Below are 102893 nucleotides of genomic sequence, written 5' to 3'. Positions count from 1 at the left end.
CAGAGCCCTCAGAAATAACACTGCCTATCTACAACTATCTGATCTTTGACAAACCTGAGAAAAACAAGCAATGGGGAAAGGATTCCCTATTTAATAAATGGTGCTGAGAAAACTGGCTAGCCATATGTAGAAAGCTGAAACTGGATCCATTCCTTACACCTTATACAAAAATCAATTCAAGATGAATTAAAGACTTAAACGTTAGACCTAAAACCATAAAAACCCTAGAAGAAAACCTAGGCAGTACCATTCAGGACATAGGCATGGGCAAGGACTTCATGTCCAAAACACCAAAAGCAATGGCAACAAAAGACAAAATTGACAAATGGGATCTAATTAAACTAAAGAGCTTCTGCACAGCAAAAGAAACTACCATCAGAGTGAACAGGCAACCTACAAAATGGGAGAAAATTTTTGCAACCTACTCATCTGACAAAGGGCTAATATCCAGAATCAACAATGAACTCAAACAAATTTACAAGAAAAAAAAACAAACAACCCCATCAAAAAGTGGGCGAAGGACATGAACAGACACTTCTCAAAAGAAGACATTTATGCTGCCAAAAACACATGAAAAAATGCTCATCATCACTGGCCATCAGAGAAATGCAAATCAAAACCACAATGAGATACCATCTCACACCAGTTAGAATGGCAATCATTAAAAAGTCAGGAAACAACAGGTGCTGGAGAGGATGTGGAGAAATAGGAAAACTTTTACACTGTTGGTGGGACTGTAAACTAGTTCAACCATTGTGGAAGTCAGTGTGACGATTCCTCAGGGATCTAGAACTAGAAATACCATTTGACCCAGCCATCCCATTACTGGGTATATACCCAAAGGACTATAAATCATGCTGCTATAAAGACACATGCACACATATGTTTACTGCGGCATTATTCACAATAGCAAAGACTGGGAACCAACCCAAATGTCCAACAATGATAAACTGGATTAAGAAAATGTGGCACATATACACCATGGAATACTATGCAGCCATAAAAAATGATGAGTTCACGTCCTTTGTAGGGACATGGATGAAACTGGAAATCATCATTCTCAGTAAACTATCGCAAGAACAAAAAACCAAACACTGCATATTCTCACTCATAGGTGGGAATTGAACAATGAGATCACATGGACACAGGAAGGGGAATATCACACTCTGGGGACTGTGGTGGGGTTGGGGGAGGGGGGAGGGATAGCATTGGGAGATATACCTAATGCTAGATGATGAGTTAGTGGGTGCAGCGCACCAGCATGGCACATGTATGCATATGTAACTAACCTGCACAATGTGCACATGTACCCTAAAACTTAAAGTATAATTAAAAAAAAAAACAACAGACTTGCAATATAGCATAAATATTAAGGCTCTGGATTTTAAAATACATGGGCTTTATTCTTTCTTCCACCATTTTCCAATGATGGTCTTTTATCTTGCTTAAACAAGATGTATCTCTAAATCCATTTCCTTATTTTTAAAACGAAGTAAATAGCACTGTAATTAGAATGAAATAGGATAATGTATGTAAAGCATTTAACACAATGATAAGTTTAAATGTATTCAACATAAACTTAGAAAAACAAAAAGTTATTGATAATCAGAACACATTCAAGACATAACCTGATTTGAAGCATATCATTAGGCCAAAGGAGTAATTAGAACCTACACACAGAATATCATTTCAGGTCCTTGAGGATGCCTTCAACCCACAGGGAATGAGTTGAGACCAGAGACATAACCCACAACAGCATTTGAGTAAGAGGAGTAACAGGGCAGGTAATAAATAAATTTAGTTGTTATTGTTTCTAAATTGAGATAAGGATTTGGGGGCGGGGGATGATGTGCTGAAGACTTCATTTTCTTTTAAGGGAATGTGTGACAACATAAATTGTTTAACATTTAACAACTGTTAGTTCTGTAACTTTGAAATCTGAAATTATTTGTGTGAAAAAAAAGGCAGACCAGGTACAGATAACAAAATCTGATGGAGAAAATGCAAATGCAGAAAAGGTCAGACTTAATTGGCTAATTACATTGGCTATTAATTTTGTACAATTTTGCCAATAACATGAAAAGATAAGTTTTCTGAGCAATTGAAATTGGATTTGTTTTTCTGGACAAGTACCATTCCAAAAGCAAAGCAGCAGAGGAAAAAAAAATGTCGTTTTTCCAAGCAATCAGCTTCCAGTAGAAATTAAAAAGTAATAAATGGAACCAAGTCATAAAATAGATCTTCTTATGATCAACTTAATAACTTCCAAAATAATTTATTAATCATATATTAAACATCACCACAAAAACTGCTCCACATTTAAGAGTAAACCAGATTTGAAAACAATGATTAAATTAAAGGCGTATTTAAAACCCAAATATATTAAGCATCCAGACCCTTGTAAACACAAAAGATCAACAAAGGAATGAGAGGAAAGCAGAGACATAAGTGGAATAAAGGTTGTTTTGCCAGAGGATGGAGAGAGGCATGTGATAACCTCCCGCATTCCAGTGCATGACTGGCTCGATCAGCTGCAGTAAGCATGACAAAGTGGTTTCACAGGTTCCATTCCTTGTCCTGTAACCCTACAGTGGGAGGGTAACTAGAGTAGAAGATTCAGGTTAGTTCCCACATGAAACTGAGGATGTCTTTATACTACTTCCAGTTGACTGAGCCTGGGACCACATCTAGTCGGAACTCAAGCAACATATTTAACCATCAGGTTGTAGACTTTTGAGGAATTTAACCATTGGGTTGTAGACTTTTTGAGAGTTGTAGACTTTTTAGGGATTCCTCTACAAGTGGAAGTAGAAAAAGGCATAGCTGGACTGAGACCTATTTGTGTTCCTATTTTTGAGTCTTTCAAATGATACCTAGAATGTTTTCCTTCTTGCAAGGACACAGTAGGCCATTTGTAAACTTACTTTTCTGCAGAGAGCAACTAGAAAAGCTAGATGAAAAAAATTTTTATCTGTTGAAAAGCACTGGAGAGCTCTCTAGCCTGAGGATTATAAAATCAAAATCCAAGAATTTCTTCCTGTGAGACAAATAAGTTAAGCAAAGCATTTGAGACTGTTTTGCCAAATTTTCTGATTCCAAAATCAACATCTGAGAAGCTGAGTAGTTGAACAAAGACTAGGTGGGGAAACATTCAGGACATCAGGGTTAATATAAAGGTTATTTTTCAGATCCTGAAAGGAGCACTAAATATAGCAAATAAAGATCACTACTAGCTAATACAAAAACACACTTAAACACACAGATCAGTGTCACTATAAAGCAATCACACAAACAAGCCAACATAATAACCAGGTAACATCACAATGACAGGATCAAATCCAGACATGTCAATACTAATCTTAAACATAAACAGGCTGAATGCCCCACTTAAAAGGCAGAGTGGCAAGCTGAATAAAAAAGCAAGACCCAATGGTATGCAGTCTTCGAGAGACCCATCTCACACAAAATGACACCCATAGGCTCAAAATACAGGGATGGAGGAAAATCTATCGAGCAAATGGAAAATAGACAAAGCAGGGGTTGCGATCCTAATTTCAGACAAAACAGACTTCAAACCAACATAGATCAAAAAAGACAAAGAAGGGCATTACATAATGGTAAAGGTTTCAATTCAACAAGAAGACCTAACTATCCTAAATATACATGCACCCAACACAGGAGCACACCGATTCATAAAGTAAGTTCTTAGAGACCTACAAAGAAACATAAACTCCCATGCAATAGTAGTGGGAGACTCCAACACTCCACTGACAGTATTAGACAGATCACTGAGGCAGAAAATTAACAAAAATATTCAGGACCTGAACTCAACATTGGACCAAATGTGTTTGATAGACTTCTATAGAACTCTTCACTCCAAAACAACAGAATATATATTCTTCTCATCACCACATGGCACATTCTCTAAAAGTGACCACATAACTGGAAATAAAACAATTACCTGCAAATGCAAAAGAACTGAAATCACACCAAACATATTCTCAGACCACAGAACCATAAAAATAGAAGTCAAGACTAAGAAAATCACTCAAAACCATGCAATTACATGAAAACAACATCCTCCTGAATGACTCTGGGTAAATAATGAAATTAAGGCAGAAATCAAGAAGTTATTTGAAACTAAAGAGAACTAAGATACAACATACCAGAATATCTGAGACACAGCTAAGGCAGTGTTAAGAGGGAAATTCACAGCACCAAATGCCTACATCGAAAAGTTAGAAAAATATCAAATTAACAGCCTAACATCACAACTGAAAGAATTCGTTCAAGAATCAACCCCAAGGCTAGCAAAACACAAGAAATAACCAAAATCAGAGCTAAATTGAGAGAAACAGAGACACAAAAAGAATTCAAAAGATTAATGAATCCAGGAATTGGTTCTTTGAAAAAATTAATAAAATGGATAGGCCAGTAGCTAGACTATAAAAGAAAAAAAGAGAGAAGATCCAAATAAACACTCTTAGAAGTGACAAAGGAAAGTTACCACTGACCCCAAAGACATAAAAATAACCATCAGAAACTACTAAGAACACCTCTATGCACACCAACTAAAAAACCATATACATCCTCCTCAGACTAAACCAGGAAGAAACTGATTTCCTAAACAGACCAATAATGAGCTCCAAAGTTGAATCAGTAATAAATAGCCCACTAACCAAAAAAAGCTCAGGACCTGATGGATTCAAAGCTGAATTCTACCAGATATACAAACAGGAGCTGGTACCACACCCACAGAAACTATTCCAAAAAAATTGAGGAGAAAGGACTCTTCCCCAACTCATTCTATGAGGCCAGCATCATGCTGATATCAAAACCTGGAAGAAACACACAAAAAAAGAAAACTTCAGGCCAATAACCTTGATGAATATTGATACAAAACTCCTCAACAAAATATTTACAAACAGAATCCAGCAGCACATTAAAAAGATAATCCACCATGATCAAGAAGGCTTCATCCCTGGGATTTAAGGTTGGTTCAAGATAGGCAAATCAGTAAGTGTGATTTATCACATAAACAAAACTAAAGACATTTTCCACATCATTATCTCAAAAGATGCAGAAAAGGCTTTCAATAAAATTTAGTATGCCCTCATGTTGAAAACTCTCAATAAACTAGATATTGAAGCAACGTTCCTCAAAATAATCAGAGCCATCTATGACAAACCCACAGCCAACATTATACTAAATGAGCAAAAGCTACAAGCATTGCCCTTGAGAACCAGCACAAGGATGTTCTCTCTTATATTCAACATAGTATTGAAAGTTTTAGCCAGAGCAGTCATGCAAGAGAAATAAAGCCCATCCAAATAGGAAGAAAGGAAATCAAACTATCTGTTTGTAGACAACATGATTATATATCTAGAAAACCCCATAGTCACAGCCCAAAAGCTCCTTCAGCTGATAAACAACTTCAATAAAGTTTCAGGATACAAAATCAATGTACAAAATTTACTAACATTCCTACATACCAACAATAGCCAAGCCAAGAGCCAAATTAGAAAGGCAATCCTGTTCACAATTGCCACAAAAAGAATAAAATACCTAGGAATCCAGGTGACCAGGGAGGTGAAAGATCTCTACAATGAGACTTGCAAAACACTGCTCAAAGAAATCAGAGAAGACACAAACAAATGGAAACACATCCCATGCTCATGGCTAAATAGTGTGAAAGTAAAATATCTTGGGTCCCCAAAATCACTAAGCTAAAGGTAAAAGTCAAGCTGAGAACTGATTACAGCAAAACTGACTCCCATTCTATTCAAAGTCACCCCTCTGCTCACTGAGATAATTGCATATCTGATTGTCTCCTTTGGAGAGGCTAATCAGAAACTCAAAAGAATGCAACCATTTGTCTCTTATCTACCTAAGACCTGGAAGCCCTCTCCCCACTTCCAGTTGTCCCACTTTTCTAGACTGAACCAATGTTCGTCTTACATATGTTGATTGATGTCTCATGTCTCCCTACAATGTATAAAACAAAACTGTGCTCTGACCACCTTGGGCCCATGTTGTCAGGCCCTCCTGAGGCTGTGTCATGGGCGCACATCTTCAATCTTGGCAAAATAAGCTTTCTAAATTAACTAAGACTGGTCTCAAATTTTGGGGATTCTCATTTTGGTAACCACGGAGAAATTGAGTGGAGGTGCCCCTCCTGACCTTTGAGAAATCTTCTATTGGTGCTTGGTACCAGCATGAGCTATCTTTATGGCTCAAACCAATATTACAATTTGCTGAGGTCTGGGAGCACCCCCCCAGAGTATCCTGGTCTCCCAAATTTGGTCATGATCTAAAGTTTATTTTGCTGTACAACTCCCTTTTTTGGGGGGTTTTACTTGCTTCCAACAAGGAAGGCAAGTTTTCCTGCTTCCATAATGATGGAAGGCAGAAAACTCCTTTACGGAGTTTGAGCTCATTTTCAACAGGGAAGATGAGTTTTGTTTCCTGCTTCTAGGATGATAGAGAGCCGTCTCCAGCATGAGACACATCCCTAGGTAAGTACCTGAATTGGGGTTTTGTCTTTGCTAAAGTTAACAACCAGCTGGTCTTAAGTTCTCCTTACCATTACAGCACTCAGTAATCATGTAAGTTGTGCAATCATTTGTTTTGCTTAACTGGTTTTGTTGTTGTTGTCATTTGTTTCTGTTTTTGTTGTTGTTTCAGTCTTTTTTCCCATTGGGTTTGATCAACTCTATCCAACTTCATCAAATCTGAAGGGAGTTCCAAATTATGGGGAACAAGACCTCTGAAGTGGCTAAATTCCCCCCAACCCCACCCCTCTGCCAACACACACACACACAAGGTGGTGGGGAGGAGGAAGAAAAATGGCCAGCAAAAGGAAAAAAAAAAAAAAAAAAAAACAAGAAAAAAGATGTAGAACACCCAATTCTGTCTCTGTTCAGGGCACCACTAGTGGCCTGCCACTGGTGGACTGAATAAAGTGGTGGACTGAACAAAGGGGGCGAACGTGGGAATAAAAGACAAAGACAAAAGAGTATATTTAGAAGAAGGGGTCGGGGGCACCTTGCCTCTAGTGGACAAGGGCCCTGAGCTTTACACAGCCCTCCATATTTATTAGACAAAAGAGCGAGAAGGGGGTTGGTGATTGTCGGATAATTGTCAGTCAGGCTTTTGGTTCACAGCAGGCTTGTGAGACTGCATCCTTTGAACAATAAGCGCTAGATTTCTCAGTAGATAACTTCAAGGAGCCCGGGGCCAGGGAGTGATGGCCCTCAGCAAACCTTTTGGTGGCAGGCACAGTGTGAGTTCGCTCACATCCTGCATTCATGATAAACAGTTTGTTATTTGATCATATAGCCTCCAGTGGAATGCTGAGTTGGTCATGATCCCTTTGGCCTTTTTGGCTCCCAACAAAAAGATTTTTGATTTTGACTACTAAGGGGCTTTATTTACATAACAAGACCACCTTTTTGCTAGCCAGGCCAAACTGAAAGAGCAATGGCTATACTTCTGAAATAATAGCAATTTGTCCTAGCTGAAATAGGGTAAAGAGATTTAAAAAGATTTTTTAAAGGAGCTCAATGGTTAAAAGTCAGCTTAATTAAAAGCTAACATCCAAGATGTGTGTGTGTATGTGTGCATATGTGTGTGTTTGTATTTAAAAGGCTTTCATGTTTTTGCTTTTGCTTTTCTCCTAGGACTTTGTCTCTTTTTTTGAGCAAAAGTTTATTTCTTCTTTGTTGACTAAATTATGTCTCTCCTTTCTCTTGTACCCTCTGCTGCATGTGGGACCTAAAATAGTTTATAATAGCCTTGGGTTCCTTAAAGAAAATGAAGAAGATGATAGACTCCCTTTGGGGGAGAAACCTGTTTTTCCTTATGGCACCCCAAGAATGTGAACAGTCAAGTTTCTCTCAGCTCTTAAACTGCTTACTTTTGTATTGTGTTACCTGTTTGTGTACATATATTTTTTGACTAAAATACTTATTGCAACAGAGGTTATCCTTGGCTTTTTAAGGAAGAATGTGGTTTAGACACTTAGAAATGTCTTGTTTTTAAAAAAATTTTTTAAGTGCACTGTAAAAGCATCATGTGGTCTAATCTCATAATAATTCTCCCTTTTTGGAGACCCAGGATTCAATGTGGGCTCTGCCCAGAGCTCAGATACCTAATTAAAAGGTAGATAGTTTCTATCTAAATAAAATTGGACTCCTTATACAATCCTATCATAGATTTCTATAATTTTATGTTTGGTTTGGCATCCATCTTTAGTCTCCTTCTAGCACCACCAGACTTTTTCTCTCTGTACCTTATGATGTAAATTTTACTATTTGATTTTCACCTGAGTTGTTTCCTTTAACATGCAAATATAAGGCTGTTTAGCTGACAACTGCCCAGGATTGTGAAATAGGTTTTCAAGAATCTGAAAATCTAAGACGGGAAAAAAAAAAAAAAGGTTTTTATAAATCTGGCTGGGAGCGGTGGCTCCATGCCTATAATCCCAGCACTTCGGGAGGCCAAAGCAGGCAGATTACCTGAGCCTGAGGTCAGGAGTTTGAGACCAGCCTGGCCAACACGATGAAACCCAGTCTCTACTAAAAATACAAAAATTAGCCAGGCATGGTGGCACGTGCCTGTAATCCCAGCTACTCAGGAGGCTGCGGCAAGAGAATCACTTGAACCAGGAGGTAGAGGTTGCAGTGAGTACAGATCATGCTACTGCACTCCAGCCTGGGAAACAGAGTGAGACTCCATCTCAAATAAATAAATAAATAAATCTATAAGATGTACTTCTATCAGCAAGCCTAATACATCTATGTATTTATGTGTTGTGTACACAATGTTTCACTACTGAAAATATATAAAGGAGTTCTGATTAATTGGCTTAAGAAAATAAAGTATTTGAAACACTTTATCTGGAAACAAGAAAAGATTAGTCGAATGCTTTTTCAAGTTTACATAACTTAAGTAAAATCTTAATAAATAATGTAGCTTTAAAATTATTGGTAAAGTAAATATTAGAAATATCTTAAAAATTGCCAGCATACATTTTCATGTACAATTATTAATCAAGCAATTTCATATTTATCCCTGCCAAATACCATAAGGTGTCAAAATTTGGTACAGAGGTTACAAAACTCTAAATGCAGCCCAAGACAGAATGACCTTTGCTTGTATAATTTTTAATAAATAAGATATTGATATTGGTTTAATAAAAATAGCTACATCTTGAATTTAGTAAAATTACCATAACTTCTAATCTTGTGGCTTTAGGCAGTCTAGTCCACAGGCAGTAAGATTTGTTCTAGGAAAGGACTGTTTATCATCTTCGTTTCAAAGCTAAACTATAAACTAAGTTCCTCCCAAAGTTAGTTCAGCCTATGCCCAGGAATGAACAAGGACAGCCTGGAGGTTAGAAGCAAGATGAAGTCAGTTAGGCCAAATCTTTTTCACTGTCTCAGTTATAATTTTGCAATGGCAGTTCCATAACTTTAAATAATGGCATTCACAGTTTTTATAATCTAAGTAAACAATTAAAATAAAATAATTAGGTAATGTAGCAGGATAAAAACTTGTAGACAACTCATCATAATTTAGATTCTAAAGTTATATTAAGTTAAATAATAGATATTTCATTATTTGGATATTGTCAAATAAAAACATATTTGTAGGAAAACATTCTTTCTAAAAATAAAAAAGGTGTGTCCTTTTAAAAAAAAGGTGGACAATTTTTGTCTAGTTCAAAGCTTATTTAAAGGTCATGTATGAAACAAGGTAAAAGGAACCAGAAAATAAAAGATATGTAAAGAAACTTATAAAAATAAAGAGTTTTGGTGTTTTTTTGGTAAGAAAGCTTGAAGAGAAATCATTTCATATGAGAAAGAATCTTGTATAGTAAATTGAGTCCTAGAGTAACATGACTGGTTGTTTAAGAAGGAGGGATGTTCAGCACAAACCAGAAACTGCAAGCATGTCATGAACAGTCTATGTAAGTCACAATAAGAGGATTTACTTTTTAGAAAACTTTTATATGATAAAGTTGTCACACTATTATTAAGTTTTGGTTTGCTTAGGAAAAAAACAGATTACAAATTTTTTTTATTTAAGGTTACTACATCCATGTATCTTTCTGTATGCACTTTTAAAGTATTTGTGACATTTAGTTACAGGGCTTTGACTGCAGGTCTAAAAAGGACACCACGTCCTTCTAAGTTTTAAACACTGATGGCAATTAAAGCCCCATCTTCAGGCCTGGTAGCAGATGCCAATCAAAATAAACTGCCTTCCTCAAACACTCTATTCAGGGGGTTGAATAGAAATTAAAGCTATTCAACCCCTCAAGGTCCAGGGACTATCACAGAAGAGGTGGACATGTAAGATTCTAAGGGCCAATTTTGAAAGATAAAATAAGTTCAGCTTCTCTATAAATTAATCATTAATGTCAAGACCATTGATGCAAGACCTACATATAGGCCCCTGTGTCAGATTAACAAGGTTTTCTTGAAGTATTAACTGACTCCTAAATAAAGATTATAAAGGTTATGAAAGGGTCTTACGGAAGTTATATCTTATCATTAAGATTAAAATTTTACAGATTGTTTATAAAATTTTGAAAAACAAATTTAATTGGCTTCATGCTGTTTTTATTAGGACTTATTGTTTGGAAAATTAAGACTCCTCTATCAAAGAAGGAAGGTTTTCACCTTTTTTTTTTAATCTTTGAGTTATCACTTTAGTCAAATGAATGACTTATTTTGCAATGACCTGTGATATCAAGTGTTTTAAACCTTTTATATTTGACAAACTTTCCAAAATCAAATTATAAATTATGTCTTTTTCTGATCTAATTAACCCTTTAAGATATTAGGTTTCTGGCCAGGTGCAGTGGCTCATACCTGTAATCACAGCACTTTGGGAGGCTGAGGGTGCCAGATTACCTGAGGTCGGGAGTTTGAGACCGCCTGGCCAACATGGTGAAACCCCATCTCTACTAAAAATACAAAAATTAGCCTGGTATGGTGGCATGTGCCTGTAATCCCAGCTACTCAGGAGGCTGAGGCAGGAGAATCACTTGAACCCAGGAGGGAGAGGTTGTGGTGAGCCGAGATCATGCCAATGCACTCCAGCCTGGGTGACAGAGTGAAACTCCATCTCAAAAAAAAAAAGATATTAGGGTCCCTAAAGTCAAAAAATGACATAATTTGGCTTATTTGGTGTAAAAATTATACAGGAAACATTGTCAAATATGAAATGGTGTTTGGTCTTCTTTAGTCTGTATTTGTATAAATATGTTATTGGTATGTGTTCCAAAATCATGGGAAACTCCTAAAGTTCTGATAAGACTTAGTGTACATTATCAGTAATAATTATAATTGTTATGTTAAATTATTGTGTGCCACAGAGGTAACAAATTTCCTTGTCAATTGTATCTTTGACTATGGCTTCCCTAAAACCTTTTGTCATCTATGGACAATTGTCTTGTTTTGATCCTCCTTAGAAGGTGGTTTTATAATCAGCTATAGAACTCTAACACGTGTTTTTAAATGCAGGATTCTGATAACTTTGAAGATTGTGACATTAGAATAGAAGAAAAAACTTTCAGGACTCTCATGAAGAGCTGAAATGTTCATGAATATCAAGCAGAACAGGAGTTAACTGTGTGAACTGAACTAACAGAAGACTAAATCAATCTTTTTAACATTTTGCTTAAAACATTGCTGATCCTTTGTTTTGTTTTTCAGAGTCAAGAAAACATATAAGCTATTTACAGCTTTTAACAGTTGAGTAAAGAATACTCCTATGAACAAAATTTGGAGTACATTTGTTTCTCTCTACCTGATTTCTCCAGAATTTGGAAACTATTTGTGAGTATTCTTAACTTATGACAATATAGCTATTTGCATAAGTGCAATAAGAAGCCATTTTCATTTGTAACAGGACACAATTGGAGAAACTGGTTATTTTACCAAGGCTTTGACTGAAATGGTGTGCTTTCCTTTAAGGAATCAGACTTGACTTATGGAGCCAATAAAAGAACTCAGGAAAAACTGACCTTATACCTTTGTCTATACAGCCCCTGTACAGGGTTCCTGAGCCATGGCAAGTAAAGAATGTCACTTTCTGACAGGCCCAAGAGCCCCAAGTTTACCTTGGAACCTCAAAAGAAGAGGACCACCCAACTCACAGGTATTTGATGGCACAAATCCATGGCTGGGCTTGGCTTTAAAAAATCTTTTCTGAGATTCCTTCTATGGAACAAAGTTCCATCTAAACCAGTTTAAAAGCCTATGTAAAAAATAATTATCCTTGCTTCACTATATACCAATAATTAGGCCAAGTATAATAAAGCAAAGCAGTCCTACCATGATTTAGTAGGTAGTAAAAATGGGAAACTAGAAAGGGAAAACTATGTTTTAAAAACTATAGTACACCTGTTGTTAGAGTCTAGTCTTGCCTAATGTTTTTCAATTTCATTATTTTCTATGCTTTGGACCAAATCCTAATTTTTCTTGGCTATAAGTTTTTAAAACAATGTTTTCAATTTTTTTCCTCATTTTTCCTAATTTGGAGTCACTGAAAACTAAGCTGTGCTTTCATAAAGCCCTACTAACTGAAGCTAGACAATTTAAACTTCAAAAGAAAACAATAGCAACCTATTTACACACATAAGTCACTTTCATACCTGCCTACTGATGTATGGACTTCAGAGTAATGTGGCCTATGTCAATTTTCCAGTATTGTTATTTTCTTTGTTGTTGTTTTTCTCCCTTCCTCCCCCTATTTTCTCATCATAGGACATGAGACTTCACAACTTTCTAAAAATGAGCTTTCCTAATAACTCAGGACCTATCTGTCTAGGAATAAATCATCCTATCCATGAGAGATCAGATGAAACCTGGGACCAGAGACTCATTTTCTTCTAAAATGCTTTCTTCAAAAGATTTTTAAAAAGAAAAGGGAGGAAAGGTGAAAGGAAAATATATTGGGCCCTGAAAATCCCTAAGCTAAAGGAAAAAGTCAAGCTGACAACTGATTAGAGCAAACCTGATTCCCATTCTATTCAAAGTCACCCCTCTGCTCACTGAGATAAATGCATATCTGATTGTTTCCTTTGGAGAGGTTAACCAGAAACTCAAAATAATACAACCATTTGTCTCTTATCTACCTGTGACCTAGAAGCTCCCTCCCCGCTTCAAGTTGTCCTGCCTTTCCAGACTGAAGCAATGCTCATTTTACATATGCTGACTGATGTCTCAGGTCTCCCTACAATGTATAAAACAAAACTGTGCTCTGACCACCTTGGGCACATGTCATCAGGACCTCCTGAGGCTGTGTTATGGGCACGCATCTTCAACCTTGGCAAAATTAACTAAGACCTGTCTCAAATTTTGGGGGTTTTCAATAGGAAGAACAAATATCATTAAAATGCCCATACTTCTCAAAGCAATTTACAGATTCAATGCTATTCCTATCAAACTACCAATGACATCTTCACAAAACTAGAAAAAAACTGTTATAAAATTAACACAGAACCAAAAAAGAGCCCAAATAGCCAAGGAACCCCTAGCCGAAAAGAACAAAGCTGGGGGCATCACGTTACCCAACTTCAAACTATACTACAGGGTTACAGTAACCAAAACAGCATAGTACTAGTACAGAAACAGGCACATAGACCAATGGAACAGAATTGAGAACTCAGAAATAAGGCTGCACACCTATAACCATCTGATCTTCAACAAAGCTGACAAAAACAAGCAATGGAGAAAAGATTCCCTATTCAATAAATGGTGCTGGGATAACTGGCTAGCCATATGCAGAACACTGAAGCTGGACCCCTTCCTTACACCATACGCAAAAATGAATTCAAGATAGATTAATGACTTAAATGTAAAACCCAAGACTATAAAAACCCTGGAAGACAACCTAGGTATCCATCCTGGATGTAGTAACAGGCAAAGATTTCATGACAAGGACACTGAAAGCAATTGCAACAAAAGCAAAAATTGACAAATGGTTTATAATTAAACCCAAGAGCTTCTGCACAGCAAAAGAAACTACCAAGAGAGTAAAGAGACAACCTACAGAATGGCAGAAAATTTTCACAAACTGTGCATCTGAAAAGGTCTAATATCCAGCATCTATAAGGAACTTAAACAAATTTACAAGAGAAAAACAACCCCATTAAAAGGTGAGCAAAAAAACATGAACAGACACTTTTCAAAAGAAGACATACATGTGGCCAACAAGCATATCAAAAAAAGCTCAATATCATTCATCATTCAAGAAATGCAAATCAAAACCACAATGAGATGTCATCTCACACCAGTCAGAATGGCTATTATTAAAAAGTTAAATAATAGATGCTGGCAAGATTGTGGAGAAAAGGGAACACTTATATATTGTTGGTGAGAGTATAAATTAGTTCAACCATTGTGGAAAACAGTATAGTAATTCCTCAAAGAGCCAAAAGCAGAACTACCATTTCACCCAGCAATCCCATCACTGGCTATATACCCAGAGGAATATAAAATCATTCTACCATAAACACATACGCATGCAAATGTTCACTGCAGCACTATTCACAATAGCAAAGACATGGAATCAACATAAATGTCCATCAATGACAGACTGGATAAAGAAAATGTGGTACATATACACCATGGAACACTATGCAGCCATAAAAAAGAATGAGATCATGTATTTTGCAGAAACATGGATATAGCTGGAGGCTATTATCCTCAGCAAAGCAACGCAGTAACAGAAAACCAAATACCGCATATTCTCACTTATAAGTGGGAGCTAAATGATGAGAACTTGTACACACATAGAAGGAAAAAAGAAAAACTGGGTTTTTCTTGAGGGTGGAGGATGGCAGGAGGGAGAAGAGCAGAAAAGATAACTACTGGGGCCAGGTGCTCTGGCTCACACCCGTAATCCCAGCACTTTGGGAGGCTAAGGCAAGAAGATGGCTTGAGCCTAGGAGTTCAAGACCAGCCTGGGAAACACAGCGAGACCCTGTCTTTATGTTTTTTAAATTTTTCTTAATAAAAAAAAAAAAAGATAACTATTGAATAACTATTGGGTACTGGGCTTAATTCCTGGGTTATAAAATAAATAATCTGTACAACAAACCCCTGTGACATGAGTTACCTATGCAACAAACCTTCACATGTACCCCAGAACCTAAAGTAAATGTTTTCTTTAAAAAGGTTATTTTAAACTGGAGATATCTGAGATTCAAAAAATGCAGAAAGAAGACTTATCAGAGCTCTTATAATCTGACTAAAAGCAGAATTTTCTGAGAAATAAGAACTGCTATAAATTTTCTCTTCAAGTTGTCTATTCCTAGGAGAGAGATCAAAAGTAATCCCACCATAAATCCCTTCTCCAGGGATTTTCGTGGCCCTGAAGAAGACAGACCAGTCTGCATAAATAAGCATCAGAAGTTTTCTTATCTCTCATTTGTTCTAAAAACCCATTTGTCTTTCTTAAAGGAACCTATTTGTTCTTCCCATAGGAACCTTTTCTCCCTACTCCCTTTCCCCTCCTAAGTTAGATATATCAACATCAAATTCTAATCTCCCCTCTGAGTTACTCATCATTGAGCACTCCTGTCTGCATCCACATTGCACACATAAATGAACTTTTTTCCTTGCAAACCTGTCTTGTCAGTTTAATTCACATGCCCCCAATTACTTAATGTAATAAGGTAGAGGGAATTTTTCCCCCTCCACAACTTCAGTAAACTCATAAGCCAGAAGGATTCATGGTCCACAGGCAGAAAGACCCTGGCAAGTATAACAGATTTACGTGAATGATACCAAAGAGCTACGTTCTAGGGTAACTGAACTATAACTAGACCAGTCCTCAAAGGAACTGAAAACCAAATTCGAATCATTCAGTCCTGATTAGAGTGTGGTGAACTGCTTTGATTGCTAGTGCCATAGCTAGCTGCACACCAGAAATCCTCTCTAGAGTAAGATGCCATTGTAAGGAATCTGAAATTACCTTTACTGGGTTTTCATATGCAATGTTTGACACTCCTATTTTTAAAAGTGTACAAAAAGACAACATGATTTAAAACCCAGAGTAAATAAAAGCAGATAAAAAGAAACAGACTGGGGTGGAGGGTAGGCAGGGAATGGGGAGGGACTGCTAATGAGCGTAAGATTTCTTCTCAGAGTGATGAAAATGCCCTAAATTAGATTGTGCTGATGGCTATACAACTCTAAATATATTGTAAGACACTGAATTGTACACTTTAAGTGAGTAAACCTCATGGAATGTAAATTATATCTCTATAAAGATTTTTTAAATTAACTAATTAAAGAGAAAAAAACAATGACTATGAGGATTTTAGCCAAGACACTGGAATAGTGAAGATGTCATAAACTAAGATGGAGAAATCTGTTGATGGAGTTAGTCTTGTCGGGGAGAAGATTAGGAGCCCAGCTTTGGACATACTAAGTTTGAGATGCCTATTTTACATCCAAGCATAAATATCAAATGGAGAGTTGAATACATGAGTCTAGAATTTAGAAGAGATATCTGGACTGGAGATAGAAATTTGGAAGTTATAATGTATAGATGGCATTTAAAACTATGAGACATGTTGAGATCACCAAGGTAGTAAGTGCATCTACAGAAGAGAGGAGTATCAAGAACTTAGAACTAGGTCAATCCAGGATAAGAAAAAGAAAGAAAGAGGGAGAGAGGAGGAGGAGGAGGAGCAGGAGGAGAAGGAGGGAGGGAGGGAGGGAGGGAGGAAGGGAGGGAGGGAGGGAGGAAGGAAGGACAGGCAATGAAAAAGCAGTAAAGGAGAAAGAAAGGGAGCAACCAGTGAGCAGTAAAGTTAAGAGTTTCAGTGTTCTGGTAGCCAAGTAAAGAAAGTGAATTAAGGAGGAAGGAATCATCAACTGACAGGTCAAATAAGATGAGAACTGACAAATAACCATTGGATTTAGCAATGTGGAGGCCATTAATAACATATAAAAATCATTTCTGTAAAGGGCCAGGAGAGAATGTCTACTCAGACTAAGTTTAATGAACAAGTGAATAAAGATAATGGAAAAAATAAGAATAAATAATTATTTCAGAGATACTGTGCAAAGGGAAGCAAATAAATTGGGGTTACAGCTAGCAAGATAAGTAAAATCAAGAAATGGACTGTATTCCCTCTTCCATGTCGGTCTTGTAATTTTAATTGATGGTGAAATTGTAATTTTACTTTAAAAGAAAAACAAAATAAATCCATAATGTGTTCAATAAAGAAAGTATCAGAAAGTTTAAAATAATTATGATTAATATATTCAGGAAATTAAAATATGAAATTGAGAATTTTAGCAGTTAAATTCAACCATTTTGAAAGAACTGTGAAATTTTACAACTGAAAAAAATGCAATCAATGATATTACGAACTCACTGAATGGATTTTTAATTTTAGGTCAAATACAGGGGTTTCATTTCTGTTACTGGCCAAGTAAATTTCTGTCACATCAAAGATTTCAGAGATAACAGCTCTAAACTCTGAACAAATTATAAAAACCAACTACCTGCAGCCTGCAAGCACTGGAGAGTTACCAAAAGGGGACTCAAGTCAACACTTGGAAGGAAGCACTGGCACCTAGCTGCCCAGTTTTTGTTTTTTGGTTTTTTGGGTTTTTTTGCTTTTTGTTTTTTGTTTTTTACCATTTCTACCTAGCTGGTGGAAAAACACCAGACAGATCCCTTTGGAGTGGCTAAAATTCCAATAGAAAGCCTGCGATCCTTCTGCTGTGAGAAGCCAGAGGACAGAATATAGAGCAACCACAGCTTTTGTGAAGTGAGGAGGAATCCCAGGCAAGAGAGAACAAGAGCGGAGCCCCACATTCTGCTTTGACTCCCTGCTTTTTCTCTACTATCAGCATGTTTTCTAAAGCTTAGAAATCCCAAAAATGAATGTGTGTTTTCCTCAAAGGAATGGAGACAACCTGTAGACTATATTGTGTTCCATATTGGGCTAGGACAAGAATCCCTGATCAGAAATAATGAGTAGTACCGGAAGGAGTAGAAGTAGGCAGCTCTGTCTCTTGCGCCACTGGAGAAAAGAAAGACGCCTACCAAGAAATAAGCCTGGGAGCAAGCATCTCACAGGAGGTCCCCAATGCCCTCTCCCAGCTTCCACATGCCAAGTACTCAGAGTCTCCAACCCTTCCTCACCCTCTCTTTGACTGCAAATTTTGAAGCTTGCCTTCATGGCATTAACAACCACAAGTGACTTGGAGTCTAAGGACTCCCATTCCAATTGCAGGGAGGAATGGATGATGCTGGTATCCACTAAAATGAAGCTTACATAGTTTAATATTACAAGTTGGGGCTTGGAAAATGTATTATATATCACCATCTTTCCTCCCATAAGTATATTAATGCTCCCACATTTTTTAATTTATGTGGTAGGAATAAAAATTTCTAATGCCAAATCATGGGCTGATTAGGAATAATGACTCATGCTGACTCTATGCTGGACACAACTCTAAATGTTTCATACACATTAACTCATTTCATGTTCACAACAACCTTATAATGTAGATGTTATCCTTATGCTCGTTTTACACATGAGGGCAGAGAGGTTAAGTCAAGGTCAAATTACAACTTGCTGATGAGTAGGTTGTCTGAATTCACACCTGGGGTCCAGAATCCATGCTCTTAATCACCATACATGCAGGTTCTCATGAGTGCACAAGATCTTTCACCAAAAATGTAAAATGCAAGAGTGAATTTTCATACCAACAGGCATTGAAAGATTATACACATTATTTTTAATTTTTCAGTTTTGCAAATTAATCAATACCTGCATTTTGTATAATACTATGCATTCTACAAGTGTATGAGTCTAGTTTTATTCAAATAAAGAAATATGGACTATTTACACTTTATAAGATCAAGAGTTATTTTTAACTGGCTGAATCTAAACACATTTAAAAAAAGTTTCCATAATAAGATACATTAGGAGTGGCAAATTTTTAGATTGCCTACATTATTATATTGAACTTATTGGTAATTCAGGCACATCCGTAAGACATAATTAAGTACATATTAAAACATAATTTTGTCTCATTTATTTGTGTAAATGTGTGGAATAAATCTTATATTCTCATGAATAATGTACACTTCATGGATTCATTTTGTACACCCTTTGGCCCAAAGAACTCTAAGGAAAGAAGTGTTTACAAACTATGATAGAATATACAGGGACTTGAAAGCAGTCTCTTTAAAGGTATTTAGTTGCGCACGTGGTAAAAAGTCAGGTTTGAGGCACAGAAGGTTTTTCATTAGTGAAGTGATTCTTAGCTAAATCTGCAGAAAAATATAGCACACAACTTAAGAAAACAAAAAGAACAGAAAGAAGGTCAATCAAGGCATTTTGTGCCTTTTTGCAATTTAGATCTGTATGAAAACTGGGGTAGTTTGGCCAAGATAAGCCACCATGTTGGAGATGAAAGATGATTCTGCTAGAGTGCCCTTTCTAAAACACAGCTCTGATTATGTCACTTCAGAGTAAAGTCTTTGTTGATCTCCACCTCCTGCAGGATCAAACCTTATTCCTGGTATCCAAGGTCATTTCCCAGTTGGCACAGCCTACCCTCCCTCACTCATTAGTTGTAAAACCTGGAGCTGGTCACTTGACTTTCCCAAGCCTCAGCTTCCTCACCCAAATAGATTATAAATAGTGTCTGCCTCCCTTAGAGATTCTGTCAGAGTCTAGTCAGGAAAACTGAAACCACTCCAGTATTTCAAAGAGCAGAAATTTAATACAGCACATGAGTTAAACAGGTGACAGAAGGGCTGAGCAGTCAAACAGGGGACAGCAAGGCAACGCAGAGGTTTGCAACAACAGAAAGCCACTACCATTCCTAGAACTAGACGAACATAGCTCTGGAGCATGGGGTCCCTCTCCACCTAGCAGGACCATAGTGAGCCTGCCTGGCAGGAGCTGGGCCAGCAGCCAGAACAGGGGAGCAAGCTGCCAGGCAGGAGCTGGGACATGAGACGGGATGCACCTGCTGTCGAAGACCTCCCCAGAGGCTGAAGAAAAGGAAGAAACATTCTTACTTCTCCCCTCTTCCTTCTTTCTAGTCTCCCACCAGTGTCTTCCTTTGACCAAGCCCACTGGAAACCAGTTTACAACAAAGCCTGGGAACTGTAATCTCCTGTGACACCTAGCAGGGCCAGGGGAGGGCAGGGGGGAAATTAATATCAGGGCAAAAAGCAAGTCACCGGCAGTGTGGCTGGGAGGACAAAATGCAGTCAACCTTAAAGCCCTTGGCCCAGTACCTATACCTAGTAAATATTCAATAAACTGTAGTTATTATGAAAATTAATAGTGTGAATTTTCCAGCTTCATTTCCCACTCCTCATCCTGAATTCTCTTCTCAGTCAAATAGAGCTACGAATCTTTTCCCAGTGGTAGTAGGCCTCCGTGCTTTTGCATATACTGTTGACTGCCAATGAGGTACTTCCTCCTCCTTTCTCTACCAGTTGACTCCCAGAGGATGAGAGGAGGGGTTGGAGCTATCCAGGACCCCAGCCTGCTCACAGGCAAAGGGGCACAGCATGAGCTTGCCAGTACTGCCTGCGAATGCTGTAGCTGAGGACCTTGGTTGAACACCACATGGCACCAAATGCATTACCATCCCTGGGATTACTCAAAAAGGCCTCTCTCCAGGGGTTACCCATGATTCTCCCTAGACCAGGGGATATTTTGCCTTTCTGGAAGTAGCAACCTGCTGTGTGATTCTTCCTCTGTCATGGCTTCCCAATCTCGCTTTAGTTCTGTTTAATTCCACTTAACATAGATATCAAAAATACACCCGATTCTGCTAAACACCAGGGATGCGAAGATGAAGAAAATATAGATCTTCCTTGTCCTCAAGGATTTTATACTCAGTAGGAAAGATATCTATCTAAAGATTACTTCAACTCAGTGTGGTAAGTGACCAAATAAAATGGTATTCACAGTGTGGGAGTCCAGAGGAGGGACTCTTAGCTCAATATGTGGTTTAGGAAATGGCTTCCAGAAGAAGGTAAGTATTCAAGGTTAAAGGGTTTTAAAGTGAAGAACATGAGCAAAGGTACCAATGGAAGAAATAGCAGAGTGTGCTGAGAAACTGGCACACAAAGGGACAAAGAGAGGGACAAAAGAGGAGAGAGAGAAAAGGGCAAGACATGGAGACAGCTTTGCCTTGGTGCAGAGATTTAGGAACCACCAGAAAGTTTTGAGCAGAGTGAAGTCAGGGGAAGCATAATTAGATTTGTGTATAGAGGAAGATCTAGAAGTACCAAGGGGTCTGAGTGTGGCCTGTTTAAAGCACAGATAGAAGACTACTCTCTAGCTGGAGTGAGTATCTTAGTCCACTTGGACTGCTATTAAAAAAAACCATAAACTGGTATAAAACAACAGAAATTTATTTCTCACAGTTCTGGAGGCTGGGAAGTCCCAGATCAAGGCGCAGGCAGAGTCAGTATCTGCCAAGAACCCCATATCCTGGTTCACAGATGGCACATTCTTACTATGTCCTTACCTGGTGGAAAGGATAAGGAGTCCCTCTCAGGCCTCTTTTATAAGGGAACTAATTTCATTTATAAAGGCTTTGCTCCCATGATCTACTTACTTCCCAAAAGGTCCCATCTCCTAATACCATCATCTTAAGGATTAAGATTTCAGTATGAATTTTGAGGATACGCAAACTTTGAGGCCATAGCAGGGAGTGAGGGAGATACTATTGGAGGGGGCTGGTAGGCCATGGTAAAAAGTCTAGGTTTGATTCTAAGTGACATGGCAATCTCTTTAAGGGTTATAGTGGTGGAGTGACATTGTCTGACTTACGTTTTAATTTATATTAAATCTTGCTCCCACATAGACATTGGAAGGGAACAGGGCAAGAAACAGCATGCCTAGTGGTTTAGTTTGGGTTTCCCCAAAAGCAGATCATGAGACACGGACTTGGGGGCAGATAATTTATTTGAAAGATGATCCCAAGATCTCAAGTTTGGGAATAAGGAAAACAGGGAAGGGTTACTGCTGTCAACTGAAGAAAATGACAAGACAAATCTCAATCATTTTAGGAGATTTATTTGCCAAAGTTAAAGCTGCACTCAGGAGACAGGTCTATGCCTTTCTCCAAAGATGATTTTGAGGGCTCCAATTTAAAGGGGAAAGGGCGGGATATTGAGAAGCACATAGTTTTCACATAAACAAAAGGGGCAGAGGAAAAATGTGCAGTATCTGCATTTTACATAAGATGACACAGACAAAATGGGATAGGGGAACAATCAGATATGCATTTGTGTCTGGTGGGTCCAGGGTGACTGCACCTGTAAAGATAAGCTACCAATTTGCATTGCCATGGTGAAGTTTTAAGAGCTCACCAGGAATTTCCTTGTGGGCAAAATATGAGGGAGGCGGTAGCTTTTCATCTTGTAGCCATCTTATTTAGGAACCAAAGCAGGAGGCAGGTTTGCATGACACAGTTCCTAGCTTCACTTTCCCTTTGACTAAATGAGTTTAGGGTCCCAAAATTTAATTTCCTTTCACACTGTGTATTAGTTCATTTTCATGCTGCTGATAAAGATATATGTGAGACTGGAAATAAAAAAAGGTTTAATTGGACTTACAGTTCCACATGGCTGGGAGGCCTCAGAATCATGGCGGGAGGCAAAAGGCAGTTCTTACATGGTGGTGGCAAGAGAAAAATGAGGAAGATGCAGCGGAAACCCCTGATAAAACCATCAGATCTCATAAGACTTATTCACTACCACAAGAACAGTATGGGGGAAACTGCCCCCATGATTCAAATTATCTCCCACCGGGTCCCACCCACAATACGTGGGAATTATGGGAGTATAATTCAAGATGAGATTTGGGTAGAGACAATGAGCCAAACCATATCATTCCACCCCTGGCCCCTCCAAATCTCATGTCTTCACATTTCAAAACCAATTATGCCTTCCTGACAGTCCCCCAAAGTCTTAACTCATTTCAGCATTAACCCAAAAGTCCACAGTCTTATCTGAAACAAGGCAAGTCCCTTCCACCTATGAGCCTGTAAAATCAAAAACAAGCTAGTTACTTCCTACATACAATGGGGGTACAGGTATTGGGTAAATACAGCCATTCCAAATATAATATTTATAATACTTAATAAATACTTATATAATACTTAATAAACTCCCCTTTATATAGAGAGTTTATATATATAAAAATATATTATATATATTTTGTATATATATTATATATAAATATATTTTTTATATATATATCCTATTAGCTCTGTCCCTCTAGAGAATGCTGACTAATACACAGGCATTGGGTAAATATAGCCATTCTAAATGGGAGAAATTGGCCAAAACAAAGGAGGTAGAGGCCCCATGCAAGTCTTAAATCCAGCAGGAGAGTCAAACATTAAAGCTCCAAAATGATCTCCTTTGACGCCATATGTCACATCTGGGTCACGCTGATCCAAGAGGTGGTTTCCCACGGTCTTGGGCAGCTTTGCTCCTGTAGCTCTGTGGGGTAGAGCCTCCCTCCTGGCTGCTTTCATGGGCTGGCATTGGGTGTCTGCAGCTTTTCCAGGTGAACAGTGCAAGCTGTCAGTGGATCTATCATTCTGCAGTCTGGAGGACAGTGGCCCTCTTCTCACAGCTCCACTATGTGGTGCTCCAGTAGGGACTCTGTGTGGGGGCTCCAACCCCACATTTCCCTTCAGCACTGCCCTAGCAGAGGTTCTCCATGAGGGCCCTGCCCCTGCAGCAAACTTATGCCTGGACATCTGGGCATTTCCATACATCTTCTGAAATCTGGGCAGAGGTTCCCAAACTCCAGTTCTTGACTTCTGTGTACTCACAGGCTCAACATCACGTGGAAGCTGCCAAGGCTTGGGGCTTGCACCCTCTGAAGCCACAGCTCAAGCTCTGTGTTGGCCCCTTTCAGCCATGGCTGGAGTGGCTGGGACACAGGGCACCAAGTCCCTAGACTGCACCCAGCAGAGGGACCCTGGGTCTGGCCCAGGAAACCATTTTTTTCTCCTAGGCCTCTAGGCCTGTGAGGAGAGGGGCTGACACAAAGGTCTCTGACATGCCCTGGAGACATTTTCCCCTTTGTCTTGGGAATTAACATTCGGCTCCTCGTTACTTATACAAGTTTCTGCAGCCAGCTTGAATTTCTCCTCAGAAAATGAGATTTTCTTTTCTATCACATTGTCAGGCTACTAATTTTCCAAACTTTCATGCTCTGTTTCCCTTTTGAAACTGAATACTCTGGCCGGGCCTGGTGGCTCATGCCTGTAATTCCAGCACTTTAGGAGGCCAAGGTTGGGGGATCATGAGGTCAGGAAATCAGGACCATCCTGGCCAACATGGTGAAATCCCATCTCTACTAAAAGTACAAAAATTAGCTCGGCATGGCAGTGTGTGCCTGTAATCTCAGCTGTTCAGGAGGCTGAGGCAGAAGAATCGCTTGAACCTGGGAGGCAGAGGTTGCAGTGAGCCTTGATCGTGCCACTGCACTCCAGCCTGGAGACAGAGCTAGACTCTGTCTCAAAAATAAATAAATAAATAATAAATAAACAAACAAACAAACCTGAATACTTCTAACAGCTAGACTCTGTCTCAAAAATAAATAAATAAATAAATAAATAAATAAATAAATAAATAAATAAACAAACCTGAATACTTCTAACAGCACCAAGTCACCTCTTGAATGCTTTGCTGCTTAGAAATTTCTTCCACCAGATACCCTAAAACATCTCTCCCAAGTTCAAAGTTCCACAAATCTGTAGGGCAGGGGCAAAATGCCACCAGTCGCTTTGCTAAAACATAACAAGAGTTACCTTTGCTCCAGTTCCCAACAAGTTCCTCATCTCCATCTGAGACCACCTCAGCCTGGACCTTATTGTCCATATCATTATCAGCATTTTGGTCAAAACCATTCAACAAATCTCTAGGGAATTTCAAACCTTCCCACTTTTTCCTGTCTTCTTCTGAGCCCTCCAAACAGTTCCAACCTCTGCCTGCTACCCAGTTCCAAAGTCACCTCCACATTTTTAGGTATCTTTTCAGCAAAGCCCCACTCCCAACACCAATTTCCTCTATCAGTCCATTTTCATGCTGCTGATAAAGACATACCCAAGACTGAGAAGAAAAAGAGGTTTAATGGACTTACAGTTCCACATGGCTGGAGAGGCCTCACAATCATGGCAGAGGTTAGGAGGAGTAAGTCATGTCTTACATGGATGGCAGCAGGCAAAAAAAGAGCTTGTGCAGGGAAACTCCCCCTTATAATACCATCAGATCTCGTGAGACTTATTCACTATTACAAGAAAAGCATGGGAATGACCTGTCTCCATGATTCAATTACCTCCCACTGGATCCCTTCCACAACATGGGAATTCAAGATGAGATTTGGGTGGGGACACAGCCAAACCATATCAGTCCCCAACCCAATCAATTATTTATTGGCACCTTCAACAAGCATATTACTTTGTTTCCTCTCTTTCCTTCCTTTCTTTCTTCCTCCTTTCTTTCTTCTTTTCAACACATGTATACTAAATGCTGACTATCGACCAGGCACTATTCCAGGCAGAGTGATCCAATGGTGAATAAGACAGACCCTCATGGGGTTTTCTTTCTAGTAAGAAGATACACAGTTAAAACAGCCATTTTAAAACTTATGCTATCTGCTATGATAGGATAAGAACCTAATAGAAGACCTAACCAAATTCCTAGTGGGTTAGGTAAAGTTTTCTTGGGGACAGGACATTCAGGCTTAACCCTGAAGGAAGACAGAAAGTAAGAGTGGTCCAGGCACCTACCATATGAGATGTCCTTGGATTTCTTCTTTTCTTTTTCAGTCTTTCTTCAAAGATATTAACTGCCAGCGCTTCTGTTGCCCACAAAGTCAGGTAAGATACCTCAGTCTGGCCTTTGCTGCCAGTGGCCCCCATCAACAGCACCTCAAAACCCAATTCATTTTCTCCCTGCTTCTCAAATTTAATTGTCTTCTTCCAGGTTGAATTTAATTGCAACTTAAATTATCTTCAAAAAGATGACACTAAGATTGTGAATGGGTTTTTTAAAAATTGCATTTACAGAAAGGTACAGAAACAAAACAATAGAATGTAAATTTGGTATAAGGGAAACAAATATTTATATTCAGTAAATGATTGCAATTCCTATTATGTTGGAATTGCAAGAGTTTAAGAGGCTTTTCCCTGCTTCCTCAAACAGGACTCTCAATGGTTGCAACCTGGTTAAGCAAAAGAAAATTCTAAGTTCAGCGTCTCCTTCTGCTCACATGTGAAATCAAAGCTACCTAACAGTTCAAAAGTTTCCATGTGCCCACGAAGAGTAAGTGGTGGTGCAGGCTGGCAAGCCCATGGTAGCTGTCTCAACAGGGCCAGTGGTGACCCTGTGGCTTGGAACCACAAGGCAGATTTCCCTCACTGGGAACCAATTAAGATCACAACCAGACTTCTAGGGGGCACCTAGCACTCAACACACCACTGAAGACCATAGGTTCCTCACTAAGCTGGAAGAAGAAATCTAGAATTCACCAGAGGCCAAGTTCAGCCACAGATTCTAGTAGAGTGAGCAGTGGCCAGAAATATAAGGGAATCATCTTGACATAGACTAGCAAGGACTAAAGGGAGGCCCACAAGCACAGTAGGGACACAAGGCCCACTGCCCCTCCTCAGCAAAAGGACCTGGCAAATGCCCTATATACACAATCACCACCTTGGGGAGTAGAAGAGAAACGGAGGAGAAATCTGAATGATTGGTAATTTTTTTTAAAAAAAAGGAATAAAGGACTGTTTAAATAATTAGATTGAACTAAGTTGACTGAATTGAACAAATTTGGGTGGTTTTCTCCTAGTATTCAACTCTTTTTCATAATGATCTTACTTTGTAGATTGCTTGAAATTTGCTTCTCGCTTAATTAAGACCATGTTCTAGAGATGTTCCTAGGTCAGTACACATAGATCTACCTCATTCTTTTAATCTACCATATGCTATTCCATTCACTATAACAACTTATTTAACTAGCACTGTAAGGGAAAGAGTTCAGTTGTATCAGTTGTTTATCCTAAAATAAACAGTGCTGTAATTCTCACCCTTGTGAACCACCACTCCTGCATCAAACTCAAGTGCTTAATTGTCTTCCCAGCCACTATCTCAGGTCATCATTGAGATTAAGGTGGTCTACCAGACCTGGCCTAGTAGGGAACACAATTTAAACTCAGGTTTTGACTCTCTGCTATTAGAAGGTGAAAGTCAACCTCACCAGATAAGTCCAGTAGCCTGATTACCATCATCATCATCATTATCATCATCATTGTGCTCACTCTAGGGCAGGCATGGAATTATACCTTGATCTATGTTTTATCATTTATCAGTTGGGAAATACCTGGCTTGCTCAGAGCTATTGAGCATGGTTAACTAATTACATGCTAAGAGTTCGGGCAACCCTTGTCCCAAAATTACTTTCCTGAAAACCTGAGTTACCCAGCTCTTTTTGGGCTATGCCTCCCACAGAGCACAAAAGCAATCATCAGCCTGTACTGCTACTGCTCAACCAGTTGCCTGGGGCCCTCCAGATTACACAAAGTTCTAGATTAAAGCCATCTCTTCTGCTGGAATGGGTCTGAACACAATTTCAGGGTCTTAACTTTGGGGATACAAACCAGGCTTACTAAAATGCCTAGTATGTCCTGGATTGGCTGCTCACAGGGCTATATCGTGCCACAAGCAAGGGGTACTATAACGTTTTTTAAAAGAAACACTCAACAAGATTTAAAAGTAATTAATTTTAATTAAAAATAATTTATTAATTACTTGATGGCCTTAAACTAAAATAATTAAATATGTGCATTGCTTAGAAATTATTGTGATAAATAATTTTTATTAATTGCTTTCTATTAACATAAATTATGAATCATTTCAGGCAATTTGCATTTGTAGGTTTGTTTTCTTCCTGTGTACATATTAATTTTCTATCTCAGCTATGTTAATGCTTCTATTTAAATAAATTCTTTTTTGTTCTTTTAGTTTAAAAGATTATATGTATAAAAGTAGTTTAATGCCTTACTCATTGTAGTAGTTACCATTTCAAAGCACCAATTTCTATATTAGTTGTAGTAACAACAGCTGTAAGATAACTCCCTAAATACCTGGCTTACCATAATAAAATGTGTTACTTGCTCATGTCAATTCCTAACATGAGAGTAGAGTGGAGCTTCTACTCCAGGCAGTCATTCAGGGTCCAAGACTTTGAAGGTTCTGCCATCTTTGTCTTAAGGTCATCCAGGAAATAGATGCCCAGTAGAAGGGAGAGAATGGAGGTTTCAGAGTCTTTCTGAATCAGGCTCGAAAGTGGAGTACATCAAATATGTCTTATTCCACTGGCAAGAATTCAGTCACTGGACATACCTAGCCTGAGGGAGCTTGAGAAATGTGGTTTACCTGCGGGCTCAGGCAGAAAAAGAAATTGTTTGGTAAACAGCTAGCCAATTTGTGTCTTGCCTTTTCACCTAATAATGCCACTCCTGGACCTCTCCTCAATAACCAATCCAAAATACAAAATGTTTTACATATACAAAGATGTCTTATAATAGTGAAAAAAAACTGGAAGCATCCTATATATGTAAAAATAATTAAATTAAATTCTAATGCAGCCACTTGATAGATTGAATTCAATGCAGTCATTTAAAAAGTTTTATTGAGTCTATACAGAGACATTGGGAAACACTTAGACTATAAAGAGAAGTGAAATAAAAGCAGAGTCCAAAATTGTATACACTGATTATGACTATATTCAAATGTTCACAGTAAAATAAAAGATTGTAGAAAAAGTACAAATAATTTTAAAAGTTATAATAATGATGGTCATTTAATGCATGCCTGCGATAAGCTAGGTGAAGTACTAACAACTTTAGATGTATTATCCCTAATGCTTACTACCTTGGTACCCTGCAAGATAAATATTACCTGTTGCAGGCATAGTGAGTTGCTAATAGATCTTGTGGAGAAGATAGGCCTCAACCTCATCCCCACACTAAATCAGTGGTTGATGGGCGTGGCCCAGTGGAGCAGATGTAATCTAGTTTTGACCAATGAGACATAATGAGAAGTCTGCCAGAGAACTTTAGGAAAAGGTTTCTTCCCACATAAAAGACAGAGCCTCCTCGTGAGGAGAGAATCCTATTGTCTCCACTCCTTGACTCTCTGCTTTGGCTATAACTATGTGAGGCATTATTTTGGACCTAAGGTGGTCATCTTGGGGCCATGACTTGACCAGCCTAACAATAAGAAGCCAATGTTCTCAGAATAACAAAGGAAAACACACACACACACACACACACACACACACACACACACACACACACACACACAGCCTGGATCCGGAATGACATTGTTGAGCTGCTCCATCAGTACCACCATAACTTGCCCTCAGAATACTTTTTTTTTTCTTTTTTCAGACAGTCTCTCTCTGTCGCCCAGCCTGGAGTGCACTGGTGCAATCTTGGCTCACCACAACCTCCGCTTTCTGGATTCAAGCAATTCTCCTGCCTCAGCCTCCCAAGTAGCTGGGACTACAGACGTATGCCACCACATCTAGCTAATTTTTATTTTTATTTTTTTTTGTATTTTTAGGAGAGATGGAGTTTCGCCATATTGGTCAGACTGGTCTCAAACTCCTGGCCTCAAGCAATCCACCCACCTCAGCCTCCCAAAGTGCTGGGATTATAGGCATAAGCCACCCTAGAATTTTTTTTAAGTGATATAATTTAATGTCTTTACAGTTTAAGCCACATTTAATTGGGTATTCTGTATTCTCAGCTGAAGATATTTCCAAATAATACATTATCTTTTTTTAATAGGCCTTACAGCCAGCAGTGTAAGAAACAGAACTGGGATACAAACCCATGTTGCTCTGGCTCCAAGGCCCAAAACCCCCTATGACAATACAATGAAATAAGGCCTCCCCTTCCCCCACCCTCTGCATATGCAGTATAATTCCTTCACTAAGGAAAAAGAATTTGCGCTTTTCCTGCAAGTCATTTCCTATACAACACACACAGTTTCAGCAGCCATTGTCAAGAAAATCCACTTCCCTTTCATTTCTTGTTACTCTTGGATACTTAACAACTTCTCTCACTAATTTTACAGAAGATATTTTCTGTTGCAGGTATTTCCAAAATGTCTGTAACTATTATTTCTTCTTGGCATGTCCCTTGATATATCCCTTGTAGGTAAATGTTTGAGGGTGGAATGGTATTCCCTAAAACATCTCTTTTTCTGGCCTTGTTTCTGACTGGGGTAAAATTATTTGGTCTTGGCAGGCTCTAAAATGAGTACTTGAACCCTCACTTTATTCAATGCATTATATCACTATGTTCTTTGGTTTTGAAACTACACTTTCTCCAGTGCAGTTCTAAATTTTCCACTGGACATCCCCTAGCTGTTTGCTGATAGCTGTTTCCTTTAAAAAGGAAAAATTTGATACAAATTGAAAATGTTAACAAGAAGAGCATAGCTGAAACGCTAATCGTATTACTAAAGTCACCTGGAGACACATTAGTATCAAATGTGCCTTTGTAACATATGCTTCACTTTTTTCAATTTATAACTACATAAAATGAACCCCCTTCCTCTGGCGCAAGTCTCTTTTGTTCCTATTCAATTTCTACTCCCTCTTAACTAAAACAGAAGGAGTCAGAACACTCTGTAGAGAGGACACTATCTTAATCCTCTGGACAAAGGACACTGTTGATTAAATGCAAGGTCTTGACTGAAGGAGATCCTTGGGAGGGTCCCATCGGAGATGATCTTTCTGATTAGGAATTGTGTCAGGCATTTTGGAGTTCTGCCATCAAATGCTGCGTGGTGAGCTTCTACACATCTCCTGCCACCACCTATTGTAGCAGAGAAGCCACAGCAAAGGTCAATTTCCCAGACACAAAAACAGGTCCCACTCCTGTGAAGGGCAATCAAGCTCCTGCAAGGAAATGGTCTGCAAAAGGGAGCCCTTAGGAATTCGCTTTTTCTTTCCTCTGAAACTTGAGCTTGATACATCCCTCAAGCTCAAGTTTAAAATTGTAAAGAAGAAAAACACAATTTAAATTTTTACTCTTATTTACTCACGATGAGTAAAACCCAATCATACAGAATGAGAGAGAAAAACAAGGCTCCTACAAATTAAAATAAAGAACTTTGAAAAGAGTCAAAGAGAAACAATCTAAACTAAGAATTTGGACACTCAGCTTTTAGTTTCTGCTCTATTACTAATAAATTGTGTGTCCCTGGAGAAAATAGTTAATCTTTCTGACTAATTTCAGTTTTCTCATATAAAATTATGATGACAGTGATGATATAGTTGTACCCCACTTCATGGTTACAAGGTCCTTTTATATACTTTGATACAACAACCCATGAGACAATTATTATTACTGCTAGTCTAGAAATGAGGAACTAAGACTTCGAATGGTTAAATGACTGCCTGAAGTTCATACAACTGCAAACTATAAGGTGATAATCACATGTAGGTCTTCTAAGTCGAAAATCAATTGCCTTTCTACTAAACCCTATTGAGAGGAAGATTTCCAACATGATTCAAAATCTGTGATACTACAATCAAAATTCCGGGAGAGTAAGATTGAATTATTTCTGTACCTCTACAGAGACTAGGGCATCAGTTTTCATTTTCTTATTCTTACCTATTTCATTCTTAGGACAAAGCTCATAGAAGTTAACTGAGAATAAGCTGGCCTTCAGAAAGAGGGGAAGAAGCTATGTAACGAGAGAGCAAGAAATGACAGGTTGAGACACTATGGAATAATCTGTTGAATGATATACAAATAGAAATTTTTATGAGCCATACAATTATTTTTATTCCAGTAACTCATTCTCTTCTTGCTCCCATATGAAAGATACCTTAAATACTTTAATTAAAGGATTTTTGTATAATTTATTTCATCTACTGTTTCATTACACACATTTTTATCATCTCAAAAGAAAATCCTCTAGTGATTTGAACTGTGCAGCATAATCAGCCACTATTACAAGTATGTTTTTCTCCCTCCGTCATCATCCTCTGCAATATACAAAGATAACAAAATGAACTAAGCATGCTTTATAATTTCCCTGGTCTAATTTGTTACCCATTGTGAAAAACAGAAACAATCAAGATGTAAGATTTCCAAGAGTTAGGGAACGAAGGATTAGAACTCTCAGCGACATGGGGGGGGAACTTACCTTACTTCCTCCATGAATTTATTTAATCTTTTTATATATAAGTGTGTACATTTCCTAAAATGAATTTGAGGCAGCTTAAAGTAAAAAATACACATAAGTTAGCCACTAAAATTGAGATTAAAAACAGCCTGTATTTTTCTCTCAGTCTTATTCATTTTGAAGGGAAGATTAAAGGATGGTCTTACATTCAAAAGCAAATAATAATAGGAACATATATCACATCCTAAATACAAATGTTAAGACCTCAGAAATCTATTACTAGCTTTAGAAAGCACATAAGGACTTAGTTTCTCTGATACCATCATTGTTGTCATCAACTTTATAAAACAGTTTTAAGTGCCTACTTGCAGAAATCAACATACTTAAGCATTGTAGTTTTTCAGAAGTTGAATAAACATGTTCCCTATTATCATGGAACTCAAAATGTCACAATAGAAGCAGAACAGGAACATTAAACCAACCCTTAAATGGACAGCAAGATACTTAAGATAGGTCAAATGGGGTGAGGGCATCTCTTACAGGGTCATAAGTGAAGCATCCGCAGATGAGCTTTGTTTTCAGGAGCTTCTTAAGTAAGGAGAAAAGAATAGCTGGGTACTTAATAGAATAGAGAGTGTTTACTAAGTGGCACTGCTTAGGAAAAGATTCAAAGGCAGTAATTGAACTAGTCCAATGGTCAGTTTGGCATTGGTCAGCAGCCAGTGGAATAATCATCTTCTCTTTGCTGGTAGGGAGAAAAGATAAGGTTTAACTACGGGAAGTCTGCCCACCAAAAGACATCAGGGATCTTAGCCCAGATGACGTTATTGAAGAATGGTGGCCCTGTCCATATATCAAAAGCTTGAGGTGAGGCTGGGTGTGGTGGCTCAGTCCTGTAATCCCAGCTCTTTGGGAGGCCGAGGCAGGAGGATCACAAGGTCAGGAGTTCGAGACCAGCCTGGCCAACATGGTGAAATCCCATCTCTACTAAAGATACAAAAAATTAGCTGGGCATGGTGCTGTGCACCTGTAATCCCAGCCACTCGGGAAGGTGAGGCAGGAGAATCACTAAAACCCAGCAGGCAGAGGTCGCAGTGAGCCAAGATTGTGCCATTGCACTCCAGCCTGGGCAACAGAGTAAGACTCCATCTCAAAAAAAAGAAAAAAAAAAAAAAACCTTGAGGTGAAAAGGAAGAAAAAGCAATCCGAGTTTGATAAAGATAGACAATAAAGGGGATCAGAGAATGCTACCCCAAAATATGCCACTTTGGCACTATTATTTTGAGCTGAAGGCAATAGAGAAAGAGCAGATGCAAAACACACACACAAACCAGAAAACTCTCCACCTATGTTTGCCTAAAAGCTGGGCATACATTCTCATTTGTAAAAATGCCCTCCCTTGCCGGGTGCGGTGGCTCAGGCCTGTAATCCCAGCACTTTGGGAGGCCGAGGTGGGTGGATCACCCGAGGTTGGGAGTTCGAGACCAGCCTGACCAACACAGAGAAACCCTATCTCTACTAAAAATACAAAATTAGCTGGGCATGGGGGTACATGGCTGTAATCCCAACTACTTGGGAGGCTGAGGCAGGAGAATCACTTGAAACTGGGAGGCAGAGGTTGCAGTGAGCCAAGATTGTGCCATTGCACTCCAGCCTGGGCAACAAGAGCAAAACTGTGTCTCAAAAAAAAAAAAAAAAGTCCTCCCTCCTCTCTCTTGTTCCAGGAAGAGACAAATGAGTTAATCACCAGACATAACTCTAGACTCTTATCAGCCCAGAGGTGGCACCAAGAGGAAGCTACATAACAAACCTTACTAAACAACACTTATCTTCCATTAGTTTCCCCATATATTTACCTCTCCAAAGTTTGCTGTCTCCGAAAACCTAAATCTCCTTTTCCTTTGTCTTGTCATTCTTCCACAAATTTATCGTTCTTTGTTAAAATAGTATCTAATCCCTGGGGTCTGTCTAACCACCCCTTTGAGTTATTCATTAGTGAGTTCCTCCCACATGTTTGCACACTACACACATAAATAACCTCTGTTTTCTTTTCTCCTGCTAATCTGTCTTTTGTCAGTTTATTTTGCAGAGCCCCAGTTACTAAATCTGGTAGGTCAGAGGAGAAAGGTTTTGTCCTCCCTTCCAACAAACAAATTCAGATAATTTAGTAACAACCAAATATTTGCCCAAATTTTCCTCTATACATGTATATTACCCCATTTAATTCAGTTTGTGAAAATAGATGGTATAAGTTATTCTGATTATCACAATACTGATCATAAGATGGTGTAAGTCATTCTTTTTCTTGTTTGTTTGTTTGGAGATGGAGTCTCGCTCTGTAGCCCAGGCTGGAGTGCAGTGGCATGATCTCAGCTCACAGCAACCTCTACCTCCCAGGTTCAAGCAATTCTCCTGCCTCAGCCTCCTGAGTAGCTGGGACTACAGGCATACGCCACCACGCCTGGCTAATTTTTTGTATTTTAGTAGAGACGGGGTTTCACTGTGTTGCCCAGGCTGGTCTCGAACCCCTGAGCTAAGGCAATCTGCCCACCTTAGCCCCCCAAGGTGCTAAGATAATGTGTAAGTCATTCTTATTACCAGAACGCCATAAATAAGAAAAGGAATAAAGTATTAATAATAAAATGTCAAATAGAATATTTGGTATAATCAGGCTTAGCAATTTAATGTGAAAATCTATTTCGCTTTTTATTTTTATTTTCTTGAGATGGAATCTCACTCTGTCACCCAGGCTGGAGTGCAGTGGTGCAAACTCCGCTCACTGCAACCTCCGCCTCCTGGGTTCAACCAATTCTCCTGCCTCACCCTCCCCAGTAGCTGGGATTATAGGCATGTGCCACCACGCCCAGCTCAATTTTTGTATTGTTAGTAGAGACAGGGTTTCACCATGTTGGCCAGGCTGGTCTTGAACTCCTGACCCAAGTGTTCCACCTGCCTTGGCCCCCCAAAGTGCTGGGATTACAGACATGAGCCACCATGCCTGGCCCTATTTCACATTTTCAATTCAGTAATGTACAATTTAGTTTTTTTCAAATTTTCATTACCAGACTTAATAAATAGCAACTTCTTGATTTTGTCCATTCATAATGCAAACATTTCTCTGGGAAAAATGACCTAACATGTCTTCTACAGAAGCAGAAATGAGAAAAGAAACCATTCTTGACCCTCCCTTTCTCCTCTCCCTGCCAAAAAAAAAAGAAAAAGAAAGAAAGAAAGAAAGAAAGAAAGAAAGAAAGAAAGAAAGAAAGAAAGAAAGTGGAAAAAAGAATGTAATTCTTATATAAAATGTAATGAGGCTGGGCACATTGACTCATACTGGTAATCCCAGCATTTTGGGAGGCTGAGGTGGATGGGTTACTTGAGCCCAGGAGTTTGGGACCAGCCTGGGCAACATGGTAAAACCCCACCTATACAAAAAAAAAATTAGCCAGGCATGGTGGCATGCACCTGCAGTCCCAGCTACTTTGGAGGCTGAGTGTGGAGGATCACTGGAGCCTGGGAAGTGGAGGCTCCAGTGAGCCATGTTCATGTAACTGCACTCCATGCTGGGTGACAAAGTGGCATGTGACCCTGTCTCAAAAATAAAATCAAATTGAATCTAATGAGACACAAACATTTCTGAGTATTACTTTGAAAAAATCTGAAATTTAAGAATTCTTAGCCAAGTCTGATAAAAATCCTCCAAAATTTCTGTCTGACCACAGCTTCCTACTTTCCAGTTTTTTACTCCTTTATTCAGACCTCGTCACTTTCTACTTCGCACAGAGAGCTCCAATCTCACAGTCCTTCTGTCTCGATCTAATTTATCAGCAGTTTCCTTCCATATTCAGCCAAGATAGACCCAATGGATCTTCAAATCCTATGCTCTTGACAAAATTTTCAGATATCTTTTTTTCACCCACAGATCATCCAATTATCCATTGTATATTCTTCTACATGTAGCAGCCAGTTGATTGCTGCCAGAATAAATGAATTATTTCCTACTGCAGCCACTTAAATGTCACTCAGAAATGCCTTTTGCCTGCCCCAGTCAGCTCACTCTCCTAATCACAGTGCAAATGTCAAAATGACCTCCCTGCTTCTACTTGCCCTCCCACACACTCTCTGAAAAAAGACACTTCTACTGCTTAGAGAAAACAGTCCATCTCTCAGCTTCAAGGCCTTCGAGCCTACAGATTTATTACACACTCTCCTAGATTTATGCTATTTTTCCTCTTGACGGGGGCCAATTTCCTTGTGAGTGCTCTGGATTCTTATCTTCTCTCTCCTAAAGGACCTGGCTCCAGCGATCAGTCACCATTGTCTTATCCCTCTTACTTCTTCAGCTTTTTTCTCTGTTAATTCCTTCCGCTATATGTACACACATGTTCAATAATCTCTCCTCTAACAAAAAATAATAATAAGCTAAAACAAAACATAAAACAAACACCACCAATAAAATACTTGCTTAACCCAGGAAATTAATTTTAGCTTTTGTCCTGTCTCTCTCATTTTTTCTTCATACAAAACCTACTTGTTTTAAATAATGCCTATTTATATCATCATAATAGAAATTGATTATCATTATTATTTAAGTGAAAATAGAAGTGAATAGAAAAAAATCACCCACAGGTAAATTACCAAGAAAAACAGCAGTTAATACTTTCCTACATTCATGTACAGTTTTTTTGTTGCTGTTATCATTAAAATAATTGTAATCATAAAACAAGCAAATTCATATATTTTGATTTTTAAAAACAAATCCACTTTTTAAAAATTAAAAGGTAGTAAGGACTCTGGCCACAATGATGCAGTGAACTTCTCCTTCAATATACTTTCCTCTGCTCTAAACACAAAACAACTAAAAATCCAATATTAAAAAAGAGAAAATTAAAAAGTGTTATCCAGTCAATCATATCGAATAAGAGATTCACGTCAGAATATATAAGGATCACCTAAAATTCAACAACAACAACAAAAAAAACTTGATTTTAAAATGGGCAATTGACTTGAATAGGCATTTATCTTAAGAAGACATACAAACAGCCAAAAGCACATGGAAAGTTGCTCAATATCACTGAACATTAGGGAAATGAAAATCAAAATCACAATAAGATGTCATGTCACGTCCATTATGATGGCTACTATTTATTTTTATTTTATTATTACTATTTATTGAGACAGAGTCTCACTGTGTTGCTCAGGCTGGAGTGCAGTAGTATGATCTTGGCTCATTGCAGCCTCTGCCTCCTGGGTTCAAGCAATCCTCCCACCTCAGCCTCTCAAGTAGCTGGGACTACAGGCGTGCACCATCACAACTGGCTAATTTTTGTATTATTTTGTAGAGATAGGGTTTCACCATGTTGCCCAGGCTGGCCTTGAACTTCTGAGCTCAAGCAATCTGCCCGCCTCAGCCTCCCAAATTGCTGGGATTATAGGCGTGAGCCTCCACACCTGGCCAGATGGCACTATTTAAAAAAAAGAAAAAGAAAAAAAAAACAGGTGGGATGCAGTGGCTCATGCTTGTAATCCCAGTACTTTGGGAGGCCGAGGCAGGCAGATCACTTGAGGCCAGGAGTTCAAGGCCAGCCTGGCCAACATAGTGAAACCCCATCTCCACTAAAAATACAAAATATTAGCCAGGTGTGGTGGTGGGCACCTGTAATCCCAGCTATTCAGGAGGCTGAGGCAGGAGAATCGCTTGAACCCAGGAGGTGGAGGTTGCAGTGAGCTGAGATTGCACCATTGCACTCCAGCCTGGGCAACAAGAGCAAAACTCCATCTCAAAAAAACAAAAACAAAAAAAAATATATATATATATATACATATATGAATATAGAGAAATTGGAGCCCAGAACCCTGGTGCACTGTTGGTGGCAATCTAAAATGGTGCAACCACTGTGGAAAATAGTATGGAGGTTTCTCAAAAAATTAAACATAGAATTACCACAAGATCCAGAAATTTTACTTTTGGTTATATACCCAGAAGAATTTAAAGCAAGGACTCCAAAAGATATTTGTATACCCAGATTCATAACAGCATGATTCACAATAGCCAAAAAAGTGACACAACCCAAATATCTATGAATGAATACACAAACAACATGTGTTGTGTTCATATAGTGGGATATTATTCAGCTTTAAAATGAAAGGAAATTATCACATTACAACGTGGATCGACCTTGAAGATATTATGCTAAGTGAAATAAAGCAGTCACAAAAGGACAAACACTATATGATTCCATTATATGAAGTACTTAGAGTAGTCAAATTCATGGAGACAGAAAGTAGAATGACGCTGACGGAGCTAGAGAGGTGCAGGGAATGGGGAGTTATTGATTAATGGGTACAGAGTTTCAGTTTTGCAAGATTAAAACAGTTCAGAAGATGAATGGTGGTAATGGTTGTATAACAATGTGAATGTACTTAATGCCACTGAACTGAACACTTTAAAATGGCTAAAATGGTAAATTTTATGCTATATGTATTTTATCATAATTTTTAAAGAAAACTAAAATTTAAAGAGGTTTAGCCAGGTTTCAGAAATGATAAATACCTCTGTGACCACACATGAAGAATAAAACAAAGCAATGAACACAATCAAACTGGCTTTGTGGGGGAGATGGGGGATGAGGGGTGGGCGGGGGGAACCAGAAGTGATCCTGGAAAACAAACAAACAAACAAAAAAAAACCCTGACATTCAAAAAAATATATATCCTGTCAAATGTACATTAATACCAATATTTATAACACCTTGCAAAGTACTTAATAAATATTATCCTCACTTTACACATAAGAAAACAAATTAAAAGGTCTTAAGCAACTTGTCTAAAATCACACACTTAGAACCAGGATTCGGACAAAGATATGGCTTACTCCATTGCCTTTTTTTTTTAACCCTATATGCAAATGTTTCTACAGTAGGGAAGATCACCATTAGCTCATTAACTGACCCTAAATTAATAATTATTTTATTAGAAGGTTGAAAGGCCCTAGAAAAATAGCCTACATTACTCAATAAAAATTTATTGAACACTTAGATTATCCCAGGCAACATTCTAGATTCCAAGACCATAGTTGTGAACTCAGATGGGGATGGGATAAAGGGAAGAAGTAAAAGAAGAGAGGAAAGCGGGAATGGAGGAAGATAGATGGTCATGGTGTACCTAAACTGGAAGCCTTGATAAAAAGTCTACTGTGTGACTTCAAAGAAGTTCCTATGTCAGCAACTACTTATTACCTTGACTGTGGCACCTTTCCCATATGATAAACTGTTCCTATCCTGTTTCTAGACCCACTCATCACCAATTTTCATGCCTTAGAACAAAAATCAAAACTTCAGTGTAGTCTTTTATTGGTTGTAATTCAAGTATTAACTCATCTTCTTTCATATATTACCATCTTAAAAAGGCTCTATCAAAATGGAAAAGCCATTAAGAAAGACCCAAGGTAATGAAGTTATTAAAATAAAAAGATGACAGATGTCAGCAAGATGGCTGACTAGAGATGCCTGACATTTTCCCCCACTACAAGAAAAGAACAAAGGCAATGAATGAACAGCTAAGATTTGACTGGAGTGTTGAAGGGAGAGCACCAGAGTGTAGCAGGGAACTGGAGATGCACCTGTGGTCATTGGAAGTTCAGGAGGACAGCAAGATGCAACTGGTCTCTGCAGCCTCCCCTCCCACCATGCTCCCTCCCTGATTGGATTGGCCTAGAGTCAGGAGGGAATTCCTGTTGTAGGGAAAAGGTAAGCAGAAGATTCCCACCAGCCCCCACTGCCACTACAAATACAAACAGTCCTTATATAACACGAGAATCCCACAGTCCTCACAAGCCCTGAGCCCAGTTTGGAGAGCTACCAGGAATTCATACAGCCACACTGCCCTGAATAAGGACCACAAGGTGTGCACTCCCACCCCTGTCTACCCGCTTTGAGCCAATCTGCTGCAGCAGAGCACCATCTTGAGGCCAGAGACACCTCTGAAGAGTGTCTTGCCCTGGGGGTCAGGAGCCACTGCACCTCTCCAGCAGTGGGGCTCCATCTTCATCATTCCGAGTCCACACAGGTGGCTGAATACCACAACCCCAGCTGCAGGGAAACCAACCACCATCACTGCACTTCTAGCCAGAGTAACAGTTTGCCAGTCCTCCCTGGGGCAAACCCACCCTCAGCCAGCCAAACCACTGTGCACCCTCCCCCAAGAGGAAAAGATTACCAAGTCTCTGAGCAGCCGATATGCCCCCAGGCCAGTGGAGTGACTATGTGCCCATGCCAGGACCTGAGAAACAGCCCCACAGTGCCCCCACCTCCCACAGACATGTTCTTGGCTTACCCAATGGCCTGTGCCCCCAATAAGAGTCTGACAAACAGCCCTGTAAGCTGCCCCTGGTAGGCACAACCCCTCAGCTGGCTGAGCAGCCTTGCACTAGCATCCCAGACCTGAGAAACTACCCCATGGGCTTCTCCAGCACACATGCCCCCAGGTCAGCTGAGCAGGTGTGTATTCACTTCCCAGGACTGAGGAATGACTCCATGGCCCATCCCCAGAAGATATGCCCCCAGGACAACTGAGCAGCTGTGAACCCATGTCCCTAGACAGAGAAACAGCCCCATGGGCCACCTTGGTAGGATGCCCTCCCCCCCAGCCAATTGAGCACTGCTGTGTTTCATAGGCCCATGTCTCATGCCTATGAAACAGGCTTCCGGGCTACCTCCCACAGAAGTGGCCCCAGACCAGCCAAGCAGCTGTGCAGCTGTTCCTAGCGCTGAGAAACAGCCCCGTGAGTTGCCCCCAGCAGACATATCACCAGACCTGCCAAGCAGCTGTGTGACCACATCCCAGGCCCGAGAAACAGTCGTGTGAGCTGCTCTTAGCAAGAACATCCTCAGGCCAGCCAAGCAATTGTATGCTCATGTTCCTGGCTAGAGTAACAGCCCTGTGGCCCCAACACCACCAAGCAAAATCCCAATCTGGCTGATCCATTGTGTGCATACATGCGCCCCTAACCTGAGAAACACCCTGGCAAGCCACGCCAGCAAAGTTACACCACCATCACCACAAATTCTCTCAGTCCAGGCCACGGAGAAACTCACAAGTGTCATTAGTGTAGATTATAGCTGAAGAAACTACATGGAGACTACACCACTATGTCCCTCCAGAACCAAGGCCAACACACCCCATTGAACTGATACACCAAGACCCATTCATACAACTAAGTCTTTCCCTATGAAACCTTCCATAAAATTGGAAGACGTGACTTTTCTGCCAGATGCATAGAAAATCAACATAGGGACATATCAACCATGAAAAAGTAAAGAAATGTGACCTCTAAGGGAAAGCAGTAATTCTCCAGTAACAGACTCCAATCATAAGGAAATATAAGAAATTCCAGAAAAAGAATTCAAGCCCTAATAATCTTAAGGAAGCTCAGTGAGATAAAAGACAATACAAATAGACAAAACAATGAAATCAGAAAAATGATTTGAATGAGAAATTCAACAAAGAAATAAATATCATAAAAAAGAACAAAAAAGAAATTCTAGAGCCAAATAATTCAATGAATGAAATTTAAAAAACCAATTGAGAGCTTCAACAACAAACCAGACCAAGCAGAAGAAAGAATTTCAGAACTTGAAGGCAGGTCTTTTGAAATAACACAGGCATACAGAATAAAAAAAGAATGAAGAAAACCTATAAGATTTATGGAACACCATTAAGCAAACAAATATTTGGCATTCCAGAAGGAGAAGAGAAGGAAAAACAGAAGAACAACATATTTAATGAAATGATAACAAAAACCTTTGCAAGACTTGGGAAAGAGATGGATATCCAGTTCCAGGAAGCCCAAAGAAACCCAAATAGATTCAACATAAACAGTTCCTATCTGAGCCAAATTTGAGTCAAATTTTAGAAAGTCAAAGACAAAGAAATAATTTTAAAAGCACCAAGAAAAAAATGTCAAGTCACATACTAAAAAATTCCCATTAGACTAACAGTGGATTTCTCAGCAAAAAACTTACAGGCCAGGAGAGAATGAGATGATATTACTATATTCAAAATACTGAAAGAAAAAAAAAAGCTGCCAGTCAAGAATATTTTACCCAGCAAAGGTATGCTTCAGAAATGACGGAAAAATAAAACTTTTCACAAACAAGGCATAACTAAGGGAATTCACCATCACTAGATTGGCCTTGCAATAAATGCTCAAGAGAGCCTTACATCTGAAAGTGAAAAGATGACAACCACCATAATGAAAACCTGTGAAACTATAAAACTCACTTGTAGAGCGATAAACAAAGGAGAAGGAGAAAGGAATCAAACCTTATTGTTACAGAAAACCACCCAACCAAAAAAAATAAATGATCAGAGAGGAAGTAGGGAACAAAAGATATACAAAACAAACAGAAAACAACCAATAAAATGACAGAAATAAGTCCTATCAACAATAATCTTGAAGGTAAGTGGATTAAATTTCCCACTTAAAAGCTATAGACTGGCTGAATAGATTAAAAAAAAAACAGACCCAAATATATGCTGCCTACAAGAAATTCACCTCACCTATAAAGACACACATAGTCTGAAAGTGAAGAGATGGAAAAAGATATTTCATGCAAATGGAAACCAAAAGCAAGCAGGAGTAGCTATACTTATATCAAACAAAACAGACTTCAAATTAAAAGCTGTAAAAAGAGACAAAGAAGGATATTATATAATAACTAAAGGATCACTTCAGGAAGAAAATATAATAACTGTAGATACATACGCACTCAACACCAGAACACTTAGATTTATAAGGCAAATATCATTAGATCTAAAGGGAAAGATAGACCCCAATTCAATAATAGTTGAGGATGTCAACACTCTAATTTTCTCTCAGAAAATCAACAAAGAAACATAAAATTTAAACTGTAACATTGACCAAATGGACCTAACAAACGTTTACAGAACATTTCACCCAACAGCTGAATAATACACTTTTTTCTTTCATTAGAACATGGAACGTTCTTCAGGATTGATCATGTATTAGGACAGGCAGACACATTCTGAGACAAGTCTCAGAAAATTTTTAAAAATCCAAATCATATCAAGTATCTTATCTGGCTACAATGAAATAAAACTAGACATCAATAACAAGAGGAACATTTGAAACTATACAAATACATGGAAACTAAACAACATGCTCCTGAACAACCAATGAGTGAAGTAAGAAATTAAGAATAAAAATTTAAAATTTCTTGAAACAAATGAAAATAGAAACACAACATACCAAAAGCTATGGGGCTCACAGCAAAAGCAGTATTAAGGGGGAAGTTTATAGTAATAAAGGCCTACATCAAAAAACTAGAAAGATTTCAAATAAATAGCATAACAATACACCTCAAGGAACTAGAAAAGCAAGGACAAACCAAATCCAAAATTAATAGAAAGAATAAGGATCAAAGCAGAAATAAACAAAATTGAGAATAACAAAAATAAAAAAATTAAAAAGTTTAATGAAACAAAAAGTTGGCTTTTGGGAAAGATAAACAAAATTTACAAACCATTAGCTAGACTAAGAAAAAAAGAGAGAAGACTCAAATAAATAAAATTAGAAATGAAGAAGGAGACATGACAATGGATATTACAGAAAAAGAAAAGATCGGCAGAGGCTGGGCATGGTGGCTCACGCCTGCAATCCCAGTACTTTGGGAGGCTGAGGTGGGTGGATCACAAGGTCAGGAGTTCAAGACCAGCCTGGCCAACATAGTGAAGCCCCATCTCTACTAAAAATACAGAAAATTAGTCGGGCATGGTGCCAGATGCCTGTAATCCCAGCTACTCAGGAGGCTGAGGCAGGAGAATCACTTGAACCCAGGAGGCGGAGGTCGCAGTGAGCTGAGATCTTGCCATTGCACTCCAGCCCAGGCAACAGTGCGAGACTCTGTCTCAAAAAAAAAAGAAAGAAAGAAAAAAAAAAGATCATCAGAGACTACAATGAACAACTACACACTAATAGATAAATTTGAAAACCTAGAGAAAAATGGATAAATTACTGGATACATACAATCTACCAAGATTGAACCAAGAAGAAATAGAAAACCTGAACAGAAGACCAATAACAAGTAACAAGAATGAATCAGTAATAAAAATCTTCCAAAAAAAAAAAGTTCAGGCCGGGCACGGTGGCTCATACCTGTAATCCCAGCACTTTGGGAGGCTGAGGCAGGCGGATCACAAGGTCAGGAGATCGAGACCAGCCTGACCAACATGGTGAAACCCTGTCTCTACTAAAAAAACAGAAATTAGGGGGGTGTGGTGGCACACGCCTGTAATCCCAGCTACTCAGGAGGCTGAGGCAGAAGAATCACTTGAACCTAGGAGGTGGAGGTTACAGTGAGCCGAGATCATACCACTTCCCGGGTGACAGAGGGAGGCTGTGTCTCAAAAAAAAAAAAAAAAAAAAATTCGGGACCAGGTGCCCTCACCACTGTATTCTGCCAAACCTTTAAAGAATAATAGCAGTTATTCTCAAAGCATTTCCAAAAATTGAAGCAGAGGGAATTCTTTCTAACTCATTCTACAAAGCCAGCATAACCTTGGTACCAAAACCAGACAAGGACACAACAAAAATATAAGCCAACTCCCTGTAAGCCAATATCCCTGATGAATATAAACATAAAAATCCTCAACAAAATACTAGCAAACTGAATCCAACAACATATCAAAAAGATAAATACATTATGAGCAAGTGAGATTTATCATAAGAATACAAGGATGGTTTAATATATATAAATCAATAAATATTATACATCATATCTATAGAATGAAGAAGAAAAAACATATCATCTCAATAGATGCTGAAAAAAATTGAAAAAAATTCAATATCCCTTCATGATAAAACTGCTTAATAAATTAAGTATAGAAGAAAAGCATCTCAACATAATAAAGGTTGTATATGACAAACCCACAGCTAACACCTTACAGAGTGGAAAAAAGTTGAAAACTTTTCCTCTGAGAACTGGAACAAAAAAAGGTTGTCCATGCACACTACTCTTATTCAACATAGTACTGGAAGTCTTAGCCAGAGCAATTAGGCAATAGAAAGAAACATAGGGCAACCAAATTGAAAAGAAAGAAGTCAAATTGTCCCTGTTTATATATGATAAGACCTTATATATAGAAAAACCAAAAGATTGATTCTACAAAAAAACTCTTAGAACCAGTAAACAAATTCAGTAAAGTTGTGGGATACAGAATAAACAAAAATCATTTATTTTCAGAAACAACAAACTATCTGGAAAAAAAAAAAAACAGGAGGGCAATCTCATTTACAATAGCTACCAAAAATAAAATAAAATAAAATACCTAGGAATAAATCTAACCAAGGAGGTGAAAGATCTCTACAAGGAAAACCACAAAACACTGATGAAAGAAACTGAAGAAGACATAAACAAATGAAAAAGACAAGCCATGCTCATGGACCAGAAAAATTAGTATTGTTAAAATGACAATACTTACCCCAAAAAGATCTACAAATTTAACACAATTCCTATGAAAATACCAATGACATTCTTTACAGAAAAAAAAAAAAATCTAAAATTTGTATGGGACCAAAAAAGAGCCCAAGTTTCTAAAATAATCCTGCACAAAAAAAGAGCAAAGCTGAAAGTATCACAGTACCAGATCTCAAAATAATCAAAACAACATGATATAAAAACAAATACATAGACCAATTGAATAAAATTAAGACCCCAGAAATTGATCCACGTATCTACAGTCAACTGATTTTTGACAAAGGTGCCAATAACACTCATTGGGGAAAGCACAGTCTCTTCAATAAATGATCCCAGAAAAACTGTATATCTGTATGAAGAAGCATAAAACTAGACCTCCACCTCTTATCCTGTACAAAAATCAACTGAAAATGGATCAAAGACCTAAATGTAAGACCCAGGACAATAAAACAACTAGAAGAAAATATAGGGGAAACACTTTAGGACATTAGTCTGATAAAATATTTTATAAATAAGACCTCAAAGCACAGACGACAAAAGCAAAAATAAACAAATGAGATTATATCAAACTAAATAGCTTCTGCACAGCAAAGGAAACAATCAGCAGAATGAAAAGACAACCCCCAGAATGGGAGAAAATATTTGCAAACTATTCATTCATCAGACAATTCATATTCAGAATATACAGGGAACTAAAAAATAACAAACACTGGCAAGAATGTAAAGAAAAGGGAACTCATATACTATTGGTGGGAATATAAACTAGTACAACTGCTATGGAGAACAGTATAGAGTTTCCTCAGAAAAACTACAAATGTAACTGACATATGATCCAGCAATCCCACTGCTGGGAATGTACCCAAAGAAAATGAAGTCATTATATCAAAGAGACACCTGAACCCCCATATTTATTACAACATTATTCATAATAGCCAAGATAAGGAATTGACCTAGGTGTCTAACGACAGAGAAATTGATAAAGAAAATGTGGTATATGGCCGGGCCCAGTGGCTCACGCCTGTAATCCCAGCACTTTGTGAGGCTGAGGCAGGTGAATCACTTGAGGTCAGGAGTTCAAGACCAGCCTGGCCAACATGGCAAAACCCTGTCTCTACTAAAAATACAAAAATTAATCAGGCGTGATGGCAGGTGCCTGTAATCCCAGCTACTCGGGAGGCTGAGGCAGGAGAATCGCTTGAACCCCAGAGGCAGAGGTTGCAGCGAGCCAAGACCAAGCCACTGCACTCCAGCCTGGGTGACAGAGCGAGACTCTTGTCTCAAGAAAAAAAAAAAGAAGAAGAAAGAAAGAAAATGTGATATATATACACAGTGGAGTACTAGTTAGCCACATAAAGAAATCCTGTCATTCATGGCAACATGGATGGAACTGGAAAACATTATGTTAAGTGAAATAAGCCAGAAACAGAAAGGTGTTTAACTTTCATATGCGGAAGCTAAAAAAAGTTGATCTCATAGAGGTGAAAAGTAGAACAGAGGATACTGGAGACTGGGAAGTGTAGGAGGAAGAGATGGAGAGGGAGAGACTTGTTAAAGGATACAAAATTGCAGCTAGATAGCAGGAATAAATTCTATTGTTCTATATCACTGCAGGATGACTAAAGTTAACAATAATATATCACAGTTTCAAATAGCTAAAAGGAGGATGTTAAATGTTCCAACACAAAAATATGATAAATGTTTGAGATGATGGATGCTAATTACCTTGATCTGATCACTGTACATTATATGTATCAAAACATCACTGTGTACCCCATGAATATTAACGATTGTTACTTGTCAATTTGAAAAATGTGTAAAGAATGCAATAATGTTAAAAAATAGGCCGGGCACAGTGGCTAATGCCTGTAATCCCAGCAATTTGGAAGGCTGAGGCAGGCGGACCACCTGAGGTCAGGAGTTTGAGAACAGCCTGACCAACACGGAGAAACCCCATCTCTACTAAAAATACAAAAATTAGCTGGCTGTGGTGGTGCATGCCTGTAATCCCAGCTACTCGGGAGGCTGAGGCAGGAGAATCGCTTGAACCCAGGAGGCAGAGGTTGTGGTGAGCCGAGATTGCGCCATTGCACTCCATCCTGGGCAACAAGAGCAAAACTCCATCTCAAAAAATAGTAATAATAAAATTAAATAAAAAATTAAAAATAAATAAAAAGAGGAGCAATGGAACAAATATTTAGGGAAAGAGATGCTTTGAGCCCCAAATCACTCCAGGTGGATAGCACCCTAATCTTAATTTAAATGTTACTGCTTATAACAGAAGAGCTCATTCTAGCTAGGCATGGTGGCTCATGCCTGTAATCCCAGCACTTTGGGAGGATGAGGTGAGGGGATTTCTTGGGATCAGGAGTTCAATACCAGCCTGGGCAACATAGCGAGAGCATGTCTTTGAAAAAAAAATTTTTTTAATTAGCCAGGCATGGTGGCACTTACCTGTAGTCCCAGCTACTCAGGAGGCTGAGGTGGGACGATTACTTGAGCCCAGGAGGTCAAAGCTGCAGTAAGCCATAATTGCACCACTGCACTCCAGCCTGGGCGACATAGTGAGACCCAGTCTCAAAAACAAAACAAAGCAATACAAAAAAAAAACCTCACCCTGCCTTTTGATTAAAGGGATAAAGTGAGGAAAGAAGTGGGTTTTTTTATTTGCTACGTACAGAAGGATTCAATTCAGATCAGTTCAATTTAACAAATATTTGTTGAGCCCTACTCTATATCAGACATTATTAGGTACAGAAGATATGAATAAAATGTCTGTCTTCAGGAAGTTCAAAGTCTGCAGAGAAAGACTAGTAAACCAAAATTTTATGAGACCATAATGAAACACTATTACACATCCACCAGAATGTCTACAATTTAAAACTCACACAATACCAAATATTGATGAAGATATGAAGCAACAGATTTTTGGTGGGAGTGTAAATGGTATAATCATTTTGGGGAAAAGTACAGCAGTTTTTTTAAAAACAAAAACTAAATGTAAATATTCTATGACCCAAAAATATCAGTCATATAATTGAGTGTGTGCGTGTGTGTATCAACAAAAAGACCTTCACAGGAATATTCATAGTAGCTTTGTTCACAATAGCCAGAAACTGGAAACAGCCCAGGTGTGCTTCAACTGAAGAATGGATTTTTAGAATTTAGTATATCTATACAATGGAATATTACTTGGTAATTTAAAGACTTTTAAAAAATAATGACCCTGCCAGATGAGGTGGCTCACGCCTATAATCCTAGCACTCTGGGAGGCCGAGGCGGGCAGATCACCTGAGGTCAGGAGTTCGAGACTAGCCTGTCCAACATAGTGAAACCCTGTCTCTACTAAAAATACAAAAATTAGCTGGCGTGATGGCACACGCCTGTCGTCCCAGCTACTAAGGCAGGAGAATCACTTGAACCCAGGAGGCGGAGGTTGCAGTGAGCCAAGATCGTGCCACCACACTCCAGCCTGGGCAACAGAGTGAGAATCTGTCACAAAATAATAATAATAATAATAATAACCCTGTCTCTACTGAAAAACATAAAAAATTAGCCAGAGGTCGTGATGCATACCAGCAGTGCTAGCTACTTGAAAGGCTGAGGCAGGAGAATTCCTTGAGCTCAGGAGCTCAAGTCTGCAGTGAGCTATGACTGCACCACTGCCCCCCAGCCTGGGTGACAGAGTGAGATCCTGAATCTAAAAGCAAACAAAAAAAAATTACTGATACATACAACCTATGTATCTCAAAAACATTATGCTGAGTAAAAGAAGTCTTACATGAAAGAGTACAGTTCAATGGATATAAAGTTCTATAACAGGCAAAACTAGTTGGAAGAAAATCAGAATAGTCATTGCCTCTAAAGGAGATTATTTCCTGGGAAGGGGCTTGGGTACACTTTTCGGGGTGGGGGTAATGTTCTATATCTTGATAGGTGTGTAGGTTACTCACATGTATTGAGAGGTGACAACATGCTAGCAGCCCTCACTGGCTCTCGGCGCCTCCTCAGCCTTGGCGTCCACTCTGGCCATGCTCAAGGAGCCCTTCAGCCCGCCACTGCGCTATGGGGGCCCCTCTCTGTGCTGGCTGAGGCTGAAGCCAGCTCCCTCTGCTTGTGGAGAGGTGTGGCGGGAGAGGCGGGGGCGGGAACCAGGGCTGAACGCGGCTAGTTCCGGGTGGGCGCAGGCTCCGAGGTCCCGCACTGAGAGCAGCCCGCCGGCACCGCCGGCCCGGGCAGTGAGGGGTTTAGCACCCGGGCCAGCAGCTGCGGAGGGTGCGCCGGGTCCCCCAGCACTGCTGGCCTGCCCCCGCGGAGCTTGAATTCTTGCTGGGCCTCAGCCGCCTCCCCGTGTGGCAGGGCTGGGGACCTGCAGCCAGCCATGCCCAAGCCCCGCCCCGGGCTCCCGCCAGCCCGACCCTACCCGACCGGCGCCGCCCCCTGCTCCTAGGCGCCCGGTCCCATCCACTGCCCAAGGACTGAGGGGTGTGGGCGTGCCTGCGCGGGACTGGCAGGCAGCTCTGCTAGCGTGTCCCCAGCACAGGATTCACTAGGGGAAGCCAGCTGGGCTCCTGAGTCAGTTGGGGACTTGAGAGAACTTTTATGTCTAGGGGAGGATTGTATATGCACCAATCAGCACTCTGTGTCTAGTGGGAGAGGGGGGGTTGTAGATGCACCAATCAGCACTCTGTATCTAGCTAATCTGGTGGGGACTTGGAGAACTTTTGTGTCTAACTAAAGGATTGTAAGTGCACCAATCAGTGCTCTGTGTCCAGCTCAAGATTTGTAAACGCACCAATCAGCACTCTGTATCTAGCTAATCTGGTGGGGACTTAGAGAACTTTTATGTCTAGCTGAAGGATTTTAAATATACCAATCAGCACTCTGTGTCTAGCTCAAGGTTTGTAAAAGCACCAATCAGCACTCTGTGTCTAGCTCAAGGTTTGTAAACACACCAATCAGTGCTCTGTGTCTGGCTAATCTAGTGGGGCCTTGGAGAACTTTTACATCTAGCTAGAGGATTGTAAATACACCAATCAGCAATGTGTGTCTAGCTCAGGGATTGTAAACGCACCAATCAGCTCTCTGTAAAACGGACCGATCAGCTCTCTGTAAAACTGACCAATCAGCAGGATGTGGATGGGGCCAGATAAGGGAATAAAAGCAGGCTGCCCCAGCCAGCAGTGGCAACCCGCTCAGGTCCCCTTCCACACTGTGGAAGCTTTGTTCTTTCACTCTTTGCAATAAATCTTGCTGCTTCTCACGCTTTGGGTCCACACTGCCTTTATGAGCTGTAACACTCACTGCAAAGGTCTGCAGCTTCACTCCTGAGGCCAGCAAGACCACGCGCCCACTGGGAGGAATGAACAACTCCAGACGGGAGGAATGAACAACTCCAGACGCACTGCCTTAAGCACTGTAACACTCACCACGGAGGTCTGCAGCTTCACTCCTGAAGCCAGTGAGACCACGAACCCACCAGAAGGAAGAAACTCCGAACACGTCCGAACATCAGAAGGAACAAACTCCAGACACACCATCTTTAAGAACTGTAACACTCACCGCGAGGGTCCGCGGATTCATTCTGGAAGTCAGTGAGACCAAGAACCCACCAATTTTGGACACAGTATGATTTAGTGAATCTCATGGTACACTTAAGATCACCACTGCACCCCAGCCTGGGCGACAGAGTGAGACCCTGAATCTTAAAAAAAAAAAAAAAAAAAAAATGTACTGATACATACAACCTATGTATCTCAAAAACATTACGCTGAGTAAAAGAAGTCTTACATGAAAGAGAATATACTGTACAGTTCAATTTATATAAAGTTCTATAACAGGCAAAACTAGTTGGAAGAAAATTGGAATAGTCACTGCCTCTAGAAGAGAAGACTTCCTGGAAAGGGGCTTGAGTACAGTTTTCAGGGTCAGGGTCATATTCTATATCTTGATAGGTGTGTAGGTTACTCACATGTATGATTTAGTGAATCTCATGGTACACTTAAGATTTGTGCATTTCACATTTCATTGTACATAAATTTAACATGAAATTTTAAAATAAGAATTACAAACAAATATAGAACTCTATATGTTATGTAGGAACTCTGAGTGATATGTATTCTGAGTTATTTGGAAAAAAGTATATCGATATCTGCAACTTACTTTGAAAAGCATTTTTCTAAAAACGTGGATTGATGGATAGAGAGAGAGATGTGACAAAGTAAGCACAATAAAACATTAATTGTGTGATCACTGCAAAATTCTTTCAACTTTTCTGCTTGAAAATTTTCCTCATAAAATGTTGAAGAAAATTATATGCAAGTGTAAAGATGTGTAAGGCTCAGAGGTACAGAGAAGGCAATTCACTCTAGCTTTGGAGGAAAGTGGGGAGATGTCAGAGACAATGTCAATGAAATGGTGATGTCTGAGTTGTGTTCTGAATGAACAAGCTTTCACCAGGCAGTCAAATAAGTTGGTGAATAAGATGTTTTGGTAGCTACAAGTAGTCTCATCTTGATGGACATGGGTATATAGATAAGAGTTACCAGAGATGGACATAACGTTATAAGCAGAGGTCAAATTATAGAGTTGTCTGTGCCATTCTAAAGTTTTGTCTTATCAGTGATGGAGGGTTATTGTAAAATAGGCTATGGTGTGGTCTGCTTTGCGCTTTAGAAAGATCATGCTGAAAACAGTATGAAAGAGAAACTTTCAACCACAAGCCTGGAGGAGGAAAAACCAGGATGAAGACCATTGCAATAGACCAGATAAGGGGTATTAGTGGACTGATTTAGGGCAGTGGAAGTGCAAGTGATGAGAACACATTGGACTTGAAAACTGTTTAAGAGCTAAGGTTGACAGGAGATAAAATTGACAAAGCTAGTGATTGAGTGTACATGTGAAGTGAGAGAAAAAGGAAGAGTTGAGGATGATTCTCAAGGTTCTGAGTAAACAATGACAGAATCTAAAGGTGGGGGGCAAGTTTTAGGTGAGTAAATATGCAATTTGGGAAATGTTTATTTTTTAATGCCTATATGAAATGTCCAGGTACACCTGTTCAGGAGGCTATTAGATATATAACCTTGGCCTTAGTAGGGAAGTCAGTATTGGGTTGATTGATTTTATTTGCTTTTTATTATCTATTCACACTTTAATTCATTTCAAAGATGATTTGGGACATAACAACCAATATATAGTGTCAGGTTCATGACTATGCCAATTGTCATGTTGAGGTCCAAAGAGAGTAGATGGATGAAGAGAAAGAACACTCAGGGAGCCTTAGGCAGGTGAAAGATGATTTTATTCAGCAGCAGCTCTCATCAACAGCTTTCTCATCAGCAGCTTACTTACACTGTCTCTCTCGCACTGTCCTCCCTGTCTCGGCTGCTTGCTCTGAACTGCTCCCACACACACAGCTGCACAGCCGGTTCTCCCCTGCTTTCAGGGTCAGCAGCTTAACTCTTTCTCTGTTTCCCTGGGCACGAGAGACAAGCCAAGCCATGACCTGGCTCCCCTCTGTCCATCCACAAGAAAGACAGCTCTGGTTCTCTCTCTGTTTCTCTGGGCACCAGTACAAGAGCCATGCTGAGCCATGCCTAAGAGCCAAGCCCCATGCAATACTGTCAGCCGGGCAGTTATACCTTTTAAAGACAACAGCAGCTCCAAGCCAAGAATGAACTTACACAAACAGGTGATAACAAATGGAGTATGAGCCTGCACCCTAAACCCACTGAATCATGCAGGCCTGGATGTCTGCCTTGGCCTAACCTTGACCAAAGAACATCCATGTACCTTACATATAGTTAAAGCTATCAAATTGGATGAGATCTGGTCTATTACTAGCCCCTTACACATGGCAAAGGGAAAAATCAATCATTATGTTCTACAGCAACACCCACATAGTGTGTGTGTTTCCCCATGAGGATACAGTCTACCTCTATCTATGAAGCAGTAGAAAGAACACTCAGCAAGGAGTTGGGAAACATGGTTTCTGTTTCCAGCTCCTACATTACAATGTGACCCTAGGCAACTCATTTAAGCTCTCAGAGGCCTCTGATGTGAAAAGGCTGGATTGTGTGATCTCTATGGTTATTTCCAGCACTGGAATGGGAATTCCCTTTGAACCCTATTTCCTGATTCATTATCCAGCCCTTTTCCTCCCTTCGGTGACCCCCGTTGGCCTCCAAGGTGCCAATTAGCAGTTCAACTTGAGAAGGAGAAAAAGGAAAGTAAAAAATGTTTGCTCTATGCTGGTTATTATGACAAGAAAATATATAAATGGGAAAAACTAACATTATTAAAGTTGTTTGGACCTGGAGGTTTTGGTTCATATGGATTCACTCTATCACAGAAGATCACAGACAATGTAAATTCAGCTACACTCCAAGAAAGACCATTTAAACTAGGCTTATTTAAAGGCAAATAGGGATGTCCCTATGCTTCAGTCTTCCCATGCATTTCTACAGAAATCTTCTAGTTATAACATTCCAATTATAAAAAAAAGTGTTCAGCCAACTTCATAATTTAATTTTCAGAAAAATAAATAAATACAACCAAACACAAAGCTTTTTCTTTAAATGTAATTAATGATCCAATGACCTAAAAGGGAAAGATTAAGCTTTCCGGAACAATAAAAATACATGGATCTGAGCAAAATTTGGGGGAAATTCCTAGTATAGTCAGCTTACTATGTTCAACTTACTTTAAGTTCAAGCCATGACAAACTTCACAGAATGCTACAAATGACCTTTCCTCTGATTTGGGGGATACTTTTTCAATGGTGTGCAATGCTCCTTCCTCTCTTCTCTGTATGGAAAATGCTTGCATCCAGTGTTCTCAAACTTGGGTGATGTGTATCATAATCCCCCCCCACCCTCCCCCCCATGGTGGGCATGTTAAAAAAAAAATACAAAACAGATGGCTGGTCCCTACCCTCAGTTTGTAATTCATTAAGTCTGGAAAGGGCCCAACAAATGGCATTTCTAACATGTTCTCAGGGGATGCAGATGCTGCTGGCCAGGAATCACATTTTAGGAACCACCAGTCCTATGCCTACTTCTATTTGAAAAACTCAGCTCAAATCCCACTCCCTGAGTGAAGATGGGGTAGAGAAGGGAGGGGTATCCCCTGTTCCTTCTCCTCCCAAAAGGCTATCAATAGCTCCATAGCACAGCTGTTTTACATCTCTGGTCCCAATCTGCTCACCAGATCTGTTTCTACCCCACCTCCACCCCACTCCTTTGCAACTTACTTGAAAGGGAGGCCCAAATCTTATTCCTACTTTTATGTTTCTCAGTATCTACAACAGTGTCCACTCCCACCAGATACTTAATAAATGGACCCCCCCTACACACACACAAAATACACAAATGAACAGAAAAATGACTATGAAAGCACTTTTAAAGTCAAAGTGCTATGAAAAACATGTTGCAAATGAATCTGCAACCTAGTTACAATACAGACTTGCTTGTTTGTTTGTTTTTTGAAACGGAGTCTCACTCTCACCCAGGCTGGAGTGCAGTGGTACAATCTCAGCTCTCTGCAACCTCTGCTCCCAGGCTCAAGCAATTCTCCTGCCTTAGCCTACTGAGTAGCTGGGATTACAGGCACCCGCCACCACGCCTGGCTAATTTTTGTATTTTTTTTTAGTAGAGTCGGGGTTTCACCATGTTGGCCAGGCTGCTCTCGAACTCCTGACCTCAAGCAATCTGCCCACCTCAGCCTCCCAAAGTTCTGGGATTACAGGTGTCAGCTACCTTACCTCACCTTAAAATGCAGACTTTGATTCAGAAAGTCTAAGGTGGGGCCTGAGAGTTTGTATTTTTAATAAGCTGTAGGTGAGGCTAACACTGTCTATGGCCCACACTCTAAGTTGCAAGGTTTTATACTGGTGGTTCCCAGCTTTGACTATACATTAGAATTTCCCCATGGATCTCTGAGAATATAGAGTCTGATCCACTTCCCAAATTAAATCAGAATCTCCGAGTGTGAGACCCAGACATCAGTATTTTTAAAATGTTCCTCAGTAATTCTAATGCACAGCCAGGGCTGAGAATAGTTGATCTCTAAGTAATCACACATGATATATTCAAATTACCTTAAAATCTAAACTATGTGTTCCAAACATGAGAGTTTTCTATTATTTATGATTGCATTAATGTTGATTATACCAAATATATCATTTTATTCTCTTCAAATCACTTACTTATTGTAAAATAATGTCTTTACCCAGCATTATCTAAACAGCCAGAAAAGAAACTTCTAACAGCTTTTAAAATAAAGCTTTACTTAATATTTAAAGTTTACTTAATGTTTACTTGAATTTTCTCAACTTACTACCATCTTTAAAAAAAAAAGATCAGTAACTGTTTTATACAATAATTATGATATATATTTTTCTTAGAAATAGGCCAATGTACCTCCCAAAGAAAGTGCCCTCAACATTAAGGATGCCAAGTGTCAGATGTCACAGCATGTGGTCCTAAAAAGCTGACTTCCAGAGTGCTCCATTGTTTTTTGTTGTTTGTTTGTTTTGAGACAGAATTTCGCTCGTTGCCCAGACTGGAGTGCAATGGCGCGAACTCGGCTCACTGCAGCCTCCGCCTCCCAAGTTCAAACAATTCTCCTGCCTCAGCCTCCTGAAAGTAGCTGGGATTACAGGCACCCGCCACCACACCCAGCTAATTTTTGTATTTTTAGTAGAGACGGGTTTTCACCATGTTGGCCAGGCTGGTCTCGAACTCCTGACCTGAGGTGATCCACCCACCCCAGCCTCCCAAAATGCTGGGATTACAGGCATGAACCACCGTGCCCGGTTTCCGTTGTTTTTATAGTCTGTCTTAAAGAAGCAGAGTCAGGTGACTTTAAAAAAATCTATTTTAAGAAAAATTATCAAATAAAAATCCACAGCTACACAGAAGATATATTAGAGAGTGTTCTTTCAAACAAAATAAAGATCTTAATAGCATACCTTTAACTTATAAGTAAGTCACCAGAGTTCCTATAAAATATAATCCAGTCTTCTACTCAATTTCTACCAACTCTTCACAAAGACATCTGTGCCATAATGTAAGGAATGTTTATAGGGTTAACTTTGATCTTGGTGTTTAAAAAAGCAGCCCAGATAATACAAAACTTTCTAGACTTGGAGTGATCTGTTTTAACATTGTACTAGAAACGGGCTACATAATCCATTTCAGGTCCCTGAATCCTGGGTTTCAATCAGCAGATGCTGGAATCTCCTCTTGCCAAAATGTGAATTAAAATATCTCGTACAGTACTAGGAAGAGGTACTCGGCCAACACTGCCAACTCTAGTGTTGCTGCAGCTGAGTCTCAGAATGATAAAGAGAAGCTCAGTTATGCATTTGGTCAAACCAAAGCTGAGTGCAGGAACTAAGTAAACCTCTCACAAGCCTCTTACCCTTTAAGAATAAAAGATTGAGGAGAGGATGTGGAGAAATAGGAACACTTTTACACTGTTGGTGGGACTGTAAACTAGTTCAACCATTGTGGAAGTCAGTGTGACAATTCCTCAGGGATCTAGAACTAGAAATACCATTTGACCCAGTCATCCCATTGCTGGGTATATACCCAAAGGACTATAAATCATGCTGCTATAAAGACACATGCACACGTATGTTTATTGTGGCACTATTCACAATAGCAAAGACTTGGAACCAACCCAAATGTCCAACAATGATAGACTGGATTAAGAAAATGTGGCACATATACACCACGGAATACTATGCAGCCATAAAAAATGATGAGTTCATGTCCTTTGTAGAGACATGGATGAAATTGGGAATCATCATTCTCAGTAAACTATCACAAGGACAAAAAACCAAACACTGCATATTCTCACTCATAGGTGGGAATTGAAGAATGAGAACACATGGACACAGGAAGGGGAACATCACACTCTGGGGACTGTTGTGGGGTGGGGGTAGGGGGTAGGGATAGCATTAGGAGATATACCTAATGCTAAATGACAAGTTAATGGGTGCAGCACAGTAGCATGGCACATGTATACATATGTAACTAACCTGCACATTGTGCACATGTACCCTAAAACTTAAAGTATAATAATAATAAAATAAAATAAAATAATAATAAAAAAAAGGAAAAAAAACAAAATTACTTTCACACATACAGACTTAGTATCACTCATAATACAAAAGAAATGTTTAATAAATGTGTACTAGATTAATAAAAGAAATAAAAGACTGAAATAATAACCTTTAGAAGACTAATAGTTAAAATTCTTCATTAGGTACAACTCTTATGATGTACCTTTTCTGATAATCTTACATTTCCAGGCAATTGTAATTGTCAAAGAGATATTTGAAACAGCATGATTTGTATTCATGTTAAAAAAAAAAAAAAGATGACAATGTGCCAAATTCAATAAATTGTGCTATTGTGAAATATAACCATCTGACGGAAAGGAGAAGTGCCAGGAATTGGCCAAAGGGTTCTCTACACATAAATTTCCTAACGGACTGAAGTTTGTATTCTTATGGCTGAACTCAAAACACAAAAATGCTTTGTACATATTAAGGAAAAGCATTATTAAACCTAAGATCCAGCTTTTATTCCCCTCTAATTAACTCAGCACCTTGAAATCTGGTTTCCAGTTTTATCCTTTTTCTGAAACTTTTCTAAGATTAGCAATGGCATCCCACAGAAAAGAGAACAGGTGCCAGAAATCTGGAGAATATCTTTTCCCCCACTGATTTTCAACAAAGGGAAGAATATAAATTATATAAAACAAAATGGGTGGCAAATAAATCCACCATTGATTCTAGGAAAATCTCTAGAATTATTTTAAATATATTAAACACTTAGAAAATTGTGATCACAAGGAATTACACTGAATTCAAGAACACTCATGACAAACATTTTTTCCTAAGATTCGTAATGTGGTAAAAATCTCAGAACTGCTATAGGTACTAAAAATCTGCATTTCAGCAGTCATGATGTCCTTATGGACAAGATGAATAAAGCGACTGCTCAAAAGTACACATAGAACCAAACCCAAAGAATGCTGAGTTATGAGTCAAAGTCACCGCGGACAGAGATTTCCAAAAGCATTCCCCAGAGCACCGACCTTGTCCCTAACTACTTCAAGCTCTTACTGACAACTTGAATGAGGGTATTTGTGGCCCAGTGATCAAATTTTCAGACAATTTGAAGGTAGGAAATGCCATTAATGGTAAATAACTGAATTAGATCACAAAAAGGTCACAACTGTCTGCACCAATAGGCCAAATCTGACCAGATTTAATTTAACAGGACAAACATAAAGTACTACCCAACATTGGGTAGTTTACAAAGGAAAGAACTTTAATTGACTCAGTTCTGCAGGGCTTTGGAGGCCTCAGGAAACTTACAATCACAGTGGAAGGGGAAGCAAACATGTCCTTCTTCTCATGGCAGCAGGAAGAAGTGCCAAGCAAAAGGGGAAAAGCCCCTTTTAAAACCATCAGATCTCGTGAGAACTCACTCACTATCATGAGAACAATAGATGTAACCACCCTCATGATTCAATTACCACACATCTGGTTCCTCCTACAACACATGGGGATTACGGGAAGTACAATTCAAGGTGAGATTTGGGAAGGAACACAGCCAAACCATATCATCCAAGGTGTGTGTGTGTGTGTGTGTGTGTGTGTGTGTGTGTGTGTATCACATTTTATTTATCCACTCATTGATTGATGGGCATTTGGGCTGGTTCCATATTTTTGCAATTGAGAATTGTGCTGCTATGAACATGCATGTGCAAGTATCTTTTTTGTACAATGACTTTTCTTCCTCTGTGTAGATACAGAGGAGTGGGATTACTGGATCAAGTGGTAGATATACTTCTAGCTCTTTAAGGAATCTCCACAGTTTTCCATAGTGGTTATACTAGTTTACATTCCCACCAACAGTGTAAAAATGTTCCCTTTACACCACATCCACACCAACATCTATTATTTTTGGTTTTTTGATTATGGTCATTCTTGCAGCAGTAAGGTGATACCGCATTTTGATTTTGATTTGCATTTCCCTGTTAAATAGTGATGTTAAGCATTTTTTCATATGTTTGTTGGCCATTTGTATATCTTCTTTTGAGAATTATCTATTCACGTTCTTTGCCCACTTTTTGATGTGATTGTTTGTTTTGTTCTTGATGATTTGTTTGAGTTCCTTGTAGATTCTGGAGATTGGTGTTTTGTTGGGTGTCTAGATTGTGATGATTTTCTCCCACTCTGGGTTGTCTGTTTACTTTGCTGATTTATTTCTTTTGCTGTGCAAAAGTTTTTATGTAATTAAGTCCCGTCTGTTTATCTTTATTTTTGTTGTGTTTTCTTTTGGGTTCTTGCTTGTGCAGTCTTTGCCTAAGCAAGTATCCAGAAGGGTGTTTCCAGCGTTTTCTTCTAGAAATTTTATGGATTCAGGACTCGATTTAAGTCTTTGATCCATCGTGAGGTGATTTTTGTATAAGGTGAAAGATGAGGATCCATTTTCATTCTTCTACATGTGGCTTTCCAATTATCCCAGCATCATTGTTGAATAGGGTGTCTTTTCCCTGTTTTTTGTTTTTGCTTCCTTTGTCAAAGATTGGTTGAATGTAAGTGTTTGGCTTTATTTCTGGGCTCTCTATTCTGCTCCATTGGTCTATATGCCTGTTTTTACACCAGTACCGTGCTGTTTTAGAGACTGTGGCTTTATAGTGTAGTTTGAAGTCTGGTAATGTAATGCCTCCAGATTTGTTCTTTTTACTTAGTCTGGCTTTGACTATGTGGCCTTTTTTGGTTTCATATGAATTTTAAGACTGCTTTTTCTAGTTCTGTTAAGAAGGATGGTGGCATTTTAATGGAAATTGCATTGAATTTGTAGATTGCTTTTGGCAGTATGGTCATCTTCACAATACTGATTCTACCCATCTATAAGCATGAGATGTGTTTCCATTTGTTTGTGTCATCTATGATTTCTTTCAGCAGTGTTTTGTAGTTTTCCTTGTAGAGGTCTTTCACCTCCTTGGTTAAGTATATTCCTAAGTATTTTATTTTTTTGCAGCTATTGTAAAAGCAGTTGAGTTCTTGATATGGTTCTCAGCTTGGCTGCTATTGGTGTATAGCAAAGCTACTGACTGTGTATTTTAATTTTGTATCCTAAAACTTTGCTGAATTCATTTACCAGTTCTAGGAAGTTTTTAGATGAGTCTTTAGGATTTTCTAGATATACAATCATGTTATCAGCAAACAGCAACAGTTTGGCTTCCTCTTTAGCAATTTCGGTGCCTTTTATTTCTTTCACTTGTCTGACTGCTGTGGCTAGGACTTCCAGCACTATGTTGAGAAGTCGTGAAAGTGGGCATCCTTGTTTTGCTCCAGTTCTCTGAGGGAATGCTTTAAACTTTTCCCCATTCAGTATGATGTTGGCTGTGGGTTTGTCATAGATGATTTTTATTACCTTAAGGTACGTCCCTTTAATGTCCATTTTGCTGAGGGTTTTAATCATAAAGAGATGGTGGATTTTGTCAACTGCTTTTTCTGCATCTATTGAGATGATCATGTGATTTTTGTTTTTAATTATGTTTATGTGGTGTATACATTTATTGACTTGTGGATGTTAAAACATCCCTGCATCCCTGGTATGAAACCCACTTGATCAAGGCAGATTATCTTTTTGATATGCTGTTGGATTCAGTTAGCTAGTAGTTTGTTGAGGATTTTTTGCATCTGTGTTCATCAGGAAGGTTGGTCTGTAGTTTTCTTCTTTTATTATGTCTTTTTCTGATTTTGTTATTAGGGCAATTTGGCTTCATAGAATGACTTAGGGAGGATTCCCTCTTTATCTTTTGGAATAGTGTCAATAGGATTGGTACCAATTCTTCTTTGAATGTCTGAGAGAATTCAGCTGCTAGTCCATCTGGTCCTAAACTTTTTTTGTTGGTAACTTTTTAATCACTTTTTCAATCTCGCTGCTTGTTATTGGTCTGTTCAAAGTTTCTGTTTCTTTCTGATTTAATCTAGGAGTGTTGTATATTCCAGAAATTTATCCACCTCCTCTAGGTTTTCTTGTTTAGCACATAAAGCTGTTCATAGTAGCCTTGAATGATCTTTTGTATTTCTATGGTATCAGTCGTAATGTCTCCTGTTTCATTTCTAATTGAGCTTATTTGGATCTTCTCTCTTCTTTGCTTGGTTAATCTCTCTAATGGTATATAAATTTTACTTATCTTTTCAAAGAACCAGCTTTTTGTTTTATTTCTCTTTTATATTTTGTTTGCTTGTTTCAATTTCATTTGGTTCTGCTCTAATCCTGGTTATTCCTTTTCTTCGGATGCATTTGGGTTTGGTTTTTTCTTGTTTCTCTAGCTCCTAGAGGTGTGACCTTAGATTGTCTATTTGTGCTCTTTCAGACTTTTGGATGTAGGCATTTAATGCTATGAACTCTCTTCTTAGCACTGCCTTTGCTGTACCCCAGAAGTTTTGATAGGTTGTGTCACTATTATTGTTCAGTTCATATATATATATATATATATATATATATATATATATATATATATATATATATATTTTTTTTTTTTTTTTTTTTTTTTTTTTTTTTTTTTAGATGGAGCCTCACTCTGTCACCTAGACTGGAGTGCTATAGCACAATCTCGGCTCACTGCAACCTCCACCTCCCAGGTTCCAGCAATTCTCCTGCCTCAGCCTCTGAAGTAGCTGGGATTACAGGTGCCTGCCACCATGCCCAGCTGATTTTTGTATTTTTAGTAGAGACAGGTTTTCACAATGTTGGCGAGGCTAGTCTCAAACTCCTGATCTCAAGTGATCTGCCCGCCTCAGCCTCCCAAAGTGCTAGGATTACAGGTGTGAGCCACCACACCTGGCCTAGTTCAAAGAATTTTTTAATTTCCATGTTGATTTTATTGTTGACCCGAGGGTCATTCAGGAGGAGGTTATTTAATTTTCATGTATTTGCATGGCTTTGAGGGCTCCTTTTGGAGTTGATTTCCAATTTTAGTCCACTGTAGTCACAGAGAGTACTTGCTATAACTTTGATTTTCTTAAATTTGTTGAGACTTGTTTTGTGGCCTATCATATGGTCTATCTTGGATACTGTTCAATGTGCTCACGAATAGAATATACATTCTGCAGTTGTTGAGTAGAAGGTTCTGTAAATAGCTGTGAAGTCTATTTGTTCTAGGGTATAGTTTAAATCCATTGTGTCTGTATTGGCTTTTTGTCTTGACGACCTGTCTAGTGTCCTCCACTATTATTGTGTTGCCATCTATCTCATTTCTTAGGTCTAGTAGTGATTGTTTTATAAATTTGGGAGCTCCAGTGTTAGATGCGTATATATTTAGGATTGAAATATTTTCCTGTTGGACTAGTTCTTTTACCATTGTATAATGTCCCTCTTTGTCTTTTTTAACTGCTGTACTTTTAAAGTTTGTTTTGTCTAATATAAGAATAGCTACTCCTGCCTGCTTTTGTGTCCATTTTCCTGGAATATCTTTTTCCAACCCTTTACCTTAAGTTTATGTAATTCCTTATGTGAGTCATGTGTCATGTGAGTCTCTTGAAGACAGAAGATGCTTGATTGGTGAATTCTTATCCATTCTGCCATTCTGTACCTTTTAGATGGAGCATTTAGGCCATTTACATTCAACATTAATATTGAGATGTGAGGTACTATTCTGTTAATCATGCTATTTATTGCCTGAATACCTTGTAGTTTATTATTATTATTATTGTTTTATAGGTCCTGTGAGATTTACACTTTAAGAAGGTTCTATTTTGGTGTATTTTGAGGATTTGTTTCATGATTTAGAGCTCCTTTTAGCAGTTGTTGTAGTGCTGGCTTAGTAGTGGCAAATTCTCTCAGCATTCATTTGTCTGAAAAAGACTATCTTTTCTTCATTTATGAAGCTTAGTTTTGCTGGATACAAAATTCTTGGCTGATAATTGTTTTGTTTAAGGAGACTAAAGATAGGACCCCAATCCCTTCTAGCTCGTAGGGTTTCTACTGAGAAATCTGCTCTTAATCTGTTAAGGTTTTCCTTTATAGGTTATTTGATGCTTTTGCCTCACAGCTCTAAAGACTATTTCCTTCGTCTTGAGTTTAGAAAACCTGATGACTGTGTGCCTAGGTGATGATCTTTTTGCAATGAATTTCCCAGGTGCTCTCTGAGCTTCTTGTATTTAGATGTCTAGATCTCTAGCAAGGCTGGGAAAGTTGTCTTCTATTATTCCCTCAAATATGTTTTCCAAACTTTTAGATTTCTCTTCTTCCTTGGGAATACCAACTATTCTTAGGTTTACTTGTTTAACATAATCCTAAACTTCCTGGAGGCTTTGTTCATTTTTTTTTATTATTCTTTATTATTTGTCTTTGTAGGATTGGCTTAATTCAAAACCCTTGTCTTCAAGCTTTGAGGTTCTTTCTTCTACTTGTTCAATTCTATTGCTGAGACTTTCCAATGGATTTTGCAATTCTCTAAGTGTGTCCTTCTTTTCCAGAAGTTGTGATTGTTTTTTATTTAGGCTATCAATTTCACTGGAGATGTTTCCATTTATATTACTTTTTTCATTTCCTTAAGATGGACTTCACCCTTCTGTGGTATCTCCTTCACTGGCTTAATAGTCAACCTTTTGAATTCTGTTTCTAGCAATTTAGAGATTTTGTCTTGGTTTGGATCCATTCCTGTTGAGCTACTGTGATCTTTTGGGGGTGTTAAAGAACTCTGTTTTGTCATATTACCAGAATTGTTTTTCTGGTTTCTTCTCATTGGGGTAGACTATGTCAGAGGGAAGATCTGGGGCTCAAAGACTGTTGTTTAGATTATTTTGTCCCACCGGGTGCTGCTTTGACATAGTGCTCTGCACTTTCTCCTAGATTTAGGCCTTCCTGAGAGCTGAACTGCAGTGATTGTTATTTCTCTTCTGGATTAGCCACCCAGCAGAGCTACCAGACTCCAAGCTGGTACTGAGGAGTGTCTGGAAAGAGTCCTGTGATGTGATCCATCTTCAGGTTTCTCAGCCATGGATACCAGCACCTGCTCAAGTGGAGGTAGCAGGCGAGTAAAGTGGACTCTGTGAGGTGCTTGGTAGTATTTTTGTTGTGTTGCATTGGTTTTGTGTTGGTTGGCCTTCAGCCAGGAGGTGGTGCTTTCAAGAGCACATCAGCTGTGGCAGTACAGGGAGGATCAGGAGGTGGGTGGGGCCACAGAGCTCCCAAGAAGTTATTTTCTTTGTCTTTGGAGTTCCTTGGCTGTCCCATGGAGCCTGAAGTTGAAGTTCAAAGGGTCTGTGGATTATCTTGGCTTTCCTGGTATGTTCCTGTAGTAGTTATTGGAGCAAAAGTTCATGATATGGGTCTCCACACGCTTCTCTGTCTGTCTGAGTGGGAGCTGCAAGTTAGTCCTGCCTCCTATCTGCCATTTTCCCAAAATTTTAAAATTCTCTAATTTTGCCCTAGCCCAGGCCAGGGCCAAGGCTGCCTCAGGGAGCAGTGGTGTGCCTGTGGACTGTGGCTGTGGGGTGGGTCTGGCACCTTTTAAAGTTTGATAAGAAACATTTACCAACTATTCTCTCTGAAGCCTGCTACATGGAGACTTCATCTGCGTAATAAGAACCTTAGTCTCCACAACCCCTTATCTTAACCCAGACATTCCTTTCTATTGATTTCAGGTCTTTAAATAACAACTTAACTCTTTCAATCAGTTGCCAATCAGAAAATCTTTGAGTCCACCTACGGTTTGATTTGATTAATGTTTGCTTGTAACTTCTGTCCCCCTAAAATGTACAAAATCAAGCTATAACCCAACCATCTTGGGTAAATGTTCTCAGGACCTCCTGAGATTGTGTCACAGACATGTCCTTAACGTTGGCAAAATTAACTTCTAAATTGATTGAGACTTGTCTCAAATACTTTTTAGTTTACAGTACATTAATATGGTAATACTCTAACCCTCTACAAGCCCTTTATTTGGGCTTTACTGAACTGCCTACTGTATAGCCCTACTGTATAGCCATTTCTAAGCAAATCTGAAAAACATTTATGATCTTAATAGCTATAATTTATTAAGTGTTTCTTGTGTACCTAGCACTCAGCTAGGTATTTATAAATAAATTACTTCTAAACCTCACCAAAATGCAGCAGGGGTATGCATTATTACTTCCATTTTATGTATATCCTCACGGAAACTCAGATGATTTAGAGATTTATGTGTCCAAAAATCAGAGGTCAAGTGCCTGGCCCACCTTCTTTCCACTTTCTCCCCAGATAATTGTCCCCAAATATTTTGGCCATCTTAGAAAAGTAGTCCCCATTCCAAGCCCAAACCCACCAAGTTCCTCAGCAGTTCCTAACCTTAGTAGAATAGTCCTACAGATGCATTTCACACTTTGTTACCTCTATGCAATACATTCATAGCTTTATTTGGTCACTGACTGTATTAGTTCATTTTCACACTGCTGACAAAGACATATCAAAACTGGGAAGAAAATGAGGTTTAACTGGACTTACAGTTCCACATGGCTGGGGAGGCCTCAGAATCATGCCGGAGAGTGAAAGTCACTTCTTACATGGTGGCAGCAAGAGAGAAATGAGGAGGAAGCAAAAACAGAAACCCTGATAAGCCCATTAGATCTCTTGAGACGTATTCACTATCATGAGAATAGGACAGGAAAGACCACTCCCCATGATTCAATTACCTCCCCCAGGTCCTTCCCACAACATGTAGGAATTCTGGGAGATATAATTCAAGTTGAGATTTCAATGGGGACACAGCCAAACCATATCATTCCGCCCCTGGCCCCTCCAAATCTCATGACCTCACATTTTAAAACCAATCATGCCTTTCCAACATCCCCCCCAAACTCTTAACTCATTTCAACATTAATCCAAAAGTCCACAGTCCAAAGTCTCATCTGAGATAAGGCAAGTCCCTTCCACCTATGAGCCTGTAAAATAAAAAACAAGCTAGTTACTTCCTAGCTACAATGAGGGTACAGGTATTGGGTAAATACAGCCATTCCAAATGGGAGAAATTGGCCAAAACAAAGGGGTAACAGGGCCCATGCAAGTCTGAAATCCAGTGGACAGTAAAATTTTAAAGCTCCAAAATGATCTCCTTTGACTCCAGCTCTCACATCCAGGTCATGCTGATGCAAGAGGTAGGTTCCCATGGTGTTAGGCAGCTCCACCCTTGTGGCTTTTTAGGGTACAATCTCCCTCCTGGCTGTTTTCACGGGCTAGCATTGAGTGTCTGCAGCTTTTCCAGGTGCACAGTGCAAGCTGTTGGTGGATCTACCATTCTGGGGTCTGGAGGATGATGGCCCTCTTCCACTAGGCAGTGCCCCAGTAGGGACTCTATGTGAGGGCTCCAACCCCACATTTCTCTTCTGCACTGCCCTAGCAGAGGTTCTCCCTGAGGGCCCCACCCCTGAAGCAAACTTTTGCCTGGGCATCCAGGCATTTCCATACATCTTCTGAAATCTAGGCAGAGGTTCCCAAACCTCAGTTCTTGACTTCTCTGCACCCGCAGGCTTAACACTACGTGGAAGCTGCCAAAGCTTGGGGTTTCCACCCTCTGAACCCACAGACCAAGTTGTATGTTGGCCCCTTCCAGCCATGGCTGGGGCAGCTGGGACACAGGGCACCATGTCCCCAGGCTGCACAGAGCACAGGGACTCTGGACCTAGCCCACGAAGCCCCTTTTTCCCCCTGGGCCTCTGGGCCTGTGATGGAAGGGGCTGCTGTGAAGTTTTCTGACATAGCCTGGAGACATTTTCCCCCTCATCTTGGGGATTAACATTAGGCTCCTTGCTACTTATGCAAATTTCTGCAGCTGGCTTGAATTTCTCCCCAGAAAATGAGCTTTTCTTTTATATCACATTGTCAGGCTGCAAATTTTCTGAACTTTTATGCTTTGCTTCTCTTATAAAACCGAATGCCTTTAACAGCACCCAAGTCACCTCTTCAATGCTTTGCTGCTTAGAAATTTCCTCCACAAGATACCCTAAATCATTTCTCTCAAGTTCAAAGTTCCACAAATCTGTAGGGCAAGGGCAAAATGCTACCAGTCACTTTGCTAAAACATCACAAGAGTCCCCTTTGTTCCAGTTCCCAACAAGTTCTTCTACTCCATCCGAGACCACCTCACCCTGGACCTTAACATCCATATCACTGTCAGCATTTTGGGCAAAGCCATTCAAGAAAGTCTCTAGAAAGTTCTCTAGAAAGTTCCAAACTTTCCCACATTTTCCTGTCTTCTTCTGAGCCCTCCAAATTGTTCCAACCTCTGCCTGTTATCCAGTTCCAAAATCACTTCCACATTTTCAGGTATCTTTTCAGCAACATCCCACTCTACTGGTAACCATTTCCTATATTAGTCCATTTTCATGCTGCTGATAAAGACATACCCAAGACTGGGAAGAAAAAGAGGTTCAATTGGACTTACAGTTCCATATGGCTGGGGAGGCTTCAGAATAATTGCAGAGGGCAAAAGCACTTTTTACATGGCAGCAGCAAGAGAGAAATGAGGAGGAAACAAAAGTGGAAACCTCTGACAAATTCATCAGATCTCATGAGACTTATTCACTATTACGAGAATAGCATGGGAAAGACCAATCCCCATGATGCAATTCAATTACCTCCTCTAGGTCTCTCCCACAACACGTGGGAATTCTAGAAGATACAATTCAAGTTGAGATTTGAATGGGAATACAGCCAACCCATATCACTGATGATCACCTGAATCACAGCTATGGTGGTGGCATCCAAGATTCTGAAAGACTTCTTCATCAGGTCTCTAATTCTCATCTTGTAGGACTTACAATGGCCATTTCTTGTTGAGATGCCACTCTTGAGCCCCCAAACCCACCACATTGTAAGTGTAACATCCCTGAGGGATTGATTTAACAGACTTGAACCAACCTTTGCAAATATAACAGTGAGAAAATTAAGACACTGAAAGAGATATCATCTAACCAACCCCTGTGTTGCCTTTAACCCCCAAACTTCCCTTAATCATTCCTGGGCTTGGGCCAAGCTAACTTTGAGAGATATTTATAGTTTAAATGATAATAGCCCTCCCCCAAAACTAAACTGCCTTTGTAAAGCTAGTGACAGACCACCAAGTTAGGAGGATGAGAGGAGCCTGAATTCTGCTTTGGTGTGGACATAAACGATTATCAGCCATTATTATTTATGTCACAAGATTTGCAACTTCCCTAATTACTCCTGCAGATAACATTACTGTCATAGAACCTAAGATTGGCCATTTGAGCTGTCTTTTCAGATTTTTCTATTTCTGAGGATGATGGCTCCACCCAGACCCACCAAACCATCCTGTGGCCCCCACCCAGAAGCGGGCTGTTTTTCACACCCCTGTGATTGCATCCCCAACTAATCAGTGGCACCCATTCCCTGGCCCACTAAACTATCCTTGAAAAACCCTACCTCTGAATTTCAGGAGAGGCTGATTTGAGTAATAATAAAACCCTAGTCTCCCATTCAGTCAGCTCTGTGTGAATTAAACTCTTTCTCTTTACAATTTCTCTGTCTTGATAAATCAGCTCTATCTGGGCAGCAGGCAAAATGAACCCATTGGGTGGTTACAGACTTACATAGGAAATGTCATGGTAATATGCACTGAAAGATCCATTTGTAGCTGAGATTCCATTTAGGAAGCAATTAGGGATTTTAAAGAGCTCTCCATCACTGCAGTATCACAAATTGCTTATCCATAGAGAATAAATTCAGATAGACACAACAGACATCTCACATAAGAGACCAGAGCTGAAGCAGCCAAGATTCAGGGCTGATAAATGAACACTAGATTCTCAAGTCTCCATCTTTCTGGGTTCACCTTTTGCTTTAACATCCAAATGCTCCAGCTCAAACCCCCATTCCAAGCACTGTAGGTGGTTCAGAACCTCTGCTAGGATTTTTGTTCATTCATTCCAACAACTTTTTATTGAGTAACTACTGTTACTCAATGTGTCAAGCTCTTATTCTAGGCACTAGAAATATAACATGAAAAGCAGGTTAAAAAAAAAAAAGTACTGCCCTCATGGAGCTTACATTCTCTGGGTGTGTTTGAGGTAGGGGAAATGGGGAGGAGGTAGGCTGTTCTGGTGTGTCCACTCTGCAGCCCACTTCCCTGTAGTCCCCTGTATCCTGCTAGCTGCTGCCACCTCTCTCTGCCCTGGTGGGAAATACTACTTTCTTCACTACTTTCTTCATTCCCCATAGCACACCACAAATACAAGCTATCTAGACATCCTTCAATCCAATCGAGTTGACACCTAACATTAACTATTGCACCTAGTGTTGGTAATAATAACAGGAAATACAACTTTCATACATTGTTAGTGTGAAAAGTAAATTGATACAACCTTTTTGATAGGTAATTAGGCAATAAATGATTCAGAAATTCTACTTGTAGGAATTTTTCCTCAGATGTATATAAAAGGATATTTTTTACAGCAGTGTTTCCCATGGCAATATGACTACAATAATGTAAATGTCCATCATAGAAGTGGTTATATAAAACCTAGTACATTCATACCATAAAACACTACGCAAAATACTATGCAACCATATTGAAAAATGAGGTAGGTCACTGAAAAGCTATATTATAGACTTCTTAAGTGGGAAAAAGTGTGATCTCACTTATATAAAGAAAAAATGTATACATAGCACTTCTAAATTTCAGTCCAAAAAACTGAAATGTATTTTTAAGAATGTCACTTTATTTCTCTAGAGCTAGATATAATATCTACATGGAATTTATATTCAACCAAGTGGCAAAACTTAATCTTCACCAATTTGATGTCCTACTTCCCAGGGTTACTTTTAAGTTTCAGGGGGTTTAGAGTTTGGCAAGGCATTCAATAGACAAATACACCTATTCCCTAGAATAGGTATCTATACATGCTGGCATCCATGAGTCATACTTTTTCCCATCTGCTCTTTTGATCATTTCACCAAGGATCAATATTTAACTGGTACCCACCAACTATAGCCAGGATAATGTTTTAGCCAGTTGTCAAAGCACTGAAATACTTCTAAGCCAGTTGGTACACAGATGCTGCCCAAAACACTGCTCCACCCACCAGACCCACCCACCCCAACTCTCCTCCACCCTTGGAGCCACCCTTACCTCTCCCACAATCCATTAACTAAAGGGTATTTCTAGGCACGGCAGGGTTTCCAGGACCTGCTCCCGTGACACAGCCAGCATGTCGTCCGACTGGCAGGTGCCCAGGCCAAATATTGTTGAATATGTGCTCCCTCAGAATACAACCAAACTAATCTATTGATAAGGCAAAGCTGAGGTTTATTAATTACTGCAGTATTGGAGAGCACTACCTTAGTAGTGAGATAAATTATCAGTAGTATCTTGGAGCAGAAATGCAAAGTCAGGACGTTTTTGGGGCTTACAGATTGAGTTTAAGACAGGTCTTCCAATAGGGGGCGGTTTGATTAATACTGGGTAAGAATCACGTTATAATCATAATTTGTGTACGTAGCAAGGTAGGGGTTTTAAAGCAAAGGTTTTAGAAACTCTTGGAGAGCAAATTATCATGATGCTTATTTAAATAAAATTTTAACAAAGTTCTTGAAATGGAAAATATAGTTAATTGCGATTTTTATGTTTCTAAGAGTATCCTGAAATAATAAAGCTATCTTGATTAAAACAATTAAATGGTAAAGTCATGTTAATGTAGAAGACATGCTGTTTGTCTATAGATGGCTTCACTTCTGTGTTCTCTCTTGTAGTCATTTTTAAGCCTGACCTGCAGGGTGCGATGCTTAACATCTGGGACGTGATCAATCCACCTCTTCATTACCCTTGTGGGTTGCCATGATTGAGCATCACGTGTCTGAAGATGGTGCTATGGTTTGAAGATGGGTTGTCCCCACCAAAACTCATGTTGAAGTTTTATTGCCAGTGTTCGGAGATGGGGCCTAGTGGGTGGTGTTTGCCCAGGCTGAGTGCAGTGGTGCAATCTCGGGCATAGGGGCAGATCCCTCAGGAATTGATTAATGCCATCTCTTGGGAGTAAACTCAACTCCTGATATCCTTTAACCTACTCTATTTTTTCCATCACACTTTTCACCTTCTAACATATTATATCTCATTTACTGTGGTTATGGTTTACTGTCAATCTGCTCACTCCCCAAAAGCAAAAAAATTTTTGTTTTTCTTTTTCACTGATGCATCCAAAACACTTAGAAGACTACCTGACACTGGCCGGGGGTGGTGGCTCAAGCCTGTAATCCCAGCACTTTGGGAGGCGGAGGTGGGCGGATCACGAGGTCAGTAGATCAAGACCATCCTGGCTAACACAGTGAAACCCCGTCTCTACTAAAAATACAAAAAAATTAGCCAGGCGTGTCGGCGGGCGCCCGTAGTCCCAGCTACTCGGGAGGCTGAGGCAGGAGAATGGCGTGATCCCAGGAGGCGGAGCTTGCAGTGAGCCGAGATCGCGCCACTGCACTCCAGTGTGGGCGACAGAGTGAGACTCCGTCTCAAATAAAAAAAAAAAAAAGACTACCTGACACTTAAAAAATATCCGATGAGCAAATAAAGCACTTAGAAAAGTACCTGGCCAATAGTCAGAACCATGTAAGTGTTCATTCTCAAGGAAGATTATCTAGTGAAAAAGGAAAAAGAAGAAAACTTTTTTTTTTTTTTTTGAGATGGAGTCTTGCTCTGTTGCCAGGCTAGAGTGCAGTGGCACGATCTCAGCTCACTGCAACCTCCGCCTCCCAGGTTCAAGCGATTCTCCTTCCTCAGCGTCCCAAGTAGCTGGAACTACAGGCACGCACCACCACATCCAGCTAATTTTTTGGATTTTTAGTAGAGACGGGGTTTCACCATGTTGGCCAGGATGATCTCCATCTCTTGACCTCGTGATCCACCTACCTCAGCCTCCCAAAGTGCTGGGATTACAGGCGTGAGCCACAGCGCCCAGCCCAAAGAAAACTTTTTGAATGTAAAAATAAAATTCCTTGAGTTGTTAAATTAGAAAAAGTAAACCCATCCTTAACTCACTTTAATTTAGAAGTCAGTGTGAATTGGTAAATAGTTACTTTTGCATGATAAATTAAATGAGTTTTGCTACTTATAATCATATATAGCAATTCTTTTATCAGAATGTCCAGGTAACAGCTCCTCTGGTTCTGTTGACCATGAAAAGGACCCTTGTCTATAGTATGACTTGAAACCAGAAGGCAGAGCATTGTCTTGCTCACACTTAGCTTGGAATACGCATATCCAGTGACTCAAATTTTTTGCCACTCTGCACACATCTTCAAATGACTAGGAAAGTGTGATACATCTTGATTTTTGGGGTTACAAATAAATGTTAGCTCATAGGTAAATTCACAAATTCAGAATCCATGAATAATAAGGATCAATTTTACCAAAAAGCACTCAATTGTATACTTTGTTAACTTTATGCTATGTGAATTCGTGAATTATATCTCAATAAAGCTCTTTTCTCCTTTTTAGTTTAAACTTAGTTTTTAAAAATTAGTTAAAAATAAAAAAAGAAAGCTGGGCATGCTGGCTCATGCCTGTAGTCCCAGCTACTTAGGAGGCTGAGGCAGAAGGATTGCTTGAACCCAGGAGTTTGAGACCAGCTTGGGCAACATAACATAATGAGACCTTGTCTCTAAAAAAAAGAAGAAAGAGAAGAAGACTATTGAGCGTTTCAGTGGGCATTTCTATACTCAACATATAAAACTCATGACTGACCAGCCACAGTTGCTCAAGCCTGTAATCCCAGCACTTTGGGAGTCTGAAGCAGGTGGATCACTTGCGGGCAGGAGTTCAAGACCAGCCTGGCCAACATGGCAAGACCACATCTCTACTAAAAATGCAAAATTTAGCTGGGTGTGGTGGTGCATGTCTGTAATCCCAGCTACTTGGGAGGCTGAGGCATGAGAATCACTTGAACCCAGGAGGCAGAGGTTGCAGTGAGCCGAGATTGCATGACTGCATTCCAGCCTGGGCAATAGAGCAAGACTCTGTCTCATAAATAAATAAATACATACATGTATACAAACTCATGACTGACTGTGGCTTTTTTTTTACTCCCATGTATTCTGTGAGACAGAAAAATACCATGCTGCTCCCTGAAAGAATGATATTCATGAGTAGGCAGAGGCAGAGCAGAAGGAGACCCAGAAAGGGGACTTCCTAGGCACATTACAATGCTCCACATCCCAGTTCCTACCCTTTTGAGGCCTGCTTGTTCATCTTTCTTTGATCCCGCTGTAATCAATTGCTTAAGCTGGCTCAGGTAGGTTTCTATTTCTTGCAACCAAAATAATTATAACTAATACTGTAACCACCCAATGGGTTCACCTTGCCCACTGCCTAGACAGAGCTGATTTATCAAGACAGGGGAATTGCAATAAAGAGTAATTAACGCAGAGCCAGCTGTGCAGGAGACCGGAGTTTGATTATTACTCAAATCAGTCTCCCCGAGCATTCGGGAGCAGAGTTTTTAAGGACAACTTGGTGGGTTGGGGGAAACCAGTGAGCCAGGAGTGCTGACGGTCAGGGATGAAATCATAGGGAGTCGAAGCTGCCTTGTGCTGAGTCAGTTCCTGAGTGGGGACCACAAAATCAGATGAGGCTAAAGTAAGTCCTACAAAGTCAATCTATTCCCCGGGCAGGAAGGAGGTCTGCTTTGGGAAAAGGCTGTTATCATCTTTGTTTTAAACTACAAGCCATAAACTAAGTTTCTCCCAAAGTTAGTTCAGCCTACACCCAGGAATGAACAAGGACAATTTGGAGGTTAGAAACAAGATGAAGCCAATTAAGTTAGATCTTTCATTGTCTCTGTCATAATTTTGCAAAGGTGGTTTCAATCCAACAGATTTTTAGCCACTTTTCTGGGATTATTTGACAAAACAATGAATGAGTATAATTAGCTCTTCAACTAGAACTTCAACAGATATTAAGATGACTGTGAATTCCTTGAGGGCAAGATGTTAGCTTTTCATCTTTGGTCTACCTTAAATTTAGACTTGCCATCCCTTTAGCATAAGGAAAATGTTGAAATGTAAATAAATGTTGAGTGATAAAAGGTATTCCTGGCACTGCAGGCTGTTCGTTAGAATCCCTGGAACAAGCACTCCTTTATGAATGATAACAACTTGGTGTGTGGTCCTGACTCTATCACCAACTAGCTGTGAGAACTTAGTAAAATGAGGAGAGCAGAAAAATCATCATAGGTTTCTAAGGCCTCTTGCAAGTCTGATATTTTCTCTTATGTAAATTAAACACACTTCTAAAAATAGTTTATATGATTGATTATCTTACTTTCTGGCCTGGAAGAAGGAGTGTAGTAACACAATCGATCATATATAAACCTTCTTCCTTCCTCCCTGACAGAAGACAAACGTCAATTTAGGCTGGCTCAGTCCAGTGCATACCAGATCAAGTCAGTGTTCAACTAAGCACTATTCTAGCTCTCAGCTGAATTGGCAAATCCCTATTAAGATTAGAATACATAATTAAGGTGTTATTTTAGTGGAGAGACAGGGTATTTTTATTTTAACAGGACAAAAAAGAAGGTAAGCTTCATTCCCTCTTCACAAACATTTATTTTCTCCTCTGTTCAAGAGCCTAAGGCCTAAGGGAGCATTTCCCAGGTGACCAGAGCTACTAGTGCACTGCAGTCTGGAAGGGTCAGGGTGAAGCAGTGGTTTTCAAACTTTAGCTTGCAATAGAACCACATGGAAGGCTTGTCATAATCAGATGGCTGGGCTCCACCCCAGAGTTCCTGATTCAGTTAAGTCCAGGATGGGGCCAGAAATTTTGCATTCCTCACAAATTCCCACAGGGAATGAACTGTTGGTTGTTGGTTCAGAACCTTACTTTTAGAACCAGGGAGGTAGAGAACCTCAGGGAGTTGATAGTTGGAGCCAGGTTATTTTATCTCTGAGAGGTTGTCAAATTGGAACATTATTTAATATATCAGAGATAGAGGTAAAGAGAACCTCCATAAACGTTTTCATTGTGGTCTTCACCTTTCCTATTTTTAACTTTCCTAAAGAGCTAGGGAGCTTCTCTTAAGAGCTTTCTAGATTATTAAGTGTATCTCCTTTCAAAGCCCCATGACATGACGTACCAATTGAAAGAAACCTGTTCCCTCTTGAATCATCTATTTGATGCCTATGTAATGTGAGAATAGCTCTTTAATGAAACCAGTACATTTAAGCCTTTCATAAATGTTTTATGCCACTTCCTTTATCAATAGAGACCCCCCCTCCCCAAGTTAATCTTAAAAATACAGTCTTCTGACACTCCTTTATGAGTGCCTACTATGTACAAGGAATCAGATTAGGGACTATGGGAAATACATACTGGCTGCAACACAATTATATTGTATTCTGGAGTTAAGGGTACAAAGCAGAAGATGGCATGTGGCCTTACAAGGGCGCAGGCAAAGTTCTATAAGGGTCCAGGAAGGGTCATACTTTGAGGAAGGAATCACAGATAGCTTCATGGTATGGATTTTATTTTTCTCAAGGTTTTGAGCATCTGGAAATTTGGCCCTTTGTTACTTGGTGTTTAATGCTTTTTATGGTACTACGAATAATTTAAGCTAACATCAGTGGTATAACATTGTATCTCTAAGAAATAAAAAGGAGAAAGCTGCATAGGACAGAAGAAAGTAAAGGGTTATTCACTGAATGGGAACCTGGAAGTCATAGTAGCATAACTGATTACTCACAGTAGTTCAGTGGAACTCCCTATTCTAACCTTGTCTCTTTTTCCATCATACACACACACACACACACACACACACCCACACACACACCTCCCACCCACACTGCTCTTTCAGCCTACCCCTGTGCTAAGCCAGCTGGGCAATTGCAGTTTTAGAAAGAGCAGAGCCAAGAGGTGCACAAAAACACATTAGTCAGCTTATAAACCGGAGCTGTTGAAACAAACATACTTGCAGTTTCACTGGAACTATTCATATTTAACACTAGAATAAATAGTGTTGTGTATACTAATCTCGAGTATTTCAAAATGGATATAAGTCAGAATATGAGTGAAATTCGAACTGTGACATAACTTTCTACTCAATGTGTATTTAGTTCAATTAGATATATAATTCTGATCATACTTAAAATTGAGATGGAGGGTAAATTATCTCCCAATTTTTAGCAGCAGGTGGGAAGAAAGTGCCTATACCACATTACTATATTATAAAGAAAATTTTAGGCCAGGCATGGTGGCTCACACCTGTAATCCCAACATTTTGGGAGGCAAGGTTGGAGGGTTACTTGAGCCCAAGAGTTTGAGACCAACCTGGGCAACATAGTGAGATCCTCTCTTTATAAAAACTTAAAAAAAAAATAGCCAGGCATGGTGACATGCACCTGCAGTCCCAGCTACTCCAAGGGCTAAGGTGGGAGGATGGCTTGAGCCTGGGAGGTCAAGGCTGCAGTGAGAAGCGATCATGCCACTGAATTCTAGCCTGGGTGACAGAGCAAGACCCTGTAAGAACCTATTTGAAAAAAAAAAAAAAAAAAAGGAGAAAATTTTAAATGTGGTCTTCAAACATAATGTTATGGTTTTTTGATATTATTTAATTAACATAAGTATATTTCACTTCTAAAGTCAGAGTAGAACAAAAAAGGCTGTATTATAACAGAGTTCTGTTTTTTAAACCAAGTGGGCGACTCTCTCTTGAGTACACCCACACTCCCCCTTTTTGAGTGTGTACTTTCCACGAAAAAAGAAAAAACAAACTGGGCACAGTGGTTCACACCTGTAATCCCAGCATTTTGGGAGGCTGATGCGGGAGAATCGTTCAAGACCAGTCCTGAGGACTTAGCAAGATTCAGTCCCCGTTAAAAATTATATATATATATATAATTTTCTATATAAATATATATAACATATTATACACAGACACACACACATACACCCCAAGTGAATGATTTTTCAGTTTCCTTTTAATTCTAGATCCTTGAAGACCATTAAACTCCTATCTTTTATTAGATGATTGTTTGAGGCATATATAATCATACCTTTTAACTGCTGCTGGTGATCAGGTATACTAGTCCATTCAGAGCTAAGTTCTCCTCTTATACAACACCTGAGAAGAAATACGTTTGAATTATTTACAGAGCAAAGGCTGTGCCAGTGGAACTGAGGCAATAGCAATGTAAGCAGAAATATAGAAATCTATGTGGTATAATAGAAAGCATAATATTAAGTTCTGTCACTAACTAGCTGTGAGACTTTGAATAGCTCACTTCAGATCTCTGGGTCTTAGTTTCTTCATCTATAAAACAGAGTAATTGGACTTGATAAGTGGTTCTGAACTAGAATAGGCATCAGAACCATTAGGAGAGCTTCTTAAAAGCATCCATGGGCCAGGCGCAGTGGCTTATGCCTGTAATCCCAGCACTTTGGGAGGCTGAGGTGGGCGGACTATGAGGTCAGGAGATTGAGACCATCCTGGCCAACATGGTGAAACCCCGTCTCCACTAAAAATACAAAAATTAGCTGGGTGTGGTGGCGGGTGCCTGTAGTCGCAGCTACTCAGGAGGCTGAGGCAGGAGAATCACTTGAACCTGGGAGGTGGAGGTTGCAGTGAGCCGAGATCACGCCACTGCACTCCAGCCTGGGTGACAGAGCAAGACTCCATCTCAAAAAAAAAAAGTAAAAGAAAATGAAAAGCATCCATGCCAGTCCCCCATCCCCAGTTATACCCCACACCACCACCCCATCCCAGGCCTGGCAGGTGCTCTCCAATGAAATTCTCTAGGTCATTCTGGATAGACTTCTGGATTCTTTCCACCTCCCATCTAAGAATCTCTAAGCTATGAAATATGTCTTTATTTTCTCTCACGTTATCTCAAAGTGGAGCCAAGTAAGAGAAGCACTTAAGGCACTTAAATGGAAACTTGAATATTTATTAAACAAAGATGTCTTCCTATCTTATTCTGGTTGAAATCCTAGAATTCAAGCTCCCAGAGGCCATTGCAAACTTAGGCTATATCTAGAGCTTTAAAAATGAGACATGATTCTACATTCTTTTAAAACTTTCAAATCTGTACTGGCCTCAACATTTGTTCTGTTTCATAATGGAATGTCTTTTTTTTTGTTAAAGTTTGTTCAGAAAAAAAAATGTATCCTTTCTAGCTTGAATAGTCATTTAATCATAATCAAAATAACATTGGTTAAATGCCTTATTCTGCCTGATACAATGCTAGAAAATTCATAAAACGAGAAAAAGAAATCATTCCTGGTCTCTGAAAATATGTTTCAAAATCAATAGCATAAATAGCCAACCTTGAAGGTTATGGTTTCATGATTCAAGATGCAGAATTTCATGATGCATCATGAATTCTTTTTTTTCCCAAAGCACTTGAATATTTATTACCTATTTTTATCCACAGATCAGCCTTTTGAAATACAATCAGAAGGCATGTCATTCTTATACAATAAACTAAAAAAACAGATTAGATTCCTTGTTTTCTGTGAACAACGAGTTTGGGAAAGGTGGATAAGATTTGTAGCCCCAGTGTCTAGCACAACATAGGTGCTCAATAAATATTTGAATAACTGGATGTGTTGCCTTCTTTCTCCAACTAACTCTCCCAGGCAAGCAAGCAGCAGGTTACCTGGACTCATCTGAATCATCACACACGATACCATGAGAATGAGTATCCACTCTCTTGGCTTGGAGTTGCTGATTTCTGAGGTTTTCAAGTGGTAATGCAGTGAATAGACCAGGAGAGACACTGCGGACATGTAATCGCATGCGTTGTTATTTTCACTGACTTCAAGGATGCTTTTAATTACCTCCTGATTCCTGGGGCAGCCTCAGACTCGCTGCCTTTTATAGCAGCTGTAGCAGCTACAACTTTGGAATAGTTGACAGCTGTTCACACTTATTCATCTTTGTGCAGCATCTAACACAGGGCCTGGATTTAGGGGTTCAATAAACATTTGTTAAATTGAATTACAGAGGCTGCTAGGTCTAAAAACTACTGATGTGTGGCTCCCATGCCTAGAGATTCAGATTTAATTGGTCTTCAGTATGGCCTTGTATCAGTGTTTAAAATTTTTTTTTAGGTGATTTGAAGGTGCAGCCAAGGATGACAACTATTGAATAGTCTTCATATACCCTGTCCTTTATTAAGAGGGAGATTAGTAGTTCATAAAACACACACACACACACACACACACACACACACACGAGATGTTAAAGAGAGACTAGCATCTTAACAGAAAATTTCTCTCTAATGTAGTCAGAATTCAAAGCTCAGAAAATAGCAGGAGGACATTCAGAGAGAAATAAGCACAAATGCCACTGACTTTATGAAACCTTTCAATGGCATTGCTTTGTTCCTAAGATACGGCCCAACATTCTTTGTTTTGTTTGCTTATTTTTTGAGATAGGATCTGTCACCCAGGTGGAGTGCAGAGGCACAATCACAGCTCACTGCTAACTCGATCTCCCAGACCCAAGTGGGAGACTCAGCCACCAAAGTAGGTGGGACTACAGGCATATGTCACCATGCTAATTTTTTTCTTAATTTTATCTTTTGTAGAAATGAGGTCTCATAATGTTGTCCAAGCTGGTCTCAAACTCCTGGCCTGAAGCAATCCTCCTGCCTAGGCTTCCCAAAGTGCTGAGATTACAGGTGTGAGCCACCACACCTGGCCTGGCCCAACATTTTCTCATGGCTACAAAGCCTCTATCATGACACCCCAACCTGGCTTTCCAATCTCATCTGGTGCTGCCTCCTCCCTCACCCTCTTTGCAGCCTGCCTGCTGGCCTTCTCTCAGTTCCATGGTCTGCCATGCCCCTTCCCACTTTGGACCCTCCCAGCTAGAATACTGTTCACTCCTCATTCTTACTTTCATCCCAACCATCCTACCCAAGCCTTTGCCTTGCCAGCTCCTAAGCACTGTGGGAGTCCATGACTGAATGTCATTTTGTCAGGGAACAATGCTTTCCTTGAACCCTCAGAACAGAAGTTATGCCTTGGCTCAGCACCTGTCATAGCACTCATTACAGCTATCATCAATTATTTATTTGGTTAATTGTTTAATGTCTGTCTTCTTCACACAGGAATGGGATTGGATTGATCTTGTTTGCCCCTCAATGAGCCTCTGCTACTGAATCATTCTGCAACTTTGGACATATTATTTAACCTCGCCAAGCTTCAAGTTTCTAATTAGTAAAATGGTAATATCAGTACTACTTATCTCATAGGATTGCTGTAAGAATTAAATGAGATCATTCCTGCAGAAGGCTTGTGGTTCAGTGCCTATGACATAGTAAGTGCTAAAAATAAAAAAAAAAATAAAAAAATAAGGATGATTATTCTGAAAAGGTCTTTAGCTTAGGCATGTTTCAGATGGCCTCTTAAGGCCCCTTCCCAACTCCCTCTCACAAGTGTATGATGCCACATCATTTTGGAGTTTAGGGCTTAAATAACAGCTACTTTATTCCCTTCCAAAATATGTAATCAAATCAGAAATAAAACACAGAAGACAGAAAAATAAATATCAAATTGTTAACTTTAAAACAGATAAAACTCATTGGATAATGTGACTTTAGATATAAAACCAAAGGGGCTTATTAACACCCCTCCCCAAATTGAATTTGCCTCTCCTTATGGGCAGAGATGCTTCAGCAGGCAGACCACAGAGAAGAGCAGAAAATGTAGGCATTCTAGGTATAGACTGGCTCTGCAAGACAAACCCAAAAGGCACTGAGCTAAGTGACTTCACCAGTCAGGTAAGTTATCACATCTCCTTGAAGGAAGAGAGAGAGAGCAGAAGATAAAATGTGTCCTGCCATGCCTTTCTCTGCTGGGGAAGGGAGTGGATCATCTATTCCTTCCATGGAAACAGGAGTGGGAAAGAAGTACTCTCTCCCTCACAGTGTGGTTCCAATGCCAGTAGAATGGTATTTCTCAGAAGATAATTATAAAATTTACTTTGAAAAACAAGTCATACTGTACTATGGGTGATATTTCTGATAATGATATACCAGAAGTTTGTTGAATGATTTGTCTTTTAAATCAGGTGGTGTCTCTAGGTGTCTGTATGAATAACAATGTTTGAGGATAACATCAAGAGTCTTAATCTGAGGCCCCTCATAGCTAAGGTCCAGGCTTACTCTGGCCTTCCAAGATCACTGCCAATCTCTTGCCCGTTCTTCAGGAGAGACCCTGATTTTCAAACTAGTGCAGGTCTGAGACCACTTTTTTATACCCGTTGATGTCAAAATGAGAAAAATAAATTATGTAACTCCTGTGGTCAGAATGTTTGTGTTCCCCCTAAATTCATATGTTGAAATCCTAACCCCTACGGTAATGGTATTAAGAGGTGGGGCCTTTGAGAGATGATTAAATCATGGAGTCACACCGCTAAAAAATGGGATGAGTGCCCTTGTATAACAGACCTGAGAGAGACCTCACCCCTTCCACTATGTGAGTACACAGCAAGAAGGCAGCAGGCTGTGAACCAGGAAATGGGCCCTCCCAGACCCTGAATCTACAGGCACCTTGATCTTGGACTTCCAGCCTCCAGACCTATGAGAAATAAATTTCTTGGCCGGGTGCAGTGGCTCACACCTGTAATCCCAGCATTTTGGGAGGCCAAGGCAGGAGAATCACCTGAAGTCAGGAGTTTGAGACCAGCCTGGTCAACATGGTGAAACCCCATCTCTACTAAAAATAAAAAAAAATAGCAGGGCATGGTGGTGCATGCCTGTAATCCCAGCTACTAGGAGGCTGAGGCAGGAGAATCGCTTGAGCCTGGGAGGCAGAGGTTGCAGTGAGCCAAGATCACGCCATTGCCCTCCAGCCTGGGTGACAAGAGCAAAACTCTGTCTCAAAAAAAAAAAAAAAATTTTTTCTTGTTCATAAGCTACCCAGTCTATGGTAGTTTGTTATGGCAATACAAACAAATTAAAACATAACCAACCACTTTTTTAGGGAAGCTAAATGTATAAGGCCTTATTAAAGATTATCGCATAGTTTTTAAAACCATGGACTTTGGAGAAATAAATCCAAATTCTGACATTACTATATGACTTAGAACATATTACCTCTTTGTACCTCAATGTCCTTATCTATAAAATGGGAACAATAACAGTACCCATCTCATAATGTTGTGTGAGTAAAAGAGTACATTCAAATAATTTAGATCAGCATCTTGCCTATGTGTTCAATAAATGTTAGCCACTATTATTCAGTTTGAAAGACCATTGTTTATTCTGGAATTATATCCACTTTATCACTTTGGTATTAAACTGTCTCTTCATAAAATTATATCAATTGTTTCTAGTAAATCCCTTTTTTAATTTCCTTATCTGATGAAATTAAAAGTTGGCAAATTATAATTGCCCCTCCAATTTTTGTTTTTAAATATAACCGATGCGTAAAAAACAAAGCATAAAAAGTAAAGTAGAGGTTTCTCTTCAAAGACTTTCCTCCCCATCTAATTAAGAATAAATAGTAACTTCTCTTAGAAGCAAAATTTATTCAAAGATCTGTGCTAACATTCTTAAATATCTGCTAGCCGTAATAAAGAAATCAGTGTACTTTATGTTCTTAGCTCCCATAATTTAGCCTAAATATTTGCCCTGGCATGCTTACACTAGTCCAAGCAAGCATTAGGTTATAGCCTGTTCCTCTTATTTGAAGGTGTTTTTACCTTTTTCAGCATTCCACAAGTTACTGCCACCTTCCTTTGTTCTCCTCTGCCCTTGCCTCTTTTAAAAAGTTCTAAGTTGCTAGCCAATCAGGACAAATACAGAATGTGAGGTCCCATTCCAGCCAATGGAAACTGGACACAGCAGTAAAGTGGACCATCAGGTTATAAATGACCCTGTCTCCTTTGTTTGGTGCATTCTCGTGGCAAAACTGCTGGCGAGTGTGCCCTTTCTGCAGAAAGTATAAAAATGGCATTGCTGAGGAAATTAAATTTGTGTTCAAGTGCTATTTCTTTACAGCACCAAGGAACAAGCATTACAAATAAAAGTATCTAGAAACCACTTCTAAAACGGAAAATTAAGCTATTTTTCTCCTTCTCACACACTCATGGAACACTTTTATGACCAAATGTGTTGTGGTTTTTCCCCACATACCAAGCAATTCTCCAGTAGTGTCTCCAGCTGGGTGTGTTCTAACTCAAGCCGGCACTGTCTACTTAGAGATAGTGTCAGATCCCACAGACTGAGGGCTCAATCCCACAAGACTGCTCCCTACTTCAGATGCCAATCTGAAGTAGTAGGTTGTCACCTATACTGATGACTGACAAGCTATAAGTCAGGGCTCCCTCTAGCCCCTCCTCAGGTTCAATTAATTTGCAAGAGTAGCTCACAGAATTCGGGGAAACACTACTTACATTTGCCAGTTTATTGATGAAGGATATTTTAAAAAGATAAAAAGGAACACCAGATGAAGAGAATCATGGGGTGAGGTGTTGGGGGAGGTGCAGGCCTTCCATGCCCTCTCCTGGGCACCACCCTCCAGGAACTTCCACTTGTTCAGCTATCTGAAGCTCAATCCTTGTTGGGGAGTTTTTAGAACTTAATGTCCAGCCCCACCCCCTTTCCTGGAGGTTGATGCTGAAACTTCCAACCCTCTAATCCTCTAATCGCTTGGTCTTTCTGGTGATTTGGCCCTATCCTGAGGCTATCTAGGGGCCCTACCCTAAATCACTTTATTAGCATAAACTTCCTCGTTATCTAAGGGGCTCCCTATGAATAACAAAAGACATTTCTGTAACTCAGGAAATTCCAAGTGTGTCAGGAACTGGAGACAAAGATCAAAGATACTGCTTGTATTTCATATTATACCACACCACTGAACTACAGTGCAGTGCTTCCCACTTTCCTTTTATGAAGATCTTAAAGGTAAGGAGATAGAAATAAATAAATATATATATATATATATATATATATATATATATATATATATAGTAATTAACTTTTAGAATATTACCAACTCTCCTGCCCCTTTATCCACATAATTTGTCTTTGTTGCAATGTAGTATCCTACCAAGGTTCTGTTAAAGGATTTGCACAAAGGTCTGCAGGGCTCTGTGAAAATGTTGATGGGTTACACAGTCTTCATTCATGGTTAATTATTCTGCCCATTTTCCTTGATGTGGCATCATGCAGTGGTGAATTTATGATAAACATGTAATCGTCCTACAAATTCTTCCTGCCTGCTGAACAGACAAAATCAATTCACTGAGACCATGGCATTAAGTAGAGAAAAAGTTTAATTGACCCAAGGCCAGCCCACATGGGAGAACTGGAGTTATCACTCACATCAGTCACCCTAAAGGCTCAGATGTTAGGGGTTTATATGGACAATTTGGTGGGCAGAGTGCTAGGGAATGGTGCTGCTGATTGGTTGGGATGAAATCATAGGGGTGTGGAAAACTATCTTCATGCACCAAGTCCATCTCTGGGTTTGGGCCACAGGATCAGTGGAGTTTAAGTGTACTCAGTTTGAAAAACATCTCAAAAACACCCATATTAGGTTCTACAACAGTGATGTTATCTACAGGAGCAATTGGGAAGGTCACAAACCTTGTGACCTCTGGCCACATGAGCCCAGAATGGTAAGGGATTAGAAACTACATCTACCTCTTAGCAGAGTGCAGACCCCTCTCATAATCCTAACCTCGTGGCCTTTCATTGCTTTTTCAAAGGCAGTTTAATTTTGGGAAGGGCTGTTATCATCCTTGCTTAAAGGTTAAACTATAAACTAAATTCCTCCCAAGGTTAATTTGGCCTATGCTCAGGAACAATCAAGGACGACTCAAAGGTGAGAAGCAAGATGGAGTTAACTACGTCAGATTTCTCTTACTGTCATACTTTCACAATGGCAGTTTCAAATGCTCCTCATGATGATAATGTCTGTGGTGACAGTGATCCTAATATTCTCTGTCCCTTTGTTAGATATGAGTTCTAAATTTCTTTTCAAAGAATCAATATGTTAGTATGTTCAATTATTTGCCTTCTACTTTTAAACTTAACTTCTTCATAAAGCAATGTCTTTCGATTACCTGCTCCACCGACTCATTCCGATTACCTGCTCCACCCTGACTCATTCCGATTACCTGCTCCACCCTGACTCATTCCGATTACCTGCTCCACCCTGACTCATTCCGATTACCTGCTCCACCCTGACTCATTCCGATTACCTGCTCCACCCTGACTCATTCCGATTACCTGCTCCACCCTGACTCATTCCGATTACCTGCTCCACATTGACTCATTCCAATTACCTACTCTGTCATAACCATTTTTCCCCGCCAAACCACTTACCCCGTCACTCTCTTTAAATTAGCCAATTGGAATTAGTTTAGCCTGTGTGGTCTAACCCTAGCCAACAGGGGAATGCCACAGCAGCAGAGGCCATGTGCATCAGGGATAAGAACCCCTTCCCCTCCCTTGTCCAAGTGTGTGCTCACCATTGCTCCATCTGTAAGGGCACACCCTTCTATAGAAGTGACTTGCCTTGCTGATAATTAAAAAGAAAATTTTATACTTGAGTGCTATTTGTTTTGCAGCACCAAAACTTTACTTATAACAATTTGGGGGCTCGCCTGTGATTACATTCCCCTCCAGGGGTGGTCTCTGGTTCTCTCTCGTGAGGAGGTGTGCCCCACCCCCTTGTGGCAGCCTCAGGGGTGAGAAATCAAGACCTACCCAGTGTGAGGAATAACCTGAGCTCTCAGCAACATGGAAAGAAACTGGCCAGCAACCTAGCTTAAAGTATCCTCACATACTGCCGCGATGGCTCTGTGCACAGACCAAGGAAGGAGAAGCCCACAGGAGCCAGTAAAGTATTTCTTTGGTGGTCAGGACTAAGGAAAAAGCCAGGGGGCGATAAAGCATTCATTGGTTAGGACATACCAAGGACAGAGAAACCGCAGGGGCAGTAAAGCATTCCTTAGTCGGGACTAGGGAAAGAAAGCTGCAGGGGGCGGTGAAGTACTCCTTAGTCAGGATGTCTTGGAGGTTAAAAAGAGGTGAGAAATCCCCATTGGGGGGTGCTGAATCTCAAAAAGAGGTGAGAAATCCCCATGAGGAGGGGTTGAACCTCAGAAAGTGGTGAGAAATCCCCATGCTGAGAGTGAACCTCAAAAAGAGGTAAGAAATCCCCATGCGGGGGGTTGAACCTCAAAAAGAGGTGAGAAATCCCCATGGGGGGGGTTTAACCTCAAAAAGAGGTGAGAAATCCCCATGGAGGGGGTTGAACCTCACACAAACCTCTGGTAGTAAGAAAAATATTCAGAACTCCCCTTTCCTTTCTTCTCAGGGGAAGAAAGAATAGCTCCACTCCCGCCGGTTGCTCTCATAGGGGAAGGCGAAGGAGAGGGGAGAACAGCAGCATAAGCGGCTGGCAGAGGCAGGGAAAGACCAGCAGAGAGGACAGAGAAAAGAGAGAGAGAAAAAGAGAGGCAGAGAGAGAGAGAGGAAGAGAGAGAGAAGAAGAGAGAGAGACAAAGACGGAGTCGAAGAGAGAGAGAGGCAGAGACAGAGGAAGAGACAGAGAGACAAAGAGGGAGTCAAAGAGAGAGAGGGAGAGACAGAAAGTCAAAGAAAGAAAGAAAGAGAGAGATAGAAGTAGTAAAGAGAAAACAGTGTACCCTATTCCTTTAAAAGCCAGGGTAAATTTAAAACCTATAATTGATAATTGAAGGTCTTCTCCATGACCCTATAACACTCCAATACCACTTTGTTGTCAGTGTAAACAAGGGCGTAGCCCGAAAGCACTGAGGCCACTGACAACCCATAGCCTTCCTAATCAAAAATCCTTAACCCAGTAACCCGCAGATGGCCCAAATGCATTCAATCTGTAGCGGCAACAGCTTTGCTAACAGAAGAAAGTAGAAAAACAACTTTTGGAGGAAACCTCATTGTGAGCACACCTCATCAGGTCAGAACCATCCTAAGTCAAAAAAGAAAAGAAAAAAAGAAGCAAAAAGGTAGCTTACTGACTCAAGAACCTTAAAGTATAAGGCTATTCTGTTAGAAAAAGATGATTTAACATTAACCACTGAAAATTCCCTTAACCCTGCAGGTTTCCTAACAGGGATCTTAATTACCTTACAAAGGTCCAACCAGACCTAGGAGGAACTCCCTTCAGAACAAGACAATAGATGGTTCCTCCCTCCCGGGTGATTGAGGGAAAAAGACACAATGGGTATTCAGTAAATGATATGGAAACTCTTGTAGAAGCAGAGTTAGGAAAATTACCTAATAATTGGTCTGCTCAAACATGCCAGCTGGTTGCACTCAGCCAAGCCTTAAAGTACTTACAGAATTAGGAAAGAGCCATCTATACCAATTATAAGTTCATATGGACTGAACAAGGTCTTATTAATAGCAAAGAATAATTGAAATCCCAAACTTACAAAAGTAACTTTACTTTACAAAAGTTAAGTTTGCTAAAAGTCAACCGTGTAACATGTATTATCCTAACTTCTAATCCGTGGCCTTAGACAGCCTAGTCCACAGACATGAAGGAAGTTCGCTTTGGAAAAGAAAGGTTATCATCTTCGAGAAAAAATAGTCGGGGGGATAATTTATATAAAAAGGAATGTTATATGGTAAGTTCTTGTCCTAAAATAAATTAACTGGTTGTTTAAAGAAAGGGATGTTTGCAACAAGTCAAAAAGTTGAGGCATGTCAAACAATTGTCTGTAAAAGTTGTGAAAAAAGAAAGTTATAACAGGGAATTTATGCAAGAAATGTTGTATAATTTAAAAGTAATTAGGCCTCCTGAATGTAAAACTAATGAAGAAACAGTTTATGTGCAAGGTGTATAAGGAAAGTAAAATATATCTTTGGTAAAAGGATTATAAGGAGGCATAAGAATGTGGATTTTTACCTACATTAAAAGGTTAAAAAATTTGTTTTAAAGGTTTAAACAAGTTTTGAAATGTTAATTGTAAAGGAAATTCTGTGTGTAAACATATTGGCCAAAGTTAAAGGGGTATCATCCAGTTTTTCTGTGAACTGGACATTAAAATAAAAGCACAAAAGTTTTTCTTAAAGCACTAACCTGCTCTTTAACAAAAATTATAAAAGGTTAAAAAGAGACTATAAAAATCTTACCTTATGGTCAGACATTAAAAATTGAATAAATATGCCTACAAGGTTTTATTACAATTAAGTTTAACATTAATAACACACTAATATAAAGGTGAAATTTAGCTTATCTGGTATAAAAATCATACAGGAAGCATTGTCAAATATAAAACGGTGTTTGGCTTTCTTTGGTCTAAAAAGTAATAAAAATAGGTGCTAAAGGAAATTTCTCAGTAAGAAGGCACCAAGGACTATAAAGTCCACTGCTGATGTCCCCACATTTAAAACAAAAGGTCAATTTCTTAGAAATTATATACTTGGTTTATCTTCCATTTTCCTTTCCCTCAAAACTAAAAGTCTTTTAGCACAGGTAGCACCCCTAGAATTTCTGGTAAACTAGCACCAGCCTGAGGATCACATTCTCATCAAATGGTAGAAAGAAGGAAAACTCGAGCCAGCCTGGGAAGGACCCTACCTTGTGCTGCTAAACACCAAGACGGCTGTTCGTACAACAAAAAGGGGATGGACTCATCACAGTTGAGTCAAAAAAGTGCTGCCCCTCCAGAGTCGTGGGCCATAGTCCCAGGGGAAAACCCTACCAAACTAAAGCTAAGAAAAATTTAACTCTCTTTCATCTATTCTATTACTCTTTCTTCTTTCCTCGCTCTATTGCTGACCATCTAGTTATTAATATAACCAAGTCAATTTCACCTCAAACTATTGCATGTAATGCTTGCCTTGTTATACCCTGTGGGGACTTGCCAACTCAAAGACAGCTCTCTGCTTCAGAAAAGTAACTCTGTCCCTCCTGACTCCTCAGACTAGGCATTAGTGAATTGGGACCATTTAATCCGGGGAGATTTTAATAAAGACCCCAGTGTCAACCAGCAGTCTTGCTCCCAGATGTACAGCTTTTATGCCATAGTTGGTCCAACATTCTGTGGACCACTAAAGAGCAAGGATGGACTGCCCCAATCTGTTTTTATAATTTCCTAAAACCATGCATTCATTTTACTAGAGGGACACCCTGCCCCCACCCCACCCCCCAACTGTCAGCTAAACCAGTGCAATCCTATAGAGGTTATTATCTCAAACCCTCAAAGTTCTTCCCCTTTTCTAAGCTGGTTCCCTTCTTTAAGCTGGTTTTATGCTATGGGGGCTGAGGTTTCAGAGACAGACCCTATTGGATTCTTTGAAATGCATTTCTTTGATCCCCCACCACCTGTACCTTTCTCTAAGCCTTCTTCCAAAACCTCTCACAACGGAACAATTGCTCCTCCTCCATTTAACAACAAGACCAAGACAAGACCGAGACAGCTATCATAGAAGTTAAAGACTTAAAACAAATTTTGGCAATTAAGACAGGATATCAAGATGCAAATGCCTGGTTGGAATGGATCAAATATTCCATCTGCACGTTAAACAAAAGCAATTGTTATGTTTGTGCACACCGCAGGCCAGAGGCCCAGATTGTCCCCTTTCCACTAGGGTGGTCCTCCAGTTGACTGGGCGTGGGCTGCATGGTAGCTCTTTTCCAGGATTCTACAGCTTGAAGTAACAAGTCATGCCATCCTCTGTCTCTGCTATATCCCAAAATCCGGCACCCAGCAGGTCAGCCCCCAAGGGCCATCCAGCTTCCATCTCCCAACACTAAGTTCACTTTGTGTCTCTCATGACAGGGAGGAAACTTAGCATTCCTTGGAGACCTGAAGGGGTGTGGTGAGCTTAAGAATTTTCAAGAGCTTATCAATCAGTCAGCCCTTGTTCATCCCCGAGTGGATGTGTGGTGGTATTGTGGTGGACCTTTACTGAACACTCTGCCAAATAACTGGAGTGGCATCTGTGCTTTAGTCCAATTGGCTATCCTTTTTACCCTGGCATTTCATCAACTAGAGGAAGGGAAAATAAGACATCATAAAGCGAGAGAAGCCCCTTATGGGTCTTTCAACTCTCACGCCTATTTAAATGCCACTGGAGTCCCACGGGGAATACCAAATCAATTTAAAGCCCAAATCAAATAGCTGCAGGATTTGAGTCAATATTTTGTTGGGTGACAATTAATAAAAATGTAAATTGGAAAAACTACATCTATTACAACCAACAGTGATTTATTAACTACACTAGAGGTGCTGTTAAAAGAATAGCTGAGCAATTAGGGGCTACTAGCCAGATGGCTTGGGAAAATAGGATAGCCTTAGACATGATATTAGCAGAAAGAGGAGTCTGCATCATGATTAAAACTCAATGTTGCACCTTCGTTCGAAACAACACCGCCCCTAACGGAAGTATAACAAAAGCATTGCAAGGTCTGACTGCTCTATCCAATGAGTTAGCCATCAACTCAGGGGTAAATGACCCCTTTACAGAATGGCTAGAAAAGTGGTTCGGTAAATGGAAAAGAATAATAGCCTCAATTCTTACTTCCCTCACAGCCGTAATGGGTATACTTATCCTTGTCTGGTGTTGTGTCACACCATGCATCTGTGGGTTGGTGCAGAGGCTCATAAAAACGACACTTACTAAAACCTCCCTTAACTATCCTCCACCTTATCCAGTGAAGCTTCTTTTAGAAAATCAAGTAGAACACTAAGCCAAGACATGTTAAAAAGTTTGAAAAGAAAGAGTTGTGAGGAAATGCAAGAGGAGGGGTTGTTAGATATGCATTCTAAATTTCTTTTCAAAGAATCAATATGTTAGTATGTTCAATTCTTTGCCCTCTACTTTTAAACTTAACTTCCTCGCAAAGCAACCTTTTTCGATTACCTGCTCTACCCTGACTCATTCCAATTACCTTTTCCACCCTGACTCATTCCGATTACCTGCTCTGTCATAACCATTTTTCCCACCAAACCACTCACCCCATCACTCTCTTTAAATCAGCCAATCGGAATTATTTAGCCTGTGCGGTCTAACCCTAGCCAATAGGGGAACGACACAGCAGCAGAGGCCATGTGCGTCAGGGATAAGAACCCCTTCCCCTCCCTTGTCCAAGTGTGCGCTCACCATTGCTCCATCTGTAAGGGCGCACCCTTCTGTAGGAGTAACTTGCCTTGCTGATAATTAAAAAGAAAGTTTTATATTTGAGTGCTATTTATTTTGCAGCACCGAAACTTTATTTATAACACCCTGACTTGAGGCAATTGAGGCACTGAATGAACAAACCGTTCATTTGAACTGACTGCAAGACAATCGAGGAATTGGTGAAACAATTCACCAATTTCACCAGTGAAAACAAAACTTATTCTGATTTCCAGACTGACCTTATGAAATCACTGTTACTCTGATGGTCACTACCGGGAGGCAAAGTCATATTTTGAAATAAATTTGGGGATTAAATGAGGAAATGAGAACCCATGTAGTAAGTGAGAATCCATGCCAGCAGTAACACCCAGAAGTTTTTCTACACATTCCACTGAGATAAATTTTAAAAGTCCAGAGCATTTTCCCAGGACCCCCTTCTTACTTACATTGCAGCATTGCTGATTAAAATTGTGATTAATTCTGGCCAGGACCACAATTAAGTGGTAATATTTTATCATACAAACATATAGTCTTTTGCTTAAAACCGATGTGTACGGGGATCTTTTACTATTAAACTATCTGGGCTCCTTTAGCCTGTTCCTCCAAGCCAGCTCTAAGCATCTGGTACATCTCTTTGAATGGACAAAGGAGTGAGGCCAAAGCTGTAGTCCCTTGTTGTCTGAGCTCTTGATCTGCCTTCCCTGACAGCCCTGCTTGCAGAGAAACAGAGAGATTAGGGAGATGCCTGGGGGCTGGGAATGTGACAGGTGACAGTTTCCATCAGCATTTATCTCTACTTGGCAAAAATAAGAAAGGTCTGGAAACAGGCCTCTGGTGGAACGTGTTGGCAATCACAAAGCATCCTGAGTCGTGCTTTGGAATCCAGAAATATATGTGTATTATCCATATAACCAGGTAACAAGCCTCATAGTGACTGTGAGAGTCACTAGAATTTGACCTTCATTGAAATAAGAGCAACCATTTATTGGCCAAGAGATTTATACGCATTGCCTTTAATCATTACAATAACCTCTGAGATAATCTATTTTATGCTTGAAGAAAACTGAGATTGAGGAAGATTTGATGGTTTGTACAAGAGCACAAAGCCATAAATGTAAGGGGCCAGGGATCCAATTCGGGCTTTTCTGGCTCCAAAGCCCAGGCTCTGTCCACTGTGCCAATCTGCCCCTTGCTAGGTACAAGGTAAGACTGCTCTCTGCAAGACCGGGCTGCGTTTGTGAAACTGTCTTTCTAATTAACCTTTGTGCTCAAGTGTTTCTCAGAAAAGGCCACCCCCTCAGCAATTCTTAAGTGTTTGGCTAGTTGTTTGACCCAGACTTGTTAGTTTGTTTGTTTTCCTGTCATTTTTTCAAAAATCCAAATCTAGGCATAATGTGTACATTTGTCTCAGTGGATCCATTTCTCCTGGGTCTGAAGCTAGCTCATCTCAACCATCCCTTCACTTTGGAAAAGTCTCCCAAGCAAGCTTTGCTAACCATCAGCAAATAATCCCTTTGGCTACTACCGCTTAAGAAGTACCTGATTCTGAAGATATGTTCTGCTGATTTGTCACGTAGAAGAACGGAAGCATAGAAGATTGTTATTTATTTATTTATTTATTTATTTAATTTATTTTTTGAGATGGAGTCTTGCTCTGTCACCCAGGCTGGAGTGCAGTGGCAGGATCTCGGCTCATTGCAATCTCCACCTCCCGGGTTCAAGCGATTCTCCTGCCTCAGCCTCCCAAGTAGCTGGGACTACAGGCTTCCACCACCACGCCCAGCTAATTTTTGTATTTTTAGTAGAGACAAGATTTCACCATGTTGGCCGGGCTGGTCTCGAACTCCTGACCTCAGGTGATCCTCCCACCTCTGCCTCCCAAAGTGCTCGGATTACAGGCGTGAGCCACTGTACCCAGCCACCAAGTGGGGAAAATTAGAGCATAGTTAAAACATATTTCTTTGTGTTCTACTCCCACTTATTTTTTTTTTATTTATTTATTTTGAGACAGAGTCTTGCACTGCTGCCCAGGCTGGAGTGCACTGGTGCAATCTCACACTCACTGCAACCTCTGCCTTCTAGGTTCAAGCAATTCTTCTGCCTCAGCCTCCCAACTAGTTGGGACTACAGGCACACACCATCACGCCTGGTGAATTTTTGTATTTTAAATAGAGGCGGGGTTTCGCCATGTTGGCCAGGCTGGTCTCGAACTCCTGACCTCAGGTGATCCTCCCACCTTGGCCTCCCAAAGTGCCACTGCACCCAGCCTGTACTCCCACTTCTGACTGCCATCAACCCAATTAGCTATATCAAGGTCCTCATGCCTGGGCAATAACATACCAAGGGGAGGTCCTAAGGCTTGAGACATGCAGCCAATATCTGGCCTAGAGTGAAAATCTACAATCAGGAAGGCAGGAGAATGGTGCCAAAGCTCAGAATCCTGACCAGTCAATCAGTTGGAGGGTAGTCAGGACCAGAATCCTGACCAATCAGCTGGCTAAACAGATACAGATGCAATGAGACTAGCCAAATCTAGTAAGGAGACATTAAACCAGATGTGGGCAAGTCAGGCAGGACAATGGTAGCCCAAGAAAATTTGAAGTAATTCCTTGTGTAACTGGGCTTGGCCCATTCTGCTGAGCCAAGGTGGAATGAAAGGATTCAACCATGTTGGAAAATCTTAGAGGTAACATTGTTTACAACTTTTGCACTGAGAATATAGGTGATTAGAAGTTACATCTGGGCTGGGCACAGTGGCTCATGCTTGTAATCCCAGCACTTTGTGATGCCAAGGCAGGTGGATCGCTCGAGCCCAGGAATTCCAGACCAGCCGGGGCAATGTGGCAAAACCCCGTCTCTACAAAAAATACAACAATTAGCTGAACATGGTGGTGTACACCTGTGATTCCAGCTACTCAGAAAGCCAAGGCAGGAGGATTGCTTGAGCCCAGGAGTGCAAGACCAGCCTGGGCAACATGGTAAGACCCCATCTCTACAAAAAAAAATAAATACATACATATATACATATATATACGTCGAAGATTGGACAGGAACACTGACAATTTTGGCAGATGCCAGAATGGATAAATGATGACAACATTTATTTTATATATATATATATATATATACACACACACATATATATGTATATATAAAAAATAATTTTTTAAAAAGAAGTTAGGCCGGGTGTGATGGCTCAAGCCTGTAATCCCAGCACTTTGGGAGGCCGAGGTGGGTGGATTACTTGAGGTCAGGAGTTCAAGACCAGCCTGGCCAACATGGTGAAACCCTGTCTCTACTAAAAATACAAAAATTAGCCGGGCGTGGTGGTACATGCCTGTAGTCCCAGCTATTCTACTCGGGAGGCAGAGGCAGGAGAATCACTTGTACCCGGGAGGCAGAGACAGGAGAATCACTTGTACCCGGGAGGCGGAGGTTGCAGTGAGCCAAGATTGTGCCACTGCACTCCACTCCAGCCTGGGTGACAGAAGCCAGACTCAGTCTCAAAAAAAAAAGTTACATCTGAAAGGTATTAATTTAAGACATAAATACCTAAAGGTATATACCAAACAGCTACAGTTGAAAATCAATTCTGACTGTATTTCAAAAAGCAATAAACAGCACATTTGCATGGTAAGAATTTTTCAACAACACTAAAGAGACCACTTCCTTCATCATCATCAGGAGCTCTAACCATTCTGGCTCAGTATCTTTAAACCCACAGCACATGCCAAGCATATATACATCAAATGTCCTTTCCCATTCCCTCTTTTGGACTTTACCTGAGAAACCCTCAGTCTTCCTACTTCTCAACCTGTCTTAACACTTCCATGTACCAGCCCTGTTTAATACCTGACTCTGACAGGCTCCTTCTGATAGCTGTTCTGCAGTTCTGCCCCTGATGGCCTGATAGGTACCTTTGTATACCAGCGCTCTTCTGTATTGCAACTGCTCCCTTCTCTGAGTTGTCCCTCCCTTAACTCATTTGTTCCAGGCTTCCAGGGAAATCAGAGAGAGCACCCTTTCCTTTACTCTGAACCATGCAGTGATTACTCCAATAGTGAGAAATAGATAAAAATCTCTCCTTTCCAATTATCTTTTATTTTTTTGGATTTTTCCCTTTTTTTTTTCTCTTCCCAGAAAAATCTCAGGCACACTCCAATTATCTTCAATCCCATCTATAATGATCCATTCCTTTATTTTAAATGTGGGGGCTGCCTTTTTTTAAATTTAAGTATTTCTTTTATTATTTATTTATTTATTTATTTATTTATTTATTTATTTATTGAGACAGAGTCTCGCTCTGTCGCCCAGGCTGGAGAGCAGTGGCACGATCTTGGCTCACTGAAACCTCTGCCTCTCAGTTCAAGCGATTCTCCTGCCTCAGCCTCCCAAGTAGCTGGGACTACAGGTGCATGCCACCATGCCTGGCTAATTTTATATTTTTAGTAGAGACAGGGTTTCGCCATGTGGGCCAGTCTGGTCTCGAACTCCTGACCTCAGGTAATCCACCCGCCTCTGCCTCCCAAAGTGCTGGGATTACAGGTGTGAGCCACTGTGCCCAGCTAAAATTTAAACACTTACAAGACAGAACATTTTAGTATGAATGAATATATCTCCATTTTTAACCCTGGGTCCAAAGAGACCAAGATAATGCCTGGGGAAGAGAAAGCAATAAAAAAAAAGAGAGAGAGACAAAAAGGAAACTAGAGGCACCAGACAACATCACTGCTTTCCAATTCTGCTATTAATATGAACAGCACTGAAGTTTTTCAAACAATATCCTATCTTAGCTACATCTTTAGAACGAGTAAGTCAAATAGTTTACAGGCTTATTATTGTCTTACACCCAAAATCAGGAACCCAAAATATAGACCCATTAATATTTGTGTAGTCGAATAATATTTTGAGCTATTAACCTAGAGTTCCTCTCCTTCCTCCCATCCCTTCTTCCCCTACCCTACCCAGTATTTCTTAGTTCCACTCACCCTTCCCTGAGCCCTAGCAGCTAAGACATTCCATCTTCACTGTCTCAAGGTAGAACCTAAGGAGCCTGCTAGGTCTTTCAGTTCTCCCCACTCAGCTGGATATGACAGAGTGTAAATGGCTACATGATGTTTCCCCCTGCTCAGAGGGCCTCGCATTTTCTATAGGTCACTATGTCACTCAAAAAATACTACAAATGTAGCTGAGAGAAGGCTAGCAGGCCTGAAGAAGCCTTGCGCTTGGGACAAGGAAGACAAAACAGTGATCCATTGATCCACCATCAAAGATCGGACAGGAACACTGACAATTTTGGCAGATGCCAGAATGGATAAATGATGACAACATAAAACAGATGCTCCCAGTTCCTCACCTCCATTCTGACTCCTTGGTACTGGTGAACATCCCAGAACTCAGACCCTGAGCTTAATTTTCAACTACCTGGCAGAATAGAGAAAAAAAGGATGTTTCTTGTACAATTGAATGTGTAGCCTGAAATGTACACCCACTATGTTGGTTAATAGAACAAGGTGCAATGTGACTAAATAGAAACACATGTTTAAGAAACAAGAAGACAAGGCACAAGCTGGACATAGAAGTACACTGAGAGCCTCTGCCTTATACCAGGTGAACCACAGGGTCCATGTACTGAGATAACATGTGTAAGGGTCCTATCCCTAGGACTCCAGTGCTAGGAACTCCTGCAGAAGCAGCACCTCCCACCTCACGCTCCAGAGGCTTTGCCCAGTGTGAGCTGATGAATGAAGTTGGCTGGGAACGTATTTCAGTTAGCAAGAATTATAATACATTTATTTCAGACCCCAACTTATGAAAATTCTTTTGCAAGAACACTAAAGCTCAAACACTGTAAAGGAAAGAAAGGGGTCAGGGTTGGAAGAAGAATATAAAATAATATAAAACACAAAAATCAGATAATTGTGAAAATACAGAAGTATAAAAAAGAGATAATACATGAGATCATGGAAGTGGTCTGTAGGCCACATCCACCCTCTCCCAGTCCCCCGGGACACTCCTGCTACTTCAATAGCTGTAGTTTCCTCTGGGTTGACGTGATATATCAAAGTTCAATTACTTACATATTGGTTGATAGCAGTATGCCAGATGTCCCCATTTGGTCAAACGGCCAAAAAGTTTATGTAGTCATGGATGCTGATTTGGGGGTTGGAAAAACAATTATAAAAGGCTATAGGCTGGGCGCGGTGGCTCATGCTTGTAATCCCAGCACTTTGAAAGGCTGAGGCCGGCAAATCGCCTGAGGTCAGGAGTTCCGAGACCAGCCTGGCCAACATGGTGAAACCCTGTCTCTACTAAAAATACAAAAATTAGCCGGGCATGGTGGCAGGCGCCTGTAATCCCAGCTACTTGGGAGGCTGAGGCAGAAGAATTGCTTGAACCCAGTAGGCGGAGGCTGCAGTGAGCCAAGATCGTGCCATTGCACTCCAGCCTGGGCAACAAGAGCGCAACTCTGTCTCAAAAAAAAAAGGCTGTAGCTAAAAATGACTTTTAGCTCAGTTTGTTACACTAGGTAGTCAGGCAGATATGAGCAGGGCAGGAGGCAGCACCCTCCCCACCCCCTACCATGAACATCAGGCGATCATCGGGTGATGGTCAGGCGGTTAACTGTCTCCCTAAAATAATAATTGGTTGCAGCGAGCACAAGGGATAGGCAGTTTCCCAACAGATGGAAAAAACCTGAAACTGGTGATCAGCAGCTTCCCAGTAGTATCTCAGGAACTGGTTGAGTGGGCTCACAATGTACACTAAGAGGCAAAATGGGGCAGTTTAACTGGTATATGACCTCCTAGGGACATTCGGCAGGTAAGGGAAGAACGCCTGGAGTGAGCATGCGTACAACTCCAGTAAACACTGCGTATGCTTCCTTTCCAAGGGCTAGCAGGCCACTGCGCATGCGGACAGCACACCCACAAGGGAAGAATCAGGGCAGAAGGGAGGCAAGACCCCGGAAGTATACTTACATAGAAAACCCTAAGTCAAAAGGTCAAAGCGTGCACTTGTCCTTCAACTCGCCTGCTTGGCCCTCTTCCAAGTGTACTTTCCTTCTTTTTTTCCCTGCTCTAAAGCTTTTTAATAAACTTTCAGTCCTGCTCTAAAACTTGCCTCGGCTGGGCGCGGTGGCTCACGCATGTAATCCCAGCACTTTGGGAGGCCGAGGTGGGCGAATCATTTGAGGTGAGGAGTTCGAGACCAGCCTGGCCAACATGGTGAAACCCCGTCTCTACTAAAAATACAAAAATTACCCTGGCGTGGTGGCAGGTGCCTGTAATCCCAGCTACTTGGGAGGCCGAGGCAGGAGAATCGCTTGAACCCAGGAGGGGGAGGTTGCAGTGAGCCAAGATTGGGCCACTGCACTCCAGCCTGGGCAACAGAGCAAGATTCCGTCTCAAAAATAAATAAATAAATAAATAAATAAATAAATAAATAAATAAACAAACAAATAATACTTGCCTCAGTCTCTCCTTCTGCCTTATGCCCCTCAGTTCAATTCTTTCTTCTGAGGAGACAAGACTTGAGGTTGCTGCAGATGTGTACAGATTTGCCACTGGTAACAAATTTCCTCATATTACAGATGAGAAAAAATCAGACCCTGTGAGAGTGAAAGAGTTGCCAGAGGTCACATGTCTAATTAGTGGCAGAGCTGAGTCTGGAATCCAGGTTTCCTAATTTCCTGTCCCGTACTTATTCCATTCCTTCATTCCCACATGCTGCTATTAGCTACACATCTTGAAACACACCCGCTTTCCCTGATCTCTATCAAGAAGACTAACGTTTTTTCCTTCTGTCTATGAAGGACACTGCCAAGGAGAGCTAGGACCAGCAAGGCCCAAAGCACCTACCTACAATAAGAAAGAGAAAGTTACTATAATCCAAATATTCTGTTTCTCCATACCTAGAGCTCTGCCTGGTGGAGTTCTGAAAAAGGCCTCCATGCAATAACAATAAGTAATTTTTTAAAATTAATTCTTTTGTCACTTGAGTACACTGATGGCTGGGGTGAAAGCAAGCCTTAGTTGGGGAAAGGGTAAACCATCATTGCATCACCATGTCTTAGTGAGCTCTGGGGAACACAGTTAAAACAGAAAGTAAACAGAAGAAATCTGAGCAGGCAAAATAAGTTTTTGCTCAATGTTATTGCCAGTTAAACAGAATTGCTGTTCGCTTATTTCTTTGATAGAAGGAAACAATATTTATGTCCACTTAGGAAAAGAGATCTTCTAAGATAAAGTTGAAATATTCTAAAAAATAAGTATCAGAAAATTCTTTGTCTTTGGGGAAAAGCCAAACTTAAGGAAGTCTCATTTCATTAGACTACCTTTGCAATAAAGCAGGACCGTTAAAAAAGGATGGCATAGCCATTTTAAGGGGGCTGATAAAATTGTTCCTCTCAGCACCATAAGGCAGGGTGAGAAAAAAAATTGTTCCTCATGTTTCATGGACCAAAAAAAAAGCATCTTTTGAAAATAGAAGTGCTCTAATTCTTGATGCTGGTGCCTGCTAATATTTGTGAAAGAAATTTCTTTAAAAGGACACCTCTATTTAATTTGAAAATGAGTTATTGGATGTTGTTGTGTTATATCATTTTATAGAAAGTCTTGTGGTATAATGGCATCCCTTATCAGGAAGCAAGGTCTGGTGAGAGACAGTATAGTGAATGGAAGAAGTTAGCATGTAATTCAATCCTTTCTTATGGGTTTATCCAAAGCTAGATCTTCAACGGTATGTCTACACAGACCATTTCTGGAAATGTTCCCTCATATTTACAATTATGGCAGGCAGTCTCATCTTTTTTTTTTTTCTTTTTTTTTGAGATGGAGCCTTGCTCTGTCACCCAGGCTGGAGTGCAGTGGCACAATCTCAGCTCACTGCAACCTTTGCCTCCCAGGTTCAAGCAATTCTCTTGCCTCAGCCTCCCGAGTAGCTGGGACTACAGGCACCCACCACCATGCCCGGCTAATTTTTTGTATTTTTAGTAGAGACGGGGTATCACCGTGTTACCCAGAACAGGGTCTCGATCTCCTGACCCGGTGATCTGCCCACCTCAGCCTCCCGAAGTGCTAGGATTACAGGCATGAGCCACTGTGCCAGGCCAGTCTCATCTTCTTTAATTCATCCTACATCGCATTGACTAATTAATCTTCCTTTTCCTTAAAAAAAAGGTGGGGGGTGGCTGATATGATGTTACTCTCCTGATAAAATATCCTTTAATGTTTTCATACATTAAAATTTATTCATACAGAATAAATTCTACTCTCATGAGCATGCCATTAGGGATCCTCCCTGATCAGGTACAAACTTTGGCACAAGTGGCATGCAATTATTGTTTTACTTTACATTTTTTGCTACTGTACCAGATGAAGTCTTTATCCTATTCTCTTAACAATTTTCAAGTTTTCATTTCCTCTTTTGTTAATTTACGTTCATAATTTCTGCCATTTTCTAATGGAAGCTTATTATGATTTCCAGTCTGTGAATAGGACCTCTTTATTTATTGAGATTTGTAATCTTGTGTCAGTCATATTTATGACAACACTTTCAGAGTTTGTTGTGATATTAACTTATGGGTGATGTTAGAAAGTCAAAAAGTTTAGAGCTTAATTGATAGGTCAGAGTTTGTCTTGCATATAATTTATGTCTAGAATCTGTTTTTGGAAGCTTTCCCTCTCATCCTTTGTTCTTCCCATTTTCTACCAGATTCCTATGAAACTACCTAGAGTTTTCCAGTCTCAGGGATTTAATACTCTGACATTGGCTGGTCTTCAGACTTTAGACCCTTCATGCCTTTACCAGTCTGCTAAATAATTCAGAGTTTATTAGGTTAATAGCAAAGGAGCTTACCTTTTCCCCTCTGGATGGCAGAGTTTCCTTTGTGCCTAAAGTGCTTTAGCTGGGCCTGGGCCCTAAGATTTTTGAAACCTGGGTGATAGAAGTGAGGAAGTTGTCATTTAAGAGTTGCAGATTCTGGCCGGGTGCAGCGGCTCAATGCCTGTAATCCTAGCACTTTGGGAGGCCAAGGCAGGTGGATCACTTGAGGTCAGGAGTTCAAGACCAGACTGGCCCACGTGGTGAAACCTCATCTCTACTAAAAATACAAAAAATTAGCCAGGTGTAGCAGTGCAAGCCTGTAATCCCAGCTACTCAGAAGACTGAGGCAGGAGGATCACTTGAAATTTCAGGTGAAAGGCATGGCTCAGAGCTGGGGGTGTCCACTCCTCCCTGCTCAGCTTGGCACCTGGATAGTGGAGCCAGAGGGAATCAGAAGACCATGCTCTTGGCAAGGCCACCACCAATATCAGGAGGGTACAGCATCATTACCAAGGCAACAATGAGATTCCTTCAAGCTACTTGGAGGACAGGCAGGGCATATGGGTGAACACAGTGTTGCTAGACTAGCAGGAAAGGAACATGGTTGGCTTGGATGATTACTGTAGTGGACACACTGTAAGCAGATATAAGCTATCCTTTGGGGGACGACAGGAATATTTGGGAAATATTTGACTAGTAATCAATTAAGTGGGGGCTCAAGTTATATTTGGAGCATTAGAAAGTTAATATGACCTCATTTATATCTAGTGAAAAGCCTGGTCATACCAGCTGCACACATTTAAAAATACACATACAGGCTGGGTGCGGTGGCTCATGCCTATAATCCCAGCACTTTGGGAGGTTGAGGCTGGTGGATCACCTGAAGTCAGGAGTTCAAGACCAGCATGACCAACATGGTGAAACCCTGTCTCTACTAAAAATACAAAATTAGCTGGGCATGGTGGCACATGCCTGTAATCCCAGCTACTTGGGAGGCTGAGGCAGGAGAATCGCTTGAACCCAGGAGGCAGAGGTTGAAATGAGTCAAGATCATGCCATTGCACTCCAGCCTGGGCAACAAGAGTGAAACTCCATCTCAATAAATAAAAAAATAAACAAACAAGGACAGTGTTCCTACCTTTGTTATGAATGTATGTCAAACCATGTAGGAAAGAAA

The 102893-nt window shown here is 40.0% G+C and overlaps 1 long non-coding RNA gene across 5 annotated transcripts, besides 4 other annotated features; it reads right to left on the bottom strand.

The window, feature by feature from the left end:
• Positions 6942 to 7503: an enhancer, noted in NCBI's record as "NANOG hESC enhancer chr14:53726964-53727525 (GRCh37/hg19 assembly coordinates)". NCBI's record gives its function as "activates a minimal SCP1, AML or CMV promoter by ChIP-STARR-seq in primed H9 embryonic stem cells {active_cell/tissue: H9 hESC(primed)}" and the evidence as "EXISTENCE:reporter gene assay evidence [ECO:0000049][PMID:30033119]".
• LOC105370502 (uncharacterized) lies at positions 25279 to 98735 on the bottom strand. Of its 5 annotated transcripts, XR_007064168.1 has the most exons (6): positions 98474 to 98735; positions 97972 to 98044; positions 97248 to 97315; positions 79596 to 79717; positions 77813 to 77880; positions 25279 to 28476 (listed from the first exon to the last, which is right to left on the bottom strand). It is a non-coding gene; the product is annotated as an uncharacterized LOC105370502 (long non-coding RNA). The 5 variants fall into 5 exon arrangements; XR_001750965.1 differs by lacking the exons at positions 25279 to 28476; positions 79596 to 79717; positions 98474 to 98735 and adding an exon at positions 66280 to 66319 and having other exon boundaries at positions 97972 to 98125; XR_007064169.1 differs by lacking the exons at positions 25279 to 28476; positions 97248 to 97315; positions 98474 to 98735 and adding an exon at positions 66280 to 66319 and having other exon boundaries at positions 79596 to 81088; positions 97972 to 98125.
• Positions 49839 to 50258: a silencer, noted in NCBI's record as "silent region_5753". NCBI's record gives its function as "represses an Ori minimal core promoter by ATAC-STARR-seq in GM12878 lymphoblastoid cells {active_cell/tissue: GM12878}" and the evidence as "EXISTENCE:reporter gene assay evidence [ECO:0000049][PMID:35858748]".
• Positions 76388 to 76477: an enhancer, noted in NCBI's record as "active region_8403". NCBI's record gives its function as "activates an Ori minimal core promoter by ATAC-STARR-seq in GM12878 lymphoblastoid cells {active_cell/tissue: GM12878}" and the evidence as "EXISTENCE:reporter gene assay evidence [ECO:0000049][PMID:35858748]".
• Positions 86568 to 87147: an enhancer, noted in NCBI's record as "active region_8402". NCBI's record gives its function as "activates an Ori minimal core promoter by ATAC-STARR-seq in GM12878 lymphoblastoid cells {active_cell/tissue: GM12878}" and the evidence as "EXISTENCE:reporter gene assay evidence [ECO:0000049][PMID:35858748]".
• Positions 98736 to 102893: the final 4158 nt, after the last annotated feature.

The sequence above is a fragment of the Homo sapiens genome, chromosome 14, assembly GCF_000001405.40.
Source record: "Homo sapiens chromosome 14, GRCh38.p14 Primary Assembly".
Taxonomy (NCBI): domain Eukaryota; kingdom Metazoa; phylum Chordata; class Mammalia; order Primates; family Hominidae; genus Homo; species Homo sapiens.
The sequence above is the reverse complement of the archived record's forward strand: the minus strand, read 5'-3'. Positions and strand labels throughout refer to the sequence as shown.